The sequence below is a fragment of the Seriola aureovittata genome, chromosome 1 (genome assembly GCF_021018895.1).
Source record: "Seriola aureovittata isolate HTS-2021-v1 ecotype China chromosome 1, ASM2101889v1, whole genome shotgun sequence".
Classification (NCBI taxonomy): Eukaryota; Metazoa; Chordata; class Actinopteri; order Carangiformes; family Carangidae; genus Seriola; species Seriola aureovittata.
Window position 1 is genome coordinate 7,616,287 of NC_079364.1, and position 127,302 is coordinate 7,743,588.

The 127,302-nt window shown below is 39.3% G+C and overlaps 9 protein-coding genes across 21 annotated transcripts; 6 read left to right on the plus strand and 3 right to left on the minus strand.

Annotated features, from left to right (window-relative positions):
* Window positions 1–837: 837 nt before the first annotated feature.
* cars1 (cysteinyl-tRNA synthetase 1) lies at window positions 838–15,862 on the minus strand. 3 transcript variants are annotated; one of them, XM_056384889.1, is made up of 23 exons: window positions 15,724–15,825; window positions 13,219–13,446; window positions 11,172–11,263; window positions 10,830–10,918; window positions 10,633–10,729; window positions 9,878–9,976; window positions 9,086–9,229; window positions 8,610–8,750; window positions 8,334–8,422; window positions 8,114–8,235; window positions 7,791–7,903; window positions 7,444–7,572; window positions 5,663–5,792; window positions 5,056–5,159; window positions 4,860–4,957; window positions 4,513–4,702; window positions 4,218–4,286; window positions 3,950–4,031; window positions 3,744–3,824; window positions 3,394–3,461; window positions 3,111–3,170; window positions 2,740–2,823; window positions 838–2,466 (listed from the first exon to the last, which is right to left on the minus strand). In XM_056384889.1, exons 1-23 carry the CDS (start codon window positions 15,743–15,745, stop codon window positions 2,338–2,340), a joined length of 2,460 nt encoding a protein of 819 aa, XP_056240864.1. In that variant the 5' UTR covers window positions 15,746–15,825; the 3' UTR covers window positions 838–2,337. The 3 variants fall into 3 exon arrangements, with proteins under 3 accessions (XP_056240864.1, XP_056240855.1, XP_056240874.1); XM_056384880.1 differs by having other exon boundaries at window positions 13,219–13,449; window positions 15,724–15,807; XM_056384899.1 differs by lacking the exon at window positions 13,219–13,446 and having other exon boundaries at window positions 15,724–15,862.
* Window positions 15,863–15,865: 3 nt separating this feature from the next.
* pex16 (peroxisomal biogenesis factor 16) lies at window positions 15,866–25,134 on the plus strand. The gene is made up of 11 exons (XM_056384933.1): window positions 15,866–16,149; window positions 16,834–16,869; window positions 17,078–17,154; window positions 17,866–17,999; window positions 18,416–18,516; window positions 19,612–19,692; window positions 20,934–21,086; window positions 21,963–22,035; window positions 22,843–22,962; window positions 23,120–23,184; window positions 24,224–25,134. The coding sequence occupies exons 1-11, from the start codon at window positions 16,017–16,019 to the stop codon at window positions 24,280–24,282; spliced, it is 1,032 nt and encodes a 343-aa protein (XP_056240908.1). The 5' UTR covers window positions 15,866–16,016; the 3' UTR covers window positions 24,283–25,134.
* On the minus strand, window positions 25,048–37,281 carry arfgap2 (ADP-ribosylation factor GTPase activating protein 2). 2 transcript variants are annotated; one of them, XM_056384912.1, is made up of 17 exons: window positions 37,170–37,281; window positions 35,343–35,461; window positions 34,633–34,705; window positions 34,384–34,515; window positions 33,538–33,618; window positions 32,830–32,935; window positions 31,958–32,014; window positions 30,983–31,027; window positions 30,112–30,164; window positions 29,304–29,440; window positions 29,009–29,140; window positions 28,650–28,778; window positions 28,394–28,546; window positions 28,166–28,292; window positions 27,905–27,992; window positions 27,128–27,252; window positions 25,048–26,745 (listed from the first exon to the last, which is right to left on the minus strand). In XM_056384912.1, the coding sequence occupies exons 1-17, from the start codon at window positions 37,239–37,241 to the stop codon at window positions 26,725–26,727; spliced, it is 1,650 nt and encodes a 549-aa protein (XP_056240887.1). In that variant the 5' UTR covers window positions 37,242–37,281; the 3' UTR covers window positions 25,048–26,724. The 2 variants fall into 2 exon arrangements, with proteins under 2 accessions (XP_056240887.1, XP_056240895.1); XM_056384920.1 differs by lacking the exon at window positions 30,983–31,027.
* Window positions 37,282–38,537: 1,256 nt separating this feature from the next.
* Window positions 38,538–46,629, plus strand: LOC130174073 (uncharacterized). Its single transcript, XM_056383717.1, has 13 exons — window positions 38,538–38,664; window positions 39,114–39,310; window positions 40,295–40,432; window positions 40,917–41,034; window positions 41,332–41,518; window positions 42,388–42,529; window positions 42,640–42,795; window positions 43,120–43,175; window positions 43,486–43,661; window positions 43,867–44,267; window positions 44,386–44,482; window positions 44,926–45,151; window positions 45,319–46,629. The coding sequence occupies exons 1-13, from the start codon at window positions 38,542–38,544 to the stop codon at window positions 45,525–45,527; spliced, it is 2,226 nt and encodes a 741-aa protein (XP_056239692.1). The 5' UTR covers window positions 38,538–38,541; the 3' UTR covers window positions 45,528–46,629.
* Window positions 46,630–51,948: 5,319 nt separating this feature from the next.
* LOC130170237 (uncharacterized) lies at window positions 51,949–58,835 on the plus strand. The gene is made up of 13 exons (XM_056377439.1): window positions 51,949–52,087; window positions 52,213–52,403; window positions 53,019–53,183; window positions 53,420–53,561; window positions 54,736–55,600; window positions 55,704–55,848; window positions 56,051–56,194; window positions 56,367–56,425; window positions 56,710–56,897; window positions 57,221–57,615; window positions 57,821–57,917; window positions 58,083–58,263; window positions 58,466–58,835. The coding sequence occupies exons 1-13, from the start codon at window positions 52,010–52,012 to the stop codon at window positions 58,600–58,602; spliced, it is 2,787 nt and encodes a 928-aa protein (XP_056233414.1). The 5' UTR covers window positions 51,949–52,009; the 3' UTR covers window positions 58,603–58,835.
* Window positions 58,836–59,588: 753 nt separating this feature from the next.
* Window positions 59,589–66,103, minus strand: LOC130170895 (uncharacterized). Its single transcript, XM_056378595.1, has 14 exons — window positions 65,964–66,103; window positions 64,813–65,018; window positions 64,534–64,671; window positions 64,252–64,390; window positions 63,508–64,165; window positions 62,783–62,924; window positions 62,518–62,661; window positions 62,361–62,429; window positions 62,070–62,128; window positions 61,582–61,772; window positions 61,084–61,484; window positions 60,606–60,705; window positions 60,308–60,509; window positions 59,589–60,203 (listed from the first exon to the last, which is right to left on the minus strand). The coding sequence occupies exons 1-14, from the start codon at window positions 66,084–66,086 to the stop codon at window positions 60,067–60,069; spliced, it is 2,709 nt and encodes a 902-aa protein (XP_056234570.1). The 5' UTR covers window positions 66,087–66,103; the 3' UTR covers window positions 59,589–60,066.
* Window positions 66,104–69,843: 3,740 nt separating this feature from the next.
* On the plus strand, window positions 69,844–73,897 carry LOC130168681 (proteasome subunit alpha type-4). The gene is made up of 9 exons (XM_056375245.1): window positions 69,844–69,954; window positions 70,976–71,001; window positions 71,114–71,156; window positions 71,657–71,819; window positions 71,930–72,007; window positions 72,398–72,486; window positions 72,747–72,877; window positions 73,211–73,334; window positions 73,666–73,897. Exons 2-9 carry the CDS (start codon window positions 70,999–71,001, stop codon window positions 73,818–73,820), a joined length of 786 nt encoding a protein of 261 aa, XP_056231220.1. The 5' UTR covers window positions 69,844–69,954; window positions 70,976–70,998; the 3' UTR covers window positions 73,821–73,897.
* A 24,221-nt stretch (window positions 73,898–98,118) lies between these two features.
* On the plus strand, window positions 98,119–108,655 carry LOC130170021 (RNA-binding protein, mRNA-processing factor 2a). 5 transcript variants are annotated; one of them, XR_008827933.1, is made up of 8 exons: window positions 98,120–98,620; window positions 101,185–101,262; window positions 102,691–102,729; window positions 102,839–102,901; window positions 103,971–104,121; window positions 104,939–105,102; window positions 106,984–107,256; window positions 108,363–108,655. XR_008827933.1 is itself a non-coding variant. In XM_056377112.1 (8 exons), the coding sequence occupies exons 1-7, from the start codon at window positions 98,345–98,347 to the stop codon at window positions 107,047–107,049; spliced, it is 837 nt and encodes a 278-aa protein (XP_056233087.1). In that variant the 5' UTR covers window positions 98,120–98,344; the 3' UTR covers window positions 107,050–107,056; window positions 108,363–108,649. The 5 variants fall into 5 exon arrangements, 3 of the variants coding, with proteins under 3 accessions (XP_056233109.1, XP_056233087.1, XP_056233099.1); XR_008827936.1 differs by having other exon boundaries at window positions 104,939–105,087; window positions 108,363–108,654; XM_056377112.1 differs by having other exon boundaries at window positions 106,984–107,056; window positions 108,363–108,649.
* A 4,402-nt stretch (window positions 108,656–113,057) lies between these two features.
* cpeb1b (cytoplasmic polyadenylation element binding protein 1b) lies at window positions 113,058–126,258 on the plus strand. 6 transcript variants are annotated; one of them, XM_056383519.1, is made up of 12 exons: window positions 113,058–113,199; window positions 113,434–113,602; window positions 116,128–116,349; window positions 117,790–118,019; window positions 118,367–118,622; window positions 118,780–118,893; window positions 119,543–119,647; window positions 120,321–120,457; window positions 122,203–122,401; window positions 122,832–122,926; window positions 123,613–123,693; window positions 124,789–126,258. In XM_056383519.1, exons 1-12 carry the CDS (start codon window positions 113,185–113,187, stop codon window positions 124,897–124,899), a joined length of 1,734 nt encoding a protein of 577 aa, XP_056239494.1. In that variant the 5' UTR covers window positions 113,058–113,184; the 3' UTR covers window positions 124,900–126,258. The 6 variants fall into 6 exon arrangements, with proteins under 6 accessions (XP_056239494.1, XP_056239511.1, XP_056239503.1 ...); XM_056383536.1 differs by having other exon boundaries at window positions 113,434–113,554; XM_056383528.1 differs by having other exon boundaries at window positions 113,059–113,199; window positions 119,543–119,632.
* The last annotated feature ends 1,044 nt before the right edge of the window (window positions 126,259–127,302 follow it).

Consider the following 127,302-nt stretch of genomic DNA (forward strand, 5'->3'; position numbering starts at 1 on the left):
GGGGACAGGACAGGACAACCTGTGGACCAGGAGAGGAAGCAGGAGTAGAAAGGAGTGAAAAGCTGAAGTTAACAGATGAAGAGAGGAGAAAAATATGTGATGAAGAACCAGGAGGAGATGGATGGAGAAGAAGACAGGAGAGGAACTCTGGATTTGAAGAGTGAAGAAGAGAGAAGAAAGGGAGGAAAAGAATGAAGCAGGCTGGTCTTCTCGGGTAGGGAGGCTGACAGTGGCACGCTTTGTTGAGCTTCACCTATCTGCTGCCGGGTTGAACCACCGTATAGTTTGCCTCAGGATGTCATCATCAGTGCATTGTTAGACTGGGCAGCAGTGTCACTAAATGGACACTGTAATTGTAAATTGTAATTAGAGTTAAAGGCTCATGCTATACAAGTCTGAATGTCTTTTACTTGATTAACTAATAACATCCATCCATCTGTCTTACCTGGTGTTCCTCTTTAAAATATAAATATAATGTAATGTCAGCCACTGCAGTAATGACTGGGCATTATGAGTCAACATTCCTGAAGCCTGAAGAGTTCACAAGGATGACCAGTTTTATTTCTTGAAAGGAACAAGTCACACTCACTGCCTCTTTATTGGAGCATCTTCCTATGTGAGAGCGTTGCTGCAGCCACAGCAAATACATGAACAGTAGAAAAATACACAACCCTAATGGACGGCTCCTCTTCCCGTGGTTTCACTCAAGCCGCGAGAGACAACAATAACAAAGTTATATTTTCCCAGTATGATGAGAAAAGAGCTGCCCCAGATTTTAAAGTACAAGTCTGGTGATATTCTTCAAGTGCAAAAGAATGAATTTATTCTGCTAATAAGTATTGTTCGATAAGTTTTATTCCTTTATGCCATAGAGCTTCAATGTCGAAATCTGTCATATGTGTATTAATCCTGCAGTTAAAAGTAGTCCTGAATACTGGAGGCGTTATCCTTTAAGACGATATAAATCCAGTAAAGTTACCAAAGATGTAAAAGAGCAATGAACCAAAAACACAGAAGATTGATGTAAATATGTGAAATATTCTAAGTATAGATAATATTGTTGTACAGTAATCACCATCAACACACTGACAAGTTACAACAAATTACAAATTCAGTCTTTGGCGATCAGCCTTTGTGCATAATACAGAAATGTTTTTTTTTTTGTGAATTGCAAATATCAGGCAATGAATGTTTATTTATGTGACGGGAGAATAGACAAAAATGTTATTTTTTATTTATATCTTTTTCACTCGTATCTGCAAGTACTGGTTAGCATTTTGCGAGTACAATAGGTTTCCATTCCCAGATATTATTAAGTGAAGGTGATTTTTTTATGAAAAAGAACATCTTTTTATTCAGTTACTAATTTATCGGTTGTATAAAGCAACATTCCTGGAAAAAAGAAATAAAAGGATTGAAAAAATGCGCCGCACCGGGTGCAACGATCACAGTAAAAAAAGTAATGGTCAGGTGCTGATTTTTAATCAAAAGGTCCCTCTAAAGCTGCAATGATTAGTCGATTAATTGATCGACAAAAAAATAATGAGCATTCATTTTGATAATTGATTAACACAGAATGGTTTCAGCGTCATCAGCGTGAGACACTGATGCGTCAGAAGATTGCAAACATAATATCTTGGACACCTCACACAACACACATTTTACTATTTCCTCAAATTTTATAAACAAATAATGGAGAAAACAACAGGCAGATTAATTGATGATTAAAATAATCGTTGCAGCTCTAGTGCCTTCTGCCAAGTCTAAATATAGATACAGACAGGTGACAAATTAAGGAAAAACCTGAAGAGAAATATAACGGGGGACTTTGGAACAACAGCAAACAACAAAATACCAAATGAGAGAAGGTGTTTTAGAAGAATGGTGCTCCATCCATCCAAGTTCAGACACCTGGACACGCAGCACAGACCCTGCGCTGGAGGCTTATGATGAATAAACAACTTTCTGAGGTTCTTCTTTAATCTGTCACCCATCTGTTCAGTGTCACTTCATTTATTCAAACCTCACTTCATTTATAGCCTTGTTTTTGCTGTTGTGAAGAGATGAAGAGACATAAACAGAACAAGGAGGACGTCTCCTTAATGTTGCTCTCTCCAACCCCCCCCCCGATTTAAAAAGAAATTATGAATGATGAGATTTGGTTTTGAAGTGTCAATTTTAACCGTTGTTCTATAAAAGAAAAAGAAACAAATAAACCTGTTGTTTTCTGATCCGAACCAGATAATCAGGAGACAAACGATGACCCAGCATCTGTGGCCTTAACATTTATTGTGTAGGTATTCTGTAGAGTGGATGGCTTGGACAGTCTGAACAGAATCAGTTGCCATTTTGGTTCATCTGCAGGTAGTCATTGTGCAATTTCTCCTGGGTCTCATAGAGCTTGCGCAACTTCTTGGCTTGGCCTTTGCTGAGCTCCTTCCCTTCAACGTCATGAGTGGGGAAACCCTGTTAACAACAAGAACACCAAAAACAAACAAAACAAAAAACATTTAACTGTGGTTAGTCAAGTTTTCATGCTGGTGCAGTGCAAATTTTGCCAAGTTCCATATTCATTTAGTGTACAACCAAGGTTTAAAGAGAGTTTCCCCTGTGCAGGTCAGTCAAACCTGTGGCTGTAATGTAAATCCTCCTTCATTAACCCTCTGGTGTTCTTCACCTTGTCATGCTTTAAATTCAATTCCTTCAAAAGTCAGAGTGAGAAGCAGCCGAGAGATTTACCGTCTCATCGAACTTGGAATATTTGTCTGTTTCTGTGCGAAACATTTCACATGGAGGGACCTTCATCTTGGCGAGTTTAGCCATCTGAAACAATAAAAGCAGTGAGTCGGTGATGAGTAATGGTGAACCAAACTACTAGTGCACAGTCAATATCAGCGATCAGTTGCTGATTGGTCGCAGGGACAACTGAAGTGAAAATCAAACTTAACCACCGCACGCTGAGATGACTTCACTGAGAGCCAACGAGGCGTTTCGCCTGTGGCTTCCTCAGGTTCACTCAGTACAAGAGCTTTCACAGGTGTGATAAATATATATACATGGATCACATGACCAATGAATATAAAATATATATTGTTATATGTCTGACTGACCTCTTGTTCTTGTTTCTTCCTGGCAGCCTCCTCTTTCTTCCTTTTCTTCTCCTCCTCCATCTGTGAAAGAGGAAAACCCCAGTTCATAGATAATCTAGTTTTTCTCTGATGTTCATGCAGTTAAATGTGACAAAAGAAGGATCAGCATCTCCATCAGAGCAGGGTTTAATGTGTCAAATAGGAAGAAACGCTCCCAGGTTTTTCATTTCTAATCGCTTAGTAATCACTGTGATTATATCATGGATGTGGGCACAGTTAAAATAAGCACCCCCACGCCTCTTACCTTCTTCTTCTCCTCTCTCTCCTTCAGTAATGTCTCCTTGTCCACCAGTTTCATCACTGTAGGCAGGCCTGTAACAAGCAGTTTTATTTTTCATTTTACTTCTTTACAATTCTTACAAAAACACTAAGTATTACCGTGTCGGTCCTGTTCTGTTTAAATCACGTTTGTGCTTATTTTAACAAAACGATCCTCTCTTGCTTAATTAACTGAACCTGGTACAAAATATGGACCGAAGCTGTAACGTGTAAGTGAATATTCTTTTATTAAAAAACTACATAGGTGGCATTTATTTTCTGTTTTAGAAAACAGAATACTGAAGTCTGAAAGCTGAAAGCTGAAAGCTACGTTACCTTCATGATCCTCCAGTCGGACTCCCAGCTCCGGTAACGTATCGTCACGGACCACGTCACAGAGCTGCAGCAGCTCCGTCACTGGATCAGATTTTTAAAAAGGGATTTGATTAGACCCTGATTTGATGTAAAAGTCATATTTAAAGCAGAGACAAAGGGAGAAGAGAAATATTGCCACCTGTTGGATTTTAAACGCAGGTTCTTACCTTTCTGCTCTCGGGCGATTTTTCTGACCCTCTCTCTGAAATCTGACAGCACTGTGAGATACGGCATCACTGTGCTCTCCAGCTGGAAAATACAATGTCTCAGTCAATGTCACTTAAATATCAGCAGCTTGAAAAAATGATTTCACAGATAGTTGATGCTGCTCAGTTTTACATTAAGTTCTATAAAATCACACATTTGCTTCACAGAAAACAGAGTCACGTGATACATTTCTACTGTTCGGTCCATGTGAAGTGTCTCGTCACTTACATCGACACTTTGAGCTTGTCCTCCCATGGGGAAACCTACAGGATCCGATCCCTCAATGGCTCCAAATACCTACATGACAACAGACTCATCTCAGTGGGTTCAATGCATCCACCGCTTATATAATACAGAACATCAGATCATATTTAAAAATCAGGAAACATATTGAAATTAGACATTTATTTAAAGCTCACGCCACCTGGAATGAATAAACAGTAAGAATCTACAGTTGTTTCTATATTTATGAGGAGAGCAGAGTCTGGAGGATAAAGGCAGCGATGGTGAAAACCGCGCTCACCTTCAGCATGTTGGTGAGATACACGGCGATGCTCTCCAGCAGGAGGCGGTTGGGCTTCAGCTTGGCGTTCTTCCTGCTGGCGATGTAGCTGTTGCTCTGGTTGACTAGCACCCTCATTTCCTCCATGGCGGTACGAGTGTCCACGTTGTCACACAGAGCCCCATGGACGGCTGACTTCCTGTCATAGAAACTGGACAACAAAAGCAACCATTGCTTTTAGTCTTGAACTTGAACGTGAATTTCTGCATTAGCACCTTCAGAAGTGTTTTTTGTGACAGTTACTTTGATCCTGCTTCTGTAGATTTCAGCAGGTTAAATCTGTTAAAAAGGTTTATCTGCTCTCTTACCTGCTGTTAAGCTCCACCTCTGCTGCCTCCCACTTCTCAAACTGACCGGTGATGTCAGTCGGAGCACGCAGGATGTCTTTTACGTTGAGGAAGAACTCCTGTTAAATGAAAATGGCATAAATCAGATCAACACAAAACAGAGACAGATCTCAGGATTAAAACCACAGCTGAACTAAAAAAGGCCCATTTGTCTTACATTCATGAACTTTTCGTACTGGACGGCCGACTCCATTGTGTTAGAAGAATAGTCCAGGGTGTCTTTCCAGGAATGCATCAGGAAGGCCAGACGGAGCTGCCGAGCTGCAGGACAAACAGAGGAAGTGTTATTTCTACCGCCTCCACACAGTAACAAAATAATCATTTATCTCCAAAGGCTATTTGAGACATTTTTATTCCTCCCCTCCCCCCATATTTCTTCTCCAAACAGAAACTAAAATATATTTTTCATGATCCCAAACATCCGTGCTGCTTTGATTTACACAAAACCTCAATGTGGTAATTAAGCAAATAATAATAATAAGCCACAAATCATAATAAACATCTATATATATATATATATTTAACTTAAAGTTCCCAGATATACAATGAACAAAACTTTTACATCTCATATTAAGGGCCAACAATGTTTCCTTTAATAGGACTTCAAGAATCTGAACATTATTAAATATTATAGTTCTGAGTTCATAATCTGCAATGTTATTTTTTTTTTCACTTTTTCTCTCTGAACGACTTTCAGTTCAGATTGAATCATTTGTAAAATCAGTTTTCTACAACATGACATCCTGCTGAGCCAGATGAGTCACCTGTGTTCTTTGCCAAGGCGTCCTTAATGGTGATGAAATTCTTCAAAGATTTCGACATCTTGCAGCCTGCGATCGTCAGGTGCCCAGTGTGCAGGAAGTAGCGGACCCAGTAGTCATTCTCAAAGAAAGCCTGTGAGGGGAACAACGATTTTACTTTCTCTGTGACTGGAGATTGCTTAAAAAAAGATCCCATTAGGGGCTTCGAGTGGCGCCGTGGGTTGAGCAGGCGTCCCATATGTCGAGGCTACAGTCCTCGCTGCAGTCGGCCCCGGTTCGAATCCCACATCGGACGGCCCTTTACTGCATGTCATTCCCCCTCTCTCTGCCTCCCCATTTCCTGTCTCTCTTTACTGTGCTATCATAAAGGCATAAAAAAAAAAAAAAAAAAAAATTTAGACTGTTTTTCTCTGTTTGTTATGACTCATGTGTTTTATGACCTGAATTCATGTTTCAAACTTCATATACACATATACACTGCCTGGCCAAAAAAAAAGTCGCCACCAAAAAAAAAAGTTCACACACTCTAATATTTCGTTGGACCGCCTTTAGCTTTGATTACAGCACGCATTCGCTGTGGCATTGTTTCGATAAGCTTCTGCAATGTCACAAGATTTATTTCCATCCAGTGTTGCATTAATTTTTCACCAAGATCTTGCATTGATGATGGTAGAGTCTGACCGCTGCGCAAAGCCTTCTCCAGCACATCCCAAAGATTCTCAATGGGTTTAAAGTCTGGACTCTGTGGTGGCCAATCCATGTGTGAAAATGATGTCTCATGTTCCCTGAACCACTCTTTCACAATTTGAGCCCGATGAATCCTGGCATTGTCATCTTGGAATATGCCCGTGCCATCAGGGAAGAAAAAATCCATTGATGGAATAACCTGGTCATTCAGTATATTCAGGTAGTCAGCTGACCTCATTCTTTGAGCACATACTGTTGCTGAACCTAGACCTGACCAACTGCAGCAACCCCAGATCATAGCACTGCCCCCACAGGCTTGTACAGTAGGCACTAGGCATGATGGGTGCATCACTTCACCTGCCTCTCTTCTTACCCTGATGCGCCCATCACTCTGGAACAGGGTAAATCTGGACTCATCTGACCACATGACCTTCTTCCATTGCTCCAGAGTCCAATCTTTATGCTCCCTAGCAAATTGAAGCCTTTTTTTCCGGTTAGCCTCACTGATTAATGGTTTTCTTAAGGCTGCACAGCTGTTCAGTCCCAATCCCTTGAGTTCCCTTCGCATTGTGCGTGTGGAAATGCTCTTACTGTCACTATTAAACATAGCCCTGAGTTCTACTGTTGTTTTTCTTCGATTTGATTTCACCAAACGTTTAAGTGATCGCCGATCACGATCATTCAGGATTTTTTTCCGGCCACATTTATTCCTCGTAGATGATGGGTCCCCACTATCCTTCCAGTTTTTAATAATGCGTTGGACAGTTCTTAATCCAATTTTAGTGGTTTCTGCAATCTCCTTAGATGTTTTCTCTGCTTGATGCATGCCAATGATTTGACCCTTCTCAAACAGAGTAACATCTTTTCCACGACCACGGGATGTGTCTTTCGACATGGTTGTTTAAGCAATGAGAGGCAACTCATTGCACCAGTTGGGGATAAATAACTTGTTGCCAGCTGAAAGATAATCGCCCATGCAGTAATTATCCAATAGGAGGCTCGTACCTATTTGCTTAGTTAAATCCAGGTGGCGACTTTTTTTTTGGCCAGGCAGTGTATATTTTCAGTAAGTTGAGAATAAGACTTTGCGTCTGCACCTCAGACTGAGCCAGCTCGTTGTCGTGATGGGGGAATCGGAGATCGAATCCGCCGCCGTGGATGTCCATGGACTCTCCCAAGATAGAGCCGGCCATGGCCGAACATTCGATGTGCCAGCCCGGCCTTCCCTGTCACGACAAAGAACAAAAACAAACATATTAATGGACAATTTTTCCATAATATACAATGAACATGACAAAGAAATAAAAACAGTTCTCTGCATTTGAACAGCTGGAATCAGGAGATGTTTGGGAGTGTGAAGAGTGGGGGCTCTAACATGGGGTGTCCAGGTTTGCCTTACAAGTCATCTTAACAACACACACCTAAAGTAAGAGTGAACGCTCACCTTCCCCCATGGAGAGTCCCAGGAAGGCTCTCCTGGCTTGGAGGCTTTCCACAAGGCAAAGTCATTTTGGGACTTTTTCTCACTTAGTCTGTCGGCTGAGATGCTCAGGTCACCTGCAGGGCCGGAGAGAACAAAGACCAGCTGAAAACAACCTGAGCAACACGACTGACCCTTAAAGTTAAGACCAACAGCTTTCGTCTTCAGCTTTCATGTTACAGCGTATGTTTTTATATGATTTCATAATGTATGTAACTGTAAGAATTATACACATAGGGCTTCAGGAATAAAAAAATAAATAAAAAAATTGAACCATGATGATGTACCTTCTCCCTCTTGTAAAGCTTTCTGATCTCCGACCGCCTCAGGCACCAGTTTGGCGTACGAGTGCTGTGGACTGGCGTCAAACTTCGAGGTGTTAAAGTACACAGAACCGTTCGATTCATACCTGAGAACATTACAAAACCAAACAATTAAAACAACACTGCTGACACTGAGAATCTGGGTAGTGATGTAATTTGCCGACAGTGGCGGCTTCCTCCTCACCCATAACCATTTGACACAATCTTCTTCACAAAGTCCACAATCTCGGGCACGTATTCACTGACCCGAGTGAGGACATCAGGGGGAAGAACCTGGAGGTCACAGAGCACGACATTCACCACGAGACTGCTGCATTTTCTAAAAGCTTCAGATATGACATATATGTCCTATATTCTTCGATGTGTCAACAACAAGATCTGCGCATGACCGGCTGGAGCGAGGGTGAAGTCCAAATATGATAACATTTAATTATCATATTCAAGTTTCCCTTCTACTCACATTCAGGGCTGCCATGTCTTTGTGGTACTCTCCCTCCCAGTATTTGGGGAGGATGGAGAAGATCGAGTTCTCTGTCACTTGACTTCCGAACTGTTTGTCCAGCCAGTCAGCCAGCAGGTCCTTGGAGCTCTCCAACAGCACCTTGGAAGACAAAAATAAAAGAAAGGAAAATTATTAGTAGTATTTTTTTTGACTCAGTAACTTATCGATCAATATACATTATATTCTTTATCTTCATATTGATGAAGATAAGACAAACACTGCTCATGCTTAGACATTTGTCAAACACAAACACATTTGTCTTGTGCTACAGCTAAAAACATTTTGTTTCTAGACCACACTTACATACATACACTCCTATGTCGACACATAATTTTAAATCAGAAAAGATGAGAAATATTTTCATTCTTTCCAAAGAAAAAGGAAATTCATATTTAAATTTGGATTTACAATAAAGACTGTTTGCTCAGTCTCACCTCTGCCAGAGGCTGCACCGCCTGGTCTTTGCTCTCCATCGCTGCCTGCAGGGGCTGCAGAGCGGCGGTGACGGCGACGTCCAGCTTCTCCAGCATCTGCTTCTTGTCTGGGTCTGTGGTCGAAGCCAAATAGGCCTGAAAGGGCTGGAAACCAAGGAATCAACACACACACACACACACACACACACACACAAACACAAACACATACACATGAGGATTTAAGTGAAAACACAGACCTACAGAGAAACTTCATGTAGCCTGATGTTTTTAGGTTCTACAGTTAAACTGAGACAAAGTAGAGCCGTCTCTACAGCATCAAAGCTGGTGCTTCCTACTCACAGGTGACGTGCTTCCCTAACATTTGATCTGATGCTCTTCAAAACTTGTCTGTAAACTTGTCTCTGTAAAGGTCGACAGAGCTTCGCTGTGGCTGCAGGACGGAGGTTTGCTACGGTGGTCCTGTTATTACTAAACTCAGTTACATTGTCTACATTTTTTTTCATTAATTTTGTTCAACATTTTTGCATTCGACGCAAGACTAATTTATAGGTTTAAATATAGGACAATATGGAAGTGAATGCAGGCTTGTGTCGGTTAAACTGTTTACCGTGATCTAAACACTGAGCTAAATATATCAAATAAATAATCACCCTAAATTAACGCACATTGTGATATGTGACATATGAGCTGATTTTTTTTATTCAGTCCTCCTCTGTCAACAGCGCCATCTATTAAGACACAGAGGCTTATTATTATTATTGTATCAAAGGTTAACTTAATGTTGTGTCTCACCCCTCTGGCGCTCAGGACATCCTGCAGTATTTGAGCAGCTTGCGGCTGCTTCGCCTTGTACTGGTCTAGGAGGTAGTTCTGCCGGGCCCGTTTAATGATCTGAAAGACAAGGATACAAACATGAAGCCATCAGCTGCCAAAAACGTTTTAAAAAGTAAGTATAATGTCAACTTTGTCCTTATCCATGGACTAAAAAGACCATCTTCAAATGTGCAGTTGTGGAGATGTTACTGGTCGCTTAAAATTAACCTTTTTATTGAATCATCATTATCATTATCATTAATACATAATTTAAATGTGAAAATATAAATGTTATAACCACCCAGATACTTCTCTGGTGATGCTTCCCTTTTGTTCATGATTTATTTCATGTGAGAAGTGGAATTATCTTCCAGGTGACCACTGAATTACATTGGGACTAATTATACATCTGAGTAGATCCAGTTTCAACTACAAACCAATTAAAATGACTATTATTATGTCTTAAATGTTTTATTCAGGACCTATTATCCTTCATTTCAGATGTAGTCTAGAAAATGAGGATATGATGTATTTGTTTTGGTTCTGCTGCCATGTTTTAATCTTCTGTTAACTACCGTTTTATGACAGCGTTAACAGAAAGATAAATGGTTATGAGATAAAATGGTTTATACTAAGGCAAAGTTTAGAAAAAAATCAAGTTTATTTGCCAACTTAATTAAAAAAATAAAGTACAAACCAATGAAGAATAAGCCCTATTCAAACCCCATACTTACTTTGTCATCAATGTCTGTGATGTTCATGCAGTAGAAGACATCGTACTTGAAGTAGTCCCTCAGTATCCTTCGCAGGATATCGAAAGATATGTAGGATCTTAGGAAAGAGAAAGATTAGAAATGACACCCTGTTAAAACAAACATGAGACTGTTCTGAGCTAAATGATTAGACATGATGATCGCTTTAATTTGTTTACCTGGCATGTCCCATGTGTGAGGCATCATACACTGTGGGGCCACAGCAGTACCATGACACTTTATTCCCTTTCTGGGGAACAAACGGCTCCTGAAACATAAAGACAATGGACTTTAATGAGCTGAGGCTTTCACCACTACTGAGAATAAACTAGATAGAACTAGAATTTCCCTTTCCAGCTGAGGTTACAGTGAACGATAAGATGCTCAGGGAAGATTAATGAGAGGTATTCACTGCAGTCAATAGATTTCTGTTCTCTGTAAGGAAGTCTATTCTTTCCAACATAAATTATGATTGATTAATGATTGATAAATGATAACCCAACAACTTGTTTCTAACCTACCTTTGCTCTTGTCAGACTGTTGTAGAGCAGAAGTTGGGGAACGTCTGTTCCTGCTGGTGCAGACCAAGAGGGCTGGACCCGCTTTCCTTTCACTGAAATTAAAATCACACACGCACAATGTTAGTTTTAAAACAGACACTGAACCAATTCCCACTGAAAATGTCTCATTTTCTAGAGACAGAAACTTAAGACATCATAATAATATGAATGGTGTCACTTTCACATAAGATTTCACACATGGGAGTTTTAAATTTAATGCATGTAAACATAATAGTTCATAGCCTTCATCATGAGCAGCACAGAACTGCTGCTGAAGGTGAATATGGGTCTGAACTGTTGCCCCCTCGCATCAGTTATAGTGTTTACAGTGATCTAAAGCTGCAGCTGTTAGTTATTTTCATTACAGATTAAAAGTTAAATTATTTTCTTATCTAATCATATAAGAAACTATCAGTTAATTGTAAAAAATAACCAGTGTACTTCCCTTGCAGATTCATTTTCCACTGATCAGCTGATCAGTTTACAGACTAATTGTACAAATATGAACTGTACTGTTAAATGCTATACTAAGGCTGTGAAAAATACAAATGACAGATTCAAATGTGTGAAATGAGAGGATTGAACCTGAAGTTATTATTTTTCCTTAAACTGAATTCTCGAAAAATAAATATAATTTAACCCAGAGGCAGATTATATCTAGTAGGCTTGGCCCGATGTTCAATAATATCAAATACCAAGATATTTCCCTCCATGTGTGATATTTCTCATAATATCAAAAAAATATATATATTTTTGTTTGCAGTTTAGCACAGTCTGCCCTGCTGCTGAGTCTGACCCTTATTTCACTGCTATGCATACTAGACATTGTACCTTGGCATGTCACAAATAAAACTTAACGGAAGCATCGTTTATAGTTGAAATACAATAATATACTGAGGAAGTCAATTATCAAAAAGCATCAAGATACAGTGGTGTTATCAATTTGTTTGAACCTGAACCGGTCTGAAGATAAGGCTTTAGGGTTAATCTTGACATCACTGTGCAGAAAACAGCTGAACAAAAGCATTCAACTTGTCCTCTGAGGTTTTACACAACTGAATTTTGAATGGATGTTTTTATTTATCCCAAAGCTATGGATTCAAACTTCCTCTTCTCCAAAGTAAACGATCAGTTAACAGGAGAAAAATAAATATCTCCAAGTCTGTTTACATTTTCCCAGTTCAACTGGGATAGGACCCCAACGAGCGTAACCTTTATCATTATGCTTATTTGTGTAGCTTTGATTTCTAGTCTAAACAAATATTTATCTCAAAGTGTGAGAAATGAGAAAGCTCTGAGTTAGTTGTGCTAGTTCACACTCAGACTGGTCAGGAATAGTCAGACAACAGAGAAGTGAGGGGTCATCTTATTCTCAGAGGAATGCAGCTTTAAGTGCTCATTTCAGGAATATACACTTTAAAGCCAGGAGACAATGAGCACACAGCATGCACATACACCCAGCGGGGACAGCACATGGTATGGCAACACATGCAGTGCAACCCTGCTAGAAACAATGTCTAATTTCCTGCAAATAGCTCACTTCTGTGTGTTTTTGTGTGTCTGATAGCCCATGTCAACTTCAGGTATTCTTAGGTAAGGTGTCTCTTTAAAGCAACAAGTCTGTGACTGCAGAGCAGTTTGTCACAGCTGCTGTCGTTTTGTTTAAACAGCGATTAACAAACTGTCCTCAGCGCTCAGCTAACGGAAACACACACACACACACACACACACACACACACACACCCACCCACCCACCCACACACACACAAAACACTGCTGTGACTAAAAAGAAAAGTGAAAGCTAAAACTGAATTCTTTCAAATGCCTGCAGAAGAGTTCTGGGTTCATGCAAGTCAGTGTTTGCAGAGGGGCAGGTTAGAGCTGCTTTCACTTTTATAAGCCAGAGTTTTTCCTGCCTTAGTGACCTCAGAAAGCCTCGACGTCCAGGCTGATGGGTATGGCAACACGACCACGTCTAGCCTGTTCATGCCTTCAACTGTCTACTCACTGCTGCTCTCAGAGTTGAGGTCCAGCTGCAGGGATGCTATGTGTCTGTACCAGCGCAGAGCGTGCACATGTTGTGGATCTGGGGGCCTGTGGAGGAGCTTAAAGGCTTTCTGGTCGGCCTGGGAGGGGCTGAACCCCGCCAGGTAGCTGCGTGAGGTTAGGTAGTCATTCAGGGCCACAGCCAGCGCGGCTTCCTCATTTATCTGTAGCAAGAAGCCATACTCAAAGGCTGCTGAAACAAGAGGGCAAATGTTCGCAAAGAATTACCGACTAGGCTGCAACAGCCAGAGAAAACACTAGCAACAGCACCACTAGTTTACACTGGACAGTGGGATAACCAGAAACCACAAGATCAACCTCACAGACAAGGACTAAGGTATTTAGCAGCAAGTGAGCAAATGTTCAACTCAAATTATGTTAAAAAAACAAGTAAAAACTAAACTGAAATGCTGCAGATTCTTTAACATAAACTCATGAAAAGTAACAGACAGGCACAAAACATTATTTTACCTTTGTAATGTCTGGATACATAAACTTTCTGCTGTATATTTACAGATGACGATTTGTGTGACCTGGGCTGATCTAATACTGCACTCAGGCGCGAGTACAAGGAGTTAACCCAGTACAGATGTCGGATGTTGCAACTAGTGTCTGACGACAGAAATAACATTTTAAAGGGTGTTTCATCCAAATTGGCCAACACTGTCTCTGGCCATGGTGCTGGATGTACGGTATCTGATACAAATGTTAGTCTGCACATACACAGCTCAGTGTAGGGCTTGGACATGGACATGGACATTGCTGGGGGAAATGATTTTGAATGTGATTTGAAATACAAACAGATAAACAAATGAAAAAACACTAAGAATAAAAAAGAAAAGTAATGAACAAAGCTCCAAAATCCTGAACTATGTTGATCCTATGTCAATCAGTTCAGCCCGTCCAATAATGCCCCTCTGAATTTTCCAACAACACACACTAAGAGTGAAACCAAATAAGTCAAAAAGAAACTTAAATGTGTTTTCTCCATGTATGAGTAATCAAACACTAAGACAAAAAGTGAAACAAAGTCAAAAATAAACCAACTCAAACAAACACGCAGTGTAACTGCAAGTGATGATAAGTGAAGTGACAGGTGGAAGAAGGAGATGAAAGAAAAAAAAAAAAAAGGAGGTGGCACAACTTTGACTTAATGGTCGTGAACGCGCCAAAATTGCATGAACATAAAATAGAAGCAAGTGTGGCTCATGGGCATGCATACATCTTTTAAAGCATGTGAGTCATCAACACAAAATGTGGAAACAAGATTCAAAATTCAAACCAGTGAAATTAAGGTGAAGTGTCTTAGTAATAGAAACTATAAAAATTGAGTTACACACATTACATAGACTGAGATGACTCAATTATTTAGGCTCAGTGGTTTAATGAATTACCTGTAAATAAAACCTTCATTAGAAAGTATTAGGTGATATGGTATTTTATAGTGAGCATGGAAAAAGTTAAACTGGGTTTCTTTTCAAAGGTGTTTAAATAATAATAATAATAATAATAATAATAATAAATATTATTATTATAACAATGCTACTACTACTACTACTACTACTAATAATAATAATAATAATAATAATAATGATAATAATTTAAAGAATGTCTGTGCTTGACCACTAAACTTTATATAGACATAAGCAAAACAAAGTCAAAGTGTCAAACAGAAACTAAAAGCATCTTCCTGGATGATGCAACTAAGCAAAACTGATAATAAAAACGAATTAAAATTAAATTATTACAGCGTAAAAAGAAACAATCAAACAACATCCAATTTAAATAGTAGATCATCAAAAGAACAATGTGGATGCGCAGATGTGAGGAGAACCATTGTAACCTGGTCGAGATGATGCAATTAGTTAAGTTGCATCAGTTTAGGAGGAATAATGTAAACGGAATGCATGTATTATATTGTCTTTATTTTAGGCTGCAGTGTTTTATTATCATGACACTACATAGAATGAGCAAACTGGGAATACTGTTAAATGATTTTAACTAATTTCATCAGATTTTTAAAAAGGAGCAGGACAGATTGCCACACATTTTCCTTTAAAAAGAAACAAAAAACCTAACTCTATTCAAAAGTCTTAACCAGTTACAATACCTGACATGTTTGTTTCTTAATAACATACTTCCAAATGAAATGCGTCTGCAGAATTCAAGTGCGTTTCCTTTGCACTGAGAGAAGATGTTGAGTCTTAATTGTTGGCCTGTCTCTGCCGATACATTTCGCTCAATTAACTATCATCTTAAATAGCAGATTTTTAAAGGGGGTTCTGCATGTCATTCGCTGACAGGGTTACCTTTAGCTAAGCAGCTCTTCTGCAGGCTTTCTGTAGGCTAACAAAGCTGCTGATAGCTCACCAGCTCTGACAGTTCGTAAAAACACGTTAAATCGTGCTGTCACAGCCTTTTCAACTAAAGAGTGTATAAAGAGGAAAATAAATAATATTTACTGTACCTGGCTCTCCTGAGGTCGACATTGCCACAGTGCTTGATGGTTGGGTGCTGATGCAACAATAACGTGTCCGGAAGAAGAACCCGTGTGTTAAATGCTAACAGTAGGAACAGGAACCAATGTGTTTGAACTAGAGAGCGGGGGGGACACGAATGACTGTCGGCCCATCTTTACGGAAGTTTGTTTAGTTTGAAAAAAACACTTGAATAAGGAAACCAGGATTTAAACTAACAAAGTCTGACTACAGCTGCTAAATGAGAAGTTTATTTGTCAGTGTTCAGTAAGTAAAAGCTGAAATGTCTCACATTAAAGAGTCCGTCGACAAACTGACCCGTGTTTATGAGCGGTACATCGAGTACGTGAGAAGGAACCCAGCTGCTACAGCACAGCTGGAAAGCACCGTGAGGACACTGTCATACCTGATCGCAGGTCAGTCAAAGTGATGTTAATGATACAGAACAAAATGTTAGTCATCTTAGAGGCCGTGTAAAAGCTCAGCCTCAGTCCTATCTGCGTGTCACTGAGGTTCACTTTACTCCAGACCAGAGATGAGCTTTATTTTTACGGTCTGCAAAAGTTTGCAAAAAATGACATGTTGATTTTTGAAGTGAAGAGTAGCTCAACCCCTCCTGCAAACACGATTATTAAAATGAGCCTTTAGTTCAAATAAGTAATTTATGCACTCTACTTTTTATTTCATGCTCATTAACTGGATCATCTTCAGTCAGTACTTAGTGACCCCCCCCCCCCCGGCAGATATCACAGGTTGCAGACACTTTGTGCAGCAGCTCAGAGTCTTCCTGTTCCTGACAGATGAATTTTCAGCCTCTCCCTGTAGATCACTTCAGGTTCAGAGATATTTTAGTCTGCTCACACAGCTGGTTTAAAATCCACACACAGGCAGAAGAAGAACGGCTATTTTTTGTGTTTCCCTTCAGGGATCGGATTCAATTCTGTTCACTTAAAATCAACAGAATTTCATTTGCCCAGGTGTGTCTAAAGGTTTGCATACAACTGTAAGAGAAATGCGACACTTTGTTTATGCTGCATAGAACTAGTTTGATGTTTTCAGCACATAATAAATTATAACATCTTGTGACATTTATTTTGCAGGGCGATTTGCAGACTCCCATGAAATATCTGAACTTGGTAAGTAGTTTTATTCTATTATTTACACAACATACACATTACATACCCTGTTAGATAATAATAACACATCACCACAGTTACATTAGTTTATCTACGGAAATAACATAATTATTGTTTATTATATCTGTACAGTGTTGGTTCTGTTTCAGGGTTTCTGTGCCGTTCAAACTGAATAAACTTCCTCTTCATGGCTTTGTGTTTTTTACAGTTTACTCTGCCTCCAATCTCCTGGTGCTTTTCAATGACAGCATTCTGCGCAAAGGGCTGAGATGTTCCCTCCCTGTGGTGAGCTCGTCCTGAAGGTTTTACTTTCATCTCAGATTTAATTCACAGAGAGATGAATGTTTGCTGCATCAGTGTCTCTGAGGAGACACAAACTAAATGGAGTTTATACAGACCAGAGGTTTCAGACCGGTCTGGATTAGACCAGAAGGAGCTGGATCAGGAATTTTACCTGTTGTCATTTCTGTTTTTTGCTGTCATGTAAATCAGACCTTGCAGAGTTGGTTGCTTCTTCTTATTTAAAGAAATCTAAATTAAAGACAAAAGCACTGCTGCAATTTGAGTAAAAGCTGAAAATGTTTTCTCTGTGTTAAGCAGAGGTATCTCTGGCTAGCTGACCTGGTGGCTCAGGGGGTGACAAAGGGTGAGGGGTCAGATATCGATGCCCTCAATTTTGTTTTCTGTTTGTGTTTGGATTATGACTTTGGTTAATACACAGTCTCTTCAGAAAGTACTCCAACTCCTTCTCTTTATTGTCTTTTAAATATAATTTTAAATGGATAAAATTGCCTGTTTTGCCCGTGAAGCTACACTCAATGAACCACAATGACAAAGTTAGCAATGTTGCAAATTTACTTCAACTCAGAAACTCAAGAATGTCAATTATATCTGTTTAAAATGAAATCTTCGACACAGTAAAGTGTCAAAACAGTGAAGAGGTCTGAATACTTTCAATGCTCACCGTTGTTCCCGCCTGGTGTTTGGTGTGTTCAGTCTCTCTCTCAGCAGAGGCTCCTGACCTGGCTGTCTGTGCTGGAGTACGTGGAGGTTTTCCTGGAGATAGGAGCCTGTAAGCTGTGGGGTGAAGTCGGCCGCTGGCTGGTGATCGGACTCATTCAGATTTTTAAGTACGGTTTAAATCTCGTGTGAAATAGCCAGTTAAACATGTACAATACAGCCTCACTAAAGCTGTTGTGACTTATTAGGAGCAAATCCCTGCAGCAGGTTCAACTTCTGGCAGAAAGACTGAAACCAGAAAAATGGAGGTTGTTACAACCATGGTTTTGAAATAACACATTCAACAGTCACATGAGGGACATGAGGTTTGGCCACATAGTGCTCTATTATTAGTAAATCTTTAATACATAACAGCAAGTGTGCACATTTTGTGATATTATTTATGGGTAAAGTGTATCATGTGTATGTGGTTTACTTCAGACTTTAGAAGCGACTCCAGATGTTGCCGTATTTAGGATACTGTCTGTGACATTCCCTCTGTACTGTCCTTCCTCTGACCATATTTTGTTCTTATGTTCATCCACAGGACAGTTTTTCGCATCGTGCTTCTCTTGTGGTATAAATCTGGTATCCAGACTTCGCCTCCCATAATCCCCCTCGACAGAGGTGCAGAACTTGGCATTGAAGGTCAGTTTTCATCCCTTCTCACTGGCTGTTTGATCACTTCCTTTTAGAAGTGTAAAATGTTTGTCTTTGAAAGTCGAGGAGGTTACAGTAGGACTGTGTCCACAATTCAAATTCTTCACACATCCATATGTTAGCATTGTCTCTGTGAGCATGTGCCAGCCGACACTAGCATTTAGCACATAGCGCCATCCTCACAGGGCCGTTAACATGGCTGCAGACCCAGTTGTCACTTCTCACTACATCTAAAATTAGTTTTACATGTGAAAATTCACAATTCACCTCAGGTAACAACCTGCTCAGTTAATTAATGCTGCATTTAGTATTTTAATAATGAATCAAATGGCTATTAATGACTGTTTATTTACATCAAGTCAACTTTATTTCTAGAACACATTTAAACACAGCTCGAAATGACCGAAGTGCTGAACAAAGGACATCAAAATAATAGAATATTAATTTAATAAAAAAAGAGAAGTAAGTAAAACAAATGTATAAAATAAGGAAAATTATACAAAAAAAACTGTATACAGAAACATATAAATATACTGACCAAAACAATGAACAACAAGGAGCAATATGTATTATATTTAATGTGAAAAGACTAAATTCTAAATTAATCTTTTCACACACACAGATTTATCACTGACTCTGTTCTCCTCAGCTCTGTTGAGCCTCTCTTAGCTCATTGTTTTGGTTTTACAGCTCATTTACTGTTTTCAGTCTCACTGCTCTCATCAGCTTCGTTTCAAATTGCAACAGGCAGTGAAAACCCAACTCTACACTTCCTGCTCGGCAGCAAACAGCAGACAGACACAGTCAGAGAGCAGCTGGTGAACATAGTGGAGCATTTAGCAGCTAAAGAGCCAGCTATTTCCCTCAGGTGCTGGTGGAGACCAAAAACAGAGCTAAAATAGAGGGAAGACTGGACACAAATATGGTTCCAATGAATGATATAGTTTCAGCTCACTGTGTAAATGTGCAAGTGTTTGTTAAGAAGTTGATCATGTCAACTTTAGGAGGTGGTGATGTTGTATGTGTGTGTGTGTGTGTGTGTGTGTGTGTGAGTGTATTGTGTTTCCCTCCTCTCCTCCACAGATGATGGTAATGGAGAGGAGCAAGATGACACGTGCTTTGTGGGCCAGAGGTCAGGACGAGTCATCAGGCCACTGGGCAGTGGTAAGCCTTTAAAAAGCTTTCTCATTTTCGTAGGTGATTACAGCTGGAATTTAATATCCTTTCAAGTTTCACATAGCAGGAAAATGTAAAAAATTTGAGCTCATTAAGCACCTGTGTGACGGAAACATGGTGTGATCTGAACGCGTAAAAATCTGGTTACTTTAACAAAAGCTCTTCCAAGAAATGTCATCTGCCAAATGAGTAAATATAAATTTAAAAGCCTGTTTACCAGAAACACATAAAGACGACAGCCAGGTTGCATGTGTGCAGCTTTGAAGGCGTTTATGACATCTACACTCCTGCACCAGCTTCTTAAATGTCACTGCTGTGGCTTTTTACTTCATCTCTTCCTCAACTTTCACGCATTCAAATAAAAACAGGGACGAAGCAGTTTTTGGAGTTTTGACCTCTTTAAATGAATGAATCGGCCGCTCAGACTGTGAAGAATGTCAAACTTCTGGACTGTTTAGTGACTTTTTCATTCTCTGCTAAAGGCAAAACGTGGCTGATTTAAAGTTTTGACCTAACTTTGGACCACACGACTGGTCTGTAAAACTGTGAGCAAATGAAAAAGGCATCAAAAACCTCTTTTACAAGAATACATACTACTAGTACTCAAGATAAAATACATAAAATACTTAAAATTCAAAACCAACGTGTGAGATTCTTGCATCAAATGAAGAAAGGTCCATAACTGATTAAAATGACCACGATTACGTTTAGGAGTCACTGCAAACTTCAACGAGATAACTTGAAAAATCTGGTGATGTTTTTAGACAAATAAGTATGGTATTTATTCCATGTCTGTTCAATGGCCAAAAAATATTTGTGAACATTTAATAATTCATGATGGGCTGCAAGTCTCTGTGGTATTTTTTTGTCGTTTTAATTTAAAAAACATGCACAGCATCGAGGGGAAACTTTATGAAAAGGGGGGGGGGGGGTACTGACACTTCACACAGACTTCCACTTATGCAACACTTATGCGCTGTCAATCAGATCTGATCAAACTCACTGTTAAGCAAACTTTGATTGTCACGAATATTTAATCCGACAAAGAAATATTTCAAATCAGGCTTTGTAGGGCTTTAATTTTGTAGTAGGGACAGGAAGTGATTATGAGCTCTCTGCTGTGAATGAATAACGATCCCAAATTTTAAATCATCAGTTGTTGTTGATTTATTTGTTTATGTTGCTGTCAGTTATATACAGTGTCATATTCGCCCCCCTCCCTGTGGCAGGTCTGTCCCTGCAGGCCCGGCTGTGGGGGGCACCAGGTCAGAGGAAGAGGAGAAACAGCAGCTTGAGGGAGAAGCTCCACAGCAAACCAACACACCTGGGGCTCCAGCAGACCATCGCTGAGTCTGTGTACATCAGTCGGCCTCTCGTACACTGTATCCTTCAGTTCATAGACATCCGGTCCCTCCAGTTCATGAATGATATTAAACTAGAGCTCAAATACAAAGAAGATGGCTCTGCCAATGCTGCACAACCCTGTAAAGATTAGTAGAAAATGTTAGAAATGTTTCATCTTTATCTGGTTTTCTTGTTTTTTCTGTCAAAGCAGGTGCAATTATTCATGAAAGAACAGATCAGATGTACAAAATATCACATAATATAATGTTAGAATATAATTTTACACACTCTGTCACTTGTTCTTGGCCAGTGGCCTGAAGTAGATCATCTTGGCTTTTATTTTGAAATATTTACCTCTGAAATGGAACAAAAAGGAATTTGCAAACACCAGAAATGGACTTTTTCCTCCAATTTGATGTTTTTGATGAGCTTGTCTTGCATTAATGACTCTGACCACTAGATGGCAAACTGCTTCAAGCTGGAGCTGTTTCTGTAGAGGAGGAAGACGTCTGTAAAAATGAATCCTCACTGTGTGAAACATGAGCAGTGAGAATGAATGACTCACGAGAAATAGATTCTCTTGTTCACTTCACAACAATACAATCTTGTTATTACTTCTAAACCACAACACAGTTGTTTAACCCAGAAAAAATGCGTCATGGCTTTTGTTTATGAAGTCGTACAATTACACAGAAACATTTAAAATCATAAAAACATAACTACAAATTACGACTCATACAAAGTCTGAAGTGACCAAAGATTTCTTTTGAAGACAAAGTGAAGAAAGAAAACAAAGTTGTTATATTCCTTGAAATTCTTGTTGGGCTGTAGCTGTATACGGGGGTCCAGTCCAGTACAGGACCCCCGTATATAGAGTCGTAGTATACAACAGTTTTCCTGAAAGCTAACTGCAGTACTCTGCCTCGCTGTGTGTGGAAAACAGTCCTGGAAGCCGTGGCTCGTCTCCGGAGTCCTTGAACTTTCCAGGTGAGAATGCTCCTCCTTCACCGTATCTTGTCCTCAGTTACATTGGAAACACCGTGCCCGCTCTTTCTCTAAACGGCAGAAACTAAAGAAGACAAATTATGATTTATCAACCACATTAGAAATTAACTGTAGACGGGCAAAACTGTGAGTACATGTTTATTTTTTAAATTCAAAGATGTTTTCACATCGTATTTGTAAAATATTCAGATTTATCTAAATCCAGAGTAATAATGAATAAATAGATTTTTCTCATGAGGCTGTTTACTCTTCATGCAAATATTTTCCTCCATGTTTTTGGTTGTTGTTTATTGTCTCCAGTCTCTTTTTCGATTTTCTGAAAAGAATCTGAGAGTTGCATGACTCATTGTTTTCATATGTGTCTTTGTGGAACTGAGACAGTTTTGATTCATGTCCAGTGGAACAAGTAAAAAAATGTAAAGTATTTATAAGTCATCAGTCCGGTTTTATGGAAATACTTTACGTCACTCTGTGGTCATAAATGACAGGCCAACTTTTTAAGAACTTCAAAGTGATCCATCCAAGACTTCATTCAGCACAAAAAAACAGTCTGCAGATGAAAGGCTGTGTGGTTTGTCTGAAGGCATTTACCTGAGGCAAAAATTCAGTTCTTCTGAGTTGTTCAGGATCCTGTTTGTTTTGTCTGTCAGACTTGACGAGTGGAGGCTGATTTATGAAAATGTGAGCAGAGATAAGCTACTACAAAATCCGTCATTATAGTCCGTTTAGCAGTTTGACGAAATGAGTCGTGAATATTTTACTTCAGTTATTCGTCCTTCCTCCCTCCAGCTTCGCTGTGCTCAATGAAACCAAATTTCAGAATCGATGGGAGAGAGCAGAGATGAGGAGGAGAACCTTTCTTCTGCTGTATTACCTTCTGCGCTCACCCTTCTATGACAAATACTCTGAGTAAGTGTCTGTGAATGTCTAACACAGAGCCCAAGGTGATGTGCTGAATATGTGTATTGGGTATTTTTTTTAAATGGCTGCAAAGGGACAATTGTTGGTTCTTTGTTGGTTCTTAAATCGTGGTTTAATGGTCGTGATCATGTTTCTTCCTCTGCAGGGAAAAGATTCTCTTCCTGCTCAGAGTCCTGGCTGATCATGTTCCAGGAATAGGACTTATTGCACGTAAGCACTCATGTCTCCATATATGAGCCGTTTAAAGCCTGACAAAGTATTTTAGTATAATTCAGTCAGTATTTATACGTCAGAAGACAAGTTCATCTGCTTCATCAGGAGTTGGAAACATGGGCAAACAACGATTTTGATTTAAACATTGTTAAATCCTGTTTGGTGTGAGGATGTATGTGACGTCACCTTAGCCCCGCCCACTTCAAACCAGCGAGAAGAACATAGATTAAAAAAAAAAAAAAGTAGTTTGGCAGGAAATTGTTTGTTGTTTTAAAACGCAAAAAATTAAAAAATTAAATTTTATACAGCAGCCACACAGTTTAATTATGAGATGTCACAGTGAGGTCAAATTGAGTTTGATGACATATCGGTAATTTTTAGTAATTATTATAATGGTTTCCTGAGGCATTTCCAGAAACTATTATATAATTTGTTATTTGAAGTATAAGTTATTACTATTATTAACTTTATTCCTTATATATGTTGAATTGTATATTTACCTGTAGACAAACAACCACATTGTTTACACTTGTCTGCTGTGTAGTGTGCTGTGTGAAAGGGTTTTTGTGATTCCAGGCATTAACACTAAACATATATTCAGAGAATAAAGGCGACTCTCTGGAGCTGTGACAGACAGAAATGCAGACCAGTTCCTCCGCTCAGCACAGAACAGGGAAAAATGCAATAAAGCAATAAATCACACCGTTATTGAGTCAGAGGGGACGTCCAGGTAGATGTTGAATAGTCTGTATGAAGGTAAATGTTTTCTCCAAGTAACACTGTGTCAAATAAAACACTACAAAGGTGTAAAATGTGGAACTTTTAGTACATTTTAGTTAATAATAGAATTATGGTCCAAATATAAGTAACAACAAGGCAGTAAGAGTGAATGATGGGTAATGTGTGTATAAACAGGAATAATTCTGTTTTCGTGTCAATACACTGAATAGTGTCAGTGTATATTTGTATCTGCTGCCCCATCAGCTCATAACACATTAGTGCAGGGTTTGATTGTGCTGCCTCTCTGTCTGTTCAGGCCCTCTGATGGATTACCTTCCCACCTGGCAGAAGATCTACTTTTACAACTGGGGATAAAACCTGCTGGATGTGTCTGGATCTTTGATGGGGGGGGGGTGACAACGAGGAAGGAACTGTTACTGGGCTGTAACTGCGGGTCCAGGCCACAGAGACATCTGCTGTAACTCCCTAACAATCAGATACAATGATGTGGAGATGGTTACCACTCCGGACTGACAGCAAGCACCTTCAGAAACATTTCTTGATTCAGAAGGTTGTTTCAGAGATTAAACCGACATGATTATCCTGACATTATTTTAAACAATCAAAACTTTATTTGGGCCTGTAGGATCTTTTTTTTTTACTGACACTACAAAGAACTGTTTTGACCAATGCTAAAGAAAATGTTTGCCTTATGAACTTAATGATTTATGCAGTTGTCTGTACAGTGAAGTGTGTGCGCTTGCATTTACAGTTTGTAAGATTTGTGGCTAAATGGTTTTTTTTTTGGTGAGCAATGTGGTCTTATTTTGTCGTCTCTCTCCATTCCTGCCTAAAGCCCCTGCAGTGGTTGATCAGACAGAAGTGTGCAGACTTCTTTGTTGAGAGTTGTTTCAGTGTCAGCAGAAAGCTGAAGGGGAGAGGTCGTCCAGAGTGACTTAAAACTGAGCAACAACTGAGAAGCACGTAAAGTCTTTCACCAGCAGGCCCCGGGTTTGAATTAAATTTTCATGCATTAAGAAGTGAGCTACTGAAAACCAGTGGAAGCAGATTAAAGTTAACATAATGACAAGTGGTTGAAGTCTGTGTGGTAGTGCCAGAGTCAAAGACGTGAACGCAGCAGAGGTTTTCGATCTTTATTAACATATTGAATAGGTTTCTTTTTGTAGCCTACAAATAAATAGTCCAATGTTTCATCCTTTCAGTCCACATGGTTGTTACTATTTGGAGAGTTTATCACGGTTGGGACATACACAGGCATGGCCACGCTAGGAAAAATATGACACCCTGGTCTTTCAAACAAAATTACGAACCGGAATCCAGACCTCATCTGCACGGACAATCCTTTCAATAACGTGTTGAATGTCAAGTCTGCCGGGAACAAAGTGACAGTACTGAGGGTTTGAGACGAGCTTCATCACTAACAGGAAACTGATGGACAGGGTGTGACCATGTTAAATAAGACTGGTTCTATCACAGAGGTTCACACTAGATGCATTTTGTTGGATTCACTTGCATGCTCCCTGGCCGGTGTTAGAGAAATACTGAAAGGCTTCTTTGTCCCGAAGACACATCATTTTGTCTGAAGATCATCATCATCATCATCATCATCATCATCATCAGTTAGAGGCACAACCCTTATGCTGTTCTACACCTTGAATGTCAGGAATATTTTTCATTGGCCAAAATGTCTGAAAAGATAAACATGTAAACTGCAAGACACCAGCCTTCCAAAAATAAAAGGTTCAACTGTTGAGAGAGAAAAAGGCAGTGCCAACAAAACGTCTTGTTTTTTCAGAGCTGAGGTACACAGAGGCAGACTTCAGATTCAACTGGCAGAAACATGAAAGAAACAGTTGTAAAGTGGAGATGCATAGTCAAAAGTGTCACTGTTTTATGAGCTGGGACTTAGCATGTTCTATCTGTCTGTATCAATACCCTCTTATCTATTTTAATTTCATGCCCCCTTAATCCCTCCAATTCCAATGCACAACACTTTGCTGGGATATGAGCCAAACCAGAGGTATCGCACCCTGTACCCCCAATAGATAGAAAATAAATAACCACAGCAGCTTGGACATCATGTATCTGATGCTCCAGTGTTTCAGAGTATATACTTCCACCCAGAGAGAAGTGCGTGGGTCCAAGCTCACAAATTGTCTGAAGTTGTCAAGACAGTTGTCTGTCAATGCTTTGTGTAAATAAAAAAACCTAACCTGTGGACAAACTCTACTGTGAGCGAGCAGCAGTGAATCAAACACCGAATGCAAAACACCGTGGATTCTTTTTCAAATTAACGCTAAAATTTGAAAATATATACTGCACCTTTTTTTTAATATCACAATAAAACAAAATAAAAGACATAAGCATGAATTTGATAATATGAATCAAAAACAACACTTTGATTTATGCAGGAGGAATAAAATATAGTAGAATTAACTCTGACGCCATTTTTTGAAAATCTAAGACCAAAAAATTCTCGACAGTAAATTACAACAAAACTCTTGGTTTAGAAAAGACTACACCCTTCGATGGTTTCCTTTATGAAAATAAAACTCAAGAGTCTGCTAATGAGGATGAGAGAAGAAAATACAGTCTCACTCCTGTAAAATTGTCTCTAAAAGAGGGACGGGCGAGAAGGACGATTTCTTTTCCCCCATGCAATCCTCTCTGCTCCCCGTCTCTCCCTCGTCCCATCTCTTCCGCCCAAATGCACGTGTCAGTCAGGAGGCTGGTTGGCTCTACGCAGACGTTAGTTAGTGTGTGTTCCCACAGGCTGCTGCTCGTCGTCAGGGCCGATCAGTAGGAGCCATAACGATCCTGAGACAACATACAGAAAAACATTAGAATAAATACACAAAAATTAACAAACATATAACGTTCCAACAATGTCGAACATCTGAGCTTGGGATGATGTTGGATGTTTTCCATTCAGCCGATTATGCTTCCTCAGGTGGTTTCCCTGAAAACGTTTCTACAAATAGACTAGATAAGATGTTTTGTGTCATGAGTAGTTGCCATTTCCTCTAAATGAAGCTGGACTGTGTGAACTGGTAAATATAGTCTCTCTGTTCTCATCTCTCTCTCTCTCACATCCCCACTGAAAAGAGCTGATGTGAGTTGGAGACGCAGCTGAGGGAAGCAAGGAGCCACAGAGAACAAACAGGAAACACACTGTGACTGACTCGACTTGATGTCTCACCTGGATCGTGTTCATGACACCGTTAGCGAGGACAGCCATCTTGCCTGCTACAGTCTTCACTCCCTGTTTGAACTGTGCAATGTCGGGGCCGGAGGGGAGCACACTGTCAAAGCCTGATGCCCTCCCTGAGAGCAGCAGAGCAATTAGTACAAAAATATCCTACATTCACACACATTTAAATGAACGGCTTACATAACACTTCGGTTTCACCTGTGTTTCTGCCGCACACAAACTATCTAATAAAAAAATGGGGAATCAGTGATAAACATTCATTTAGAGAGACAGAAGATAAGAGTAAGACGGTCAGAATGAAGATATCCTGTATTTCTCTTATTGTCAAATAAGAGAAATACAGAAAAAATAAATTTCTTTAAAAGCACAAAACCAACACTGTCAAGTTACTGTGTGTGTGTCACAGCCTGATGTATCTGACTCCTGCTCCACTGTTAAAAAACTATTAAAACACACAATTGTGATGTTCCTCAATCACCATAAACACACACACACTGTAGTTTTCTTTGACTCAGTAAAAACTTAGGTGAGCAGCTGTTTTAGGGAATTACTGATACTATAAAAAAAAAATCAAATAATATATTTGTGAGCCGTTTTAAAATAATTTACAGCTGAATCGAACACACAGGGACTAACCGTGTTCTTTTGTCACTTAAAAAAACACAATAACTTATTATCTTAATTATCCTTTAAGCCAAGCTTGCTGCTACTTTTACTCCCGTTTTCTTTTCATTTCTACATCCCACACAAATAAACAGGTCTTACCTTTATGGTCAGTGCCATCCCCAAACAGATCAGCTGAACTGATGGAGGTGCTCCCGGACATGCTCTCCAGTCTTGTCTTCGCATCGTACTGAGAGAAGAGGAAACAGAAGTTAAAATCAAGGTAATAACAGTACATAGTTAAACAAATAAAGTGTTCCATCATTTGTTTTACATACACAGCTGTCAATATTTTGACGTTGAGATTGACGTGGTAGTAGTTTGGTTCATGTTTTAAACAGAAGTGAAGATGAGGTTTCTCACCTCGGCGCTGCTCTCTCGACCAAAGAACATGTCAGAAGAGATCGCCTTTGCGTTGGCAAACTTCTGCCTGGCCTCGCTCGACTCTGACACTGGAGCCGATACCTCGGCTTTTCTTCTGCTGGGAAGTCTGGATTAAACACAAGACCACACATCACAGCTGCATCATGTACAGTAGACACAACTGTTGAGACAAGACGTTTGTGTCTACATGAACATCTGTGTAGATACCTCTCTCCAATTGGCTGAATACTAGAGATGGTGACCTCCTCTTTGGGGTCCTCTTTCTCCAGAGCCCAGGAGGTGGTGAAGGAGGCACTTCCTCCATCAGTGTCCCACCGGGACCCAAAACTATCTCCAACTGTAAATGGGTTGTCCTTATACCTGAAACAATGACCACAATGGATTTAGTTAAAGCAAATTAACTAATTGAAACTGACAGATAAGAATAAATAAGTGGGTGTTTTTTGAGGAGTGTCATCTGTACTTCGGGGGTCCAGAGGTGAAGCCCGGCTCATCAAACATGTCCAGTTTGGAGCGAGAGGAGGACTTTGCTCCAACAGGGGTTTCCTGCTCGATCACCTGCATCTCTGACATCACTGAGTGAGACACGGCGCTGAAACCGGAAACACACACACATTTGGAGAATATAAAAAAAACAAGCAGCTTTTGTGATGTGATATCACTCAAGCATCAACCTCACAGCACAAATCTAAACAATCCCGTACTAAGAAACTATTACTGTTCCTGATAATAAAACTTTGGTCCTCTATACGACAGTGTTTTATTCAGAGTTAAAGAGACAACTCGTCCCCACACACTGATCTCAGCATGCTGTGACGTTACCTCCTGTTTCCAAAGCCCATGCCCAGCCTCTCGGCCTGCTCCCTCTTCTTGCCTTCCATGGTCTGAAGCTTCTTTTCCTCCATCTTCCTGTCGATCTCCAGCTCTTTGTAAGCCAAACGCATCGAGGCCACACTGCAAACACCGAAACGAGCGACGTCAAATCACATGTGGACAAACATGAAGACGTATCACACTTTTTCTCGTACCAAAAGAGTGCGTTTTATTTCTTAATTTGAAAAGCTTAGAATGAAATGGTTTACATGAACTCAATTAACAGAAATAAAACGATCCTCACATGGATTCCTCGGCTTGTTTCTTTGCCTCAGCAGCCTGCTCCTCTCTCAGCTTCTCAGCCACCTGCGCCTGTTTCTCCACCTCAGAGAAACTCTTACTGCTCACCTTCTGGGCACCGAGGCCTTTCTTTGCACCGAGCTGCATCAACGAGGGAAAATGTGGCACACAGATTAGTTCCAGGTCACAGTCAGAGTTACATATCAACAATGTGTTTTGCTTGCAATGTTTTATTGACTGTGATGTTTGAGCTTCACTGTGCAGAATGACACATGCGCACAGTCTGTGTTCACCTTAAATCTGAGTTTAACGTGTAAATATGATTTTATTGCATCACAACTACTTTGTATACAAGTATATATATTAATATATGATATGATATATAATATACAATTTGAAAAGATCACACACAAACAACTGACTTCACAGTGAAATAGGATCTTGTGTCACGCTCATATTCATAGAGTCTGGATTTTTCAATGAGCGAGGAAGAGTTTATCACATGGCATCTGAACGTTTCTTTTGTGGAAAACAATATTAAATAACAAGTATTATTCAAAGCAGATTGTTTTTGAATGTCTTTAAATATATGTTAGGCGGGGATCCTTAAGATGTGGACCAAACTGGTGAAGTTATATCTTTGTACTTTAATGGCCTCATGCTGTCTCTCTTGTTCCATGTGAGCCAAGTTACCATCATGTACTGTATGGCAGCTCTCAAAACACAAGGTGAAAATATACATGTTTCCTTGCCACTGTCGCCAAGTGCTTGCTTATGGTGAGAATTGCAAATAACCCTAACCCTTGACTCACCCCTTTTTTGGCAGCCATGGGCTTCTTCTTTCCAATTATGGAAGGTTTCACATCTGTAAACACAAGTGGAAATCTGTTAAAAAAAAAAATCTTCAAGATATTTTTAATGATATGAAATCAAAGCAAGAAAAGAAACAAAAAAAAACCCACACCAGCTCAAGAAAACAAGCTAATATTGATAAAAGCTCCCACAGCACAGAGTGGGGTTTTCACTGTTAATTCCCAAACTGCGACTCATTACAGAAACACAAAGCGTGACACTCTGTTAAGGAAGCCGATGCAAAGGTACAGTATTTCAAACTGATCTTTTGATCCTCAGTTTCCCAAAAAAAAACACAGCTGAACCAAACATCTTCTGCATCACAAGATGAAAACATTCCCGTTCTCACAACACCACTGTCTGTTAGTCAGTATGTCTGTGAGAAAATTAACAGAGAAGGACAGGAACTAAAATTACAGACTCTTCAGGAGACATCTATTGTGACAAATACTATCAATAGAATCAGTCCTTTGACACCATTTGTCAATGAGATGCCACAGTGTCGACTTGTTTCAAAATTCTCATCCACACACTGATTACCTGCAGATACGTGAGACAGCGTGACAGTGACTGTTCTCATTTTGCTCAAGTTTTATGGCTGAGAAAACACTGAACTTTGCCTCATGAGAGAGAAAATCGTTCGACAGCAGGAGCCTACAAGAAAATTGCACACAACAATCTCAATCTCTGCAAAGTGAGCCACTTCCAGTGCGTGATAAGCAGAGGATGGAGAAGGGGAGGCAGCTGCGCAGATGTCAATCAAGCAACACAACCATGCGTCTCAGGCATAAACCAGCCGGCGCAAACAGCAGCTATGCTCACACCAGTCACCTTTGGGTGTCCATTCTTCCTGTGATGACAAACGCATGTTCTCCTCTACAGGACAAGACAAACCAGTCACCACAACCACAATCCAAATCCATAATCCAAACCTTGCTCTTTATCAACAAAGTTTGAGCTCAGACTAGATGAACACACAGACTGCTGCTTGGACAGTTTGTCACTGATGCTGTTGTTCAGTGTCCGGGTTCTTGATGATCACAAGACATCCCCTCAGACTCTGTGAAATTTGACATTTATAGATTAGTCATTTACTATTAATTGATTTGCCTCAAAGCTGTTTCTCTCTGATTTGTCTTTTTTGAATCCTCCACTGTGTTTGTGGTTTTCCTATTTATACATTTTTATCATGTTTTGTGTGGCGCAATGTATTGCATCTTTTTGTATTATTATTAAAGTTGTGTTATTATAATTAACTGAGAGGATAATCAGTAAAAGAATCAATAACTTAAATAATCATTAGTTGCAGCTCAACGTACTCCATACCTTTTCTGAGCATCTTGGAAATAAAAAGGTAAGATTCATGTTCACAGGTATAAAGAGACACAAATGGTTTTTGTTGTTAATTGTGTCCAATAGCTGCTATTTTGTTTAATTACGACCCTGCACCTGCAAAGAAATCACAGATGTATGTGACTGACCAAAACTGCAGTGCAACAACCACTACTCCATAATCTGCAGTCACTGTGCTGACTGTGTAAAAAAGAAAGTAAAATTGTTTGTACAGATAAGCACAAAGAGAAAGATCCAGAGATAGACAGAGAGAGAGATAGAGAGATAGAGAGAGACAGAGACAGAGAGAGAGAGAGAGATGAGGCTGCAGAGTCTGAGTCTGAAACTGAGGCAAGTATGTACCACTGAATGAGAGCAAGTGTCAGACGTGAGAGGGGAATTACAGATGACAGCGGTGACGTCACGAGAGAGCAGGACAGTGCTCGTGTCATTAATCAGAGCGAACAGACTCACCAATGGAAGCTTTGGGTGATGTGCTCAGACCATCAATGCTCGGTCCTTCCTCTGGCTCTAGAGAAAAAAAATCAAGCATTTGTAATAATAATAAAACAAAAGATTTTCAATTTTCATTCCACAGTTTGTTGGACTGTCTAAATTGTGTAATCTCCAGCTGATGCTGTATGATGTGCAGCAAAATCTCCCTCATTCAAAGCCTGAACCGGTGAAGCCAATTCAATTCACTGAAATTTGAAAGTGGCACCCCAGTGACTTAGTATAACTATGTGTTCACACAAAAAGCTGCCACAGTAACAGCTGCTGTTCATTGTGAAAGAGACCTGGCTTTAGAGCCCTGCAGGCCCCCGCTGAGCATGACAGAGTCAAAAAGCCCCCAGCTACACTACAAGGGAAAGTTAGGGCCACTTAACTTTATGACTTAACTTTATGACACAATACAAGTCAGGAGAGAGTCAACTGCCATCATCTTGATTCCAGCAGAAACAGAAACACAGAGTTGTTTATGACTTCACTACAGAAAGGAACCTCAACAAAATAGCGGCAGCCAGAGCAGAATATGTAAATCTAATGCTCAACAAAAAATCACTTCCAGAACTACAGATTTATGAGAGGCCAGATACTGACATCTCCTCAATCCCACATTTCCAATGTTGCAACCAACAGCATCCTGACATCAGGCTCTCTCTGCCTACTGAACACTCATGTCCAGCAACACAGACTATCTGTTAAAAATATGTAGTCCCTCAGCCGAGGCCAACGTAACCCTGATGACATCACTATGACATCATCAGGGTCCTTTTCTGAGACTTTAGAAAGCTTTTCATAATGAGTGAAACACATTTGGTAACAGATGGGTTTGTTTTACTAACGGTTGTCATCCTGGCCTTTGGGTGCTGTGTCCGTCAGCTGTGCGGTGACAGTGGCTCCATTCTGCTCTTGCTCAGAGGATGGCGCCATGCTCCAGTCGTTAGCAGGCTGGGAAACAAATTAAATGGGTATTTGTACTTTCAATTAAGTGAAAAGAAATTCATGAAACAGCATCCTTTTTATCACATTATTATTTTTGTTATTGTATTTTTTTATATTACCGTTTAGATTTTTCAAAACCATTTTTAGGCTGCATTATTATATAGTTCATTCTTATTTTTCTTATCTCAACTTTAAAATATGTTTTTTTATATTTATGTTGTTGTTAAATGTCATTATTGATACTAATTTAGATCCCAGTGTAGTTTATAACTTCAAACTTATTGTTAAATTCGTCATTAGTGTCACATTTTTGGAAAGTGTCCAGCGCAGTCATATCTTGGTCACAGTTGTTTAATAATCAAATTAAAAAGATATTTATAAAAATGTTGTTTGTGTTATATTTTAATATATTTTACCTCAAAAAACTGTACAGCATCAGTCTAAAAAAAATCCAGTATCCAATAGGTTCTTGTGGAAATAATAGAAAAATGAAAATATTCCTGTACTGATAATGACATATTCCCTTCCCTGACATGTAGCAAACATTTTCTATCACAGACCTACATACTGAAGATGGTCGCAGGCTGTGATTTTGCAGAAAAACCAACCTGCGTATGTTCGGCAAAAAAGTCTGTCTCTTTCTTCTGAGGGGCTGTGGTAGCGCCTCCTCCAGAAGAGTCAATCCATAGCTGCAATGAGGAGAGGAAGAGTGTTTAGTTTCACTTAGAGACACGAACTTCAATGACTAATAGTCACACAGGAAGTTTAAAATTTTGACTTTTACTTTTTCGGTATATTGCCAGTGATGTGATCATCATATACTGTCATTAGCACACACCCTGTGGACTCTGAACTAGTTCTGCTAATGTGGCTCAGACTCTGATAATCACTATTATGTAATATGTCAGTGATCCACAGGGCACCAGGCAATTTCAGTTATTATCACTGAGTGAGTTGTACCTGTGGGGTGTAAAATTAAAATCAAAACTCAGTCACTTAATCAGACTGCGTGTAGCTGTTAGCTAACAGCGACAGGAGCTGGACCAGAGATCAGATCAGTGAAGCAAACTAAGAAACACAAAAAAATGACATAATAGATGTAAATATTTCACTTGATTTGAAACATCTTGGATCATAAAAGTTACAAACTTCTAACACTAACAATTAATGTGCTCACATGGTATTTTTTAAGATTATTTCAGCCTTTTTTGTTTTATTTGAGAGGCAGGACTGGTACAGAACAGCCCAAATATCGTAATGTACAATATTATTGCCTACCTGGAAGCATATGATAAACAAAATAAGTAACCAGCATTGGAGCTTTACCAACAAAGCCTGGGATACAGCCTGTCTACTCCTGACTCCTGTGCCACAAAGAAATGATCTCTCTGTTGTGACATGGGCTACAAGATATGATTAATTTCCAGAACTGTTTCCACTTCATTTATACTCACATCTGTGCCAAATTTGGACAACGCAGCATTTGCTTGTTGCCGAATCTTCTCCCTGTACATCTGGGCTGCACGACTATTGTACTTGGCATTGGTGTCATTTGTAGAGCAGCCATGCTGGCGGAAGAATGCCGTCTTCAGGTAGGAGGAGAAAAGGAGTTTCTTAACTACAGGTAATAACACTTCCTGGAACATGGGTCATTCACATTTAAGATCCTAAGTGATTTTACTTAGGGGCTCGGTCCGACTTACCGCATTGGCATTGCCTCCCACCTGCATACATCTAAGCTGAAACCAGTTCCAGTTGGAGTCTAACTCAGTGGATCTGAGGGAAAAAGGGAAGAATATGGAAAGTCAGCCCTCCAGTATGACAGGTGCACATGATCATGGCACTGCAGGTCAGTCAGTTTAAACCCAGTCAGAGCTATTTTGTACAATGTGTTGTCTGAACATCCACACTGGAAGGTGGGAGTGAGAAGTTGAGGGAAACAACGATAGTGCTGCACTTGTTTTTTACAAATGACAAATGCCATCATTAGTTGTGTAACAAAAGAAAAACCGAGCTGAGAGAGAAGTGCAGACCCTGGCTCCTTTTCTCACTTCCACACAGCTGGCCAATCACTGCCTGAAGTGTGTGTCAATGTTGGATCTTTTATTTCGCAACGGAGGGGGTTGCTGAAGCTACCTGACCATCCAACAAGCGGTTTGGACAGACTATAAAGTCAGCTTAAGTGTCCATTGATAACTCAGTCATTCACAAACTGTGGTTGAAAGACAAAACTACATTCTTCTGACCAGTGACGGCAGCACAGACATCTTCACTGTACCCAGCAATTAAAGTGACAAGCATTCTTTTCTGAGAGACTACTCAACTGTTGACTAGCATTGTTAGAGAAGTTTTTGTTAGAGAATTGTTAGAGTTGATTTTATCTGTTGACAGCTTTGTTCATTGTTGAGTCTACCTGATGAAGCTGAGATGCACTCCCAGTGAGCGGTGGATGCCAGAGCAGTCAATGCATAAGAACACACCATAGGGAATACTCGCCCAGCTGGGGTTTTTTGCTGCGCAGTCAAAACATACCTGCAAAGAACAAAACATTTGAAAACTAGAAGGGCACTCAGAGAGTGCAGACCTCCACCAAGCCTAATGTCAAACAACATACACCAGAAAAAATTCAAAATCATAGTTAGTTTTCTGGATCTGTTTCAAAATTTAATGTGTTCATGTCCTATCCCTCCACCAAGTTTGGTGCAAATTGGTTCACTACTTTTTGCAGTCCTGCTGACAAATAAACAGAAAACATAATCTCCTTGGCAGAGTTAACTATTTTTACATTTACATTATTAATGACATCTATAAGCAACACAACCAGTGTTTAAAATGCAGGAACCTGGCCAGGAACCTTTGTTGCATATCTCAACTGGAGCACTATTGATTTTTTATTGCATAACAGAATTACAAAATACATAGCTGACAGTCACAAGTCAGTCTTAGATGACTTTTCACAATCTGAGCAACACAAAACACCATTTATCCTTTATTTAGATAATAAATAACTGCACAAATCAATAGAGGAAGGTTACCTTCTCTGTTCTGTAGGACAGACATAACAGCAAAACGCTAAACCTCCATCGCTATATTATAATTAATGTAAATCAAAAAGAAAATCATCAAGTACCAACCTACATCAGGGTAACTACAAATGCACCATAGAGTCTCACAGACAATACACCCACTAATAGTTAGTTTATAAAGATATTTTAGTGAGTATTTTCTTTTTGTCAGTTTCCACTATAAAAAGCCCAAAAAATCAGAAAACGAGAGTACTTCACTGGCCAAATCAATAAGAACCGGAGGAACCTTTAAATAGCAGTCATGTAATGGGACAAAGACTAAAGGCCACACAACTTAAACTTCACAAAGATAAATGGACAAGTGAAGGACAAGTGACGCTTCTCCAATGTAAGGATCGTTGTAAACTGAATAACTTTAGGTTTTGGCTGTTGGTCAGGCAAAAAAGTCATTTAAAGTTGTCGCTTTTGACTAATTTTCCTGATTTTAGCTAGGTAATAGATTAAACATCGATCAGGAAATGAACTGGGAGATTAACAGATAATGAAAAATAACCATTAATTGCAACCCTAATGTTGACAGGTGAAGGATCCTGTACATCATTGTGGGTTTGCTTTTTTTCTTTAAGGCCTCAGGTAAAGATTTAATGGTGAAAACAGAGACTGCCAGTCTAATGCGCATAGTGTCAAACCACGGACCCTGGCGCGATACAGTGTAAAAAATAATTTAACATACATATTCGTTTAAGCCACCTCACACCATATTATATTAATCACTGTACAACTGATGCCAAGGCTCTGACAGGCAAGAAACAATCCTGCCAAATATCATCTTAACATTAACGACAAATGCCTCAAAACTACAAATGTTTACGTTAACGTTACAAGTGCCATGTTTTTGATATAGCTGACGTTTTTTCTAACTAGTCAATCAATTCTTCTGTCGTTTCTGAAGCCTAGCGAATCTTAACCAACTGCTTAGCCACCTCGGCGAACACAAATCGTATACGTGGCCTTTATGTTTGACTGCTTTACCGGCAGGCTAGCAGCGTTAGCTCCCGTTAGCTTTCCGACCGTGTAGCCGGGCCTAACTAGATAACAGTTAGCCAGCGAGCTAACCGCTTTTTACAGGACAGATCGAAATAATCGACGAACTGCCAATAAAGAACAGGCTTAAAGGATGATACACCGACAGAGGCGGCGTCTTATTCTGTTACCTTGTTTGTCGGAATAGATCTTAATCTTTTGAAAATGGTGAGGATTTCAGTCTTATTTGGTTCCGTAGCCATCTTGTCCCTCTGACAATTTCCACAAACTGACGTAACTACGGATCCTCGTGTGCCCAAAATCTGACGAAAGCGAAAATCATTAATGACAGTTGCCGTTGAACCTTAAACCCCTTTAACACGTTATTCGTTCACCCGAAATAATTGGTTCACAGCCTATAGAACATTTACCATGTTTCCAAAATAATTTTTTTTCCATTTTTACTCCTTGCACACCTGGTCTGACCATTTTCAAAGCTCAACCAATTAGCATTAGGCCCTTAATTGGATGAAATGGAAAGATTAGTTAGGTCCAATCAAAAGGCTAAGGCTAATAAGAAATCTCATTATGAATTACTATGGGCTAAATTTTCTAAACTCCTCTATTCCCAATGGGAATTTAAAGTCAATTTACAGTGGCCCCGAGGGCTCAGTACATTTATGTACTCAATACATCAATACATATTAGGAAGACACATGGATATAGGTAAAACACCAGCAAATTAAGTAGGTATCTTCACAACCAAAAATAGAAAATACACCAAAATACAACTTGTTTCACCTCTTTCCTCTTTTTTCTTTTGGATTTTTTGTATTTGGTGGTATTTTCTCATTTTGCAGCATTATTTCTAAATACTGAGCACGTGTTGTCAAATTGCTGAAGTTGTTTTTTTATTTGCTTGTGTTTTATCTGTTTGCATGTGTTTTTGTAAATTGCAGTGTGTTGAACTGTCAGAGCCAATGTATAAATTGGATTGAACCATTTTTGAATTAATCATCCATCTCTATATTCTATCTAGCCTAACCTTGGTGGTGTAATTTTTTCCCCTAATGTGTAATTATAATATTAACAAAATCCCAGTTGTCTGCCTTTCATCTCGAAAAATCATTTCTCACCTCTTGCACATTTTATATAGAATAATAAATGCAATAGATGCAGATATTGTTTCAACACAAATCTATTTTTCTCTAAATTGATGCTTACAAAACTTACAAATGTGATCAAACAGTATATTGGCTTGATTGTTGTCCTTTGTAATTTGCCCACTGAAATGGTTTTCTTTTTGTAAATAAGTTGGTCTTATGGGTTTGTTGTCTAGAAGAAGAGATCAGACAAGTTTTGCTTTACTAATTTAGATCTCATACCAAAAAAATTCCCTATTGTCCTCCGACATGTAACCTGTTTTCATCACTGATTGTAACCTGAAATTTCAGTTCCGTGCAGATCTGGTTAGACCTGTTGAATGAATTTCAAAGGAACTACCAATTGTGACACTGGAACTGACTGAGCAAGCTTTTGCATGAACAGATTCGGTTAGACATCATGGAGGCAGGTGCACTTTTCCTGCTGCTGTCCGCATTATTGGGGACTGCTTTGGCTCAAAGCTTTTATGGAAACAGCATCAGTTTCATGCCTCCACAGAAGAAGAACAATGGGACATTTAGGGTACAGTAATTTTATCATTACCGTCTATAAATTTTCATATTTTTGAAATTTTTTATAAAACAAACTGCCAGAGAAAGCAATTGATAAGCCTACCTTTTCAAAAATTATTTCATAATCAACTTATTCTGTTTGGAAGAAAATATATTTGTCAGAGTGAACTGAATCTGAAATTTCCAAGACAGGAGGCAGAAAAGTCTGTAGTTTACCGAGTTTACTGATTTAAGAAACCATGTAGCCACGTAGCAAGTGCTGAAACACCTGCGTGACTGTCATCTACAAAATATTTATTGACTTTTACAAACAGCACTGACGAATTTGTTAAAAAAAAACCCAGATTGATTGGGTTGACTAAACAAACATGGATGTTGTTTTTCACCCTGTTTTCTGAGGAAAACTTGAAGTTATTCTTTCTGCACAGTATCAATACTGCACTCTCCCAAACCCTGTAGGTAACCTTCTATCAGAGACAAAATGGAAGGAGCAGCTGTCAAAACCAGTCGTCCTTCACATGTGAGGGAGGGGTCTGCACGAGCTTTGATAAGTCGAACGTCCTGCAAACGGATCAGGATGACGCAGGCAGGTGGTGCCAGTCTGAAGGGCAAACAACAGCAACCGTGTCAACGAATAAAACCTCCTTTTCTCTGAGGTAAGTTACAGGAACTAACCTTTTCTGGCATCAGGCCCTACAGACATCTGTTGTGTTTTCATCTTAGAGTGTAGCCTGGATGTAGTTGTGGTGGCCCTCATAGGCTGAAGACAGAATTACATCAGAAAGCTCTGCAGGTGTGGCAGAGTGTTGTCGATCAGTGTAGTATGGTGGCATTAGAATGAACTCTTATTTGTACAGGATTTTTCAAAATAAAATGACAAAGTACTTTCACATGAAAAAAACATAAAAGACTGAAAATAGGACAGTAAAATGATAGCAAGGCAAATTTCTAAGCAAATTTCACAACAACAACAACAACAATAATACTAATAATAATAATATCTGAAGAAAAAAACAGCAGTATTGTAATTATCTGAATAGCAAATATTTATATAACAATTTTGCATGAGGCAGAAATTAACAATGTTTTTAAATTGTAAGTGTTTTAACCAAAAACAGATTTTTCTCCTCGGCCTCGGTTCATTTGAAGGATTTGTAGATGCCTGAAGAAGTGAAAGCATTCAGTGTTTTTAAAGAAAAGCACAAAGAACACTGAAGAGTAAGAAAAAAGTAGAATCGCCACCTTGTGGTCATATCCCTCCACCAACCAGCCAAGTGTAGGAAATCCCCATCTCAGTTACATTGTTGAATAATGACCAGAGGTGTTTATGCAGAACAGTGTGATGTCACAGTGAAGTTCATCTTTGACCTTTTGGAAATAAAATGTAATCACTTCCATCATTTTATCCTGTTAGACATATGAGATAAATTGTGCTATAATTAGTGAATGAATTCTTGAGTTATGACGTGACAAAAACATGTGACCAGATGGAATAGAAATAATATGTAAGTGTGGTAGAAACTGATCTTGAGCTCGTGATGCGGCTCCATCTTTGTCGGCTTCCAGCTGGCACGGGGACGTGGGCGTGAGGGTATAAATGTATTTATGAGTGATAACACCTTCCACCTCCTTCTGCTTAGGGGCGCAGGCTGCTGTTGGGCGTCTAATGTCAACGGGAAAACAAACTGGACGACTCATGCAGAGTTGGACCTGGGAACTCGATCTGACTCACACGCCCTCAACAGCTGTCCAGTGACAACCACTGTGTCTTCTTTAAGGTACGAGCCTCGTCTTTTCTGTATGAGAACTACATGACAGAGCTCTGCAGGTATAGAGCACAAACAACATCAGTAAGATATATTTTGTATCTGTCAGAGCTTTCTTTTTTTTCCCTTTTTGTCTCTTTTTTTATTTACATTTAAATGAACAATTCAAACAGGGTTATTTTGTTCTTTTGTTTGTTTTTGTTTTCCTTTAGTTTTTCTCATTGATCAAAATGTGCCTTAAATGTGTCACACAGTAACGTGACAGTAAATTGCAGATCATATGTGAAAACAGAGGTTGGATGTTGTTTTGTTGTGTAATTCTTCTTCTTTAAATAGTTGCTTAAGGTAAAAACTAAGAAACAAACACACAATAAAGCCAAAATAAGCCAATGCATCAAGTGCTGAATTTTAAGTGATTTATTTATTTATTTTTACAAAACTATGTAACTGAAAACTGTTTTAATCTGATTATTAAACTGTGTGTGTTTTCACACAGGGTGCCTCAGAACTGTTTTTCAAGGATTCGTCTTCTGGCCCATGATCCAGATGGAGATAACGTGAGATGCCGCTTCAGTTCAGACGCTCCAGTTCCTTCGAACTTCACTCTGGACAATGTAAATACACGATGACATACAGATGATCAAACATTCAAGCATGCTAAACTATGAAACAGTAGCATAATATTATGTTTCCATAAATTATGTTTCATTTGAGTTGAATATGGGAATCTTTTATTGTGCATATAATCATTATACTCGGTGTCATGGTTACACATTTACAGCATGTATAGATCTTATTTTATAAAATGTAGTTTAAAAAATAATTCTTCTGATGGTTTATTAGTTTTACACATCTTTTAATTTAATAATAATCATTTTCATCATCTTCATTAACTCATGGTGTCTTTCCAGACTACATGCACACTGACGAGTACGGGTCAAATCAGTGTTGGTGTGCAGGTGTTTGAGGTGATGCTGGAGGACTTCTCTGCCACAAACATCACTTTGACCTATGCAGATGGAACATCGGCATCTCGGCAAGCGTCCGACACAAACTTACCACCTCTCTGCAAAGTCAAGCTCCAGTTCTCAGTGGAGGGTAAGTGACACAAACACACAGTCCATAAAATTTACCTTCGATGAAGTGACACAAATGGGCCGATTGTCTGACTTAAGAAAACTTGGTTTGACCTGAACACAATTAAACAGAAGTTAAAGGGAAATTCAGACTTTACAATGTTAAACCTACAAGATATAATATTACTAGAATAAAGTTGTAATTATATTAGATAAAAGGTTATGATAAGTTATGATAAAAAAAAGTTTTAATTTAAGAGAAAACTTTTTTGTCACATTTTAATGAGACCAACAACTTTACTTGGTAATGTAAAGTAACAACCTTTTCTCAAAATATCATGATTTTATTTCCATAATGTCACAACATTTTTTCCCGTCAAAGTTACAATTTCTTTCTCATTATATTATACCTTGTTTTCAAATTGATTACTTTATTCACTTGATATTACTTTTCTGAAAATACTGGCTTCATTGACTTGATGGTTTTTTCTCACATTTGTAACTGTGTATCTCTTTATCTTTTCAACAACTTGAGTAAAAGTTTTATCATTTACAATACTGTACGGCTTATTTTTCAATCATTGTAAATAAATTATTGCTTCTTTCTTAAGTCACAGTTTGTCTTCCATACTATTCTTAAGGGAGGGGAACAAGCCTTTTGTGCATAGCTACAAGCAAGAGAACTGAAAAGAAAAGTGTATTGCTACTGTATGTAGCTTTAACCTGGAGCTAAGCTAAGCTAACTCAATGGATATCAAGGCAAAGGATTAAGTTGATGTGACACTTTTTCTAGAGACATGAGACGATGATGCCCAACCAAAGACTACAAACCACAAACGTTTAAAAGAAAAAAGGTTTCCCTGTCTTGATAGCCTCTTGTGTCTGTTTCAGTCCTTCCTCCAATACAGAGGTGTGAAGTTGGTCACGTGCAGCCCATGTTCTTATCAAAGACTCCTTCACATGGTGATGTTCTTCATGCCACTGTGGGTCAGACGTTCCAGCTTTATGCTGAAGCTCAGGCTCACCATGCCAGGTACTGAAAACCCATCCTCTCTGACTGAAAAAAGAAAACAATGAGACCTTTCATGTCAAAGGAGGGTCATTAATTCATGTTTCTTCCTCTCTGCCTCCATTTTCCTGAAGCATATACGACTTCCAGGTCAGCGGCCCTCAGAATATGAGCAAAGTGTTCAGAGATGCTAATTCAGGAATTGCTGAAGTCACTGTGAGCTGGACACCACAGCAGAGCGATCTGTACAGATTTGTCCCAGTCTGCTTCACCGCAGAGACAAATGAATCGTGAGTGTTTTTATCTACATCTGCTGGAAAAGTGCACATTATAAATTTCCTGCTTATTGCTATTTTTCTGGTTTCTTGCAGCTTTTTGCAAACAAACAAAAACTCAAACTAAGATTTACATCAAACCTCTTCAATCTTACAGTTAAAATGTTTAAAATCTCTTCTGTTAGAGTTAAATAATGAAAACAAGGACATGTCTGGTAAAGCATTGAATCATTTACTGAATTGCTGCACCAGGTGTTATTAGTAACATAGATATAATTATTTTCATTGTTCATCTTGCATTTTTGCACTGAAACATATTTTCTTACTTTTGTCATTCAGCCAGTCAGAGATGAGGTGTGTTGTTGTCATGGTGACCCAAGCATCTATCATTCAAGGTCTGTTCATCATCAGTGATCTATGCCATAAAAAATTGCGAACTTAGTCGCAGAGTTCAGACAGTTAACACTCAATAAAAGTTATTTTCAAGGAATTCAAACTTTATGTTAAAACTATTTTAAGCAAGATTTAACCCTTTTTTTTTACTTTTCTGTTTGAAGTTTAACATTATCTATTTGGGGAATTCTCATAATCCTGACACAATACAATGCAATGTGTCCAAGCTAAGTTTGAACATGAATATGTATTAATATTCTGAAACTATATTGCCCTTAATGATAAGGAGTTATTATGGCTTGTGATTTAAAGGCAAGGCGACTGTTGAATGCTCCCCCAATAAGATGAAGGTGGCCCTGGACAAAGCCTCCATGCCGGGCATCGACGAGAACTTCCTGAAGCTGAGCGACCCGTCCTGCTCTCTCACCTCCAACAACACTCACATCACGGGCAGCATGTCGTTCAGCACCTGTGGCACCAAAGTTGAGGTGTAGAACAACACTTACATTTTTACACAAAAATCCAAATAAGATCTCATTGGTTGTAGCAGGAAAACCAAGTGCAGATGTCAATGAGAAGAACAGTGTAGCTGTAAAACACATTGAAAAGCAGATAAAAGAATTCATCTTGTGTGTTTGTTTCTGTCTCAGCTATTCATGGCTTTTCTCCCACTTCTGTTTGTGGTAAATAAAGGATAAAGGCGACTTCATCGTTTTCAAGAATGAGATCAACTCCTTCGAGTTGCCCAACGAGATTATAACCCGGAGGAAGACAGTGAAGATTGGTTTCTCTTGCAAATTTCCCAAAGCCATCAGTATCTCCAGTTTCTACAACCTCCACAAGTCAGACTACATTTTCACTGAGTCCAGCTTTGGCAGCTTCGGCTATGCGTTTGAGATATACCGCGATGGCAACTTCACAGATAAGGTGGACGCCAGCGCCTATCCAGTGGAGGTCAAACTGCTGCAGAAGATCTTCATGGGCATTGAAGCTAAATCTGAGCTTCCAAACGTGAAGCTGTTTGTGGAATCATGCAAAGCCACTCCTGATGACAACCCTGAAAACACCCTCTCCTATGACATCATCAAGAACGGGTGAGTACTGACGCTTTCTGGGATCACAATCAAAAATGCTTTTGCCTTTTTATTTGAAAATGTTTAAGTTAATCATCATGGAGGACAATAACAGACTTTCATAAACGGTGTCTCACAGATGTCTAGAAGATGAGACGGTTCAAGTTCACCCATCTAACCAGACTTCGTTCAACTTTGAGGTTCAAGCCTTCAAATTTACCGGAAACTATGACCAGGTAAATCTGGAAAAGTGCCTTGAAATAACTTCTGCTCTGATTTGGCATTACATAAATAAAAAGTGACTAGACTGGACTTGACAGATAGGACTGCAATCCTGGTCTCTGGTGTGTCAGTCGTGCCCTTTGTACACCTGCCACAACCCTACTGCCTTTAGTTAATAAAGTGTTTCATTCATTCATTAAAAAAAACAAAAATAAACTAAGACAAAAACATACATTCCCTACACTTTGCTGATGCACTTTGGTTGCACACAAATGTCAGCCAGTACACCAAGGAGCAGATGATATGGGATCAAAAACAGCCTGAACTATGAATTTTGTGAAACAACATGCAAACAACAGCAACGGCAAAATGATGCACAACATGACCATGTTCCCTCCCATTAAAAGCATCACTTGTTCCCTTCTGAACTAAAAACTCTCACTTTCCCGCCTTACAGGTGTACCTCACCTGCTCTGTCATCCTGTGCAAGCCTGACAGTCCCTTTTCCAGATGTGCCCAGGGCTGTCTGAAGAATCCATCCCGCAGACGCAGGCGAGGGCTGGGCGGGGAGACGGTCAGCCACGAAATTACCCAGGGTCCTTTGCAGTTTGTCGGGCCACCTGTTCCCAAAGCAGCTGATGATGATAATGTTGTGATGAAAAAGAGTGACAAGCGCCCTTCAGGTTATTATATGATGATCTATCTATCTATCTATCTATCTATCTATCTATCTATCTATCTATCTATCTATCTATCTATCTATCTATCTATCTATCTATCTATCTATCTATCTATCTATCTATCTATCTATCTATCTATCTATTTTAAAAACTGTTGTATTGTCTTACAGTGAGTCCTCCCCCAGTTTCTCCAGACACAAAATCAAGTGAAGGAGGTTGGAACATCAAGCAGATCCTAAACAGCAACATCAGCACTGCCGTCTTCGCCTGCGCCTTCTTAGTATCAGTGGTGTTCATGGCTGTGATTGTTTGTTACTTCAGCAAGAAGAGAAAAGAAGAAGACCGCAATGCTCTTATAGATTCAGACCTGGAGAACTAAACCCAGCTAATCTCAGTTTTACACAGTATTTTGGTTGTTCATTATTAAAGGAGTGGTGGGCATTTTTTAAAGGTCTGTCTTCAAATAATACTCACATTCACTGACCACTCCTCCTGTTTGTACCTGCTGTTAAAGTTCCCATATTGTATAAAGGTAGTTTTCCATGTCTTTTTTGATTATAAGGCAGGTGGCCTAGGATCTATATTAATAAAGAGAAAGTATCAAAGCATTCAATCCAAAGATAAATGCACACAGCCTGTATTCAGAAACTGAGCCTTAAAACAAGCCATCAGGACTTCTGTAACTTTGTGATGTCATAACAAAGCAGTCACCGCTCTCAGCCATGCCCCAAACCCTCCCACCTGGGCCCACCATCCAGCCTTGCAGAATTTGGTTTCTCTGAGTGTTTACAATGAACTCTGCTATATTTTTTATTCCACAACAGAACAGTCAGCCAATTAAAAGGGACGCTCAGAGCCTGTCTTCTGAGGATTATTTTTAATGGCTAGTATGAACAGGAGTAATGATTACAGCAAGCAAAACCTGCTTCATTGTTCAATTGTGAACTTGTCCTTTAAAGAGATTTTCTTTTGAGGCTCATAATAATCTTCCTGATGGGATGTCCCAGGTTGGTGGGAGGGTGGTCTAAGATGTGTGTCTCTGTCACTGTCTCTGTCTCTCTACACTTCCAAAAGTCCAAAGTCATAAAAATAATGAAGTACATAGTTGGTGTATTGCACCATACACAAAGCCAAAACCAATGGATGCTCTTCTGAAAATGTTTTGGTTTCTCTTTGTGATTGTTCCAATACCTCACTTTCACTTACAGTAACTGGTTTCAGACTATCCAGAGAATTTCTACTGTTATGAAAACAAAATTCCACTCAGTCTGGTCTTGCAGGATTTTTTTTTGTTTTCTTTTGCAAACACATACCCAGCAATTATCTTCAGGTATTAAAGATTTTCTAGATAAGACGGACAATAATAGCTGAGGATTTTGGCCTTTTGTGTTTGGCTTTGTTAACAACGCAGTAACCTGTAACCTGTAACCTGGGTGTTTCTAATGCAGTCATAATTGGTAATAAAATATGGGCTTGTTTAATCCTTGTTTTTACAAACCTTTATTGTGACCAGAATAGATTTAGATGCTGTGTCATCAGTCTGTCTATTGAAAGACATGTCAAACTATCTGGGTGTGATACACACTCACATCCTGTGTGTTACACCGTGTGTTTGGTTTCGATGAAGAGGCCAAGAACGAGGATCAGCACAGAAGATCAGGTGTTGATCACAGCTTCAGTCTGAACTCAGTCGCTGGGGAAGAAACTGGCAACTCCAGGTGATAGCTGAGAGGACTGAGTCTCGGTTTAATATTAAAATGTTATATTTATTATTAAAAATTAAACAATGCTTCAAAGAAGAACTGATTATTTTTTTCTTGGACACCCCCACCTTTCCCTGATGGAAACAGGAAATTCGGTTTTACCCAAAATATTTCAGAAATGATATTCAAATTAAATACATATTTATTTAAAAGATAATCTTCTGCACAGCATTGACAAAGATTTAGGATGACATGACATCATGACAATCATGGGACACTTGATGCTTGTGAAAGGAAATTTACTAATTGAATAAATTAAACCTCACTCCCATGTTTGTGTGGCCACATTTCTTTTTTGTTGAACATTTTTAATTGACACATCTTAATCTGATTATATCCTTGTTTTTTTTCCATAGTTTCTGATAATCATACAATACAGGCATTGTATCAGATTTTCTGATACACAACAGCATGTTCGTTCCAAAATACAATGCAAGCTCTAATCTTGTCATGTGGGCATGAAAATAGTTCATGAAATGTCTGTTTGAGGTGAGGCAACCTGTTACTTATCATTTGGAAAATAACCGCACTGGACTCATATTTGTAGGTTTGTGGCATTTCATCCATCCCTGACTCAAAGCGGTGCTGCACTTCTCTCAGTGAGTGTGATCTGTCAGCCTCTACTGATACAGACTTGGTGTTGGAGGTCTTTAATAACCCACTCCAAATTAAGGGTAATAGGTTTGGAATGACGCTTAATGTGGAGGACCTTCCACACAAATGCACAGAGTGAGAGTGGATAGGAGGAGGGTGTAGGGGCTGGATTGGGATTGGGCCTCAGTCATTAGTCATGGAATTTTGCACAGTTCATAACTGTCACAGGATTTATATCTTCCATGTCACAGTCTCCAGATCTTAAACAGTCAGGAGTGATTCTAAATTTCCAAGTGATCTGCAATGAAAGAAGTCAGAGCTGACAACTGAGCTGATTTGTTTATCAGATTTTAAACCAGAATCAGATAACGTTGATTTGTCTGTGGGGCTGAAGATAAGGACATGGGACATTCTAGTCATGCTCCTGTGCCGCAATCAGCCTTCAATTGCAGCCTACAGGATACAGCCCCTGAATTCGGACACAGCTTATGTATTTCCTTCTACACAATTTGTGTTTGCATATTTATTGGCCTTTATTATTGGTTACTGGTTGGATAAGACTTGTTCATTCATTGAAATGAGGCTATTTTTGTCATTGTTTGCAGTGATGGACAATTAATGGACAAGATGTTTGAACACTTTCTGGACTCGTTTGGACATTTGTTTCATTTCCTGTTTTATTTTCCATTACTTCCCTTGTATGTCTAGTGGTTAATTTACTTCCTGTCTTTGTCCTGTTTCCCTCCATGTTGATTGTCTGCCCCGCCCTAATGTGTTTTACCTGTGTTCAATTACTTTTGCCTCCCTTGTGTCTATTTAGTCTCTGTGCTCCCCTTTGTTTTTGTCAGTTTGTCCTTTATTCTGTGGTTCTTCTGTTTGCGCTATTTTGGGTTTTTTAAGTTTCCCTGGTCTTTTCCTGTTGTTCCACGAGGTTTTGGCTTTTCAGTTTTGCTACCATTATCCTCCTTAGTTCCCAGTGTTTGCCTAGGTTTTGGATTTTTTTCAGTGCAATGCATACAATCCTGCAGATACAGATCAGGAGCTTCAGATAATGTACACATAAACCATCACAATGAGGACAAAATGTGATCAGAGACTTTGACTGTGTTATGATTGCTGGGATTTTCATGCACAACAGTGTCTAGAGTTTGGGGCTGCAGTCGGCACGGGCTCACCAAAACTGGACAGTGGAAGACTCAAAAAACGTAGCCTGGTCTAATGAATCTGGATATCTACTGGGGCACTTAGATGGTAGGGTAGGAATTTGTTATCACCAGCACCCATGGACCCAACCTACCTTGTGTCAATAGTCCAGGCTGGTGGTGGTGATGCAATCGCATGGGAAATGTTTTCTTGGTACACTTGGGGCCCAATCAAGCATCTACCAAACATCCATCCATCTATTATCTATCACTTATCCAGAGTCGGATCGCGGTGGAATCAGGTTAAGCTAGATAGTCTAGCAGCCTTTACTCAAGGATGGGCTGCTTCCCACAGCTGAACATTTTCATGTGATGTGACCGTGACAAGCAAGAATGTTACAAAGGTAGTTATAATAGATAACAGATATAACAGATAATAATGCACTGATATCTCTGACTTAAGTAAGGATGCAGCCTATCATTTCACCTTACATGACCGAGGAAAAAGACAGCAAAAGGTGGGTGTGCACTGTCTGGAGCATGAATGCAGCAGTCTATGGCAGTGATCAGGGTCAGAGGTTCAACAAACATTTCTCCTATGAACATTATCTTTTTATACAGGTTTCCACAGGAGTTGTTATGCCAGGATCACACTGCCTGTGTTGTGTGAGCGTGCCCCCCCCCCCCCCCCCCCCTCCTCTAATGGAGTGCGGACTGCTCATATTCACTTTTTTTTATTTATATGCAAAATAAATAACAATAAATCTTACTGACTAGGCGGTAATGTTAGTTCACTTGTTCTGTTTTCTGGCACACTACTGCTGACAAAGGTGAGCTGCTTACTGGGAACCTGCTGAGAGGAAACAATGAACGGTTGTTGTAACTTGACTGGAGTTCAAATCCAAGCACATTGTATAAGACTGACATGTTGTTTTTGGCTCAGCAGCAGCGTTCATCAGAATTCAAACTATGATCACAATTCAATAAAACCAACAATACAAACAAAACCAAGATTTAAGATTAAGTCATGTGTCTTTAGCTGCACCTGTTCAGGGATTGGCCCCTGGAATTTCTCCTTTATTCTCATCAGTCCACAGCTTTGGTCCAGACTGAAATACCCCAACAACTATTTTATCGATGGCTATGAAATTTGGTACAGACATTCATGGTACCCAGAGGAAGAAACCTAATGACTTTGGTTATTTCTTGAGTGTTCTTATAGCGCGGCCAGTAGATCAGAATTAAGTACACAATTAAGTTCCCCAAGGATGTGGCACAAGCATGATTTTGGTAATCACCAAATGTGTTGGATTGTCATGATAGAAAACAATGGATAATGTTAACCATCCTCGGTTCTTATTTAGTGCCATCATCACGATATATTTCCAATATGTCCAATACTTTGGTTTATGAATGACAAATCCCTGTAAAACCTATGACATTCCCATCAGCCTCAGTTGTACTTTGTGTTTTGAGCTAATTAGCAAATGTTAGCATGCTAATATGCTAAAATAAAGGAGCTAACATGGTATAAACATCATACCTGCTAAAAAATCAGCATTCCTTTTAAGCATTATAGCATGCCTTGTATGTATTTAGTTCAAAGCACTGCTATGTCTAAGTCAAGCCTCACTAAGTCTGTGTGTTCATGTCACTTCACTTCTCTATGTTTTCTACCTCAAGGAAAACTTGAGGTACCCATTGGAAATACTGGAGACAGGAGACATAATTGTTTGGAAAGTATAAATCAATATACATTGCATACAAATTAGTGCTAACATGTTTTGCTGTAAACTAGCAGGTGAATAAAGATGTGGGGTTTTTTCCAATGGAATCATTATTACGTGGCGGCAGTCGGTAATAATTGTGTTTACTTCCTTGAAGATTAATTATAATAGCAAGATTTGAAAGTGGCACAGAATTCAACATGACAGAATGAGGTTAATACCAAGTGGCACTTGGCCCAGTGCCGAGTGATGGATTTAGCTCAGCCACAACCCTGTCTGTAGATTGATGTTTGTTCATACTAGAGTAAATTTAATCTTGACCTTTCTTTTCCTCTATCTCTTCGCCTGAACCAAGATTTCAAGTTCTTGTTGTCAATGCTTTGCCTTGGGCCTCTTTTTTAACACCATTTAACACACGCCATCCGTTTATACAACATACAGAATCAACTGCCTCAATTTATGCCAGATACACACACCAAGTAGTAGCCGGCATGTGCCAATATGGGAAACAATAGTGATAAAACCACTGCTTTTCTGGAAGGTTAACAAACATCAAAAGAACACGTGTGGGGGGGGATTTTACATTTAAACTACAATTACCATTTGTGCCAAATTTGAAGAAATTCCCTCAAGGTGTTACTGAGATACATAACGTTCATTCATCAGCAAACAACCCTAAAACACAATTTAAGATTTATTCTGATTTAATCTCCAATAGCTGTGAGCCATCCACTACTTGACGTCCTCTGGCAGGCTGGATCTGTTTCTCTCTTGTGGCCGTTTGGCTTGAAAGCAGAGTCTTAGCAGGGCGTCATAGAGGCAGTTTGTAAATGAAGAAGAACTAAGAATGTAAAGGGTTTTTTTCAGCCACTTACAGCAGCAGGGCTGTGGGAGAGCTGCTTTTATATCACTGCTTGCAGAGGCAGCTCTGGCAATATTTTCCAGCTGAGATATACAGTACGGTACTGTCCAATCATCCAATATAACACCCTGTCTTTACTTAAATCCCTCCTCATTTAGCACTAATGCGCACTAAACATTTAATAGATAGTTTATAACGTCATAATATAGTTGTAAGATGATATAAGGACATTTTAGATGTTTATTAATGCAGGTAATTACAACCACATACGAGGACATTGACATGATGAGGACATTTTAAATGATTACAACTGTATGTTACTATATTGTCATTCATTATCTGTTATCTGTAACACTAGCTTACACTTATGGGTGCCCACAGGAGGAGTTATAGGTTTTGGCAAGTAGTGTACATCTAAGTGTTACCCTGTAAAATAGGATTTGGATTATGTGGCACATTCTCACATCACTGAAAGCATTAAAAAGGGAAGGCAGTTCTACCAGTTTTCAATAGTTGGTATTGTGCTTCAATTAAAGAACAAAGGAGAGCTGTAGTGTTTCCAGTAACCTTTAAATATAGAAGGTGGTGAAACCAGTTGTAGCCCATGCTTTGTATTGTCAGTAAATGAGGTAGATACAACTATTTCCTATTTCCTTGTAGCAGAATATTTAAGATACACCACCTGTGTTGAAGACCACTCAGCAAAGATGGCTTCTCTCACATTGCTGCTGCTGCATCTGTTGCTTCTGGCCTCAGCTGCATCTGCATGGGCCATGTATCCTTACTACAGATATTATGGAGGATCATTGACTTTCACCCCAAAAGGAACCATTTCACACGGGACTTACGAGGTAAGATAAAACTTTGAGTTTCAAGAGAATCTCAGGTTTGATAATGTCCCTCCTCCAAAGCTGATAATGTCAGTGGTGGAGAGGGATTCTTTTGCAGTGTCTTAATAAGACTGATGTCGTTGCAGGTGGAAATTCGCAACAAGCAAGCCACGTACTTCTGCTACCAGAACGGCTACACTTGTTACTATGGTAACTGTGGGTCTCAGACACAGAGCACCAGCGCAGAAATTGCAAAGAATTCCTTTGGTCTCAACTGGTGCCAGTACGAGGTGGTGACAAAAAGAAAACTCAACAGCAACCGACCCTTTGCGATTAGGTGAAATATTATTTCTAAGAAAGAATCTACCTTGATTTACATCAGTGCATTTTGTAGACAGAAGTGAGCATAACAGCAGAAAAAAAGAAGCATAGATGCACAATAAATGTTTAGATCTATAATCAAAACATCACATCTGATTTCCTTGCTGGTTTGTTTTGCTGGCTGATGTACTTATTTAAAACGGGTTTATAGATGAAGTCCTATACTGCTCACATTGGGGTAAATTCCCTGCTCAGAAAGCTAGTTTATACATCTATTTTACACATCCACTCCACTACATTACTTTTTATTCTACTATATTTATTTGACTGTTAGTTACTTGTTAATTTTCAAATTAAGATTTTACATTGAAAAAAACATAAGCAATTCATTATTAAAGATTAAACCAGTGGTTTCCCACTTTTTGGAAAAACAAACAAGTGTCTAGTTGTGGCTAGTTGTCCAAATCAGATGTTTATGGGCTGTGAGCAGTGCCACCAGAGAGACATTTCCCCTCTTAACTTCTCACATAATCAATTGATGATCCAATATTTCACATAACACAGCAAGGATGAGATACCATGTAACATATAAATAAATAAAATAACAATAAATACATTTTTCTTCAAACAGATACCCCACTTACTACAACACTCAATATGGTCAAGGATACTGGATAGCAAACACCAGAAGCTCACAGGCGGGTTGGCGCATGATGGCACATGTGGACCTGGGAACCCGATCTGATACTGGTGAATCGAACAGATCTCCCGTCACTACCATGCTGCCCATTCTCAGGTAATGACCATACATCCCTGTGTTGCTTACAACGCACTGTTTTTCATCTGACCAGTAAACAATTAGACGAGAATAATAAAACACATTCGTAGCACACGAAACACACGTTTGTCTTTCTATACTTGTGAGAACATAATGCAATTTATAACCCTTTACCCTAAGCTTAACCATCTCAACTTCAAAAAGTAACCCCAACCCTAATCCCAACCAAAACCCAACTCTAACTCACATTACAGAGTTCCCAGGAACTGTCCACGAAAATTCAACATGACGGTGTTTGACCCTGACGGTGACCAGGTCAGATGCAGAGTACCAACAAGTTCAAACACATACGAGTGTGGGCTGTGTGGTCTGACCAACGGTTTCTCTTTAGATCAGGTAAGAATTTAGAATCATCCAAACTCCAGTGTTCACTTGTTAATATGTTCAATATGTTCATTTGTTTAATTTTATGTCAAACGTAGGCTGATTTGTTAGCTCAGTGTTTCTGCGACTTAACACCTGTCAGGGTGAACATGTCAGAACCATCAACAGCATCAGAGAGAGAGAGGACGCTTATGTCCACATGTACACGGGTATTTATTAAGATAGGGGCTTTCCTCCGTTCTTAAAAAAATCTGTCCACATGAAAATGCAAAAACATGCTGTGGAGAGCATTTCAAACCAACAGGTGGTAATATGGCACTAACTTTAAAATTCATGTTGGCCAATGAGAAGCCTGAAAAAGGTTTTTATCGGTTCTGGTAGGGTAACAACAATGATGTCACAAGCCAGAAAAGTTTCTGAAAATCTTCACCCTGGCTGGAGTTTTGCAAAAGATCAATTTTCAGTGACCTCAAATGACGCTTGCATGTGGACAAAGGCCAAGATGCAAAGAAAAGGTTTCATTTTCATCAATATCAGTGTAAATGTGGACAGGGCATGAAATTCAGGTTTATTTGGATACCATGTAAATGTACTCTCCACTTCATGAGAGATTTGGAGATAGTCACACCTTATCCATCCTAGCATGAATGATCTATATCAGCAACAGATGGAGAGTGTGTTTTTGTAGTTACAGTCACATTTTTTTGTGTGTTGAAAGATGGATGATCAGGTCTTGTCAGACAAGATTTTCGAGGCCCACTAGCTGAAGCTGTGCAGCCTGGTACTGGTTCATGAATTCACAGAATGTTTTCCTTAATAGCCATAATGGTTATGACAATACCTACTGACTAATTATCAATCATAAAACCAGTCTGCACAATGTCAGTAATCAGACCATAATGATATTGTCTGACAAGCAAGACTGGTACTGTAACAATTCAGATTTTACATAACATTACAAAACATAGTTATTTCCCTGCCGCTGTAATTATAATAGTTTTATAATAACAATGTATGAAATGAGAATTGATCTAATGGATCCTTATTAGCTTCCTTTCTTGAGTTAGATGAACGGATTGATGCCATCCCATGTCTTTTCATTAAGTACAGGGTGATAGCCAGTTACATTGTTAAAGCTGTTGTAGTATTTACTGACAGAAGCATCTTTCTATTTTCCATTTATTAGAATTCTTGCTCCCTAACGTACTCCTACACAACTAGAGCTGGATATCATCCAGTTGAGCTGGTGGTCGAGGACTTTCCCAACAAACACATTACGTTGTACTACTCTGATGGATCCTCCACATCTAAGCGACCCCTTTCAGCAGGACGGGGTAAACGTCAACTCCATCCAACAACCACAACTGCTCCAACAACCACAACTGCAACAACCACAACTGCTCCAACAACCACAACTGCAACAACCACAACTGCTCCAACAACAACAACTGCTCCAACAACCACAACTGCAACAACCCGAACTGCTCCAACAACCACAACTGCTCCAACAACCACAACTGCTACAACCACAACTGCTACAACTGCAACAACCACAACTGCTACAACAACTGCTCCAACAACCACAACTGTTCCAACCACAACTGCCCCAACAACCACAACTGCTACAACTGCTCCAACCACAACTGCTCCAACAACCACAACTGTTCCAACCACAACTGCCCCAACAACCACAACTGCTACAACAACTGCTCCAACAACCACAACTGCTACAACAACTGCTACGACCACACTATTCCCAACAACCACAACTGCTATAACCACAACTTCTCCAACAACCACAACTGCTACAACAACTGCTCCAACAACCACAACTGCTACAACAACTGCTCCAACAACCACAACTGCTACAACAACTGCTCCAACAACCACAACTGCTACAACTGCTCCAATAACCACAACTTCTCCAACCACAACTGCTACGACCACACTATTCCCAACAACCACCACAGCTGCTCCATCAACAACCACGTCTTATCATCAATCATCGATTGCTCCTTTAAGCAAACTTCCACTGCAGTTTTCTGTTTTTGGTATGTGATAAATTATCATAATGATCTAATCTATGACGCTGATTTAAACATTAACATTTGATCAATTTCTGAAAGTCTGTCTCTCCTCTCATCTGAACTTCAGTGGACGCCCACCATGCCCCTTCATGCCTTGATGGTGATTACTTTCCCACTTTCTTGTCACCAACTCCGAGCAATGGAGTAAATCTTCCTGCTTTTGTCAACCAGACTCTCCAAATCAAAGTCAGATCCTCAGCACAATACAGCACGTAAGGAAATTAACATTAACATTATAGTTTTGTTTTTGCATCAATGTGTTTTGTAATTTTTTAATGTATTTAACAAAGATTAATTTGTCACAAAACATCCATAGCCTACAGGAAGTAGAGTTCACCTGCTGTTGTCAGGAAGAGATGTTTAGGAATAATATTCCCCTTTGCAAAATTAAAAAAAACATTGTTTCTCTTGTAGGATTCATGACCTGATTATCTCTGGACCAAAGGGCATTTCAAAGCACAGAATCTCCACAGAAGAGTATATCATAAAATGGACACCAACTGAAAATGAACTGAATGATCATTTTCCTATTTGCTTTGTTTCTGAAGCAAGAGACAGGTGAGTTTTAAATAAACTAATCTAACTGAGATCAATGTGTTACAAGCCAAATGAGAAAAATATACTTAAAAACTTTAAACACAATAATAAAATCTGATTTCTATTGTGTTTCTCACCTGGACAAATTGTTGAAACTTTTTTTAACTCCAATCTCTCCGTTACAATATTCCAGATACAACCGAGTCTATCAATCAGAGCTACGCTGTGTGATTGCTGATGTTGCACATTATGGTTAGTTGACTACATTTCATCTCTCAGGATATAAATATTTAAATAATATGGGGTGGGAATATGTTGAATAAGTTTGGTTTACATTAACCATGTTTACTGAAAATATTTCCCAGGTGTTGAACTTGTACAAGCCAACTTTCCAACTGAAGTTTTTTGCCTTAAATAAAGAAAATCTCTATTTGACCATTGCAACAAAAGCAAGATTAAGCATTAGGTTTAAAGCTTCTACATCTACCCCGACCACATCGTCACAATAACTAGTAAATGTTACCTATCTTATTTAGAGACCACTGTGACATGCAATGAAACAACAATAACGGTAGAAGTGGAGAAGTCCGATCTCATCAGACGCAATGAGGACAACTTGCATCTGAATGACTTAACAGATCCCGCCTGCAACCTGACAAGACGCTCCAACTCAACCCACCTGGTGGCTGTCGTGTCACTGAACACCTGTGGAACCAGAGTAGAGGTACAGCACACAAAACAACGTGGTAGTTCCAGACCTTTTGATCACTGCCAACATCTGCATTTTTTTCAGGCATAGATACAAATCAAACCTACCACAAAGAAACTGGCACAATGAATGGCATGTCAACATTGTTCTCTGGTGGCAACATTGATGAGAGCACCAATTTGAACCAATGGCTTTTTGGGAGTAGCAATAGATTTTTGTATTTTAGATATCAGCTTCTCCACATTCGGTGGCATACAAAAAGTCTAATTTTTTACTTACATTGGCAATAATATTTTCTCCTTTGCAAGTGACTCCATTTATGTCTCCTTCACTTTCAGGAGGATAACGATAACATCATCTTCAAGAACGAGATCACCTCTGCTGACCCAACTCAAATCATTTCCAGGCAACATGACGTTGAGATCGCCTTTTCATGTGCCTATCCGAAGCGGACCAACCTGACCCTGGGATACAAGCACAAAAACCCATATGCCTTCTCAGAGAGAGGCTTTGGTGCTTTCACCTTCCAGTTTGAATTCTTCCAGAGCCAGCGGTTCAGAAATCAAATTGATGCCGGGACCTACCCAGTGGAAGTGTATCTCAAACAGATGATATTCATGCAGATCGAAGCAACCACATCCATCCCCAACACAGAGCTGTTTGTGGAGTCCTGCAGGGCAACTCCCTATGACAACCCAAACTCTCGCATCAGCTACACCATCATCGAAAATGGGTAAGTGTACACAAGTTAATTTTGATTTTTCCTTTGACCAACCTGCACCTGATCGCTAATTCAGGCTGTGCATGGGGAGTTCTGTTCTTCATGTCGTATCTGTGCACACATTTGTATTAGGAATGCAACTTTTTTTTCTGCTAGTGCGTTATTAGGTGAAATTATTCTTTTCTTGTTTTAAACCAATGTGTCTGCATTGTCTCAGGTGTGTGAAGGACAAAACAGTGCAGGTTTACCCTAGCTCCAAATCTCAGTTCAGATTTGGAATGGAGGCTTTTGAATTCATTGGTGCTCATGACGAGGTAAGGTTACCTTAAAACACAAATGTATTTGATCAAAATCTAACATCAAAGCTTCAGTACTTTACACTGCCTGAAAACGAAAAAAAAATCAGTAATAACATGACGGTAAAATTTTTTTCTAATGTACAAACAACCTTTTATGTCTTTATCTTCATGTGTCTGCAGGTGTACATCACCTGTTCGGTCATCCTGTGTGAGGCTGGCATGCCTGACACCAGGTGCTCTATGGGATGCATCAGATCCAACTCTGGGAAAAATCGTGGCAAAAGAGAAGCTGTGGCTCAGACTAGCAGGCACTCCATTTCCCAGGGACCTTTGCACCTGGCTAAAACCTCTGACAGTCAAGGTGAGTGTGAACATATACTCAGTTGCCAGTTCGTTAGGTACAGGTAGAGCTAATGCAGCACTGTAATCTAATATTAAGTAATTTAAGACATACTGATCAGTAGAGTTGACAAGCATTCACGCTGGCCACTCATTTAAATATATATTATTATACATCATTTAATTGTAACTGAAGTTTATTTAGTTTTTTTTTTTTATTTCAGCATCTGGCCTGAGCCTGAATCTGGGCATGAACCTGGTCCTCATTGCTGGCTGCCTCCTGGTATGTGGAGTGGTGGTCTACCGATCCAGGAGGTCCAAAGCTAAATACCAACTCCTGCCGACCTCTGACACAGACTGAAGATGGTATTGGTAGTTTGAGTCATTGTCTAGACGATGAAGAGTTGCTTTTGTGTATATTTTCCCATGTAAGTATACCATGGAAATATTTTATATTTTGGGAAGGAATGAGTCCTAAAACTCAGAATTTAGTCCAGTTCCCTTGTCCTGAAGTTTGTGGGTATTTTAAATGGCTTTTTGGTCTCAATCAATGAAATGAAATCTGTGGTGTGAAGAATAAAACTTTATTTTCTATGCCCTTGTCTTGTCTGGATCATTCAGAGCCCAGTAATATAATTAACTCAGCCCATCTGTGACGGGTTACTCATTCTTTAAAGACTTCCCAAGTGTTAACATGTCCATATGGTGTTTTTTATATAATACAAGATATATTATAAGTGAAATAAGCAGTGAACACTATGACTGAGTATTTCCACCTTGGTACTGCAGTCAACCAATGACAATCTCATATAAACCCTTCAGTACAGAGAGCAAGAGTTTGCATTAGCACAACCATTAACAATATGTCAGCCACAGCCAGTCACAAGCTAACTAACATAAACATATAACTTTACTTATCGTTCTGATAACGTCTTCCAGTCACCAATTCTGGTGCACAACAAACTCACTCAACAACTCCTGAATAAAGTGTAAATTACTGACTGAGCAGGAAGCATAAACAGGCAAACAAAAACACTCCTACTCCTCACCCTACTCATACCAAAGACAAAACACACATGCCCAGCAAGCAGACAGGTGTCACGGAGTTCACGCTTCAGTGAATTATAGAGATACTATCTATTTTTTGGTTCAGTGAAGCTATTTGACATTCATGTTTTTGTTTGTTCACAATCACACAGTGTGGCTTGAGTTATAGAAATGGGACACTTTCATTGTTGCTATTGCACAGCAGCTACAATCAACTGAGCACACTTTCTGAAGCCCTTGACATATCACTGTTGTTTCATTTTAAAAAAAATTACAAAATGACAAAAAACAAAATATGTGTAAGAGTGTATACATATTTATTTTTCCAGCAAACACATATATCATAAGTGAGTTAGGTATTCTCCATTCATCCAAAGCCATTGAAGGGTTTTCACATATAATGATTATGACTGGATAGGACTACACATAACCATCAAGATACTTGTTTTAGATCATACTGTAGTACATATTAGTAGAAGCAGTAATAAAGATAATTGGGATCCCACTCCCATAAACATATCACCCAGCACCTGCTTAACTAGTTGATCATCCTATCAGTGATATTTAATATAAAGGTTTCTCTCCAAAGTTTTCCAGTTGCATAGACATAGACACAGTATTTCCACAGCTTATACCAGTATAGATGTGGGCATTTCTAAGGATGTTGATATAAAATTAATTCATTGAAATGTGCATATGAGGAGATACATGAACACCCGAAACCTCTTGGGAAAAAAAAATCAAACTGAGGGTTTGGAATTCTTCAAACGCTGCTGTCTTAACTTTCAAATGTAGGCAAAGGTTGGTATTTGACCTTTGACATTTTGACTTTGTACATGGCCAATCCACAGACCATGCCAAGAGCTGCAAGAAGACACCCAGCGATGAATACCAGGTTCAGATTCAGGTTGGTCACTGGAGAAGAGAGAAACACAATTTGAATTCAGTCTCGTCTAAAGTCTAATTGGGACTCAAAGAAGGCAGGTGTGCTGTTAAGAAAACGCTCCGTGTTTTCATACCTGTGGCTGCCGGGGTCTCTGCTGATCTCCTTAGGCGCAGGGGGCCCTGGGAAACATAGTGATTTGCAGTTTGGACGACAGCCTCTCTCTTTCGGTTGTGATGGTGGTGACCACTTGGCCATGTGGAGTTGATGCATCCTTGCGAGCACCTGGTGTTGGGGACTCCTGCTTCACACATCAGGACTGAACAGCTGATGTATACCTGAATACAAGAAGACACGCTGCCATTATATCAGAAATATCTCAGGAGACATTTACTCTCACCTGCTTAAATCTGATTCTATGATCCGCTGCTCACCTGATCGTGCAGTCCAATGAACTTGAAAGCCTCCATGCTGAACCTGAACTGTTTGTTGTGGGCAGGGGAATAGATCTCAACAGTTGGGTCCACTTTACACCTAGTCAAAGCAAGAAAAAAAAAGATAAGAACATTGCCTCTGCACTCACTACAGGGACAGAGGTAAAAGGAGCATAGGTGATGCCAAAGATGAGGTTGCCTAAATCAAGACTTTCAAATTAGGACATATTGGAGAGCCTTTGAGATAAGGGGAGATAACCATCAAAAAGAGAGACGGAGCTTATCCCAGCTTATACTGGGTGAGAGATGGAGCCCACTCGGGTCACCAGTCTATCACAGGGCTGACATGACAGACAGGCAACCATTCATACTCTCATTCACACCTACAGGAGATTTGGTTACAAACAAAAGCCCCAACAACAAATTGTTACAATCACTTTGTGGTTTCCTTTGTTGGCACTTGAGAAAGTTTTCGTACCCATTTTCAATGATGGAGTAGGTTGGATGGTAGGTGGGGTTATCATATGGTGCAGCTCTGCAGGAGTCCACAAACAGTTCAGTGTTGTTGACTGAAGAGGTGGCCTCTAACTGCATGTAAATCTTGCTCCCGATGTCGTACTCCAGAGGGTACGAATTTGGATCAATCCTAGTTTGGTACTGGTTGTCAGGGTAGAACTCAAAGTCGTAGGTGAACGTGCCGAAGCCTCTCTCCCACACTGTGACATTCTCTCTGTGTGCTGTGAAGCCCAGTGTCACATTTCCTCGTTTGGGGTACTCGCAGTAGAACTGCACCTCCAGCAGGTGCTTCCTGGTGATCAGGTCTCTGCTGTTGTCGACCGTGGTGATTTCATTCTTGAAAATGAGGTTATCATCATCTTCCTGCAAAGTAAAAAGTTATGCATTCAGTCCTCATGCAGTAAGTGAAAACAAAAAAGCAACACCAATAACGTGATGAAACAAACAACTCCCTCGTTACCTCGATCTGAGTTCCACAAGCGTTGAGGGGGACGACAGCAATGACGTGGGTACTGTTGGAGTGTGTCTGGAGGCTGCAGACGGTGTTGGTGGGATCACTGAGCCGCAGATGATCCTCGTGGAGTCCATTGAATGACGATTTGTCAACATGTACCGTCATTGTTGACTCACTGCAGACCACATGGGCTTTAACTGGAACGAGATATGGAAAAAAAAAACACATGAATCAGAACATTTTTTTAAAATATTTTTTGACAAAACCTGCATTAAGCAATATTTATTTATTCTTTTAATTTTTTACTTTAGTAGTGTCTATATCAAAACATAATGAATATTATAATAGGTGTTATTAATTATATATATTTAATTTTATATTGATATATGTTTTATGGTAAGCAGTTAGCAGGTAATGTAGTTGGTGAACATTTACACCATTACAGTTAAAGTTACACTACCAAATGTTGACAATGAAGTAGCCCTGTGACTCACCTTGCTGATTCCTGACCTCCACCAGAACACACCTCATCTCGGACTGATAGATGCCAGACCTGGTGAGAACAGATTAGAAGATAAATTTGCAGATGCCACCAGCCTTTAAATCTAACCTTAGATACACATTTGCTTCTTTTCTGAATGATCGAGAATTATTTTAAATCTTGGTAGCTTAACAGGTTCCTTATTTTTTCATCCCTCAGTGGCTCCTCTGAGTATCAAAGTAATGGACCTCGTTGCTCAGAGGTGAATTTTGTAAAACATCAAACACAGAGAAATGACACTTACTGTGAAGTTGGGGTGGAGAAGTGATGGTGATGGTGATTTTGTGTGGCTTGACCAGTGGATGCAGCAGACCTGCAAAATATGATAAAAAAAAAAAGTTCAGTGATGGTTTCTCCCACACACACTGATTTGTCATAGAAGAAATGAACCCAAGGCTCACCCCGTCACTGATTCAACAGCAAAGCAGATTGGGAAATGATCTCCAAGGTCATCTGGGATAGGCGTCCACCTAATGAAAAACTCATCATGTGTGTTCCTGTGCTTGCTGATGTTCATTGGCCCACTGATGATGATATCATGCAATCTGTGTGAAAACAAAAGAAACCAGATATTTCCTTGTTATCACTGATCTAATCTTACCTGCTGATATGATGACAATGTTTTGTTGCCACAGGGCCTCACTGATTACATTGGTTCTCACTCACGTTGCATATGCAGCTTGTGCTTTGACTCTGATCTCCACTTCTTTGTTGACCTCTGCGTGGATACGTGCTCCATTTTCAGGTGTTGGCTGCACAAACTTCGGCAAGTAGAGTCCACCTTGACATGAGGGAGCAGGTGGGTCCACTAGAGTTGAAAAAAAGATCAATTGAAATCCCAAAGTAAAATAAATATTCAAGAGCTAGTAAACTGCCACTGTGCCACTGTCTATGGGTCAAAACTTTAAAGCTTTTGCACTCTGGCCTCATACTGTGATGTCACTAAGTGTTTACACCAGGTATCTCCAAATATAATAATCTAAATATTTTCAGATAATCAAAAGTTTTCCTCCATGTGTAGAGAAAACCTTCCTGCGACTTAGGCTTAATAATCCTTTTTTAAACTGTTTTTACAGGACATTCATAGTTTTACAGGACCTTCATAGTGGATAAGCAAAAATTATTTAACTGAATAAATACAATGTTAAAGATCTTAGAACTTTTTTAAAATTAGGTTTTTGGTAATCTTTTCTGTGGACTTGGATTCTTGATTTCAGTATTTCTAAAACAATGGCTACAAGTATGTGTAACGCCATTCAAACATGCATGAAGGTTTTAACCCATTGAGGGCAGTGCAGCAGCACCTTTTTAGCTCAATAGGAGTTACTGTGGATTGTGGCTCATAAAAGATATTGTCAGACATGTTTGTGCACGCATAAATTCTTACTTACCAAGTAAAGAGAACTGCAAAGGTAGTTTACTGAGAGGAGCAGACGTGGCATGCAGCTGCCCTGTAGTAGTGTATGGTGTCGTGGTTCTGGGTGTGGTTGTGGGTGCAGTTGTGGTTGTACTGTGCCTCCACCACCACGGGGTTGTGGTTGATGGTGTGGTTGATGGTGCGGTTGTAGTGGTCCACCACCACCACGGGGTTGTGGTTGATGGTGTGGTTGATGGTGCGGTTGTACTGTGCCACCACCACCACGAGGTTGATGGTGTGGTGGTGGTTGATGGTGTGGTTGATGGTGCGGTTGATGGTGTGGTTGTACTGTGCCACCACCACCACGAGGTTGATGGTGTGGTGGTGGTTGGTGGTGTGGTTGTAGTGGGCCACTGCCAAGTAGTGGACCCCTGCCACCAGTGCTGTGGAGCTGTGGTGGGTGAATGATTACTCCACCACCACCAGTTATGTGTTGTAGGTGGTGTAGTGGTTGTTTGATATGTGTGGGATGCTTGTCTCTTTCTCCTCCTCGCCAGTGGAGTCCTGGCGGATCGGGATCCATCTGTGTAGGCCAGAGTGATGTGGCCTTGTGGGTAGTCCTCCACCACCAACTCAAATCCAAAAACTCTTGGGTTGGCAAAGGTGTAGTAGTAGTGTAATGTACAAGAATCCTAAAAATGTGAACATTTAGTAGTTGAGAGGCACAGCATCAATCCATTAATATGCAATGTATCAGTAAAAAGATTTTTCAACCAACCTGATCTAAGTGGAAGCCTGATGGCTGGTTGCACGAGCTGCACTCTGTACCTCCGGCATTTCCATATCGGCATCGAACTCGGTCACCATCAGGATCAGTGGACATCAGGTTGTATGTCCGTGGGCAGTTCTGAGGAACTCTTGAATAGACACATTAACATGAGTTAGAAGAAATGTTGACAACATGTGCGCCTGGATAGCAGGAGGATATTCTCAAATTCTACAGTTTCCTTAAAAAAATGGTTTGAGGTTAGTAGTTTCATGGTAACTCCAGGAGACTTACCGGAGGAAAGGTAGAATGGCAATGTCTGGTGATCTGTTTGGTTGTCTGGTGTCAGATCTCTTTCCCAAATCCACATGAGTCAGTAGCCTCCAGTTACTATTCCCGTTGCGCTTTGGGATCCAACAACAGCTAGCTGCCCTGATATGTGTGGAAACAACACTTGAAATACTGCAGATATAGATGTGAGTAACTGAACAAATTTACTTAATAAATAAAACAATATTTAAATGACCTATATATATATATATATATATATATATATATATATATATAACCCACCTCTCTTGAAAAGGTTTTTCACTCCAGAGTTTTTTCGTAATGACTGTTTCAGTTTCACACCACTGCCTGTTAAATCGTGGCGCATTGGTGCTCCTGTCAAGCACCTCCCTCTGACTGCTGATGGTCTGGCCACAGTTGCCGCTGGTACAGAACCACGAGAGGAAGGGCTGACACCCATCAAAAGTGTCCCTGTTGCGAATGTCGACCTGTGAAAGAAACTCAAATTAAGCAATTGTGTGTGTTGGCTGTATTCTATAAACCTAGCAGTTATATCACTCTATAATGCTATCCATTTTTAACCATAACACTTTTGTAATATAAACAACACAAGCAACACACGTAGCTGAAGGTCATATTTTAGTCAAAATCATAAACAGGTTTTTAAAATCACAAATTACAGTCAGAAGGTAATCCAATTCCAACATAAGCCACCAAGATATCCACCTCCTTCTACATTGTCACATACCCTAATCCTAACTAAAATGCTTATTTTTTCCATGAACAGGCAAATATTAGTTAAAGAAAGGTACTAAAGACACTATACAACATTAAATAATTTCACGTGTACTCAAGTTTACTTTAACTAACTATTTAACTAACTATTTTGTCTTGATTATGACAAATAAGCATTTTGGAGGAAAAATGCAAAACACATTAGCACAATTAAAATTTTCAATCGACACCTTGCATACAGTTGAAAGCAAGTATGAAAACAGGAATCTAAAGCAAAACTATTTTAGACCTTTCTGAAGATTTAATTCTTAAAGCAGGAGATAAAGAAATTTGGATGCACTGTTGCTGTACATGTTATGCTAAAAAACGATGAAACCATGAAAGGCATCTGTTGTGGACACTGTGGACCAAGAAAAGATAAATTGATTAGTTTTGTTTTTTTTGTTTTTTTTACTCCCGATGTGCCTTGATGATGTTTTGAAATGCAAAGTAATAATAATAATTCAGGATACATTGTGTGCAGCGTTTCAAGATAAAAAGACAAAAAAAATCAAATAGACTGAGGAAATAGAAAAAACTGAAATTGAAATTTGCTGAATTTAAAATTGTACTCTATCAGAATAACCAGAATGATGCCCATACAAGACAGATTCACACATTATCTGTAGACAATGTTGAATAACATTATCATCTCTCACCCTATGGGATCCATCAGGGTTTTGTCCTTTGTAGGAGAAGGTCACGGTTCCCCCATAGTAATGCGATGCAGACACCAGTGAGACCAGGAGCAGTTGAAGCAGAGGCACCAGTGTGGAAGCCATGATGCCAAGAACTCACCTCTGTCTCCAGATTCTCAGCAGTTTGCATCCCCCTGCAGCATCTTTTATATACACCCACAGGTCTGCTGGACAAGTTGGACGTGGTCCTACTAAGTTCAATGGCATGCAGACCGTGTTTGAGAACAATAGGTTAATGTGACAAAAACTGGTTTTCAGTGAACAATAACATTGTGTTCTGGAAACGCCTCGCCTGAATTCCTTCAAACTGAAAATGAAATTAATGTATTATTGTCTTTGTCAAACTGACTGCACTGTGAGAGGTAATTAAATACATTTGTGGCATTTTGGAATGCTGATAAATGATTCACAGCTTTTTCCTCAAATGTGAATCTAAAGTGAACAAATCATTAAAAATTTTTCAAGTACCTGTGACCACTACATCAGTCTACTAACAAACCATCCTCTGAAGCAGGAAGGTGTGAAATCACGCAGAGATACTTTGTGTTTGTTAATGTTTTTCTCTTAGCAGCGTCACGCAGGCTACATGCAGGCAGCATTGGGTCAATGAAAATAAGCGTGATCGCTTATTTATTTATTTTAATTTATTAATTTTTTTTTGCACACGTACACAATAGTTTGAAACCAGAAAAGAGAAAGAAAAACAAACAGACGTGATAGAAAGGTCAGGAAGCCACAGGCATATACAGTGGATGTCCATTGACATGGTCAGTGAGCCTTTTGTTAAAGTGAAGGTCACAACTCATTATATTTTGTAAGGCTGATCCCAACCACCCCATGGAGGAAACTTATGATCGCCATTTGTATCTGCAGTCTCATTCTTTCAGTCATGACCTAAAGCTCATGACCACAGGTGAGGGTCGGAGAGAAGATTGTCTGGTAAATTGAAAGCTTTGCCTTCCGGTTCAGCTCCCTCTTCACCACAATGGTCCAATACGATGCCTGCTTTACTGCCTACGCTGCACTGATCTGCCTGTTAATCTCCTGCTGCATCCTACCCTCACTCGAGGGAGAAACTCCATCCCAACCCGAAGAGAGCAAGCAACCATTTTCAGTGCACTCAACTGTAAACCGCCCCAGTGCATGCTGAAGGTCCCGGACTGATGAGGCCAACAGCACCACATCATCTGCAAATAGCGAGGACAGAATTCTGAGGCCCCCAAACCGGACACACTCCAACCAGCACCCACCAGCTGCATCTTGAAATCCTGTCCATGAAAATCACAAACAGGATTTTAGTGAATTAAACCTTTATGATGCTTTATTCTTGCATGTATTAACTACATCAGTCAAATGATATTCATAACACGCCTTTCTCTTGTTGTAACCAGCTTATCTACATTATTGTATACATAACAATGTTGCTGAGTAAATAAGGCGAGGTATTATGATTCTGTTTCTGTTTCTGTCTGAGTTTGGAATTAAAGCAACAGCACTGTGTGTTTTTAACAACTTCAAAAACATTTTGTTGGCACACTAACTTGTACACTCTGTCCCCAAACGCCTGTTCTTGCAATATGAGCATGACTTGAGTGTGTACGATCTGCCGGAACTATGTCAAATGCCGCCAACTATGGGTCTTCAGCTAGCTATAAGAAGAAGCTAGCGTGGTATAGTCACAGTACAGACATCATGGCAGAGTTGAAGAGATTAGCTCCTAGTGTCGGCATTGTCGCACACTGCTGCTGTGGGTTAGGATGTTTTTGGGGAATCAGATTGGCTGAATGCAAACTTGACATGCGTGGACAGCGTGATTGCTGGTTTATACTGGGATGAGGACTTTGTGTTTGTTGCCTGAGCGATCAATAGTCTTTGTTTTCTGCTGGTATTTTGCACCACCTTCTTTGTTTTTCTTTTTAAATTAATTAATTCAAGGGATTTGCAGTCCAGTACTTCATTCAAATTTTAAATGGAAGGTTTCAGGTAACATGCATGTGCATATCCACTCCCAGTCAGTGTAAGGTTTATCAACCCAACCTACAAAGAAGTAAAGGCACACATAGTCTAAAAGGCTTGAGCCGTGATCAAGTGTCTTTTCACATGAAATGAAAGTGAAGAGAAACCTAAAAACATTTATTTACCTTGATATAGAGAAAGTAGGGTGAGGCCAGGTCACAGTACAGTTCACCTGAATATCTAAGTGACAAGAGAAATTTAAAGTATTTTGTACTGATAATTCAAGAAGGAGGGAGTATGAGGTGGAAAGGAGAAGCAGGAGCCACAGTTGTTATTATATGTGGAAAATGCTAGTTACTATCTGACACTAAACTCTTTCCTGAAAAAGACCTGTATCAGTGTCATCTTGTGAGTGTGGAGCATGACAAAGAATGGCTTTAATCAAATCTTTATATTTTAAACTTTTGATTCAGATGTTTGTAGTAATTCAGGACAGCTTTGGTATCTTACATATTTTCCATTTACTATGAGGTTGAAGTGATGACTTTGAAGGTGATGTGGATTTTTCTTGTACAAGTTTCTATCAATTTTGCTGTTAGATGTGTTCTTTTCTAAGCTTAACAAACATAAAGGTCAGTATGAACATTACCAAAAGCAGATGCTTCTGTATTATCAAAACACCAGGTGAGGGAATATATTTAGGAAAAATTGTTCCTCCGCCTGTGCAGTTCAACAGTTCGACTGACAGTACATCCCTACCAAAACAGTAACATTTGTAAATGCAGCTTTTTCTCCCCATTCCAGTCCTCCATTCAGAGTAAAGTAAAAATAATTTTCTTGCCCAAAAATGAGTTTTTAATAACTGTTTCCAGACTGTATAAATCTTAAAATGACAGCTTGGTGTGTCAGTGTGCACTGGGCCTTTACAAATCGATGATGTAAGCTGCCCAGTGAGGGCTGGGGGCTATTGTGGCAGTTAACTTAAGAAGTCGAGAACAGTGCAGTTGTAAAACTTTATGCCATATCACCTTTAGGTGACACTACAACACCATGACACACATGAGTCTGACTTATTGTAAAGTCATTGTTACTAGTGCACAGACCTAATATATTGTACCAACCCAATCATCCATTAATGCATTCATCCATCCATTACCTGCACTGCAGGATTTAAATATTTTCCATATTATGGCAACTATGTCCCAGTTAGCATGATCATATATCACTGTGTATTTTGTTGCAAAACTAGATCCAGATGCATATTCCTAAATATTTCCCATAATAAAGCTTCACTAATCAGGATGTGTCCTGGGAAACCTGGAAAACCGTTTCAGTTACCAGTAACAGAAAACACATGGAAAATGAGAGAAAAAGTAAAATGTCCTGGAAAATAATGTGTTGTCCTGGAAAATAATTTCACCATTCTCCTATTCTTGGGTAAAATTATTTTTAAAGACAGCATTTTGAATAGGCTGGCTGTTAGGAAACGTTTGCCTTCAGGGCTTTATGCCAGGGAGCCTTGCTGGCAGAAAGACTTCTGGCTTCAATTTTCAATCATTCAATGCAGGAGAATATCTTGTTCCTCTTTTACTTCACACTACATTTCAGTTGTTTCATTACTGCTGCCCTCTAGGGCCGAAGGAGAACTCTGCTGCAGTATAATTTGTGTATTCAAAATCAGATTCAAGTGAAAGTATGTGAGTATAAGATTGGCTGTTATCATGTGACTGCATTTGTCATGCAAGTTCATAATTTTAAAGCCTTTTCTCATTGTCTTATATTTTACGAATTATTTTCAATTAATCCATCCAGCCATCCATCCATCCATCGCACTGGCCACAATAACACAGAATACCGATCAGTCCTCCCACTGACAGGTGGCGCTGTTGAGCAGCTACTTCCCTGCCATCGCATCCGGATTGAGGGAACATCAAACTGAAAGTGCCGGAGCTCCCTCCCTGGACCAAAGCAAGCTAACTTAGACCGTTCACCTAAGGTAATGAATCACTACTTTACTATTTACTACAGCATTGTTTTATTTCGTCATCATTATGATTTTTAACTTAATTCTGTGGCGCTCCAGCTAGAAGACTTTCTTTATTATGGAACTAGTTAATCAACATGCTAGCGAATTAGCATGCTCGGATATTGCAGATTCATTCTCTTTAGCAGCAGTTAGCTAGCTGTCATACACCGAGATACAGAGAAGCGTGAAACTAATTGTGTCGAAACTATTCATTGAGACTAGATTCACGGTTTGTTCTCGTATTAATTTAGGAAGGAGATATGTATTTATTTATCTAGGAAACCAGAACAAGGTTAGCTCGCTGTGGTTTCTGGATTCTTAAAGGTAACTTAAACTTGCTATACTGAGCGACGGATTCTCCTCTTTTTTGTGTCTTCACAAATAGAGTAAAGGTTTCAAAAATCTGAAGATGTGTTTAAAAGAGTCTTTAGCTTCTCTGGGATAATCCCATCCAGATTTGACAAGGTTTAGCTGTAGTGGTTTTTTATTTAAACCTGGTCTGATGTGGTTCAGATGTGAAAAAAGTAGTGATATCTCTTCGCAAAATGTACTTACCGTATCAAATGTAGAAGTACTTATGCACTAAATGTTCCTTGAAACAGGTATTATTAAAATGATTTTATTTTACTGATTAAACTGAAGCAATACTGAAGCAACAATGCATAATATGCTTTTACTTTTGTAGCTGCTCGATGTGGAGCTATTTTAAGGACCATACAGACAGGTAGTTTATTGGTTTCCAACCTAAGAACCGGGCTCCTCTAAAGGATATTAAGATAACTTTGGCAGCCAGGAGATGATAAAGTTGGTAGGACAAAATAAAAAGTTGTGGTGAATATCGCTTATTAATATTTGGCTCTGAAATGTTGTGGACTCGAAAAATGGATATACTCAAGGAAAGTACAAATACTTGAGTAAATGTACTGTTGCATTTCCCCAGTGGTTTCTGCTGGTTGCTTCATCTTTATAACAACTGATTTATATTTTGCAGGATAGTTTCCAGTGACGTGAAAAATGGTAGGTAGCTGTTATACTCTGCACAAATCTCACTTAACTTTACAAAGCAGGCAATATTTTGTTTTTCATATGTCTTGTTTCTGTCATTATCTGTTGTTTCTCTGCTATTTAGTCTCGCAGATATGATTCCCGGACAACCATATTTTCTCCTGAAGGCAAGTGTTTGTTTTATTCTTTAAACAATTGATAATCAAATGTTAAGAGAGGTTAAAATACAGGATGCCTGTTATTATATTAACAGCCTTATATGTTATGTGCAGTGTACAATATATTATGCAATTTCTCCATGAATCACATGCCACATTGGGTGTTTTTGCCAAAGATTTGGATTGAACATTACTTTTCCTGGATTTTGTGGGTTTGTAAGGATGGACCCACCAGAGGATCTGTGAAATTGAGGATATTACATTCAGACCATTTGGGGTACTAATTAGTTTAATTAGTTGGCTGAGGCCAAGAAGAAGGGCTAGAAGTTCCATTCAGGAGGTCCAGTTTCTAGCTTTCAGCCATATTTCAGAGCTTGTCATTATTGAGTTATTTATTTTGTCAAAGTATTTTACTTTATTTCACCTGTGTTTCAGATATTTAAGCCTTAAAAGGTTTAAAAGTTTTTAGCCAAGAATGGTGATATAAACTTTGTGACTGTGATTTACAGGGCGCCTGTATCAGGTGGAGTACGCCATGGAAGCAATCGGTCACGCTGGAACATGTCTGGGGATTCTAGCCAACGATGGAGTGCTGTTAGCAGCAGAGAGACGCAACATCCACAAGCTGCTTGATGAGGTTTTCTTCTCTGAGAAAATCTACAAGCTCAATGAGTGAGTGAACTGAGCTACGGAGGGTCTCTTTTGCACCCACTAATTCGAAAAATAAACACATCAGTTATAACATTATATACCTATATCTTGTGTATCCTTAACCCTTTCAGAGACATGGCATGCAGTGTTGCTGGGATTACATCAGACGCCAATGTACTGACAAATGAACTGCGGCTAATTGCACAGAGGTAAGCTTCAGAGGAAAACCTGCCAACCATTAAAGTTTTAGGGTTGTCCCATGTACCTCTTTGGATATTCCGGGTCTGCTTCTAAATATTGGATCCATGCAAGTTTAATAACAAATGATTTTGTTCCATTTTAAATATTTTAATGTTCAGTGGAAAAGTGTCCAACTTTTACTAAACAATTTAACAGGTTTTGGAACAGGAGAGCCTGAATATTCAAACCCATAAATACAACAATAAGATTGTTTAAATTAAGAAAAAATCCAATCCAATATATTATGACTGAGTAAGAACCTGCCAAATGAAGATATGAATTCTCAGGTGTTATCACTTTCTTTATAGCCATTTATCACCTTCACCACCAACTGTTGACAAGTTTAAATTTTTCTGCAGATATTTATTGCAGTACCAGGAGCCAATACCCTGCGAGCAGTTGGTGACAGCCCTGTGTGACATCAAGCAAGCCTACACACAGTTTGGAGGTAAGATGCGAAGTATTCTCTCTATGTAGTTTATTTGCTCTTAAACTTTAATGTTGCTGAAGGATTCTAGCAGGTGAATTATACATGACCTTTGTCATTCTTGGCATTCGCAGTCTGCATGTTTACAGATGTCTACCAAAATGTCACATTGGTACACAAGTGGCCAGAGTATCGACAGAGTATTTTCATTGTTGCTTAAAAAAAAAAAAAAACAGGTGGATTTTGGCATTCATTAACAGCTGTGTGGTTTGTCTGAAAAGGAAAAAGGCCATTTGGTGTTTCTCTGCTGTACATGGGTTGGGACAAACACTACGGTTTCCAGCTGTACCAGAGTGACCCCAGCGGCAACTATGGAGGCTGGAAGGCAACCTGCATTGGCAATAACAGCGCTGTAAGTCTTAAATTAATTAGATAATGAGAATCAGGGAGATGATCTCAACAGATACACCAGATAGTGTCTTGCAGTTGTTGTGGTATCATTCAGAATATGAACAATGTTGTATAGAAGTAATTGTAGTAATTCTGAATATGAATAGCATAATGCTAAAATTAGGCATTAAAAATGTATATTTTAAAATTTGTTGGTAATATAAAATGCTAAGTTGTCAAAGCAACTTTGAGTGACAAATAAGTTGAAGAAATAAGTTTGCGCATCACACCAAAGTTGAGTTCAGCTACACTGTTCCTCTGTGTTGTGTTTGATGAGTTGACTTCTTGGTCTCAGGCTGCAGTGTCCATGTTGAAGCAGGACTACAAAGAGGGAGAGATGACTCTCTCCTCTGCTCTGGCTTTGGCCGTCAAAGTCCTCAACAAAACAATGGATGTCAGCAAGCTCTCAGCAGAGAAAGGTGAGATTCAATAATAGTACTCTCTTGGAGTTTAGATTTTAGAAATTATGCTACTGATATGCAGTGTGTTAATGCAGGATATATCTTTACACCAGTTATAATTTAGGTCAGACATCAACAACAAATGACAAATTCTAAAGTCCTAGTTCCTAAGGGTTGTCAGCTCTTTGTCCTTGCATGCTGAAAGTAATGTACATCAGATAAACAAGGTGGCTATTTGCCTAAATAAATAATTTAATCACAATCCTCAAGATTTGTCTACTGCCTTGTTGCCAAAGTTCTCTTCAGTGCAATACAATAACACAATGCTGTATCACATTTACTGTTTCAGTGGAGATCGCCACCCTGACACGGGAAGACGGGAAAACAAAAATCAAAGTGCTTAAACAGAAAGAAGTAGAGGAACTCATCAAGCGGCACGAGGCTGAAGAAGCCAAGGCTGAAAAGGACAAAAAGGAGAAGGAGCAAAAGGAGAAGGACAAATAAGCAAATCATATTTTTTTTCCTTCGTATCACCAAATCCTGTATTGTTTTGTCTTTTACATTAAAAGTGTGGAAACTGATGGACGTGTTATTGTCTGTCTTTTAAAGACCTATCTTCATCTATATAAATGGTGTAGACAAAACACTACATTTCATATAATTTGACAGCATCATAAACTACAGCCTCCAAAAGGAAAGTTTCTTTACTGATCCTACGTGTTTCATATTAGCTAGAAGCAGCCACTGATGTTTTAGCTTCAGGTGGTCTTAAAGCATGCCAAAGGAAAACTGCTGCCTGCCTTTTCTTTTGGCCATGTACAGTATATTCTACGTATACTTGCAATAGAGTGAAGGTTTTTCGCCACATGATGGAGCTCTGAGGCCTGAGAATGCACTGCAATACCTGTGGTGTGCTACCTAAATCTAATATCTAAAAAGCAACGCCTGTTTTTTTTAATGATATAATTTTACTCAATGCATTTATAGTTTAATTGAAATGAATTTCACCTTCACCTCCAGTTTTGTTAGAATGAAGTGATTATGATAATGTACTTCAAATTATAACACTGTAAGTAATCTGATTGTGATTCTTACAGCAAAGCAAGTTCAAATAATGACATCTATTATAAACAACAAGGTGAGTAATTATTGCAACTTAATGTCTTTGAATCCAGTAAGACAGTATTTGTTGTGCAGCTGAAAATTAACCACATTTTTTAGGAAAAAGGGAAACATAGAAATACAGCTGTTTAATCATTGAGTTCTGGAATAAATGAGTTTCCCAGAAAGTCTCTGATCAGAATAAACCAGTTTATGTAACATTCAGACTGTTAATAAGCAGCTTGTTGTATTGACAGACTGAGTCAACATAATATTCTTCCGTCTGCCATCTCTGCTGGAGTCTCCTTTGAGTGTTACTTGTTCTCCTTACCACTTGATGGCGATAGAGTTCCCTGAAGACATTTCTTGAGGTCGTATGTCCTTCTGTTATATGTTTGGAAAAAAATGTGCTTTTAAGTATCTTTCTGCAATAACATAACTGATCCATAATTACTGCGATCAGCTACCTCCATGAATTATGAAAAACAAATTATATTTTGGTTTATGGCCAGTAGTTGTGTGGGATCCAGGCAGTAAAGAAGAAATACTGAATACCGCAGCTGATCAGTGCAGACTCACTGACGTGCAGACCTAATGTAATGACAAAGACATAACAACATTTTTAACATCAATTTTGCATATTCAAACAGCCAGCTTATTGGCGATAGTGACTTAAATATCATGTGGTGAGCTGTGTTGAGTCAAAGAGCAGGTGGTGAATGTGACAGCAACAGAGTGTCTGTTTTATCAGTAATGGGCACTCAGTTACAGACTATGTAGGTGGTCATGTCTGGATTAAAACCAGCTGTTAATGCTGCAGTACACATACTGTGATGACATGGCCCCTACCAGGTTATACAGGTACAATTTTGTGCCTAGCTTCTTTTTATCATGTCTTTTTGCTGAGACATACTGACTGAAATAGCCGTTTCTATTATTATTCTATTATTATATATTACATGTTTACATCCAAGTGGATGATGAACTTCAGGATGTTTACAATATGTAGGAAAGATGCTGAAGAGAAATTGATTCTTGTGAAGCTTCAGGTACATGAAGATTAGCAAGGATTTTATAAATACTGAGTCCAAATTCCCCCAGTGCAACCACAATAGCCACCAATAAATACAAATAATTATATTTACTTATTTAAAATAATATTTAAATGTTTTTTTTTTTTACTTCCTAACACAATAAACTTCTAAAATCTTCTCAACCTCACCTGAAAAAGTAATTCAAGTGGAATAATAATATCCCTTTGTTTTATTGAAATCTTATATTATCCCTTTTTGGCCACAAACAGTCAAATATTGTATGTTGAGCCCAGTGACTTCCTGAATCTGCCTTTGCAAATCCATCATGTATATTTTTTGTGTAATAGTAGAATGTTAACTCCCCCTCCGTTTGTTAATGCCCCACACATTCCCAGAAACAATGCTGCGGACATGACCTCGATGTCCTCAATGGTAGCTACAGTTCTACAAAGAGACAATACACAACATTTTTTTCACATTTTCACATTTTGCACTCAATACTTATAATGGCAAAGCTTCTGATAGTATAATTATAATCACAGATAAGTGGAAATTTTCCTCGTCCATATTTGTTTTAGAATAGATATAGTAATATGTTTATTACACTGCACAAAAACTCTTGATAAAGGCTGAAATGAATGAACTATTAAATAATGAATGAGTTAGTACCGTAACGAGGAAACTAGTTAGAGTCACAATAGTATGGATTTGCGGTCCTCATGCTCATTACCAATAAAGATCAATAAAGTCCCTGCAGGATGCTCCAATAAATGATAACTTCCATTATCTATTGATTTTCTATAAAATGTCACAAAATAGAGAAAAATACCCAATATAATTTCTTGTAGGTGACATCTTCAAATGTGTTGTTTCATCCTACCAGTCCAAAATCCAAAGATATTCAGTGTACTGTGATGTAAAGGAGACAAAAGCATTCAATCATCACATTCCTGGAGGAGAAACCAGCAAATGTTTAGCATTTTTGCTTAAAAGATTACTACAGCAATAATTAAATGATCAAAATAGTGGACATTTCATTTTCTGTTGATAGCTGTAGTAAAAATACAGGCCACAATATGGGCTATGGAACTGTGGTAACGCCGGTTGCTATAGAAACAGAATGTAAATGTAACTGCAACAAACTGCTATTGGCAGAATAACAGATAGATAGATAGATAGATAGATAGATACTTTATTTATCCCCTAACATATCCATAACATCTGCCTTTATATAAACTAACTAATAGTAACAAAAATAAATATACAAACAAAACATTTTTCAGTAACGCATTTAGCATTTATAAGCAGTATACTAACATTTGATACATGTATAATAACGCAATATAATGTTGTTTCCCGTAGATGTAAGTGTTTATCAGTGGTGTTAAGCTATTTTCTCACCACTTCTCTGTCATTTTTAATGACTGCTGAGCTTTTTCATTAACATGTTGCTGTTATCCTTATGTAAAGAGAGTTGCGTGAAAGGTGCATAAAATCTAATTTATTATTATTGTTTTAACAATGTTAACTCCTCCTGTGGACACCTGCAGTGGAGGCCGGTGTATAAACATAGTGAAGGACAATAGAATAAAACACAGGTGTAATAATATAAAATAGTAAACTTCTTCTGAGTTGGAATTGATACAATTACATTATGGTGTGTTGTAAAGCGCTAATAAAATGTTTGTATCCTGATCATAAATGCTAAACAAGGGGACTTAGAGTAAAGTGTTAGTCACTTTTCCTTTCCAAGTTTCTATGAGCCGACTAAGTGACGACCCATTAAAAATTGAGATATTTAAGGCGCATCTAAGATAAAGACTTGGCCTGCAATGAAAACTTCTTTTCATCTGACTTCAATCTTTTGGTTAGGATCTTACATGGACTTAAACTTTAAATCAGCAGCACTAATTCATTTAAAGGGCAGACGCAGTGAGGTCATGGTGTTCACATGAGCTCTCACAGTGGTGAGTGGGAGGATCTTGGCATCAGAATGACTGGAGCCGCTCGCAGGCCTCCCCTCCTGAGCCTAAAACAGAGAAACAGAGATGCTCCGTCCATTGACCTCCCCTCTTTTCTGCTTTCTAAATCTGGTAAAGTTACTGTAGGATAGTGTAAGAATTTAATATCTGTGTCCTAAACTTCATACTGACACTCATATTCTTGAAAACGACACTATCTCTTGAGGATCTCGGAGTCTTTTGCCAGCTCACTTATAGCGCACCCTCAGGACAACACAAGCGTATATTGGGATGACTCTGGACTAGGGTGTAGAGGCCCACCACTGTCCACTGTGATGAAGCAGACAGGGAGAGCAGGGCAATCTGTTGCAGTGTAAACACAGTCCCAGAAAAGCACTGGAATGTCTCTGCAGTGGGAGCTGGAGTACGAGGTCAACCGGAGGCCAAGGCAGGTGGTATACATCAGAATCAAGGCTGACATCTCAGCATTAACTTATCCAAACAAGAGGCAGGCGGTATGTTATCCTGCTAGCAATGGAGGAGGAGTGGGAGGAGGAGCAGGAGATATGGGAGGAAGGAAGAGTGAAAAGAGGGAAAAGGGGGAGTATGAGAGGCCGAAGCAGACAGAAACAAGGGGGAGTGTTTCTACAATGCAGTCATCTTCCCATCTCTCCCTCAGCCCCAGAGGGGAAAAACACCAGTTAGCATACGAGGTTAAACATGACATGAGACTTGCTGCCATTTCAGAGTCCTTGATCTTGATCCTGTCACTGATCTTGAGACTTTTAGCCACGTATCACCAGCAGCAAGTCCAAGATGGTTTAGATGACAGGAGACTCACACTTTACGGCATGTTGAAGTCCGGTCAGTAAATGTTCAAGAGCTGGTCTTTCTCATTAACTAATACTGCTTCTTAATGTGTGTATTTGCCGTTGTATTGATACAGTATACAATGTACAAGTCGTTCTGTGACATTTCGCAGATGAAGCCTCGTAGGCCCGTCCACTAAATACTTTATTACATTTATTTATCAGGGCTCATGTACAAATACATGAATCTCATTCAAAGAAAATGATGCATTATTCCAGAATTAGCTAATCGCTCATTTCCATCTGCAGTCCCTGGGCAGGTAGAAACAAAATAAGTACAGTACCCAATACAAATACAAATTAAAATCACTAAATACTATTATAGTAATTCAAAATTAATTCACTGCTACCACTACTGTACCCCCACCACCACCTCAACTACAAGCACACTCCCCCTCTCACTCCCTAACTATCACCTTTTTTTACGTAGACAGACGCAGAACAAAACGACCCAATACTGTGTCTGTGTCAAATTCATGTTGACTGATTGTGTTTCTTAAAATCCATTGTGCAATCCATAACCCTAACCCTATCTAACTTTTGCATGGGGTATTTAAATTATAACAGTGGATGCTAATTGAATTTTATATGTTTTACATGTAAAATCCCAATCTGTAAAGTGTAGTAGATTCAGCCTTCAGATACAAGTAGTGAAGACGGGTGCTCAATATTACACTGTATTTCTGCCATTACTGACACACCGTAGAAGATAAATCAGTTATAAAAGTTTCATGCTTCATAACACACAAGTAGAAGCAGGTGTGTAGTGGTCTGGAATGTAGAAACTCATTCAGCTACTGAACTGGACCTGATATACTCCACAACTCTGGAAGATGAATCACGTGTTTGAGTTTCTGGCTACAGAAGATTTATTTACAATGTCAGTAGGTCACGGGGGAATAATGCCAATGAGAAATAATGTCAATCTTTGCCATCCCTGAAGCAGGACAATAACAATCCCGGGATCCTTCTGAACCACCAACTGCACATCCACATTGAGCTTCTGTGGTTAGCAGCCATAATAACAGACCCGTGGTTAAACTGGATTGTTGATATTATTAAAAGTAACATATGCGGTGCCAGGTGTAATTTTCATTTATGAACTATAAACTGCACCTTAGGTCACTAAAACCCTGAAATCCCTGCACAAAAAAAAAAGAACAGTGACCTCAGTGTCCTCAACACCTGCAGTCAGACGGCAGCACATTGTGAGTGTCTTGATTCAGCATTACTTTTCATTATTACTTCTCTTACTGACTGTACCACTAACCATCAAGCTCCCATTTAAAGCCAAGGCCACTCACTGATGTGTGAAATCCTGACCTTACTGGGAATCAGGAATTAAATAACCTTCTCATCCATGACAGTAATTTTGCAAGCAGCCTGCAAATCCTTGAGATTACAGACTCGCTGCTCACCACCAGATCAAGACAGTTCACCATAAATGGAGCCAGAGTGGCAGTAAACAATAATTACAAGCCGTGCTGCTGATATGACCTATTATGGAGTGGTATATGAGGCTATTGTGGCTGCTGCCACGTAACAGCAGGTTTTGTGGTACAGTACAGTATACTAGCATTGTTATATTTTCTGGCCTAAGAAATTATATGAAAAAATATTACAGGGTTGCTGTCAGAAAAACCTGTAACAGTTTCCTTCAGTTTAAAGACTCAGTGCTCAGGCTGCTTTGGGGAAAAAGCTCTCTGGTTTTTACAATCTTTTTTCTGACCTTCTTGGACAAACCTAAAATAAAAACATGAGGTCAAGCTAAAATCAAGCTAATGAACATTTACAATTTGTGAAAAAAATGAGCATTTCAGTGGCAAAAAGATTTTGTTCTACAGCTATGATAACTTGTATGTCTCAAACAAACACCACAGAGGCAGTTTGTTACGATTGTCGGTGATAACTTCTTTGAAACTGTATTCTGTTTAGGAAGGCTGTCCTCATTAATTTCATTTGTTGTTTTCACCACTGTTAAAATGTTCTTGCAGACATGCTGGTATGTTTCCGACTGCAACTATGGCCTGCTTACCTAATGAAGGGCTGGGGTTCAACTCTTTTGTGTGGAGAGGCGAACAAGTAGTAGAAGCAGGTATGGAAAGGTCATAGTCAGGCTCTTAATCCGCTTTGCTTTTCAACCTGTCAAACTTGGGGTACTGGTTATGTGTTGTGAACAAAACATTGCATCCTGATTTGAGAAACCTGAATAAGAACTCAATTTTAGAAAACATCTCCTGACTTCCTCCTTTCCTCCTGTCATAATCATTATGGCTCCTAGAGGTCGTCTAACAATTAAACGTAATAAGCTGCTTGCACAGACGAGCTACTGTATGTGCTTGTTTATTTGGAGAGGCCAGTCAAATCAAAACCATTGCCAGTTAATTTTCTGTCAGTCGACTAATTTATTTATCAACTAATCATATCAGCTTTAGACCACTACTCGGTTTCTGTGTGCCTGGGGAAATAATGAAACTGATGTTTAAGAGATAAAATCAGGCCGCTAATGTACACGACAGGCCGAAACTGGTTAAACTATAGCTGAAAAGAAAGCAATTAGCTCTTACTGCCATGTTATCTGCTGTCGTGATTGGTCTGATTATGTAAAAGCTTTCACCATGAAACAAAAAATAGCTCACATGCTACAGACTGTAGCACGCTAAGTGAGAGTCACAGCAGCACTTGTGTGCTAAGAGTGAATAAGATCAGTTGAGAGCACTATAGCAGCACCTTGATCAGCATTAATTTTTTCTGTGTCTACAGGAAACAAGCCAAGCATGATGTTAAAGTGTGCCTGTCTTCTTTCCTCAGTGTGGAGTATGTTCTTCCACATCACCAGTTAAACCCAGTGCAAGCTGATAAACAACATGACAAATCTTATGTCTCTTATGCAACAGAATATATTTTTCATAAAGGATCTAATACACTATACAATAATACACTATAACACACATTAAATAATTTATTTTAATGCATTGTGGAATCTTTCCAATGACGTGCTGTAGAATCTAGTATCACCATATAAACTTAATATACTGCAATTACCAATTTACAGTGCATCTGAATTTTAGTCAAATGTGGTATATGTAACTTGTGCTATCGCTACATAGCCACTGTTGGCATTTACGGTTGGAGCTGTCTCCAGCGGCAGCGAGCAACGCCAGTTTTAACCCCTGTTTTACAATCAATTCTTTTGTTCTACTAAAGTTAGCATGCTAACCAGCTAGCCCCAGCCTGGCGTTAGTGAATCACTGTAGTGGCTTCAATTCAGCATGAGAGAATGAAGAAGCAGCGCTGATCAGAGTGTATTAGAAACCTCTTTTCATGTTAACACAACAATGGCCGAAGCTGGCAAGCAACCATTATCACCACCACCCGCTGCCGGCAAGTAACCATGTTGTGCGGCAGAGAAAACTTACATATAGAACCTTTAAGCTTGTTTTTTTTGCCTCATGCAGTTCAATATTCATGTGTCACACAAGAGCCCTGTTTATGTGTGCAGTTGCTCTCTCTTCTTCTACAACAGAACGAAATGAAAGACAACATCAGTCCTGTGACGAACATCTCTGACAGTGCTACTTTAGATAATCTAATTGGACCAGTTGACGTTCCTCATTTTATAAACACACTGATTTTTGAGTTGGTTTGGGAATTATAGACAATAATATTGTATGTCAGATTAAGGAAGAGCCAGTAAGAAAATATAGTACACAGCAAATACACTGTCACTCATGTCTTGTCTTTAATAGAGTGAAGTCAGATTTTCTCAGCGGGTGTTTTGTTCCTTCTCTTAAATATCTTTCTTCTCCTTGTGACCTCAGTCACCTTGACCTGCCCAACTGCAGCTGGCCACACCGCCTGCGTGAGTTACCTTCAATGGGCCTTTTGTTTCCCTTTATCAGCTCCACTGAAACAATGCTCTGATTTATTAAATATGTTATATATGCTTTGATCCCCCACATACACCCATGTGCCCAGATAGATTATTTCATATTGGACATTCAAAGACATATCAGAGAGAAGTTTTAGTCTGTAATGACTTAAAATTTACTTCAATAGTACAAAACTGAGAAGAGACACAAAAAAAGCAAATCTCTCAATCAGAAAACAGTAGATTAATCAGTGCAGGTTTGAATTAAAAAGGAATTCTCTCAGTCTCCTCAAATTAAATAAAATATGCAGCATATGGAGATTTTCTCATCCTGCATCGAGGTTTATGTCCTGTAAACATGTGGAGAGTCAGCCATATATGTCACTGATGTTCAGAAAAGTTTCAGAGCAAGAAGTTGGAGAAGTTTTGGCCCACGCCTACGTCCATTGTCTCAACTGGAACATCTTCCATTGCCCCCTTTAGATAAAACACCCCCAGAAACTCAGTCTGTTACATTTTTGATAAGAGATGAGCCCTGAAAACAGCAGGCGGCAACTGAATTATGCAACCGTCCACATCCTCTTAGGGGCAAAAGTAGAGTTAGGCTGAGTTGTCAAAGGGAACAAGCCATGACAGGCCTGAGCGTGGGGGGGTGCTGAGCATGCATTATGAATGGTGCTAAGTACGCCTCAGATGGAGGAGCTGAGTGGAGGCGATGGAGGGCGACGGGATAGTGCCAACCTATTGGCTGCCTGTGGGTAATGCACTTCACTTTAGCCCCAAAAACATTCTCTCTCCCTCAGTTCCCCCATTACAGCCCCCACCTTTCAACACAGCACCTACCACGGCCCTAAAATGTCCACCTGAAGTACAGAATCTCCACTTTCCCAAAAAAAATTCATGCAGTCGCTTTGCATCAAGCAGAGTGCAGCTGGATTGTAATAGACTGCACTTTCTGGGAGTGAGGCGGATTTTCAAAATGATTCATATGTGTTCTTTAGATAACTTTCACTTAAGATGTTCTGTGCAACAATGAAGGCAGCCTGCTTAAATGCTTGAAACCTTCATCATATCCATATATTTTAGGCATTTAGGCATTCTTGAAACTCATTCAAAAAAAAGTAATGCTTAAGGACACTCAGGATGAAGTACTACAGAACACGCCTGAAAATTCTCATGTATTTTAGTGTCACAACTTCTGCAGGAAGTTTTCCTTAGAAAGCAGGATATCAAAAATGATTGCACAGGATTAAAAACACATCAACAAATAAATAAAAGCCAAAATGATTCATGCACTTAAATACTTCATTTGATTTTCTTATCTAGCTTAACTTTCATCATATAATGATTATATTTCAGTAGACTTTTATTATTACATATGTTCTTCAGCAAGACTCTTTTCATTGATCTCTTATATTGAAACAACTGTTTTTTTTTCCAGTTTTATAATTCTGCAGACTAAGCTCACAATGATTTGACAAAACTTTTAAAAATGAGTTCAACAGCAGGTCGGGAAAAAAAATGTCATATTTCCTGTCTTTTGTATGAGTGGATGGATCTGCACGATTCACCTGGTTTACATTCATGCAAACCATTAAAATCGTTCTGTAATGCATAAAATGAAATGAGGCTGTATGTCACCTCCTCTCTTATTATTTAGATATATTAGATTGATGGCGCTTGAGAGGTGTTTGAGAAATCATGTTATTACAGGATGTTTTTAACTTTTCAGAACAGAGGAAGGAGCCACCTTATGACCTCTTTTTACGTGTCCTCAGCATGCAGCTCAGGTGGACTGTTCAGACAATATTGACCCACTGATACTGAAGACAAAGACAAAGATTCCAGGTTATTGAATGTTTCTACTTATTGACACATTTCTTCATTTCTTTCACTTTTCTGATTTTCTGTTGAAAGGATTAAAAAAAATGGAAACTGGAACTTTTTACTTTAATTTTACTTTTTTTTTTATCTGTTGTGACTTTTTTCTACCCAACACATGCTTCATAATATACTCCTCCACAAACCTTCTACTGTGTTTGGCTGATAATGTACTTTTATTTACCTTGACAGTTCACTTTAACTTCTGACTGTGGATTTGTGTAGATGTGCATCATAAGCACAAAAACACATAAATAGAACAATTAAGCTCAACGCTTACATTCAATGACACTCTTCCATAAACACCATTTAACCATTTCTTAACACATGACTTTGTGAATCTCATGTGCAAGCTGACACATGTATAGGAAATAAGATGTATGCTCACAAATAGTAGAAACATAGGTAACACATCCACCGATTTAGCCTTAATAAGCAGTGTGTAAACATTTAATAAACGGTTAATAACCCACTATAATGCAGCCTTAAGCAGATATTACTATTTATTAATGAACAGGTCAACAGCTACAGCTCCTCCTCTGGGCATCCACAAGTGGAGGATGGTGTATAAATAATGACAATAAAGTAGAACACCATTGTAAAAATCTAAAATATGACTTGCAGAGGCTATGAGAAGTGAAATGAAAAAAGCTGTAAAAGTATAAATGTAAGGCACCAAAAGCATTTATGAAGAAGGCTTTGGAATATGGTCAAAAAGCTCTGGAAATAGCTAGTAAGTAAACCTTGACTTTAGAGTATTTTTTTCACAGATGAAAAATATCTGCTGCAAACAATGTGGTAAAAGAGACATACAAGCACTGATATTATGCTCGAATAAACTGTATTAATTACTTTTCAAAATGGCCACCACCCAGGTCTACTTCCTGTACAAATGTCCCATGATCCTCCAGCTCTCCTCATGCAGCCAGACTGGGAAATCCCACCGGACTCCTGTGCCGCTCAGCTGAGCCTCCTAACCAAGTTTAATATTTGATGAAATTAGTTCTGCTCACTGCTTCTGCGCTCTTACTTCTGCTGAATGCCTCCCAGCCCTAAATTGCACCCTGAATATTCCTTTTTAGTTAATGGTTGGTGTGTTTCACTTGTAATGAGTCACAATTTAAAGCTATTTGCAAAGAAAATTCTACCTTAAGTAAACACTGAATTTAGCAGGGTCCTCATTGTCGTGTGAGGTGGTAGCAGTTATTGCCAAACATCCAACTTTCACAAGAGGCAGCCTCTAACCTGTGAAAACATACTGACTGGGACAAAGTATGTTATCTGAAATAGTAAATGTGTGTTTGTGCAGACAGAGGGAATATCTGAAGAAAAATGCACTAACAGGATTTTTAAAAATAAAATATAAATCAAAATACAGAATCCTCAGGGAACATGTTTAATCCTCCTCTCAATAGTCTTTGTGTTTCTGTGATTTTAAACAAACCAAATTGTTTCAGTAAATCTGTGCCCACTGGTCCTGGGATAATCATCATAGGTGCCTCGCAGATTTTTATATTACACTTTGTAGAGATGATATAATAAAACATTTATTTCATGTTGATGAAGTAACAAAAAATTTAAACCATCACTAAGTTTTTTGGTTTTTTTCCCAGAAATCTTTTCATTCATTTTCAACCAAGATGCACTGAACAATAAAACTTCTCATGATGTTCAACACAGATCAGAAACAAACCTTGAACTTCCACTCCCGCCTGCCCCAACTGGTTCCTTACAAACTAAAGTTCTTGTACACAGTAAACCATTTTGGTTTAAATTTTGGTTAAATGTTAATTAGGTACACCATGTTTCCTTCCTCAAGTTAGTTTTTCAATATTAAACCAAACCAATATTTTTTCCTAACCTCAACCAAGAGCTGTGAGTGCACACAAGCAGAAAAAAAAAAAAATGCTTTAGTTACAAGGCAGAAATTATATTGAAAATAAATTCAGCAGGTATTTTCTGTATGGAACTTTTGCGATTTGGCAGATTTGTTAGTATATAAGTGTAATTTCCAGGAGACATGGCTGCTTGCTGAGTTACGTCTGTCTCATCTGAGGGTCAGCTCAAAAATTTCTAACTGGACTTATACAGGGGATTTCTGTGAGGAAAACCAAATACAGCAGGAATTAAACTGTCGTTAAAAGGCACGGTATAATTTGAGCAGAATAAAATTTTGACAGTGTCTGGACTATATATCCCTGTGTTTTGTATAAAAAGGAAACACGCTGGTCTTTTGAAATAGCTCCTCTTAAACGCCGGAAGGAATATTTAGATCAGACAGCTCTGACACAAGAAAGATAATAGGCAGCAGAAATATGAGGAAGGGTGAAGATGGTTTAGTTCACCAACTGTACTGTATTAAACCCAGGAATAATTAACCCTTCATCTGTTTGTCACTAGATTGCAATAAATTAGAGGTGTCACACTCTAAACTCGGGTTTCAGGATGAGCAAGTGGCGTAAAAGGCTGATGTTTATTTGGAACAGATTGATTTAGTGTCTGAGTGGGACTGAACTACGTCCTGCTGCTATTAACTGCCTTGTTATTGTCCATTAGATGAGAGCCATGCCTCGGCTCTGTGGAGCGGAGAGGGAACAGGAGAATGTGTGTTTAACATGTGTTTGGATTGGAGTCCAGTGATTGATGCTCTGTGAGATTTACCTACCGTCACTAGCAAAGCTCTTACTGCTGTGAATACTGCACTGCAGGACATGGTCAATGTTAAGAAGATCAGTCTGTCTGTCTATCTGTCTGTCTGTCTATCTGTCTATCTGTCTGTCTGTCTGTCTGTCTGTCTATCTGTCTGTCTGTCTATCTGTCTGTCTGTCTGTCTGTCTGTCTGTCTATCTATCTGTATGTCTGTCTATCTGTCTGTCTGTCTGTCTGTCTGTCTGTCTATCTGTCTGTCTGTCTGTCTGTCTGTCTGTCTATCTATCTGTATGTCTGTCTGTCTGTCTGTCTGTCTGTCTGTCTGTCTGTCTGTCAGTACTTGTCCTTACATGTTAGCTTACATTTAGAAATGGTGTTCATTATGTGGAGCTACTGCAGCAAGCTGCACTATATTTCTTATGTTTCTCGCATTTTTACTAGATGTAAACCATCACATCACAGGTCATAGTCCAGAATGATTTGCTGAAACTTTAATATGCTGTCCACTGTTGCCTCATCCCCTCACAACGCAAAAATAGCACGCTGCAGCTCTCAGCGAGCACTGGTGGCAGACAGAAGCGTGTCGGCCTGTCGTCACGGTGCTCTGAAAGCCTCTTATATAGTCGGTCTATATGAAATCTTTGTATAAAATAAAATAATAATGGTGTATTTGTGGTGCAGAGTTGTAATATAGGTCCTGGGCCATGTTTAGTATTTTGTCAATTTCCATTCTTCATCAAACAGTCCCCTTTTAATGACGACAGAAAGACAAACTAGTTTGACACACAGTGTGACACACGTCATCTTCCTATGAACATAATAAACTCACATCTGCCTCTAACTGATGACCTCAAACACAACGTTTGTGTTGATAAAACCAAAAATACACACACCGCTAATCTAATAAGTGGAACTGACCACGGTTCATTTAAAGAATCCCCCATGAGAAATAATATCCAGCAGCAACAATGATTGTTATTGTTGAGCTGATTCCAAATCATGTCAAATTCAGTTAGTTTTATTAGGCATGTGATGGTTTGGAATTTTACATTTTACGAATTGAGCTTTTTCACTGTATTTCATTAGGTCTCAAACCATTATGACAGTTGTTGTGATTCATTCTTTGTTAATGAGCAGGTAGTTTACTTTCCAGAGACGTTGCCGAAAAACAGAACCATGAGCTTTTCTTGTCACACAGTTGAGACGCAGGGCATTTCAGTCACAGGCTGGTCTGATTGTTATCTAAAGGCGTTCCTGTCTTTGAAATCCCTGAGCTGGTTGAATATCTACAGGCTACTACTTTATTCCTCATAATGGATTTAGCTATACAGATGCATCCAAATACGATAACATACAGCATTCAGATTAAAGTGTCCAGCAAGAAAAATCAGCCAGTTTTTCCTCTTTAAAGTCTCTGTCTGTTTCATTTAATCACTAGAGAGATTTCAGTTTCATTAGGTGCATCTACTTCTTTTACACATGAGGAGTCTTGGATTGAGGAAACAACAAATTGGTTCAATTAAACATGTCTTTCCTCGGGCTCCTGCAGGTTCAGCACCGAGGTCCACTTTTTCTACATTCTGTTATCTCCACCAAAGAGATTTGTTTGTCAGTCTGTTATTTTGCAGAATATCTCAAAAATGTGTTTACAGATTTCAGTAAGAGTTAGGCAGTGGGCCAAGAAACACAAGAAACAAGCAATGTTTCTGGTGCAGATCCAAGATTTTATTTTGGATTGGGTTACATAACAGGATAACTTTGCGAAGCCCTGTGATAGACTGGCAACCTGAACAGGGTGTCAGCTGGGATTGGCTCCAGCCCCCACAGCGAGCCTCAGAAGATAAGAGGTATAACTAATGGATGGATGGATGGGTAGCTTTGTGAGACTTTTTTAAAAATGTTGCTATTTTCTCATTGCACTTGCTGGTATGAAAATCACATTCATATTCCACAATTGCCTCACGTGTATGTAGTTTAAATATTTTCTAAAACAACAAATTTAGAAGATTGTTCATCCTTAACAACATACTTTCTAGTTTCTTTAGTCCCTCTGGTGGTTTTAAAGTACATAAATGAACATTTTGTAAATCCGTTGTTTAATCTGTACCAAAACAAAAGTGTATAATGAATTGGTTTCACGGGAATTAATGCGCTGAAAGTATTTCTTGATGAACAACCGTTTATCAGTCCTCCCTTTATCTCTGTGTAGTAGCTACAGCACAGGTTTCCAGATACAGGGAGGGTCAGTGAGCACGAGTTTTAGTTTTGGTCTGTGCGGACGTGCGATGGTACCAAACCAGGAAACATCACAGGGACAAGACTTCAAGAAGCTGTGCACAGTCACTGCTGAACACAACAAAGTAGTGACACTTCTCGCCTCCCAAACCTCAAACTGTCATTTTTAAGTCTGTTTGGCAAGACACAACATGTCAACAGGCTTGACATAATCTTAATCTAAAGATCTGAGTGCATGTCGTGTCTTCTGCCTTACAGTTGCATGACACACAACCACCCCCAACACCCCCACACCCCCCGGTTAATTATCCTCTTTCCCATTCTCTTTTGCATCATTATCTTGTTTTCCTTGTTTTCCTGCTTTTTGCCTTTTCCCACCCACTTCACGTCCCCTTGAGAAGCTGGCAGCAGACATCGTGATCCCACCAGCGTCTCCAAGCTGGGAATCTGCTGCCCTTTGGTTTAAATAGCATAACCCTCCGTGTCCCATATTCCATACACAAACAGGAAGCTAAGACCTTATTGCTGAGGGAGGATGTTGTGAAAGTGTTTATTTTTCAGTGCTTCATACTTCACCACCTCTGAATATGACAAAAATCTGCTGGTATCTTGAGTTCTCTTATTTCTTTGCCACTTCAAATGTCTTTAAATAATGACTTTCTGCCTCTGCTTTAGGAATGTGATTCAAACAAGGGGGGTTTTATGCATGTTTTTCCCATGTTAAGGAAAATCTCAGAGGAATTTCTTTTTCATCTGCTAGTTTCACTTCATGAGAAAATGACTGTTTAAATGGTCCCAGTGGATCGTTTCTTCAGCATTTCCTCTTGTTAGGAATGCTCAGAGTGGGAGTGTTTCAGTGTAATAGGAAATAATTAAGTCTGTCTCAACAAGCTATAAGATCAAGAATAAGATCATCTCTGCCCTGTCTTTTCTCCAAGATCCCCAAAAATAAGTGTGAGAAAGACAGAGACACTGATAGACTGCCAGAAAGAGAGGATGGATTTATTTTTATTTCTGAGCTGCGAACAATATGTAACACACAATCTCACAGTAGTCCCCCAATCTGGCAAATCTTTCGGAACATTTTTTAGCTCATAGTTTTGTTTTCTGCTTTGTATGAAACAATAAACAGAGTCGCTGCTGGCACAGACTTTGTTGTCATTGTAGAAAACATAACAGCCCTGAGATCCAGGAGCGGTGGAGGCAATGAACTGGGGTTACTGTGTTCGACGAATGCTAAGAAGGAGAATGACAGATGGAATATATTTTTGTTGTGAGCCTTGAAGTTTGGATGAGATTAATGGTTAATGCTCATGTGCAGAACACAAACACAGCCTTCTTGCATTTGATGGTTTATATCATCAGTGTCACTGAGAAACCTCAGCCAAAGGCCTCTGCAGTAAAGCTGTGAACTCTTTCTCAAAGTCGTTTCTCATAATGAGTCACTGAGAGGCATCTGGACCAGGAGGTGATAGAGAAAGACAATGGTTGCTGTGCAGAGGTTATGACTCCCAGCTCAGCTGATGAAGGATTGGATCATTATGGTTTCTAAAGCTAAAAATAAGAAAAAGCATAGCAGGAAATGCACACGTGCGATTACTTACATTTCACTGTATCAATAAGCTGTACTAATGTGAAAAACGTAAATGAAGGCAGCCATCATTAATGTATAGAACTTTAGTGCAAATAATCATCAGTCGCAGTAGCTGGTTAGCATGCTAACTTCAGTAGTACTGACAGGGACAAGAGTTAATACTGGCATTGCTTTCCACCACTGGAGACAGCTCTCGGCGAGTAAAAGAATGAAGTTTGATGCTGAACTTACAACGTTTCTTCTAAGATGGTAAGTAAACAGCTGTTGATGCTAACATTAACTATGTAGCAATAGCAAAACTTAAGAAACAGGTCCTTTAAAGTTATTAATTACGCCTGTTTTTCATTCTGTTAGACTACATGTCAAAATGTCTGTTGTGAAGAAGGTCTATTGGATAGATAGATAGATCAACTCAATTGTAGTAATAATAATTGTACTACTAGTAATAATGATAATTAATAGTTATTAATAAGAAGAAGAAGAGGAAGAAAAAGAAGAAGTAACAACAGTAAGCAACAGTAAGTGTTCCTGACTTTTATTTTTATTTCTTAACGACAGTTTATATGATACTTATATGAGAGTTATGTGCTGCAGCTACGTCTTATCTGACAGCAGGCAGGTGCAGTTTAGTGCTGGGTGAATGCATCAACCACTGCTCATCCAGAAAAAGTCACACCATGTAACTCCCTCTGGTATGTACATTTTTTTTTAACTTCAGAGCAAGCCAGGCTAACTGTTTCCCTTTGTTTCCATTCTTTATGCTAAGCTAAGCTAACTACTTGCTAGCTTCACACTTAGTGCACAGACATGAGTGGTGTCACTCCTCAAACCTAAGTCTTGGCAAGAAAGTGAATAAGTGTATTTCTTTAAACAATAACTTAAGATAATTTAACAACACTGCTTAATTTCAGCCTGATGTTTTTGATGCAACAATAGATGTTAGTGACTGGACTTCTTTTTTCTGTTTCTTTTGCAGTGACTCAAGGTTGACTCATCGCCTGAACTCATAAACAGAATTTTAATGGGTTTTCAGTACAACTAGTTTTACTGGTGAGTCAGTAAACTCAAAGGCTTGTCACAAAGAAAATACAACTTATTGAATTATTCCACTACTACTTTAAAGCTGCATTGATCAATATTTTCACATCAAGACTTAATCAAATAATTTGTGCAAGAGGTCACTTAGGTCACAGTAAAGAAAGAGAAACTTATAACCTAAACTTACAGCTCTAGGTACTTTTTAGCCCCTTTCAGCTTATTATTTTGGCACGTGTTGTATGGTTCCTCCTCATTACTCACATTAACCACATTTTGTCATTTTCAGCAAACTACCGCTGAAAAAACCCACTGTGCACTTGCCACATAGCATCAAACAGGAGACAAAAGCGTCTGACCCACAACTAGCTGGCAGAAGAAAATGGAGCATCTAGCAACTAATGAGCCAGGTACTGAGCTACATTGAGTGTGAATATTGGAGTTACATTAATCAGATGACCAGAAGCACGACTTCAGATGAATGCTGATGTCACTGTGAGTCTTCTGGATGGATAGGCAACTTTTGCCACAGCAAATTCTTAGTGATATCCGTGCTGTGTGTCTGTCAGTTTGTTTTGGAGTTCTTTTGTCCTCTAGGAGCCCAAAATGTAACTTTAAATACCTGATTTTATAACCAATATTTAACATTAGCAGTTTATCAGATATGAAAGGGGTCAATCATAGTGATTAAAAACTGGCTGTGAACATTGTGGAGCATGCAGCAGCTAAAGAAACAGAAAGTAGTGGAAACCAAAACAGAGGTAAAAGGACAGTTAACACTGGACTTACCTTTATCAGGTGGACACAAATGGGACTCAGAAAAAATGATAATGTTACTCCACAACTGCTGGATGTGTCAATAACAAACTGTTTGCTTTAAGTTCACCATATCAACTAATAGCAAACATATCTGGAATGCTGTAATGAATCACCTACAACGACTTGTGCACTTCCTCCATTTTGTGCACATCATGTATTAAAAATAGGCCTCTTGTCTCTTAATTGCTACAAAGAGCTGATGGAAGACGGCAGCTGTGACATCAAATGAAAGCAAAACATTAAATTGTTATTTATGTCTGCAGGCAAAACAGCACTGAGCAATTCCCCTCAAATCTGTCACTTTAGTGGAAATTCACTTACTGCTATGAATGTCTGTGGCACAAATGACATCACCTTAACGTTTAAATATACTTTCGACCAACAAAGCTATTCAAAAACAAGGATATGTTTATAAGTGCAGTATATAAAGGTTGATTGATTTCTAGCATATGTGGAAGCTTCTCCGTCCGCCCTCTGTCCTTGTTGGCTCTCACAGCAGGTGTGAGCCAACAAGGACTGTCCAACAAGTGTTAGCAAAAGGGCAACAGATAAAATACGGCAACCAAATGGATAAATGGTGCTATCACTCGCTAATAGGGGATTACAGATATTATTCGTTTAAACTCTTTCAATAAAATCCCTCAGTTGAAGGAATCCAATTTATACGGATCATGTCCAGGCTGAAGGCGCGGCTACATACATGTCTTTGACTAGCTTCAATGTATTCATGAAGAGAGCTATTTATTGGACAAAGTATTCACGAAACGTCACAAATGCATCCCGCGCCTCTCTCGCTCAGTGTGTGGGTGAAAAAGCTCCAGTGTTTCCTAGGACCTCCAAATGGATGTTTGGCTGTACCACAGAGGACACGGAGAACACAAGCTAAGTGCTTTAGCAGCGGGTGACGCTAACGCAGTAGGACAGGCTCAGTGTGGCGTGAAGCAGAAGAGTGCTGTGTGAGGTGACTTATGGGACAATGGGGCCGCTTTTCGCAAATAAAACATGAGGCTTATCCAGAGCCTCTGAACTATACAGTCTCGGTTTCTGTCAGGTGTTGGTGGGCAGAAAGAGAGGGGGGGTAAATCTGATTTATTGCTCCTGAACTGTTTGGATTATCTGGTGGATACAATGAAGTGTAATTTAGTGAAATATATTGTTTTTTGGCAATGTGCAGAATCCTATTAACTCCTTAGCACCCAGCTTTCCACTTTAATTTCCTCTTAAGTAGCTTTAATGTTGTTAAAACAATCCTATTTAATCCTTAACACTCTCTGACTGTATTATATTCTGCATATATATATACTGCTTAAGATTCTGACTGAAACTAATATTCAAACCCAAATCTCAGTGTTTTTATGGCTAAACCTTTTTTTTAAAAAAAACTTTATGTCTTGTGCATCATTTTAGACACATTTCTTCCAACATTTAGTCTGATCTGATTCTAACTTCAGAAACTGTGGGAGCTGCACCAAATTGAAAATAAAACTCTGTGTCAGGCAGAACCATCATCAAGACAACATAGTGACCACACGCTCACAGGGACCACAAAATAAATTGTCTGGTAAAAATGACACAAGACCTTTTTTTTTTATTTTCCTGAATTTATAAGAGCGTGAAAAATGAAAACAGACATAAATGCAGGACGGTTGGAGTAGCAGGTCGGGACACTGCCTTTTCAGAGTAATAGATATTAATCTAGTATTTTAGACAAGAATTCATTACAACATATTGTATGTAGATTAGCAGTTCGGGTAACAAGAGGAATCTAAGGGAAATCTAACTTTCCTTCCATCTTCGAAATATTTTATTTTGAAATACTAAATAGTTTAATCTTTTCTTTCCTCCCATTAGACAACCATCCACTTAAATAAAATACTTTGGTCTGAAGAGAGCCTGCAAAAATAATATTTCTCATGCAGTTTAATGCACATGACAGCCTCCTACCATCTATCATGCATGTACAGTATTTCCAAACTGGCAACAGCAATGTTTGAGACATGTGGGACTAGTTGTGATGTAAAAGCAAAAGACAGTCATCCAGCAGGTCCATAAAAAAGTAAGTAATTCCCTCTAGTTTCTTCAATTAATGAGAAGCAGTAGTGATTTGAGTCCAATAAGGCACCAAAGTTTTGAAGCAGTCCATTTAGGCTAGAAAACACAAACACCTCTTGATAATTTTAACTGTAAAAGTCTCATCCCTCAATTATGTACAGACTCTATGCCAACGCTTTGGAGGAAGCGGCCTGTGACTTCAGCTCCAAACGTCAAGCACTCCTTTAAATCCAACCAGAGAGATGTATAAATAAGACATAGTTTGTGCCTTACATCTACACAAAGCTATCTTTGGTAGTGAAGATCACAGTTACATCTTTGGGCATAAAAGGTTCAGAGCTTCAGTGATTCAGTTCTGCTTTTTAACCCTTTGTATCCCAGTGGTCCATATTTTTAGACCACTGATTTTTAAAAAAAGGTATTTATATATTTATATTAAAGGTATTTTTATACAGTTACATTTAAGAGATGTTGGAAGAATAGAGAACATACCGTAAAGCACAAATCAAAGGTATCACTAAACATTTTTCAGGCTGCTAAGTTTAGAGAATGTGATTTAGTGATTTAATAATTGATCTGATTTGTCAGAAATGAGAGATCATACAAAAACATATATTTTTCCGTACATATTTTGTTTCAGCATGTTTTAAAAAAAAAAAAATAATAATAATCTGCCTTTACCGCAAGCAAATCCTTCATTACAGGTTGAGAAATATCAGACATGTTGCAAAATGTTTGAGATCATATTAACGACAGTATTCTGTTCATACACATATTTAGATTTAAAGCAATGAACTGTGTTTCACTGTTATGCATAAGAATTCAAAATCTTTATACGTGTAAGAGCAAAAAGGCACTAACTTTGTCAGGTTTTAATTTCTCATTTTGACAACAGAATCTTGGACAACACATTACGATCATATCATCCCAAATCTGCTGGATTGAAAAACATAATATTGAATTGATGCCCATCCCTGCAAAACTGAGTGATGCAAGATGCGGGTTTATGATCATATTATGTGCCCAAATGTGTCTTCTTTCAGTAAATTGTGAGGAGAGTGGATTAGATTTGATGTAATAAGTCCTGATAGAATGGAGGATGTGCCTAAAGATGGTGGCCTCCTGCACATTGGAACCTTGTGGCACAGACTGTAAGAGCTGTACATACTGAATGAATTAATGATCACTCAGCAGCACAGTCAATATTTCATAGGCAGCTGGTGTTACTAAAATGACAAACAGAGCATAATATATGTCGTTCCTTAACGTTTTCAAAACTCAAGTATAATACAGCTGTTGAGTGATGGCAGAATAGGGCAAGATCTCCGTATATCTACCGGGTTATCTTCTGGTTTATTCTTATAAAACATACATGTGTACCTTACTTTCAAATTCATTGTTCCCATAGGAGAGGGGTGTCTTGCTGCACGATGACTTGAACATAAAAGGTAATAAAATGCATAAGATATATACAAAAAAAATATGTAAAACATGTGCTAAAACAAACCTGCAAGCTCCCAAAACATCATGATTGCTGGTGCACACCCAGCAATCATCATAAAACTCAGTTATCAATGCATAAAACCATATCACCAGTGTCACCAACTTTACTTTGATTTCAGGAACAGATTATGATACTTGATTCAACTCTGCCAAAACCACAAGGCGATTAGCAAGAAGGTCCCCAGCCCCTCCCTCCTTCAACAGACAGACATATCAGATGTACATGTACGCTGTCTTAATTCAAATCCAATAATAACTTGCCTGATTCAGGAGGATTTTCATTTATTAAATCACTTAGAATTGTGTGTATTCTAAGATTGGTATAATCGACATGGTAGAGCTGCTTTTTGATTTTACATAGGACTGCAAGTAACAATTATTTTCATTATTCAATTCATCTACAGATTAAATTCCAAGGTGACGTTTTAAAAAGTCTTATTTTATCCAACCAACAGTCAGAAAACCCAATGATATACAGTTTACAATGATTAACAGTAAATGTGTACATCTGAGAACCAGTGAATGCTTGGCATTTTTTGATTAACTGATTGTCAAAAATACATTTACAGGTCAGTAACACTGAGAAAAACATTATTTTTCAGTGCCTCTTTAGCGCTTCATCTCACACTGAAGCTTTGCCCTAATATCTGTTTGTGCGCTGTTGCTTAATAGACACATCTCCTCTCATCGACTGACGGGATCCGTTTGTCCCTGTGTATACCACTTGGGTTCATTATGTACAGAAACATGTAGAAAACACAGCGAACCGTCACTATTTTTAGATTAAATCACTGAGAAGTACAGTGAGAATATGTCCGCCCACTCGGCAGCCCCCCTCCTCGCCCCGCAGGCCTGATTGTGCTCCTATACAAAGTCAGGAAACTGTCTGGCCTTTGAGAGCTGCCTTGTTGTGAGGAAACACACTGCATGCTTGGCTCACGTCCAGGGCAGAGCCTCAATACACAACACAGGCCTTTACTCCACCCACGCCACTCTTACGTCAGCCTGGATCCAAATCATTAAAACACACAAAGTCATTTATAATTATTATCATTTTTATTTTTATTATTATTATCATTATCATTATTAATGTATTTGTTTATTTTTGAAGTGGCACCAGTAAGGATTTCTTTTTTTATCTCTGTAAACAAGGCCTGCTGGTTCATTTATTTCTTAATCCATTAACTGCAAATCACTGTCATGTCAAATAAATTCATAATTAATTTACTTTGCAGCTTTTCTTATTTTTGTTTTTGCATGAAGGTGTTTTATATTCAGACTATACCATTTTATTTGTCAGGCTGATTTTCTGATGAGACACTGCAATGTCATTTATGGGGAAATTGTGTGGCATCAAATGATGTGATCTACATTTCTAGGTGTGCGTGCGTGTGTGTGGTGTGTGCGTGCGTGCGTGCGTGCGTGTGCCTGTGTGTTGTGTATCGTCATCATGCAACTGAGGAAGTCAGTCACGATTGGCTGTAGATTGTCAAGCTGAAGCTTTTCTCAAACGAATTGAACTATATTAATCTTTAAAAAATTATCAGCGAAATCAGTTTATGTTACTCAGATATACTAAAATAATTCAGCCTCAGTGTAAATTATTTAGACTTAACTATATACCTACATCCAACTATAATCCTATCATCAATAATGTGGTTGAAGAAGTCCTGCATTTAAAGCCTTACATAAGTCAAAGTATGTAAGTATTATCATCAAAAATATAAAAGTAAGAGTACTCACTATACAACCAAAACAGTTCTCTGTCAATGTCACATTTATGTATGTGAAATATCTGTAATATTGGATTTTTATTATTGTTGATGCATTGACATAACTGATTTCAGTAGAGCTAAATGTATTCATTTCAGAGAGCTGCCTGTTGATAACATAAAGTTGGAAAACTCGTTTTGCCTTATAAGAAGAAGAAGAAGAAGAAGATGTGTCTTATTATTACTGTAGCGTCTGAACTGCATTGTCATATAAAGTTGAGGGTTTTGTGCTAAATGACCATTGGCTCTCCGGGTCCCATAGAAACGGTGATGTAGCGGCAGAGGGGCCGGGTCTTCCTGCAACAGCTGAGGCGGATCTGCAGCTTGATTACGGCTCACAGCGGACTCCAACATAATTGATGACCTAATTGAAAAGCAGGAGGAGGAGGTGGGAGAGAGGAGGGGGGGGAGGGGGACTCACTCGCGGACAGGAGGAGAGAGAGAGACGCGCTCCAATGAGAAAAGTTTACTTGTTCTTCCTCCGCACAGTCCCACAGCTGAGGGCATTGATGTGAGCGCAGAGGCTTTCTGTTTTTTACGCGCACTTCTTTCCCCCCATCTTTCACCCTCACACACGGAGCACAAATCCACCTTCTCACCTTTAGTTTAGCGCGTCTCTATTTCTTTTCTTTCCTTTTCCTCCCTTTTATGAATGATTCTCTCTAGCCATACAACTTCTACTACTAGAATAACCTCGGATACCTCGCCGTCCTCGTCTGCACGACCTCACCTCGGCACACCTTCTCTCCTCAAGTTCAAACGCCACCAGGACTTTCACAGCAGCTTCAGACGCACTTGGGGAAAATATCACTCGACGAGGAAAAACTTGATACTTTGTGCAGCAGCAGCGGCAGCGGCTGAAGCGACCGTCAACATGAGTCTCAAAGCTGACGCAGAGCCGAATAACAACGTTTCCATCGAGGAGGAGGTGAGTTTGGCCAAAGTTTTTAATCTCTTCGCTGCGTCCGGTCGAGTTCATGTGCAGTGACAGCGCGATAAAATTGTGTTCACGGCTACAAAGTAAGGCTTTTTACAAAGTTTTGTTTGCAGGTTGTGTGTCGGGTGAGATGCCATTAGCTTATTTAGGCTCCTTTCGCCGCACACCGTTGACCTGAAGCAGTTTTAAAAAGGGAGCAATAAGGAAAGCGCTAAGCAAAGGGGAAATGTGGTTGTTCTGGCTTCTCCTGTTGAGACTCAAAGTTAACACGTTACACAGACAATAAATCTTTAACATTTTTATTTTCAACACGCAGTTGTGTTCAGTGTGTTCAGTAACTAGAATCATTTGCTCCAGGTGCGGATTATTAGCTACAACAAACGGCCACAAATGTGAATCAATTATGTCAACGTTTCATTGAAGATTCAGCCGTCGTTTTTACTTGTTTGTATGTGACCTTTGCTGCTTACAAGGCTCCAGGCTTTATGTTCATTAAAAAAAAAAAACAATAAATATATATGTTTTAAAAACGCGTTAAATGAGTAATATCAGCAGGCCTGTTTGTATTGGAAAAGAAATATTCTATAGGCCTAACTTAAATAATTAGACCTTATTCTAGTTTCTAAAATATCCACTTTTTTTTTTTTTTCTTTCGTCTTCCTAACCATCGTTTGTTTCCAGACATTGCCTGTGTTTGTTTTCAGGTACAAATATACAAAAATAAATAAATAGAATAAGATGCATCACACAAACCTGCAACTTGATTTGAAAAAGCTCCAGGTCGTCATGAAACCTAAAATGGCCTAAAACCATTGACATTCTTATTTGAAATGTTTGGATGTAAATATAGGGGGAGAATCAGAATAGTAATAAAAAACACTTAAAAGTAATTGATTAATTGAATTGCTTCTCAAATGATACATGTTGACTTTTTACAGCTGCCACTCTTAATTTCTGTGTGGCCAGCTATATTTCCTCTTTTAATGACTCCTAATGGAGAGACACTGAGGGGGGTGCCGGGCCTTTTGTTGGTCCTCCATTGTTCCCATTATCTTCCAACAAAGCCTCATGTGGCCACTTGACTTTTCTTGGTCTAATTTGCTGATGTCTCTTTTTTCTCCTTGTAATTTAAGATCAATCATTGAGAAAACAGGCCAGGAATGTATTTTGAGGAGGAAGCAAAATCCTGTTTCAAGTCCATTTAGAGGCCTGTTAAATCAAGAAGCTGTATCTTGTCAATTTTTTGTTTCTAGAAATTCACCTAAATATGTGATGTATTTCAGGTTTTATAAAAAACAGTGTGTGGGCTTCACACAGCTTCAGGTTTATACACTCGCCGCCCTGGAGCCGCTCAATCAATAAGGAGGACAGATTAAAACATCTCCATTGAGTTGGTGTCCAGCTGCGCTGGCCTTCAATTGCCGTATGAGCTGACTTGTAAAGGGCTGAGAATTGCTGCTGTGCTGCACCTGAAAAATGCTGGAGGGCTGGCAGGGTTGGGGCCGCGGGTCAGAGGAAGGAAATGGTGTCATGCTGTGCACTGTTGTCCAGTGCTGTTCCTCTGGCAGCCCCATTGTACTGAGGGCCTCCCTGCCGGCTGGGAACTAATGGGCCTCGCACCGCACTGTTTATTTCCCCGGCCACACTGGACTGTACACGGCATCAGTTTTCAATGTCTGGTCAGTGGAAATCCAGGGGTCCTTGAAGGGAATCTGGGGGTTCCCAGCAGGATGGAGACATCTAAAGTTCACTGTTTAGCTCGTAACATGTTGGCTGTCTCAAATTCAGTTTTTAATCATAGGTTTCACTCAGGTGATTGTTCAGTTCTGCTATGCAAAATATAAAATCCTAAGGGGATTCTATTGAAATCAAGCTGTCATCTGTTTTGGGTTTTGGCAATAGCTTATAGCAGTGGTTCCCAACATAGGGATCGGGACCCACCCAAGGGGTGTGACATGAGGTGGCTAAAAAAAAATAGAAAACCAGTGGGGAAAAAATGATGTAAAATTACATATTTTCAGACCTCCTTCTAATCTTTATTCATTACTGGATAATTTTACTATTCAGAGAAGTCTGGGTGGGGGGGGTAAATCAGTCTTTGGTTTAAACTACTCACAACTTGTAAACGTGCAAATGCAGAGGTCAAGAAGACAGAGCTTCATGTTGAAGGGGACACAAGCCAAAAAAGCTTAAAGGATCAAATCTCCAGCAACACTTTTGGCATACAGAACAACGGTAGTGTGTTTCAGCTTTTGACCTTCATCAGTCAAGGAAAAAGTTTGGGAATACCTAACCAATGGGACAGTTGACCCATGACCTTTTGTAGCTCAGTTAATATCTCCAGCTCCAGCCATTTATCTTAAATATTAAGAAATAAGATGTTTTCTGTTTATCTTTCTCATTTTCCAGGCCTGTGTGTGTGTGTGTGTGTGTGTGTGTGTGTGTGTGTGTTGCAGCTCAAAGTTCATATCCCACCTGCTGGTCTTTCAAGAAAATGAAAACAAAAAAACACAGATGATCCAAATGACCAAATGCAGTTTTGTGTTTGTTTGTAGGTACGAACACTGTTTGTCAGTGGCCTACCAGTAGATATCAAACCACGGGAACTTTACCTTCTCTTCAGACCCTTTAAGGTAAGTTACATCATGATATATTTCGAAGGAAAGGGGGTGTTATATGTTGTATAGATTGTGAAGGTAATTTTACGGTTTGGGTATATAAATGAAATAGACTTGACTTCTCACCCGTCTTAAAAGTAAAGCAAAGATAGCTGCTGTGTGCCAGGTGCTGGAAGAGGGTGATGGAAAGTGTTCTGGGGTTTTTTTTTGTTTTTCCTAAAAGGATTATCTGCCCACAGAGGAAGACCTTTAAACATTTTCTTAAATTATTGAGGAAGCAACAGTAAGTGTGCAGCTAATACTTTTTAAACCACTTTTCATGCCTGTAACGTTTGATGCTTCGGCTCATACAGCACAAATCAGTGCTCCTTTTTTGTACATGGTTGAAATCAAACGATCCCCTTGTTAACGAAAGTCCAGATATTTGCATATATGGAAATTAGGCCACATCATTGTTCGTCCATTGCGCTGTCTTTTTCTTTTCTTTTTTTTTTTTTTTTTTTTTTTTTTTTGACTGGACTCCAATTCCATAAACACCCCTCCCACCCGTGTCCTAACTAACCAAATTGGAAGTGGTATCCCGCGCACATGGATGATCTTGTGGAATGTGTAAATGAGTAGCCCTCGCGATTGGCCAACCAACCCTCTCCGTGACCCAGCTCGCCCACCGTGTAGGGAAATTTTTTTTATTTCCTCTCATAACGTTGAGACATTGTGAAACCACTTAAATGTTTTGTTTTCTTAAGTCACTGTAACACTGCTTTTACTTTCTTTACTACAATTGGCAAACACAGCACAGTGTGCAAATTGGGTTTAATCTGATTTATTTGAGGTTTATTTTATTTTTTTATATATATTGACTGTATTCCACCTTGTTTTTGTTCTCTGAAGTACTGCAGGTAAATCTGGTTTGGATTGTTGCTAAGGATTTATCACAGCCAGTGAAAGTTGTTTAATTTTTCCATGGCTGTAAATCAGGATCAGGCGAGATCCCATCTATCAATACTCTGGTCAGGCAAAATTCCCCTTCATATTTCAGGAATTCGTTCATTCTTTAACCAACCCTTGGGCTGTTTTTAAACTTGATTTAAAACCAGTGGCTGTATTTGGAATTCATGCTTAATCTACGCTTAGACCAGTGCAAAAGAACCCTCATGTATTTGATAACATTTAAACCTAACTTGGTCATCACTTCATTTTCTTATTTTTAGCTTTGAGGATAAAATCGGTGAAAGCTGCATTTGTTGGGAATGTGCATGTGTCACATTATTTAACTTTCACTAAATGTAAGCTGCAACACTGTCGCAGAGGGATCTGTGATGTCCTGCTGTCGAACTGAAGGTGTACACAAGCAGGTTTCTCTTCGTATAGCGAGAGGCGTTCATTCCTGACTTTGTGCATGTGACTCCAGGGTGGATAATTGGCTATCTTTCTTCCCTGCAGGGTTATGAAGGGTCACTGATTAAGTTAACTTCAAAACAGGTGAGATTCCTTCCATCAGTGTAAGGAGCAGCTTTAATACTATACTAAAATACTAAACAAGTGGCCAGGCAGTGTTCTCAGTTTGTTTCTTTACCTTTTTGTCTTCCAGCCTGTCGGGTTTGTAACCTTTGACAGTCGGTCTGGAGCTGAAGCTGCAAAAAATGCATTAAATGTAAGCATTGCCTTGTTTTTATTGCTACATTTCGTCTTTGAGTCTGTTGCTATTTGAGTTTCCCCTTTTTTGTATTTATTTTTTTTTTTTTTAATCCTGTAAGTATTGCTTTGTATTTCTTAGATTTGTTCTAACATTTGCTTAAACCTAAAACGAATGATTGGGAGTTTACAAAATTCTTCTTTCCCATAGTATTTCTAAAAGCCAACCCATTTTGTCTTTTACAATTCAATGGCAGGGCCATTTTTGGAAAGAGGCCAGAATCCCGTAGCCTTACGGTAGTTTACTTTGACCTTGATACACATCCTTGTTAGTCTGAAATAGCTTTCACTGCTTTACTGTAATACTCGTTCTATAGCCACATGTGTAGTGTTATTTGGACACATCCTCGGTAGTGTAACCTCTTATTTTGTCACCCAGTAGCCCACGTTGGCAGTATCTAACACTTCTCTCTCATAGCCTAGCCTTCCTTATGAGCATCACCTCTTAGACACACCAGCAGTCTCACACACAGACACACACATACACCAAAATACTACTCACCTGCATGTGGGCACAACGCTTAGGGCACAAGAACACAAGCAGGGTTAAACCACCTAAAAGAAATGACACTCAAAAGTCTCACCATCAGCCCTTTTCCTTGTCTCCCTCTCCTCCTGGCTTGTGCGACGGGGTGAACTACTCCTCCAGTTGCCTGTGCTCTTGATTTCGTCATGAGGAAAAAGAGATGGAAGCATGTTGAAATATTTCAGTGTATCCTTCAGTCTGCCCTTTTTTATTTTATTTTTTTTACTTTTTTTATTATTTTTTTTTTTTTTTTAAATGAAGAGTTTTTAGTTCAGTGAAAGCAGTCAGGTGGAAGGGGGTGTATTTTAACATCCCACAGGACAACAGCACAGCACAGAACAGTGTTTAGCTCAAGGGAAGCTTGAAGGATACATCCTGAGTATTGAAACACAGCTTTAGGAAAGGAGGCCATGAGAGACTACTGAGTTACAGCCCCTCAAACTCAGCCCACCTCCCTTACTATACTATGTCCCCCTCCTCCCCTCCTCCGTCTCTCCCCCAGGGTATCCGTTTTGACCCCGAAAGTCCCCAGACCCTGCGCTTAGAGTTTGCTAAAGCCAACACGAAGATGGCAAAGAGTAAGCTGATGGCCACACCGAACCCCACAAATATCCACCCTGCTCTAGGAGCACACTTCATTGCACGGGACCCATGTAAGTTGTACGGCTGCACCACTCTAGGCTCTCTCATCCACTCTCACCTTGGCAATGCCAGTACTCGATTGCCCTTGTTACCCTTTTTTTAAAATGTGATAGGATGTTGTGGTGTTAAAGACAAATGGGCAGGGGGTAAAAACAGTATCTAACAAATCAAAGACTAACTCACCTCCACATGCATGTGTCATCTCGACTCTTAAGACAGCCGCTTTGCTTCTGTCCAGCTGGGAAATTCCACTCACAGGGTTTAGTCAGCAGTTGCGTCTCTGCTCTCTTTGCCTAAACACCTGCTTGATTCATTAGATTTGGACAGGTGGTTGTTGACGACAGTGTTAAGCTTCACTCGGACCAGATTTCGTCTGGTGAAATTTACTGGTGTGGTTTGGCAATAGCAAGGAAGGAACAGGAAATGGCATGGGTAAGGTTGTAAACTGTGGGAGCTAGTTCAGATTGAAAATTTGTGCAAAGTGAAAGGGAGTGGGGGGGTCAATTTGCAGTGAGAAGCAAATGTGTCTGTTCCACATAGAAATGAATGGGGAAACAAAATCTGGTCTGACTGCTTCATAGGGGTTGTAAAAGTTATACTTACATATAGTTATAGTCACAGAACGAGCTATTACTACAATAAGTTATCACTGGTCAGTAGTAAACCTAAATGCCACACAATGCAGAAAGAAAACCTCTTTGCAGCATGTTTTGATGATGCATTTCCTTTAAGAATTTTAGCATCTGTACTTACTGTTTACATCATGCAAGCCTGTATGTTCAAGGGTAGGTAAGTCAGCATTTTTCCTCCTGCCCTGTACTTCCCCAGATGATCTGACAGGGGCAGCACTGATCCCAGCATCACCAGATGCCTGGACACCTTACCCCTTGTACACCACGGAGCTGACCCCAGGCCTCCCTCACGCAGCGTTCACTTACCCAGCGGCCGCTGCCGCTGCTGCAGCCCTCCACGCCCAGGTGAGGGACCAACCGGTGTGTTCCTCTCTTATCTTCTATTTTTTTAACTATCCTGTAGTACATATTCAGCTCTACAGAGACACAAAATGAATGCCTACACCTGGGTGCACTACTTGAATGCATGACTCTTATATAAGTTTCAGTGCTCAGGTGTTTTCATTTTGCTTAGTTTGTCCATGAAAGCTACAAAAAAGTTGAGGGGGGAAAAAGTGCAATCCTAAAATATAACCATATAAATTTGATAATTAAGCATGAACTACTGCAATATCAAATTTGAGAACTTGGTACACTGTTAAAAGCAGAGTTTCAGATTCTTGAAACAATCCCAGTGGTCCTCTGAGGTATTACAATAACAGCACATAGACCTGTGTTGCTGAAGCCAATCCAGATATCAAGTCTGTAAATTGCTGTTGGCTGCACAACTTGTGCTCAGCCTTAATGTCAAACGGGGAGCTGAGTAAGTTAAAACCCAGAATTATATTGCAATAAATATTTGTAGTTTTGAAATGGAAAATGTCTCGACTCATGCCATCAGTAGAAGTGATGTGTACATTCCTTGATGTAGTGTAACCTTACACTTCCATGCACTTACCTTAAATCCCTCTCTGTGGTTGTCTTCTGACTGTCTTTGGCTGATGTCTTCCTTTTTTGCGGATGAGTCTCAGACATGGAGGTGTAATTTTTTCCTTTCCTGTCAGTGTGCTGGGGGATAAAAGGTGCTCTTACTGATAAAATGACCCACGTCTACAGCATGAACTCAAGACGTAGAAATCATAATTTCAGGAAAAATACAAATTTGAGCTTTTAAGATGGAGTTTGATCCTAACTAAGGTTTGTTGCTAAGGTTTGTATTTAGACTTTAGTTGCACTTTGTCTGAAATCAATTAAACATTCATTCTTGCATCTGGTTTGCAAATGTTCATTTCAAGCACTAACACAAATTCCATCATGTTTGTGGAAAACTGAACTGATTAACAAGATGGGGGACTAATGGATGTACAAAAGTGTTAACATTGTAAGCTATTGGCAGTGTAAATGCTACAGCAAAAGTGCAGCTAACTAAAAGGCAGTGGGCAGGGCTTTAGGTAACAATAGCAATGGAAAATATGTCTCATATTGGGTCATTTAAAGTTCATTGTGAGCTAACTTCCTCCTGCAATGTAAGAGCACAGGGGAGCATTGCACCGCAAAGTAGGCAGCTATGACATAGTCAATTTGGTCGGGCACAAGAGGCAGAGGAATGCAAGGCATTTGCTTGGAGAAATTGTCAGACCTGATGGCTTTCTCTGGAGGTGCCAACTTGCTGTCCTCGCTCCTGTTGGAACATAAGCTGAATATGTAGCCACACAAAGGGGGGAAAAGCCTTTTTAATTGCAATCTGATGAAAGATCCCTAAAATGCCCTGAGTTCTCTTCCCACTGACTCCAGGCCTTGTTGGTTTGACTGTATGACACAGCAGGGTTACATTAAGAGTCTCCAAACAACTGTTAACCTCCTGAGTATATTAAGCTGTTTGGCCCTGCAGTTGTGGCCTCTGTCCTGTTTTTAAGTGTGTAGACACGAGAGGGCTCATTCTGCCACAGGGTTTAGTCACAGGTATGGAAAGGTACAGGCATACAGCTCTTACCTAGTGGAAATGTTTAACACAAGGAGGGTTTAAACTCTCCACATTTCCATGCCTGTTAATTACTGGAGGACCATTGTCCTCAATGAGCTGCTACGTGACCCACATTCCCATGGCTTCAGTGACCAGGGCTTAAAGGGACAGTCGTCCTAAACCTGCTTGTCAAAGTAAATTTTGATGCGTGTGAATGGATGAAATCAACACAATTGAGGTTTGAAGCAGTGAAGCCTGGTTTTGGTCTGGTGTATATGACTATGTTTGTGTTTCTTTAGATGCGCTGGTACCCTACTCCCTCTGAGACTTCCCAGCCTGGATGGAAATCCCGGCAGTTTTGTTAGATATTTAGTGAGTAACCTTTGGTCCAACAGTGTTTTTAGATTTGCCAACCCCCACCCACCATCCTCGACCTGCTAACCTGATGCCACCCAAACTGAAACTTGCATAATGAAATAAACACAATGTTTAACTAGAAGCTGCAGAATGTTTCAACATAAATGAGAAAGAAGAGACTTATGAAAATAACTGATTTATTGTTCAAAGATAAGGTTGGTGATATTCTTTCTTTGTCATTGTAAATGGTTCCCATGGAAAAGATCAAAACCAACAGTGTTAATCTGTCAACTTTCCCACTCCCAACCTGTCTCTTGGTCCCAAACCAATTTGTTCCTATTCAATACACAAATTTTTAACAGCCATCACTATATATTTTTATCTTTTATTGAATGTGAAAAAACGCTGGTCGAATAACATAATTTTAAAAACTTCAAACAGGAGTAAATCGTGCATTAGCTTGGGACTATCTTTCACTGCAGATTAATACACATTTGTTGGAAGAGTTCATTTACAGCACCAGGACAGTGAATGTGGGACTGACTCGAAATAACCGACAGTGCCCATATTCATGGTAATGAAGGAACATGTCACTCAGTGCAACAGTGTGGCTCATTAATGTGTTTTTTTTTAATCTTTGGAAAACAATGGAGCACTATGGTGCGGAGGAATGAACAGTCAGGCTTTGGATACACAGGATCAATTCTTTTGTTTGGTGCGTTGTCATGGGATTTACTGAGAAACAAATATGCAGAATATCGGCAGATGTATCCCTGTTTGACTGGTGATAGTCTATATTTTTCTAATACAGCTCAATAGTGTTTTCTGATTTAAAGCTTATTCATCTGTGCCATAGACCAATTGTTGTCCAACACTTTTAAAAATCCATCAATTAGCATTGCACCGGGTGACATGTTCATTATTGTGACACATTAGTTTGAGTCAATCTCCCATAAACTGCTTACTACTGTAAATAGTCACAAATGCATATTAATCTGCATCTGAAAGCGGTCATTAACTAGTAAAAACAATGGGGCCTAGCTGTTTTAAATGGTTTCATAGTTTTTTGTTTTCAAAAAAGATTCAGTAACTTTAAAGATTTACATCTTGAGTAGGAACCAGTTGTCTTAGGGCTGAGTGTCACAGATGGTGAAGAGAAGGCAGTGAGCATTGAGAGACTAGAGCATTGTTGGTTTTTGTCTTTTCCTAGAATTTGTTGACAAAACAAAATGTAGAATATGACCAGTCAACCTTTTTTTAAATTCTATTTTTAAATTATGGCTTTATTGGACTAACTCTTGTTTTCCCTGTTTTTACACAGGCTTCTGGAAACCACACCTTTGTCCAGCTGAAGTGAGGTTTGCCAAGCTCTTCATTAATTTAATCAGGTTTATTTAATGGACAAATGTGCATTATTATAAACAAACAGTATTTATATCTCCTCCCGATTGTTTCCGGGGGGAGTTTGAGTTGAAACCATCTTGCTGTCGACAATCTGAGCTCATCCTTGGCAACTATTGCGGTACCATCCTAGCACTTCAAAAAAAAAAAAAAAAAAAAAAAAAACCTCATGCAAAGCCTAGTCAAAGTCAATGGATCATAATTGCTGAGGAAAATTGACGCATTGAAGTTACCGTTATTAAGCTAGTCCTTCCATGGGTAACCGCTGCTCCTGGGAGGTTTAGAAGCGTTAAGTCATTTGCATGTTAAAGTCTTTTTGGCATGAATTTAGAACGCAGAGTTCTGTGTATCCTAATTTTCTTAGTGTTTGTGTTGCCTCTTTATCTTGGCCTAGACAGCGAAATGTTTTGTTTTCCTGTAGAACCTTGGTCTTACCTCTGTGAAAGTTAGGCTGTTGTGTAAATGGCTTATCTCGCATGGACCTCGTGAATGCATCCCTTCGTTCTATGACAATCCCCGTCCTTTATGATCATATCAATGTCTGTCATTATTTGAGCAAAGGAAAGTACAAATATTTTTGTACTTTTTGCGTAATGTATATTTATGCATTTTTGTGCAACTAAATAATGAACCTGTATAAGTTTGATGTTTAGTCGTCTCCTGTGTTTTTGGTGTTAATTTTTGATCCTATAATCCTGTTGAAGTAGTTTTAAAGAAGGAAAAAAGTGCAATTTGTTTAAAGGGGAAGTGGGTATCTGTCAAAAAATGGAAGTATTCTGAGCGTGGCTTGTGCCATTCTGCTAAAATGAGATTGCTGTAAAACGATCTTTCAGAATGTGAAACTGGACTACAAACGTAATGGGTTGCTTTTTTTGGGGGGCCATTTTGAAATGGGAAGCAGGATTAGAGTAATGGAGGAATTTAGTTTGTGGTTTAGAACATGTTTGTCTTTGTATCTGCTGTGCATAAGATGTAAAAAATATTCCCATCTTATGAATAAAAGAAGTGAATGCATTTCTCTGTTGGGCATCTGTCATTTATCGTTGCAGCGAATTGGTGGCCAATCAAAATTAACAATGCTCAATGCTAACTCTAAGAGCTGAACTCGGTGGACATCAGATGTTGACATAAATAATTCACAACTTTTCATTTGTAAGCACCCTAGCATTAGTGTCTCCTTGCATCACAGAGCTGACCGTCACACTCTGCCCCCATAAGCTGGCAAGATGGCTCTGTTCACCCAACCGTGACGGCTCCTTGAGGGACATTTAAGTGACTGTTCTCAATACGACCAGCTGCCTAATTGTGGTAACAGTGCTGCTGGTTAACTGCAAACATTTGTCCATCTTGTCCCAATTAAGTTATGGTCTATACAGGACTGGTGCTACACCAAATGTTGCCTTTAACAACATTTGATACGATACCCAGTGACAGCTTCATCTGTGCGGAACACTTCTTAAATCAATACGTTAGCATCCACTGAGCATTAGCATGAAGGTTAAAACTATAATGTCATGGTTCTTTGGGTTGAAATGTGCTGTATTTCTAATTTTTCTTTAACCATTAAATAGAAAAAATCAAGATGGGAGAATAATGCAGAGAATGTATTGACATGACAAATGTCAACACATTTAATAAAGTTAATTACAAAGTAAAAATATCAAACATTTGGTGTTTCTCAAATGTAAAGATTTGCTACTTTTCCATTAATATGTTTGAAGTGTGTGTGTATGTGTGTGTGTGTGTGTGTGTGTGTGTGTGTATATATGTGTTCAGTATTTTAAAAATAATCCACACAATAAAAATGACAGTAATGAACAATCATGCATAATAGCCTTAACATGGGACGTTACGCTGCATCACTGGATGCCGACTAAGTTTAATAGAGAACTGATCATTTATATATAGAGGGTTAAAACCCAAACGAACGCCACAGTTCAGAAGAGGAAATGATTCTCTCAAGAATCACCATTTGCCCTTCATAGAAAAACGGGTCATTTAACATCACTTTCACACAGAATATTTGGATTGACATGAAATCAATAGAGTGTGAAGATGTGGATGCTATGAATTGGAAGATGGAAAATTTCATTTCCTCTGCTGTTTTTCATGTGAAGACACAAGCCAAGGTCACATACAAACCTAAACATATAGCTATTATCTGTTTTCACAGAGTATTTGATATTTGTCTCAGAAACCTCTGAATTTAAATGAGGTGCATGGTATGACATTTTCTTTTTAAACATAAATAAAATGTATATATATACTTATTACAGCTGTCATCTTTCCAGGCTGCAGTGGCTCAGTGGGGTTAGGGATTGACATTTTTCTTCAGGAAACAGTTTCTATGACAAAATGAAGAGTCTTATTAAATAAACTAAATTTAATAATTAGAGCATCATCAGACAACATAAGCTGTTTTTTGTAAGGAATATGTTGGCACTTCTGTCATTTTCTGTAGAAAAAAATATCAATGGATGAAGCCCTCTGTCTCTAGAAACAGCTCAAGACCTCCTCCTTCTTTGTCATTGTTACAGATTTTCGATTACGCCAGCTTGGTGTTTGAATACGGCTGAAAGAAAAGACGGCTTCTTTTGGGCAGCAATGAAACAGCAGGAAGGTCGATCACAGAGGCCTGGAGATTTTTTTTAATGCAGGTCTTTGTCGTCCTCTACTGGTCCAACACCCACACGACAAGGAGGCATGACGCAGCTGAAGAAAGCAAGCTGACCCCTCTGATAAAATGCCTTTTTGTTAGCTGTGAATTACACCTGAGAAAGTACCAACTTCAAAATAAAGTGTGTGTGTGTGTGTGTGTGTGTGAGTAATAAGACACATTTATCAAGTGACTTCCTCTTACTTGCAGTGAAGTGTAAAAGTAACTTAAGAACAAGTGATCTCTGTGCTCAGAGAAGGAATAACCAATCGGAGATAAAGCCTGACATTACATCTGCTACACTGTACATTCTTTAAATAAAATCCTTAAGTGTTTATTCTGCAAGAACATATATTTTAAAGTTATAATATTTGTGGGAAATCTTTAAATCTCTGGGAATAATACAAATGGGAAATTAACAACAAATGTATTTCTGTGTAAATATATAGCCTAGATAGGGATGAAATAATGGCTGGAACAAAATTGTTTTGCAAACTTGAATGCAAGACATTCTGCTGTTGGTTGACAAGCGTACAGAGACGTCATACAATAAGAATTTAGTGCCACACTGACAGCGACTGTAAAAATAAAATCAATGTCATCTGTAGTATTGCTGTTTGTCTGCAAGCCTGAGAAATGGCAAAAAATAAATAAAATGATCTAACATCCTATTAAACCTCGAGCAAATAATCAGCAGATTTATCCATAACAAAAATAATTTATACATAAGTATTAATATTCTAATGATACAGTATATAAATACAACAGTCACATGCAACAATTTTCTGCATATAATGTTTTTACTTTGAATACTCTCAGTAAATTTTCCTGATTATACTCATATTTTTATATTTGGGTAAAATTTTCAATGCGGGACTTGTAACAGAGTATTTTTTACAGTGTCTTGTACAAATAATCTGAATACTTCCTCCATCAGTGGTCAGCAGAATTCAAAAGAGGGATCCATACACCTAAACCAAACCCACTTGTCCTCACCAGGTGATCCAGCTTCAATTCTCTACCATTTTCCAACAGGTGGGTCACAAATGTGGATGAACATTCATTTTTAAGTTGGTGTATGCGTCCAAGATTTTATGGAGGAGCTTTCTTTGTCTGTTTTAGTGTTTTAGTTTTAAATGTGTTGAGGCATCTTGCACAGGTGTGACATCATCTTGGTGAAGGTGCACGTTACAAGGGGACTGAGGTGACCTGAAGGTAAAAAAAAAAAAACCTGAATGAGGAAAGTGAAAGAGCAGCACTTGACACCTTCTTCATTTCAATCACTGACCTCCAACTGCTCCGATGGAGCTGCTCAATGGCTAACACATCAGAATGGAGTTGCACTGGGCAGCATCCAGGTGAGTGTGTGTCACAGATATCAAGATCTCTTTTGCAAGAAAGAGCTGAGTGCAGCAGCAGAAAGAAGAACAGAGATTACCAAATATGTTGTGAATGCAATAAAGTCTTATCTATAATATATATGGTGTTATCTATAATATGTCATAATTCATTTGTTAAGTATGTTGTGTTATTAATCTGAATTTGCAAATGAATTAGTATCAAATAAATGTAGTGTACAAGTAAAAAGTGCAATATTTGCCTCTGAATTTTAGTGGAGTAGAGGTATAAAGTAGCACAAAATTCAAATACTCAAGTCTAGTACAAGTAGCCTACCTCAAAACTGTACTCAAGTAGAGTAGTTTAGTAAATATACTTAGATACTTTCCACCATGCAATTCTGCATGTACAAAATATATTTTGTCCATTCAGAAAATATTAAGAATATAAAATAAAGGCAGTACGAACATAAATAAATAAACAGTCCTGTTTCTGTGTAATTCTTTTTTTTTTTTAAATATCTCTTTTCAAATTATAATTTATAGTGACACGTGATTTTTATTTTTGCGGTCTGCTCTTTGATGTGGGGCACGTGAACAGACGGAGGCCCTCGAGGCACAGTTATTCGCCGAGCACACGTTCACTAAATTGAGACTAATTAGCAGGCTAGCAAACTTCATAAATATGACCTTTTATCACAGCCAGTGGCTATTGTTGTGACATTTGTCATAGGCTGTCAGTCCGTATCATGGCGTTTTCTCTGGTGAGTTAAAAACCAATTTAAACGGGTGAACTGAAGTAGTTTTCGGCCACCTTTAACTTTATCTTCTGACCTTTTGTGCCATGAAACCACCACCTACGTCTTTTTTATGCGTTAGACCTAAAATAAGCTTCACGGAAACGGTTGGAAAATGTTTTTTCACTTTGCCACATGTGTCCTAACCTTGAGGTCATCTCGTATCATGCATACCGAGTTAACTTCTCCTCTCTCCTGCAGAGACACGACCACCACAGGCCGGAGAGCCCGGACTCCGAGTCCCCGGCCCTGTCCACCTGCAGCAACGCAGACATCTTCCGAAGGATGAACACTATGCTGGGCAACGCTCTGGATTTCACCGGTGTGTGCACCACACCCAACACCAAGGGAAAACCAGATCTGCTGTGTGGTAAAGTGTCATTTATTTTTCCAATCTGCAGCAGGTGGAAATAAATGAAACACGAAGTTAAATTATTCGGACTTCAAAACATGAAGTTAGATTAATGTGGGTGCAAACTCACAAGGGAATTAAAGGAAATAGCTGGCAGATACACTAGCAGTTAAACAAGAAGAAAGCATTGAAATTTAATTTAGCAAAGAAGCATTAATAAGCAGCGACTTAACTGGTTTAAGGCAAAAACAGAGGCAAGTTGGGACCAAGAAACGCCAAAGAGGGAAACATAAGGTTGAGATGGGTACACACAAGACTAACTAGAACATTACAGCTAATTGGTAAATATCTCACTCCAGCATAGTCGGTGGCAGTAATGCACCTTAACTGTGAGTTCTCACTAAAAAAACATTAAAAAATAAAAATAAAAAAATGGAGGTGGTGGCTGCAAAGCAAGAAAAGGTCTCTGTTGTTACTGACACAAGTGGTGTAAGTATAAACACTCTTGAAAGTCCGATCCGGTTTAAGAAATGCTGAGATGACTTCAAGGCAAGTGTTTTCATTGAATTGGATTTTTTTTTTTTTTCTTTTATATTTGAGTTTTTTCTGGAAACTTTCCCTATACATGAAGATGATGCTGTTTCAAAGCCACATTGACAGGAAACAAGAAAAATACTTCATTTGTTTGTTGGTCCAAAGGTAATCACCTAAGTGTTTTCATTGTCATTATTTTTCATTATTAAACTGTTGGTTAATCAATTAGATTATAAATATCATGAAATGAAATCATGCCATGTGACGTCTTGTTTACTGAGACTGCATGAATCAGCCTGGAAATTCCCACCAAGGTTTAATTGTAGGTGAATGTAAATTCTTTCCAGTTCCCTAAAAACATCAAATTCCCAGAAAGGTTAGGACAAACAGAGCCTCAATGTCATCATTAGAGCTGAAACAATTAGTCAGTTAATTGATTAATCAGACTATTTTGAGAATATAGTGAAATGGTGCCTGATATTCTTAATTCCAGCCTCTCAAATAAGAGCATGTGTTTTGGACTGTTGGGTCAAACAAAACATTTGAAGACTTCAGCTCTGCAATGTTGTGATTTCAATTTTTGACATTTCTTCATTTTTGTTGTAGGTACACATTTAGACTAGAAAACCATAAAATGACCATGCATGCAAGGTACAATACCACTTCTTAATTTTATTACGGGGTTTGTTTTTTATATATAGGTGCAAAGTTGCACCCCCACCGCAGAAGGAGCCCTTTCACTTTCTCAGCCAGAATTGCCATCTGTTAAACCTCCTTCACCTTGTCATTATCTTTTGAGTGCCAGCAGCTGATTCATGGTGCATCGCAGTCTGCAGCATTGCAGCAATTCTAAGTGTTCGTTTTTTTACCCCAGGAGTGAGATTTGCCAAGATTTAGGCTCAGCACCCTCCCTGCGTCCTTTCTTTGAATTGTTAATTTGCTCAGGATGTGTCTGCACTTGACTACTACACTTGTTTCAGATTATGTGTAATTTATACTATAATTCTCTGCTCAGTTTGACACAAGCAGCAGCACAAATGTTATGTAACTTTTAAGTGACACAAAAGTAAATTAGATCTTGACGCACACTGAGCTAAACTTCTGCTGTGGCCTCTCTGCCCCATCCACCCCAGCTTGGTGTTGCTGAATCAGGGCTGTTGCTGGAAGCTTTCCAGACCTGGAGAGGGCAGGGAGGAGCTGGCGGTGCAAATCGCTACGTCCTCAACATCTGATCAGTCAGCTGTTTGTGCTACGGCGAGGCTTTGCTTGCCTCTTTCTTCTCTGTGTATGTGTTTTTTGTGCAAAAAATCAGGAGAATTCACCAACCTGTGAGTACAGTGATTTTTAAAATGAAATTATCAGAGCATCCTCAAGCCTGAAGTACTTTTAGTTCAAGTCTGCTGAGTCATTTGCTCCCATCTCCCATGCTGCCTCCCACCATGCCGCTGTAGCTCTGCCCCTCGCCTCCCCCTCCCTCCCTGCCTCTCTGTCAGCTCGCTCAGGAAACAAGGCTAGACACAGTGTAAGCAGCAGCGGTAACAGCGGCAGCAGTGGCGGCTGTCTTCCCACCGATTCAGAGACGTGCTGTGCCTACCAGAGAGGGGAGTACTTCTATCAACAAGCCAATAGCTCCGACAGGAATTTTTCATTACACAGTTGTTAGGCAAGGAAGCAGGGAGGTGGGGGGGAGCTGATGTCATTAGCAGGGGTGTGCGAGTGCATCAGCAGCCATGTCACATGCTGCTAGGTGGGTCAGTGATGCGGACGGAGATGCATGGCAGTTGCACCGGGCACAGAAGCAGGTTAGCTCCCCCGTCAGCCAGGGTAGGGGGAGATGTGATGATGAGGGAAGTTTTTATTTTTAATCAGATTTTTCTTCACAGAAACAGTTTTGTGTGACAATCTGTCCCTGCTGTTTTCTATGCAACGCAGACTGAACCTGATCTTTTCTAACACTTCCTCTCTCCTCTCTTTCGCTAAATCTCTGAACTGGATCTCGGACCTAAAAGAGTCAGAGCTGGCTGCAGTGGGCAGCAGGAGGATGCTCTTTCCCAACTGTGGTGGCATGCCCGGCTCCCAGGAGATGCCGTCATCCAGGGGCCCATCGGGTGTCACAGACCTGGGCCTGGGCCTCCAGTCTCTCCGTCTGTCCAGCTGGGACAGACCCTGGAGCAGCCAGGAGACGGACACACATGCCTCCCCCTCCCAGCTTCAGACCAGCTCACCCTCCAGTAAGTACCAGGCCTTTTTGTTTACCTGAATGTATTTAGGGTTTGCTGCAAAACCGGCAGCTTGGTCTCCTGTATTTTATACCACATAATGTCCCAGAGTCCAGTTGGTGGTGGTAGCTGTTTTCCCAAGAGTTTGTTTGCTCTCATGACCCCGTTTATTTGAACATGACAGTAGATATTGTAACATCTGTGAGGTTGTGTGCCTTGATTTTTATAGCCCTCATTTATATTGAAATGTGATGGTTGGTTATTAACAGCAGTGTGTGTCTGAGTGTGGGAACAGGCTGTAGCGTCACTAGGGAGGATGATGTGGCACTTTTGCTTTGCTGCATCTGTAGCAATCCAGCAAGCACAAAAAAACAATCCAGGGAAGCTACTTTTCTTTTACCTAAACCTTAATTGGTTTGCCCTATACGTTAGGTCTAAATATTTAACTATATTACCTGTTGATCACACTGATAATGTTTTTTTTCAGACTGAGTTTATAGGTTTGGGCAGAAAACGGGAGAAACTAAGTCCCACATACATGTTTAAAATGCGTGAACTAGGATGAAATAAATGCTGACATTACCGCTGTCAGACAGTTTTGAGATGAGCTTCTGTCTTTAGAGAGGCATCATCGACTATTACTGTTCCCCATTTTGTCCTGACCCATTTGTAGAGCTATAGTTTTAACGCTGCATGTCCAAACTGACCTGGCATAACTTCATTTAGAGCTTTCTAAACTGGGCCCGCAACAAAGTGGGACAGAGCTTTGAATGCGGCCTACAGCTGAATAATCCCCTCAGAGCCTCATGTTCACTGTTACAGGCCACACAGTACATATCTGTCACTGTTGCCAGCTGACTCGCTTGGTTATCAAGAGGAGAGAAGACGCTGAGCTGCTTAGCTGTCACTGGACTTTGCTTGGGAAAGGTGTCGGATGAATTGACCTCCAGTAAATTTTGCTGTGTAGCTTCTGTGACTAGATTGTGTTTCAAATGGCAGTCAAGTTCCACAGCATCAACTGTAAAAGTGAAAATGCTTCAACTCGAGCTTTTCAGGTTACTGTTGACAGTCAGCTTGCACATCAAGTCTCCTCTTCTCCATGCACATTTTTGAGACTTGAGTTTGCATTGCAGCATTTGAGTTCTATAAAATCAATGTTCATCTGTAGATTCGGTGCACAAACCCAGTTTTTTACTGTGCTGATCCAGTTGCAGAAGAGATTCCCTCAAAGAGGAAAGAAAGAGATAAAAAATGTACAAACTTGAATTTGTAGTGCAGCATGCCTCTTGACCGACTGATTTGGCTCTGTAAACTCAGCACACCATGTTTTCTTCAGTTTGGTCATCCACTTGCAAAATGGACAAAAATAAACAAGCTGTAGGGGTAATACTGCCACAGCTGCTGAGTTGTTTCATTTATACTGTAAATGGTGTAATTGTCCTGTTTCCACAGTGCTAGGTATTCTGAACAGTCCCTTCAGCAGCATCCTTGGAAAGCCTCCAGGCTACTTGCCCCCTGACTCCATGAGCATGACTGCTGACTTCCTGGAGAAGTTCCCTGGCATGGCTCGCATGGCAAACCGACTGGACTCGAGCTCCTTTTTGGACTCTCGCTCCAGCAGTCCTGAAGACTCGGAGACCAGTGGCTTCAGCTCCGGCTCAGACCACCTCTGTGACATGCTGGTAAGGCACATGATACTTTATTGTAACTCCTGTTGTGTGTTGGCTTGCAAGGAGCTACTCAGGTGGGGAATATTTGTCACAAGACTAGATGGACTACCCACTGGCATTTTACTGTACCAAACAATACTGAGGCTGATTGGACAGCCAGGTCACAATATGCTGAGCTGTAACTGTGTTGATGGACTTGTCTTCAGTTCAGTATTTGACCATTTCTGATTGAAGCCAAAGATTTCACGTTTCTTTCACAGTTGTCAGTTTTGGTATTTCAGTATAAAAGGGTCTTAATTCACATCAGTCACTTTGTCGCTGTTAATTGTCAATTGTCTGGACATGTCTTTTCTCTTCAGTCGACTTTGCGGATTTCCCCTCCCCTTCCTTACCTTGCATCAAACATGCAGAAAGATCTGCTGCGACTGGGCTCCCGACTGGATCCCCAGGACTCCAGCTCTCCCCTCACTCCACCATCCAGTGCCAGCCCCTCCTCCTCTGCCATTTCCCGCCGCTGGCGTACTGGCTCTCCATGGCCTGGTGCAGACATGCTTGACCAGTCGGATGACGCATTCAGCATTGAGAGGGAGGCCCGCCTGCATAGGCAGGCTGCTGGTAAATCTAAAACCTTCACATTTCTAATTTCTTATTGCGCTACCCTGTAGTAAATGTCTTAAAGCTCAGTTTTAAGAGTGTATACGGTAGTTTGATGCCTTTTGTGGATAGAAGTGACATGTGAATTTTGGCTATCCTTTTCTTCTTGACTCATCAGCTGTGAATGAGGCCACATTCACCTGGAGTGGTCAGCTGCCTCCCAGAAACAACAAGGATCCTCTGTATTCCTGTAAGGTCTTTCTTGGTGGTGTGCCCTGGGACATCACAGAAGGTAAGTGCTGCTGCCAACATGCTGGCTGCCTTAATTTTGCAGGGCTAGATAGATACTTGTTTGCCTAAATGTTACAGTGCAGTGTGTTAGCGGCCTTTATGTGGCTGTGCTTAGATTCATTTTTTTAATTTATTTTATTTTTTTACAGTTCAAACACAATGTCGATGTAATGCAGGCAGGCATTGTTTAAAATACTTCAGAAATTATTAGAGACTGCCTCCTCGCACTGTAGAGCTCTGACAAGGTGTTATGCAAAAGTCTACATCTGCGATATACCAAGATTCAGTTTTATTCTCTCTGTTGGGACATTTCAAACAAGTTCGACACTAAATTTAGTGAAAACACAATGCTTCAAATTATTGAAAAATATTATCAACATGTCTAAAGTTAATTGTGGGGTTTAAGTGTCAGAGTTCACTTAAATTTTACTGAAAGTAAAACTATAACTTTGGTACGAAATGTCAAAAGGTAAAAACATTGGCTGTTTAACTGTGGCATGAATTTAACATAAGTTATGTAGAGACATTTTTCTAGTGTAAACCTCTTTTCGCTTATTTCATTGTGGTTTGACAGATTTCTTTTTAACATTGCTAAATAAAAACCAAATCCATTTAACACCCACTCATCTCTCCCTCATCCTTTCTTTCAGCTGGTCTGATCAACACCTTCAGTGGGTATGGCCCTCTGACTGTGGAATGGCCGGGTAAGGATGGAAAGCACCCTCGGTGCCCTCCCAAAGGTAATGTGGCCAAAGGTAACAAGTTTGGTAGGCTATTTTTTTTTCTTCCGGGTTTCAGGGTTGCACTGTGGTGAGCACATGGTATGCTGGTGAGTTTAACTGTGGGAATTAAGAGATACTTAGGATGGTGATTCTGGGCGTAATTGGTGCATAAAACACGGTGCTATAAGCAGGGAGTAAATGGCAGTTTTAGAATAGAAGGGTTTGACTTTGGAGTCAACTCTGTTCATTTGAGGCTCTGAGGGTTGGTCAGCAAATGTCCTGTTAAGTGTTTGTGGGTCTACTTGTGGCTTCTGCTCCTCTTTGGTATTACAGGTTTTCCATGTCGGTTGGCACATACTGCCTGAATGTAAGAATGAGAGCTGTAAAATGTGTAAAGGGTTGTAAATATTTATTGCTGTTATTGATCAAAAATATTTGAAGGCATTTTTGCCTATGCTTTCAATTTCTTGCCTTATGTATTGTGATTTTCATGCCTCCAATGACAAATTGCTATTTACCTTAATGGTGCACTTGTCTCTTGTCTTTTTGTAATTAATCGCTACAGTAGCCACTGCCTTAAAATTGTGAGTCTATTTGAGTTTAAATAAATTTAACGGCATAATATTTAAAGGGGCCACTTTTTTTTTTTTTTTTTTTTTTTTTATTTTCTCCTATATTCTAAAGTATGTTGCTGTATGGTTTGTAGGCTATGTTTACCTGGTGTTTGAGAATGAGAAGTCTGTCCGGGCGTTGCTCCATGCCTGCTCCCAAGACCCGTTTCATCCAGAGGACAAGCTAGAGTATTACTTCAAGATGTCTAGCCGCAGAATGCGATGCAAGGATGTGAGTAGAAACTAAACACACCAGGCACATTTATGCACTGCAATATACAGAGTTGCAAATCATTGGGAATTGAACAATATCGACAGTAATACAATCCAACACCCACCTTGCATAAAAACTTTATCTGCCCCAAAGTATAACACTTTTCAGTATAATGCAAGGCAATGTTGCCCTGTAAACTCTTAATTGTAATTATCGCACAAAATTATCTCAACAAAAGCCAAAAAATGTTGCTTCAAACTAATTATTTCAGGGCTAATGCATTGGATTGCATTACTGTAGATTGTGTACTGTACCTAACAGACCTTGGTGTACATACAGTATATCTCAAATCTGTTGAGGTTTATTGTGAAAATACTGGATACATTTAAATAGTACCGGATCAAATTTAATCTTAATGTTTCTTCACTTTGACTGTCTCTCACATGTGAGTTGCTCCCTCATCTTCTATACAGTATGATTGTGTGTCTCTTCAGGCTTTAAATCTTGAGTTTATTTTGTTAATCTTGGCACCTGATTTTGATTGAGTGTCTGGGTCTTTTTGAGTGAATTATTTTTAGTCAAATTTTAGCTGTGATTTTGTTAGATTTAGTCTAGTTTTTGTTGAACTGAAGACATTTTAGTCTAGTTTTCATCAGTGACAGGTTAGTAACATTTTAATTTTTGTCTTCGAAGCATTTCGACCCTACAGCTGTAACCACCTTTGTGTTAGTTAGCATGTTAAGCTGTTATGTAGTAATGCACCAACTGACTGGCCTCAGTATATCAGTAAGCATTTCCGAATGTTTCTTAATCTAGTAGAATCGTTTGTGCTAACATATCTTTGCTTCAGCTGCCAGGGCTGTGTTCAGTAATTCAGAGGCTGGATTCACTCGCTTGTACGCTAAAATGTATTTCGTTGTCTGGTTTTAGTTCTAGAGGAGACACTATTGTTGTTTAGTGACCATCTAGAGAATGATTCAGATGGACCACAGACCTTCATCCTGAAAATTACTCGCTCTTTCTCATAGCAACACTAAAGAGAGCCGACAAAGTAATGTTTACTTTACCTCGACATCCACAGCACTTAAAAGTGACATTAGCCTACTTTCTCTATAAATGTCGTCATGCTGTCTGCATGTTTTTCGTAGCTTGTAACGGCTGTTTGTTGCTGCTCAGTGGATTGTGGATGAATTTGTTCGCTAAATCAGTTTCTTCCAAGAACAGGGAACATCAGATAACATTACTGACAGATGCATAACTTTTGAAAGGTGTTTATTAATTGAATGTCAAGGGGCTAAACTACAGAATGTGATAACGGATACCTGCAGGTTGTTGAATTAGAATGTGTCCATTCACACGTCTTTATTTACATTATGGTTTACCTTTTTATTTGAAATATATAATATTTTGTCAGTTGCCATTTTCAAATGTTAAATTAATGATGATAGATTAACCCTTAGTTGCTTATTCTCTGGTTTAAATGAAAATATTGCCAGTAAGTTTGTTTGGCCTACATACTATTTGATGACTTTGCCTTTTTTGTTAAATGATAGGGGGGAAAAAAAGGAAAAAGCATTCTTAAATTGAGGTTTCAAGAGTATCTGCGCCTTGGTATTGTAGCAGCATTTGTATCAAAATTACTGGTTTTACATAAAATACCCAGCCCTACTCTCCACCCTAGTTCAGGTCTTCATTGGAAAGCAAAGGGAAATGAGGCTCGGTACGCATTGTCTGACTTTTGTGTCTCGTTCCTGCTGCTACAGGTGCAGGTCATCCCGTGGGTGATCTCTGACAGCAACTATGTGCGATGCCCCGCCCAGCGTCTGGACCCCAGTAAGACGGTGTTTGTTGGTGCGCTTCATGGCATGTTGAATGCTGAGGCTCTGGCCAGCATCATGAACGACCTGTTTGGAGGCGTCATGTACGCTGGCATTGACACGGACAAGCACAAGTACCCCATCGGTGAGATTGCAAGCGTTTTGGGTTGATTGCAGTTTGTAGATATTGTGCAAGTCATCAGTATACCCTCACCTGTGTATCTTCAGTGATGAATCAAGCTATCCAGTTCCACTGGTCTTTAAAGACAACATGTGACTGTTTAGAGGTTTCATTCAGGCACCATAACACAATTTCATACTGATTTTTCTTAATGAATTTCAGTGCTATGTGTATTCATTGTACTCTGAGGCAAAATAAATGTAGTGTAGTGTGGATTTGAGGCATAGACCAATTGCAAATCATTTAGATGGTGCTAACCATTAAGGAAATGGATTTGGAGGGTCCAGAACTGACATTGAGTATTAACTGTTTTATGTAAACTTACTGTGCAGAATATTTTTTGCCAAACAATCCTATCCAAATGGAAATCATGTCTAACTTCTCTTGTGTACAGGCTCTGGACGTGTCACTTTTAACAATCAGCGCAGTTATCTGAAGGCTGTGTGTGCGGCATTTGTGGAGATTAAAACACCCAAGTTTACAAAGAAGGTAAGATACTCTGTAATTAGTCTTTGTACTTTCTATAATTAATCATTAGTGTCTGTACTGCTGCTGCAGAGAATGACTGTCTTTGAGTAACTCTGTGATTAAATGTCTCTGTAATGTAATGTCTGGAAACTGTGGTTAGGACTCAAATCTTTAATATAAATAAAACAAGTGAATATTTAAATGTTTAAAAAATAAATAAATAAAATACATGCAGCACAAATGCTTCTCTTTAATCAGCAGGTTCTCACTTGCAGTGGTGGAACCTTTTTTTGACTGTGCTTTTGCACCTCACTTGGTGGGTTTCCATCCACTTGTTTTAATGTTAGAGCCTGACAGATTTATTGATATTGGACTATCAGACATATCCGTATCAGCGCATATTAGTTATGTTTTTTTTTTTAATTTTATAGTTATTTAATTCCCAGTGAAGTTTACAGTTTTAGTGCATCATTTTTAATTTGTAAGGGAAACAAACTGGGGGGGGGGGGGGTCTTTGACAGCTATTCTTAATTGTGATCTCATTGTGCAGCCTTCTGCAATGGTTTTCAATGGCACCCAACTTGAGAAACATGCAACTCATTTGCATTTTCTTTTGCAGATTTTTCTAGAAATTTAGCTTTACATTTAGATGGAAACCTACCTGCTTACTGTGACTGCTGTAAACTGAGCACTGTCTTTTCCCTCAGGTCCAGATTGACCCCTACCTGGAAGACTCCATGTGTCAAGTTTGCCTTCGCCAACCTGGGCCTTTCTTCTGCAGAGACCAGGTCAGTGGAAAATCCTGTTTCAACAGATATTTGTCTTGCTAGCAGCGGGGCTTAAAGATAGTTAGGTGTCAGACCAGCGCTTTGGGAGCCATAATCATTCTGGTCTAGAACTTTCCAAAAACTGCTTATTTATATTTTTCTATACACTTGTGTCAGCTTGACAAGATGAAGTGTGGTTTAAGTGAAATTAATTATAGTAGACCCTTAAACATGTGGCACTATAAAGTGTTTTTTTTGTAAGGCATAGAAATGGATTAAAAGAACTGCAAAGACAGTGAAAAGGTAAATAAAATGCAAGTAAAATTATCTTGTTCCCTCAAACATTATGCTGATTTTAAATTATATGATCTGGTCCATTAAAGGATAGTCCTGCTTTATTAGAACATTGATCTTATTTTTGTAGTTTTGTGCCTGAATAATATTGCACCAACTCTAGAGAGTTAGTTGTGGAGATCTTGGAACACAACTTTAATAAAAACAAAAATGAGAAACAAGCAGACAATTATTACCTTAGCAAAAGATTTTTGCAAGCACTTATTGAGTAGATGAAGTACTTAGACCAAGGTCTCATACTGCACTGAAGCTTTAGTGTTGTCCCTCTCTGGTAATTCACTTCGGATAAAAGCATCTGTTAATTAAGGTAATATGACCATTCATATATGTTTCCTCATTTAAAATCTTACTTTACTTCCTGCCTCAACTTTGACCCACTGTACTTGCTCTAACAGTCCAGTTTTCTTGTGCAGTAATGAAATATTATTGACATTAGGACGCACTTGCTTTCAGGTTTGTATAGGTCTTTAGTTTTGTTTACAACCAGACTGACGGTGAAGACCCTGTTCTGCTTCAGTGTAGCGACATTGCTGTTTGAATATTTCAGCGACTATAAGTACAGTGTTGTAACTGAGAAAACAATTGCCAACACCTCAAGATCAAAATAAGATTTAATAAAACAGAATTGTCCTTTCAAATGCTGATATTTGTTCTATTGTGCATGAGTTCAGGTTGAAAAAGATCACCAGGAAATTTTTTTTTTTCTTTTTTTTTTTCATTAGAAATGTCATCATCACTCAAACACTTTCTTTTGACACCCAGGCCTGCTTCAAGTACTACTGCCGCTCTTGCTGGCACTGGCAGCACTCCATGGACATTTTGAGCAACCACCGGCCCCTCATGCGCAACCAGAAGAACAGAGACTCCAGCTAGAGCAGATGGACCCAAACACTCTGAAGGGCCAAAAGAAGACCCCCTCTACGGGGCGAGGCTGCCCGCCAAGGAGAGCACGTGTGTCAGACGTCCCTCAGCACGAGGGCACCATGGCACTCCACCAGGCACTGGGGATATATCACTGTAGAAAATGTTCACTTTTGCACTTGCTACATTTTTGCTGTTGTTCACAGTGGCACTATGCACAGTGACCTTATTGGGAGAGACAAGGGGCCCTTCACACTTATGCATTTTCCCAGACTTGTGGCCAGACAGAAAGATGGGAGTCAGCCTAAGGTTAAGAAGTGGATGAAAATGCCATTTCTTTTTTCTTTTTTGTTTACATGTGTTGCATAGTGAAGAGCAATCACGCAAGTCTCATTGCCGTTCATTGGCAAATGCCATACAGTGCCTTTAAATTTTTATTTTTTTCCCTCCTCCCTCCCTCCCCTACCCCCAGTTGGCATCTGTTTTTCCTGTGCAAGCCAACTGGTGTTTCTTACTTTTGGGAGTTGAATGTTGGGCTTCATTTAACCAGTCGCATTTCAGACATTTTTACGCAGTTTTTTACTAATTTGTACACAAACGGTTTTAAGTCATGACATGAAAATTTTGAACAGAAAATTATACCAGGCGGCTGTTTATGGGAAAACCCCCCTTTTTATTTTATTTTTTTTTTTCCTTTTCCTCATAAATTTTTCTGTGGCTATTTTTCCTTTTTTAATTTGCCCTCCCAAATCTCAACTGAATGGGCACAAAATGTTGGAGATACAACTTTAACTTGCTTTGTTGGTCCAGTTATATTAAATGTATGTAACGATAGCACTGGAATATGCTTCAACTGGTAATCCGTCGTTTCTCAAGCATCTGATGGATCCTGTTGAGACTAGAGTAGAGTGAATGAACATTTGACTGTACATAGTTTGATTTTTGCACTTTTTAATTTGCACGTGTGGAGAGGTGGCAGTGGTTTTTAATCACTTTTGTACATCAGCAGGGGGACACGCCTATGTTACAACAGCTGCTTGTTTCCTGTTGAATGTAAGAACTTCCACTTAGCTGATGATAAATTAATCTATCGATCTATCAGCTTGAGTAGACCCCAGTAAATGATTCCATGCTTTCTTATCCCATTTTGCCTTCCTGTTCCAGTTGGACATAAATGCATAATAAGCTGTGTGCCAAAGACAAAGTGTCTTTTCTTTATCCATTAGGTTTGTCATGCTGAGCTTGTTGTCCCTTAGCCCAGCTGCTTTTTAGAGTTTTGAAAGTCTACCTCATTGTGGTCTGCCAAGTTTGCTGCTACTTACAGTTGTGGAGTATGTTCAGATTGGGCACAATAAAGGTGTTTAAGCATTACTTGCTGTGTCTGGACTCTTGACTAAGTTAACGGATGTATTTTGGAGTTCTTTAAAAATCTTGGCCGTGTATCTATACTATATCAAATTTACTGTTTTACATCCCTGATAATTGTCAAAACAAATTAACATCCCATCAATTGTTTAAATGCAAATACTGGGCTAAAATGCTTGTTTTCTTTTAAACTATTTCTGAACTAGTCATTGAGGAGCTACTCCTAACCAACCTGAGAGCTTTGACATCTAAGAATGTTTTTGAGTGTGTGAGACTTAGTGTGTGATTTAAGGAAATCCTTCCACTTTTACACCAACTCAAACTTCATAGGTCTGGACTGAATTCCTGTAAAGGAATTGACTGGAATTTGCATGTAATGTTTGCAGTCCTGTGTCTGTGATAAAAAGTAATATGGTAAACCCATTTAACCATCTGTTTTAAAGGGAATCTCCACTCATTTTTACACATCAGTCTGTTTACTAGTCATTAGGAGTAACTACACAGTGTTGTATAGTCTGTGCAAGAGCATGCCACACGTCATTGGGTTGTATGCAAGTTGTGCATTTTCTGTTTCTGGAGGAGCTTTTATAATCTCTGGAAAAAATGACACTACCTGAGTCACCTCAGTTTGACTACATACAGTGGGGTCTGAAAGTCTGAGACCAATGTTCCGTCGACTTCTGGACCCCACCGTCTTAATACAAGTCATGTAAGCAAGTGCGTACGTTTGCATATGCAAGGTAGGGACATATCCCTACCAATATTTTGTGAGGACAAAATTGTCTCTGCCAATATTGGAGTGAACTCGTTCACACTGTTTAGAGTGAAGTCATTAGATGATTTCAATGTGTTCTCCAAGGGGGCTATGTCTCCAAGATGACTGATTTAAGCATGCTAGCATTTGATTGAATGAAAGGGCAAGGGCTATCTGAAGGCTCACGTCGTGAAGGTATCACAGTGGTACCTAACATCATTAGAGAAATGTCAGCTGATGTTATTTAGCTATGTGAGCTAGCATGAACTAGCAATCTAACCCTGGCTCTTTTGTAG

Bases quoted from the DNA above. Each gene is read 5' to 3' on its own strand.
- cpeb1b (XM_056383519.1), top strand. The intron at 118,894-119,542 runs GTAAGTGCTGCT...CCTTTCTTTCAG, and splicing joins GCCCTGGGACATCACAGAAG to CTGGTCTGATCAACACCTTC. The intron at 123,694-124,788 runs GTCAGTGGAAAA...TTTGACACCCAG, and splicing joins CTTTCTTCTGCAGAGACCAG to GCCTGCTTCAAGTACTACTG.
- LOC130170237 (XM_056377439.1), top strand. From the start codon at position 52,010: ATGTATCCTTACTACAGATATTATGGAGGATCATTGACTTTCACCCCA. The intron at 53,184-53,419 runs GTAATGACCATA...CTCACATTACAG, and splicing joins ACCATGCTGCCCATTCTCAG to AGTTCCCAGGAACTGTCCAC. The intron at 57,918-58,082 runs GTAAGGTTACCT...ATGTGTCTGCAG, and splicing joins TCATTGGTGCTCATGACGAG to GTGTACATCACCTGTTCGGT.
- cars1 (XM_056384880.1), bottom strand. From the start codon at position 15,745: ATGTCGACCTCAGGAGAGCCAG. The intron at 7,904-8,113 runs GTACATCATCAT...CCGGCCCTGCAG, and splicing joins AGCTTTACAAGAGGGAGAAG to GTGACCTGAGCATCTCAGCC. The intron at 5,793-7,443 runs GTGCAGACGCAA...TTCCCCTCACAG, and splicing joins ACGAGCTGGCTCAGTCTGAG to GCTTTCTTTGAGAATGACTA.
- LOC130170895 (XM_056378595.1), bottom strand. From the start codon at position 66,086: ATGGCTTCCACACTGGTGCCTCTGCTTCAACTGCTCCTGGTCTCACTG. The intron at 64,672-64,812 runs GTGGGTTATATA...CACACATATCAG, and splicing joins GAAAAACCTTTTCAAGAGAG to GGCAGCTAGCTGTTGTTGGA. The intron at 60,510-60,605 runs GTGAGCAGCGGA...TCTTGTATTCAG, and splicing joins TCATTGGACTGCACGATCAG to GTATACATCAGCTGTTCAGT.
- LOC130170021 (XM_056377112.1), top strand. From the start codon at position 98,345: ATGATTCTCTCTAGCCATACAACTTCTACTACTAGAATAACCTCGGAT. The intron at 104,122-104,938 runs GTAAGTTGTACG...GTACTTCCCCAG, and splicing joins CTTCATTGCACGGGACCCAT to ATGATCTGACAGGGGCAGCA. The intron at 105,103-106,983 runs GTGTGTTCCTCT...GTGTTTCTTTAG, and splicing joins CCCAGGTGAGGGACCAACCG to ATGCGCTGGTACCCTACTCC.
- LOC130168681 (XM_056375245.1), top strand. The intron at 71,157-71,656 runs GCAAGTGTTTGT...TGTGATTTACAG, and splicing joins AACCATATTTTCTCCTGAAG to GGCGCCTGTATCAGGTGGAG. The intron at 71,820-71,929 runs GTGAGTGAACTG...TAACCCTTTCAG, and splicing joins AAAATCTACAAGCTCAATGA to AGACATGGCATGCAGTGTTG.
- LOC130174073 (XM_056383717.1), top strand. From the start codon at position 38,542: ATGGAGGCAGGTGCACTTTTCCTGCTGCTGTCCGCATTATTGGGGACT. The intron at 42,796-43,119 runs GTGAGTGTTTTT...TTTGTCATTCAG, and splicing joins ACCGCAGAGACAAATGAATC to CCAGTCAGAGATGAGGTGTG. The intron at 44,268-44,385 runs GTGAGTACTGAC...GGTGTCTCACAG, and splicing joins TATGACATCATCAAGAACGG to ATGTCTAGAAGATGAGACGG.
- pex16 (XM_056384933.1), top strand. From the start codon at position 16,017: ATGTCTCACATTAAAGAGTCCGTCGACAAACTGACCCGTGTTTATGAG. The intron at 18,000-18,415 runs GTACGGTTTAAA...GTTCATCCACAG, and splicing joins GGACTCATTCAGATTTTTAA to GACAGTTTTTCGCATCGTGC. The intron at 22,036-22,842 runs GTGAGAATGCTC...TCCTCCCTCCAG, and splicing joins GGAGTCCTTGAACTTTCCAG to CTTCGCTGTGCTCAATGAAA.
- arfgap2 (XM_056384912.1), bottom strand. From the start codon at position 37,241: ATGGCTACGGAACCAAATAAGACTGAAATCCTCACCATTTTCAAAAGA. The intron at 33,619-34,383 runs GTGAGTATAAAT...TCCTCATTGCAG, and splicing joins TGTCCAAATTTGGCACAGAT to CTATGGATTGACTCTTCTGG. The intron at 32,936-33,537 runs GTTGGTTTTTCT...TTTGTTTCCCAG, and splicing joins TTTTTGCCGAACATACGCAG to CCTGCTAACGACTGGAGCAT.